Below are 144,179 nucleotides of genomic sequence, written 5' to 3' on the forward strand. Positions count from 1 at the left end.
ACAATTGGCAGATTGAAATTGGTCATGGTGGGCGTATTTACACCTTTGAAATAGCAAACATTACAAATCAGGACTTTTCCCTCTCCCCCAAAGTTGGTTTACCAGTACTCCATGAGCATGTCTCAAAAAGTTAATCTTTAGCCTGGATCCTGGAAAAAAGAAAGTTGGTAGAGTAGAGCCAAACCTTTGCATGTGGCTGATATAATTTTCTTAAGAAATGGACATTTATTATTATAAATCACTGATTTGTAGGGGCTGTTTGTACCAAAGCATAAACGAGGCAAAGCTGCTACACCATACTGGTCGTGGACGCCAACGAGCTCTGCCTTTATCTGTCCAGACCTTGCTTGGGGGGATTTCTTCCAACAACTTATGGCTTCAAGTGGCCAAAACCTGAAAGGATGAGAACTGCATGCAGAGCTCAGGACCGGGAATCCAGGTCTTGGAAGGTTAACGCAAAGATATAAAACAGTAGTCACATTTTAAACATCTCTAAGCTATTGCATCACTTAAAAACCCTGGCAAACGTGTGTCTATCCCTCGTGGGCCTGGATGATTTAAGAGTAACGGCCCCACCGCTTTCTCTTAAAGGCCACCACTAGTCTCCGTCCTCCTTCTCACTCGCAGACACTTGAATTGCGCACTGTGTCTTTAAGGGAGAAGCGGAGGTTTCCGTTCGGGACAAAATGTCTGCGAGAAGCCTGGAGGGGATGGGCGATCTTGGACTCGCGGCCCGCAGGGGACTCCCGCCGGTGTCGCGGGCTACGCGGTGAGTATGGGCCCGGCATCTCGCGGCGCCGCGCCTGGGCCAGCGGCCGGGGCGTGGCAGGCCGCCGCGGGAAGGACGCGGGCCGCGCGGGGCTGCGGCGACGTGAGCCGAACCCCAGCTCGCGTCGCGGCCCCGCGCCAGGGACCTTGGGGACCGCGGGTACGCTAGTCGGCCCGGACGCCCAGCCCGCGCACGAACAGGCTGCACCGTGCAGGGCGCTGAGCGTGCCCTTCGCTGTCGCCGTTATTGCAGAAGATGCATTGGATGCGGGCTTCCACCTAAGGCCCTGCTCGCCCTCTTGCAGCACGTCCTTTTCCACCTTCCTTACAGACTCCCTTCAACGAAGTTTTTCTGAATAGCGAAAACCATCGCCACTTTCCTGCTCTCTGTAAAGTTTTCCTTTATTGCAGTGAGACTTTTAACCGCGCCAAGGGCTGGGCGCGCTGCCGTGAACTCTCTTTAGTTGGGACTTTTGTTCCTGCATCCCACCTGTGGAGAGGGAAGCCCAAGGCAAGCCAGAAGCGCACACCCGAGTCCCCACCCCCATCCCTTCTGCTGTGGCCTTCAAACAAAAGGATTTCCTGATCTTTTTGGAGTATACCGGAGCAGTTAGCCATAAACACTTCGCTGTAAATACAGTAGCCAAAAGTGCAAAGCTTTACCAACCAGTGTTTTTTCCCCTTCTAGAGACAAAATAAATAAATAAATAAATAAAAGTATTCGCGACCAGTTGAACTTCCAAATAGCCAAAACTACAAAGATGAGGTGTTCAAGAGCAGCTGTTGCAGAATAGCTTAATAAATAGACATAATTAGAACCATTCTTTGCTATACCTTTTATTCATATTAGAAGTTTTTCTGGCCAAAAAATAGTTTAAGGCAACTGACTACAGAAAGCATGTAATATGTAAAAATGCCAAGAGCCCAAACTGGTTAATTCTCAATTTAAAATTCTTTTGAGTTACAAAGGCCTTCGAAGCAGGGCACCTTTAAATCCCTCTAATTCATATTAAATCATGCTTTTCTACAAGATATAACGAATGGCCACCTTTCCTTTTAGAACCCTATGTATGAATAAAGTAATGCAGATCTGAAATAAAGGTCCACTTTAGAGCTGAATGTTTTACAATTTTCATTTTTTAAAATGCATTAATAGAGTGAGTGAGAGTGCTCCACTGCCTTTTAGCTAACGGTGGAAATATCTAAGAATTTGGCTTATGACATTTAGGGCACATCTCTGATTCATCAGATAATTAACTAATTTACTGGGTCCAGTAAATTTTTTACAATCCATAAATAACTTTTTTCCTAAATGTTTTCACTCTTAACCCTTTATTCCCCACCTAGGTATCCACATTTTACAGTTTGGAGTCCTTTTTACTTGCTTTTCAAAGCCATAAAGCTCATAATTGCATACTAATTTTTTTAATTGTCTGGATTTGTTTATAAATAGATGAATACATGGCAGTGAACTAATAGGTCAACAGAGATGGACAGATAACAGGTGAATGAACTGTGATTTCCTGACATTTCAGTTGTCAAAGCTAATTATCTCTTTTATTATGTTCTGCTCTGATTTGTCACTGGAGGATGGAATTAATGAAAATCTTTCTTAGTGTTTCCACACAATCTGTATGAATTTCACATTCATGTGGATTTCTCACCTAATCCAGGGCTCAGCTAATACATATTTGTTTTTCTCCCTAATTCAACTAAAGTGATTAGCCATCACTGCAGGAGGACACATAGAACTGTAATTCAGTTCTTTTGAGAACATTACTTGTTTCTTTGGTCTTTAGCCTACTTAATATTTTTCATGGGATGGGTATAAGCATAAATATAAAATAAAATTAACTTTCATAGGTAGTTCATAGGATGACATGTATTAAAGTAATGTGGGTCTGAAATAAATGTGTACTTAAGAAGGCTTTAAAATATTTACATTTTAAAAAAATGCGTTAATAAGGGGCAATGGTGTAGCTCAGTGGTAGAAGACCCTGGGTTCAATCCCCAGAACTAAAAAACAAACAAAAATTTTGAGAGTCTCTGCCTTTTAGCTATGGCAGAAATATCTAAGTTTGACTTATAATAAATAATATTCACAAAATTTGAGCTCTTCTTTCACTCTCTATACTGGTATTCAGGGAGATCTGAATTCAAGGCTGTCGGTTTTAACCTGATTATTAGAATAGAAATGCTTCAGGATTAGACTCAAGTGCAGAGATATTAGTGTGAACTTTTTTTCCCCCACGGGCTTAGATATCTTGTCATGTCTTGGATAATGGATACTCAAATGAAATTCAGCCATAGGACTTGTTTAGAGGCATGGTACCAATAATAATGCCCTCTCCCTTTCCAGAAAATATATAAAATCTACATTTGTTTCGTCAGGTTTTCTTTTCCCCCCTGAAATTGGACACAAAAATTTTCATTGTTCAATCAATTTTGGTGGCAGTACTTTTGTGTAGCTTCAAGATATTTTATTCTTTAGTTATACACTAAAGAATTGGAATTTCGTTGACATCAAGCACTAATGGTAATAATGGTAATGGGTTTTGGTGGTGGATAACCCTGTGTATTTTATCCAGTTGGGGAGGGCAGAGAAGAGATGCTGAGCATTATCAAGGTTAGTGTAGGAACAATAAGGCCTCCGTGGCACGGAGTGGCCCCTGGCCTTTCCCTTCTGCTTTGTGAACATGGTATGATGGAATTCACCCTAATGAGTGAATATTGATCTGATCTTTACCAGGGATATCAAAGTTATTGTTGGAAACATTTCTTTCCCCCCAGGTGGTGAGCTTCCTGAGGGCAGAGAATATGTGGTGCTCTTGAAATGCTCAGCAGCAGGCATGCGCGTGACCCTGAGCAGGTGCACAGTGACCATTTGAACAGAGTTGGGTGGAATGAATGAATGTAAGCAAAGTAATAACATCTGTTGGCACCTTCATAGTTTAAAAAATGTTTAAGAAAATATTAAGGGAGCTCTTATTTTCCATTTTCTTGTTAGCTAATCATAGAATAACTGCCCACGTTTTGTTATTGAGTACTTGGAAAGGGTCAAGTGCATATCACAGGCTCCAGTTAATCAAACCCTTCCCATTATCTCCTGTGGCCTGAGTGATGGGCAGCTTATTTTACATAAGGGTCAGTTTAGAAGTAAAAATAAATTTGGAGAATGAGGGTCATGGATTTTTCTTTTTTATTTGCTTTTTGTATTAAGAAAGTCCTTTTCCAATTAAACTTTTCCAATTTAGACTATTACTGTATTGAATAATAAAATGTCCAACAAAAAAACAGATTTTAGCCACTAAAATCTCAATGTGGGCATATCTAAACAGTAAATACTGGTAGCTTCTTTACTGTTCATGCCTTAAATTTATATAACTCTGGGGAGTCCAGCCATGAGATCATTTGCATTATCTGATTTTAGCCACTTATTAAGTGGCAGATAATCTTCCATTTCCCTTGACACGAGATTGAGACTCATTTAGTGGCAGCTACAAAACATGGGACCGGTTAATTTCATTGAAAACAGCAACTCAGAGTGTCCACCCTGTGCCAGGACAATGAACAAAGCGAGCCCCTCTGCGCTCGTGTCCTATGCCCCCTGTGGGTACAGAATCTCCTTCTGAGGCAGGGCACCAGGAACCACTGACATTAAGCCGCCCCATACACTGGGTTTCCCCTGGGCTAGATGACAGCATTCTATGTATGCAGATCTCCCAAGAGGCCCAGCAATGGGCTTCACAAGGAGACTGTCCCCTCCAGCTTCCATATAAGGGTGGCACAGCCGTGTGTTATGGTTTAGATATGAGGTATTCCCCCCACCCCACCCCCGCAAAGCTCATGTGTGACAATACTAGAACATTCAGAATTGAAATGATTATGTTATGAGAGTCTTAATCAGTACATTAATCTACTGATAGGGATTAACTGGGTGGTAACTCTAGGCTGGTAGTATGTGGCTGGAGGAGGTGGGTCATTGGGCTGTGCCTTTGGGATATATAGTTTGTACCTGGTGAGTAGAGTCTCTGTCTGCTTCCTGGTAGCTATGTCCTGAGCCACTTTCCTCCACCAGACTCTTCCACCATAATTTTATGCCACATTTTGGGCCCAGAGCAATGGAGACAGCCGTCTGTGGACTGAGATCTCTGAAGCCATGAGACCTAAGTAAACCTTCCTTCTCAAAAATTGTTATTGTCAGATCTTTATGGAAACAGTGGTGAAACAGCTAACTAAAACACCCTGCCTGAGCTCACATGCCTGAGGAGCCAAGCATTGTTGTTGTTGTTTAAATATTATTTTAGTTGTAGATGGACACAATATCTTTATTTTTTTATGTGGTACTGAGGATCAAACATAGTGCCTCACACGTACAAGGCAAGTACTCTACCATTGAGCCACAGCCTCAGCCCCCAAGTATTGTTTTATAGTTACTTTTTATTTATATATAGATCCTGCCACATATACACATATTCTACCTAAAAGTCTATATATGATCATACACATCAGTACCTTTTTTTTGGCTTTTGTGTTTCTCTCTTCCTCTTTTCCCTCCTTTCATATCAGCTACCACCATATCAAACCAAACCAGGGTCTCCTTCCTTATTTTTCTTCATGTATATATACAGATGGTCCCCAACTTGCAATGATTCAACTTAGGATTTTTTTTTACTTTATAATGGTGTGAAAGTGATATGCATTCTGTAGAAACCACTCTTTGAACTCTTTCGGTAGAACTCTTTCTGTAGAACCATTCTTTTTCTGGGATAGTGATGTGCAGTGCAATATGCATGTGATGCTGGGCAGCAGCAGGGAGCGGCAGCTCCTAATCAGCCATGTGATCACAAAGGGTAACAACTGATGCTCTACAGTGTACTGCATTGCTAAACTAGGATGTTCAGTAGGCTAGGTGTATTAGATGCTGCTTATAATATTTTCAGCTTACATTTATTGGGATGTAACCCCATTGCAAGTTGAAGAGCATCTGTATGTTTATAATTTCTGCATAGATCTGTGTATGATTCAATAATGAAATCATTTTATAAACACTTTTCTACATCTTGCTTTTCTCTCTGAACAGTTCCTCCAGAAATTCCTCTAGGACATTTAGCAGAGCTTCTGCCCTTTTAAATGGATGCATAATATTCCCTGGCATGACCAGATATTATGTGCTCAGCTATTGTGTTGTTAGGCATTCCCACGTTTCCAGTTTTTTGCCATTCTAAATAATGTTTCAATAAACATCCTAACACATGACTTTGTATATTGATGCTTTTAATTTTACAGAATAGATATTATCTCTATTTTTAATTAATATGGAAATTATCAGGTTGCATTCCCAAAAGCTATCACATCTTCACTAATAATGTGTGAGAGTGCCCTTTTCTCAGCTTCTCTTATAGCTTTGGCTATTAGACCATTTCAGTTTTGTTAGAATGATGGATGTAAAATGACACCTTACTGTTACTCTGTCATCTCCCTGAATATGAGATGTGTGCTTTTACAAGTTTCCCAGCCATTTGAGTTCATTCTTTGGTCATTTGCCTACTCATATTTCTTACCTGTTTTTCTATTGTGTGGCATGCTTTGTTCATGTCAGTAAGAGCTCTTTGCATGTTCTGTTGTGACTCAGGAGTTCCCAGACACTCTCTTCCAAGTTAGATGGCTAAAAGTGAGGCTTCTACTCTGCACCATGTGAGCAGTTGAAATGACCTCAGGGATATCTTCCAGAGCTGGGCAGGCTGTTACAACTGTGTTTATCAACTGTGGGTCACTCTGTGGATACTGAGTCTGAACAGAACATATTGAGCCAGAAGCAGCCTAGAGTGGAGGACTGAGAAGGTGAGGCAGTCCTGTACCATACTGCTTTCTACCGGTTAAGACCTCCAACAGCGAAGGGTTGCCCAGGCAGAGGATGTCCCTCTGCCAACCTCGGAGGGGCAGCACTGTGCTGGCCGACATTTGTGGTACTGCTTGTTCCTGGCTCAGATGAGGCTTTCCACTAAGTCCAAAGGGCACGACAGTAAAATCAGTGTTCCTCATCTTCTGCTCATATTAACTCTTAAAACAAGGGCATTCACACAGGTGACACTCCTTTGAGTATCCCAGAATTTTTAAGAGACATCTTACACATAGGTAAAAAGCATGATAGAAATGGGTCACCTTTGGCACTGTTAGGGGAAATATGAGCAAAGATGACTCTTAGACTTAGGCACAGATAAAAAAAAGAATATGCAGGTTGTGTTCAGCTTTAAGCCTCTAGCTCAAGAAAGCATATCAAAATGCAAAACGGTAGTCTTGATGTTACTTGAAAAGATTCTTTTTTTTTTTTTTTTTTTTTTGCAGTACTGGGGATCAAACTCAGGGCCTTGTGCTTGCAAGGCAAGCACTCTACCAGCTGAGCTATCTCCTCAGCCCAAGATTCATTTTTTAACTTATGAAATAAATCATAGAAATTCATTGCAACACTACCTCTACTTTTGTGTATGTTCATTAATTTAAAAAAATAAAGCACTGTGGAACGATCATACACAATTTACAAGGAAATGAAATTCTAAAAAGAAAAAAAGAATAGAAAAGTTGAGGATTAAGAAAAATGTTTCTAATACTAAAATTTTGTTCTGTTTACTAACCATAATGTTTCAGACCCATAATATTTACTAACATAAAAATATCTTCCTTGGGGCTGGGGCTGTGGCTCAGTGGTAGAGTGTTTGCCTAAGGCACTAGGTTCGATCCTCAGAACCACATAAAATGAATAAATAAAGGTATTGTGTACATCTACAACTAAAAATACATATTTAACAACAACAAAAAATCTTCCTTGAAGGCATGTATACTCTCTCTTCCCACCTACTCCTACTTTTGGGACTTTAGCAATTTAATAACTCTCTTGAGGGAAAAGTAGGATTTCATTTGTAAAAACTTTTACTTATCATGAATAACCACATTTAAACTAATGCCTGTATCAGAAGATGCATAGCCATTTTTTATGCTAGAAGAGGTCCAATAGTTCTTTTATGATGATTCTGATAGATTCATTATCTTATTTTTTTTTTAATGTGAGAGATCTGCTACTTGGCATGAGTGGACTTGCTTGAGAAAAAGAATAAATTAGGTTTAAAAAATTATAATGCATCTCTAACAAGACTATTAGCAATTGAATTAAGAGCTTACACTAACTGCTATAATTATAGGAGCTTATCTTTCTGTTCTCATCTTTGTCTTCAGTCATTCCCAGTTGTGTTTAACTGGAGAGATTCTGGAACTTTATCATCTCCACTGCTGCTGATTCAGAACTGGACAGTGTACACGGGCACTGGACAGTTCACTGATCAGTTTCTCCCCCTTCACCTTGACCCTAAGATAAGTTGTCAGGAGAGCTTAAAGGATCTGTCAAATGTTCTCTTATTGTTTTTAAATTTTCAAAGAAAGACTGTCCAGAATCAGACATTTGGGTCTTCATGAACTTATTCTAAAAAACAAACTTACCTTTCCTCTACTTTTTTTAGGGTATGTTGTTGTAACAGAGAGTTGCTTTCCTAATATAAAAGACTGCAGTGATAGTTATCACCTTACATTTGAATCCCTTTAACACAGATAATTTGCTAGACAAAAAAAAAAAACACTTATTTTTCTTCCTTAGGTACAAGTACTGAGCAAGCTTCTGATCTTGCAAATATACAGAGGGGCCAATTAATTAGGATGAGAAATGAATATAACTAATTTTAGCTGGGCATGCCTGTAATCCCAGCAACTCCAGATTGCAAGTTCAAGGCCAGCCTGAACAATTCAGTGAGACCTTGTCTCAAAATAATAAGGGCTGAGGATGTAGCTCAGGGATAGAGCACCACTTTCAACCCTACACCACTGAGAAGGAAAAAGAAAGGCTGTTCACCACTGGTATTTCTACTGCTTAAGTTTAGAAGCAAAATTTTCATTCCCCAAATTTATTTTCTGCTTGTTTCTAAAATTTACTCTGCAACACTCTGAGAATACATAAGAGAACCTCACCCTTTTTCTGAAAAGGAAAAATGTATGCTAGTTTTAACTAGGCTTAAAACTACAACACTTATTTAAGCTGTTTTTTCTATAGAAGAAGCTTAGCTTCCCACAATTAGTATAAATACATGGGACATGGGGACCCATTGAATTTCAAAGAGAATTCCTAAGTTAGTATAATTTTAACATGTTTTTGTGATGCATCAGCACTTAATACTATTAAGAAGAAACCCAGACAACTATTGCATTTGCATGTGTAATGAAAGGGAGGCAACTTCATTGGCCAACTACAATCATAGTTTTGTGTGAAGATGATAATGATTCCTTTTTTTTCCCCTTCTGGTTGCAGACACTACAGAAGGAATGAGGAGGGAGGAGCTGGCCGTGACCATGGGAGAAAGCAGTAGGCGGGAGGATGCGGAAGCACCCGGCGTCCCGTGTCCGGGACTGCTGGGGGCGCCATACTCCGAGGCCTGGGGGTACTTCCATCTGGCCCCGGCACGCGTAGGGCACCCGTCAGGCCACTGGGCCACCTGCCGGCTCTGCGGAGAACAGGTGGGACGTGGCCCTGGATTCCAGGCCGGAACCTCTGCGCTGTGGAGGCACCTGAAGAATGCGCACCAGTGGGAACTGGAGAAAAGTGGCGCCCGGCGCTCGTCGCCTGCTCCGTCCTGCCCGCTGTCCAACCCCGCCGCGGCCGCAGAGGGCGACTGGGCACACCTGTTGGAGCAGATGCGTGCCCTGGCAGTGCGCTGCAGCAGGCGTGAGCGGGAACTAGAGCGGCGCGAGGCCGCGGTGGAGCTGGGCGAGCGCGCCCTGGAGCGCAGGCGCAGAGAGCTGCAAGAGAGGAGCGCGCCGCGGTTCGAGCGCGCCGCGAGCTCCAGGCTGAGAGAGAAGCTCTGCAGGCGCGGCTGCGGGAGCTGCCGGAGCTGCGGGAAGCGAGGCATCGCGAGGGCTCCCTGCACTGGGCCGCCGCGTCGCCCCCCTTTCAAAGAGGAAGCCGAGGAGGGAAGGGATGGCTGTGTCGTCACGAAGGTCCTGCTGTAGAGAACCTTGGTCACTACCACCAGCGCGTGGCGGCGCTCCTACAAGTGGGCTGCGGACCAGTGCCCTCACCATGCCCTGGGCACAGAATAAAGTGTCGCTGCCACCAAATGTGGGACCTTCCACGCGCTTCTGATGCCAGAGTAGAACCAAAATCAGTTCTCCGGCTGCCTGGGAAAGAGCCCCTTTGTTTTCCTGAGCCGTCAGCCTTTGATGGGCACAGGAATGGAGCTGCATAGCAGAGGAAAACGGCCCTAGTAACTCCAATGCCACGCCACTTAGGACTGGTGACTAAAAGGACAGAAGCTTCTTTACACACTAAGGACTTATCATACTATGCGTCTATCTACCATGCTAGCCAGGAGGAGGCCCGGGAATGATAAAGGTTTTTACCCACAAAAGAGTTTTACTCATCTAATGAATAATGTTTGCCCAAGTTCTGAGAGAGAAAAAAGAGAGACCTTTAGATTCCATGAATACTCTATACACATTTGTCGTCTCTCAAACTTCTCATCAGGGCAGTCTGGAGAGCCCAGTTTTTTCCCCCATCTCCACTTAATCAACGAGTGTCAGGTGCACCCTGTTTCACCTAGCCATATTCAAACCAATGGTAGGTGCAGTACTTTACCCCCTTTTCTGTACTAGAAATACATATTGTCACTGGGAAGAGCATTCCTTCCCCACATCTTCATGGTCCTTACTTTTGGACCCAAACAGAAAGCACCCTTCCACCCAAGGCTACTTCTCCCTGCCATGTTTTCATACCATTCCTTTTCTGCAGGTGTTTGCTCCCTTAGTGTTCCTCCTCATGATTCTTCCTTCCCTTTCCTATCTGCCCCAGGTATGTTCAGTTTTTCTGTACTAAAAAGACTAAGCCCAGAAGGGTCAAGTAGTCCTTGCCACCTATACTTTCTCCCCATTTATTATTTCTCCACTGCAGGTCAGCTTTCCATGCAACATTCCCTCTTTCCAAGTCACTACAATCTTCCAAAGACCAAGTATCATTTTCAGCCTTATTGTGATTAATCTCTCCCTTTTTGAAATCCCCCTTTGATAGGTGGAACCTGCTTTTCCTCCAAAGAATTACTTTTCTTGGTGTGAGCTGGTTCTAAAATAGTTTTTCTTCAGGCCTCCTTTGTACTCATTTTTATATTAAAAAGCTCCATCAGGGCAAGATTAGTAAAATGAATACCCCAAATACATACCACCCTCTACCTACATTGAACAATTGTTAATATTTTGCCTTATTGACATTTTATTCTCTCCTCCCTATGCATATGTAATGATGTTCCATCCAAAAGGATTTCAGTATGTGTCTCCCAAGAACAAAACCATGATTACAGTAACTTTCGTACAGGCTCTACAAGTCCTGTATCAAGATGCCCCAATTATACAAAGTATGACTTTTTGTCTTCTCTTTAAAAACAAGTCCATGTATTCCTACTGGTTATAACTCCTATATCTCACAGCTTAGAACAGCCCCCTGATGATTTTTTTTTCCCCCATGACAGACTTTTTGAAGCTTCCACCTATATTCTGGATTTGTCTGATTATTTTCCAGGACAATTTCTATACACCTAGTTCATCTCATAGAGGTACAATGAACTGTGCCAACTCCTATCTCCAAGCTCAAATGTTCTCTCTGGGTCAACCCTTCATGCTCAGTCCCATTATTGTCCCTTGCCCCTATTTGCTTAATCTTGCCATCACAAATGTAAGAAGGAACCTATTCAACTGCATCCTGTCTTTCACCAGATAATGAATATTTTATAGGCACTTAAAGTATATCAGGCAAATAATACACGTTCTACATGTATTATCTCACTTTATTCTTACAGCAGCTCCATGCGGGAGATACTGACACTATGTTTTACAAATAAGGAAAGGGAGGTAAAGGGGTTCAGTAGATAGCACGTGTAAGATCACAGCTGGTAAGTAGGGCCACAGTAACCAGTTTCCTATAGGCATTGGCCAGCTTCACATATGTGTAACCTGATAGTGTCCAGTCCAGACAATGGACCTCAGGTTTCGCTCCAGGCTTTCTCTGACACCAATATCTGTGATGCTGTGGAAAGCTGATTGGCAGTCACACATGGATAATCCACCAGTACTGGGCAATTACCACTTCTGAGCTTCCTTTGCCTGGGATGTTGCAGGGGGACAGAAATAATGACCCCATTTGTGTGTGTGTGTGTGTGTTTGTGTGTGTGTGTGGTGCTAGGATTGAACCCAGGGTCTTGAGCATTCTAGGCAAGCACTCTACCAACTGAGCTATATCCCCAGCTTCTAAGGACCCCACTTTTGGTAGTAAGTGCAGATGCAGTAGCAACACAATTAAAGCTCTTACCTGTGGAGAATTGGGATGAGCTACAGGCAGAAGAAGCAACTCTGGGTCATATGGTGGCTGTGGTACTTGAACAATATGAAAGCAGTGAGAATCACAGTGTAAGAAATGGGGGGTTCAATGACTTTTGTTAACTACTTTGGAAGTCTTGAGAAAAGAAAATGAGAATCAGGTTAGCCAACTTCAACTCAAGAATAGTATGATCCTTAGAAGGATTCCAGGGCAATGTTGAAAGAAACTTCATCATATGCAGGTGCAAGGAATACTTTCTTGAATGTTAAACCAAAGATTTAGTTATCAGGTGACAGTCATAAAAGACAATGCAAATCCCCAACGGATCTCCTATTCCAAACGTAGGGACCTGGTAGGAAAAGTTTAAGATCTGGCATAGGATAGAAAAGTCTGAGAATATTGAGTCACTAGATTTATTTTAATCATCTATGAGAACAGAATTGTACCTCTGCCCCTTGCTAGACCTCATCCTACCAAGACACCCTGGCAATGCCTCACCTGAATCTTGCCCTCCAAAGTGATGCTTGTCTTTCTCAAGGTCCTCTCCCATCTCTACTCACTGACTCCAGAATGAAAATTAGAGTTGGGTTTTGGCTCAAGTAGGTGGGGGAAATGCACCCCTGCTCCATTAGGAAATAGTTTATTGAAGAAACTGAAGATCTTGGCTAATGCATACAGGGAGGAATCTGTATAGACTTGTAGGAGTGGATCTTGAGGATGTTGGACCAGAATAGAAATAGAAAAACTGGTTTTCGTATCAAAGTGATACTAGCTTTATAGAATGAGTTTGGAAGGGTTCCCTCCTTTTCTATTTCATGGAATACTTTGAGGAGAATTGGTATTCGTTCTTCTTTAAAGGTCTTGTAGAACTCAGCTAAGAATCCATCTGGTCTTGGACTTTTCTTGGTTGGTAGGCTTTTGATGGCTTCTTCTATTTCAGTGCTTGAAATTCATCTGTTTAAATTGTGTATGTACTCCTGATTCAGTTTGGGAGGATTGTATGTCTCTAAAAATTTGTCAATGTCTTCGATATTTTCTGATTTGTTGAAGTATAGATTTTCAAAGTAGCTTCTAATTATGTGATATATTTCAATGGCATCTGTTGTGATCTTTCCTTTTTCATCACAAATTCTAATAATTTGAGTTTTCTCTCTCCTTCTCTTCGTTAGTGTGGCTAAGGGTTTATCAATTTTGTTTACTTTTTCAAAGAACCAACTTTTTGTTTTATCAATTTTTTGAGTTGTTTCTTTTGTTTCAATTTCATTGATTTTCAGCTCTGATTTTAATTCCTGTCTTCTACTACTTTTGGTGTTGATCTGTTATTCTTTTCCTAGGACTTTGAGATGTAATGTTAGGTCATTTAATTGTTGACTTTTTATTCTTTTAATGAATGAGCTCAATGCAATGAACTTTCTTCTTAGTACTGCTTTCAGAGTACTGCTTCCAGAGATTTTGATATGTTGTATTGTTGTTCTTGTTTACCTCTAAGAATTTTTTTATTTCCTCCCTGATGTCTTCTGTCATCATTGCATCATTCAATAGCATATTATTTAGTCTCCAGGTATTGGAGTAGTTTGTTTTTTATTTTATCTTTGATTTCTAATTATATTCCATTATGATCTGATAGAATACAAGGTAGTATATCTATTTTTTGGTATTTACTAATGACTGCTTTATGGCATAGCATATGGTCTATTTTAGAGAAGGATCCAAGAGCTGCTGAGAAGAAAGCGTATTCACTCAATGATGGATGAAATACTCTACATATGTCTGTTAAATCTAAATCATTGATTGTATCATTTAATTCTATAGTTTCTTTGTTCAGTTTTTGTTTGGAGAATCTATCCAGTGGTGAGAATGGTGTGTTAAAGTCACCCAGTATTATTGTGTTGTGGCCTATTTTTTCACTAGAATTGAGAATGATTTGTTTGATGTACATGGATGCACCATTGTTTAGGGCATAAATATTTACAATCATTATGTCTTGCTGGTTATGGTTCCCTTCAGCAGTATGAAATGTCCTTCTTTATCCCTTCTGACTAACTTAGGCTTGAAGTCTACTTTATCTGATATGAGGATGGAGACCCATGCTTTTTTACTGAGTCCGTGTGTGTGGTGTGCTTTTCCCCATCCTTTCACCTTTAGTCTTTCTGTGACATGAGTCTCTTGAAGACAGCATATTGTTGGGAATTTCTTTTTTAATCCAATCTGCCAGTCTGTGTCTTTTGATTAATGAGTTTAGGCCATTAACCTTCAGAGTTATTATTGAATTTACTGGCATGGGGCACTTTTCCTTGCTTTAAACTCAAGGTCATGGAAAGAGTACCTGGAGAAATCTACTGCCAAGGACAGTTTCTTAAGGGTTCAACAAATCAATGGCCAGAAATAAATGAAATCCAGATGCTGGAGCCTGGCAAAGCACTGAGGGAGGAGCCAGAAACTCAAGGACATGGAAATATCAGAGTCGATTTTATTTTTTCTTCTTTTGATTATTCATTTATGACAGATCTCAGAAAGTATTCATCAGGAATTCATAGGGGCAATTGTAATTTAAATTTCTATAAGCATTTATGTTTTTAAAAGATTATAGGAGGGCTGGGATTGTAGCTCAGTGGTAGAGAACTTGCCTAGCACATGTGAGGCACTGGGTTCAACCCTTAGCACTACATAAAAAAATAAATAAATAAAACAAAGGTTTTGTGTCCATCTACAACTAAATTTATTTTTTAAAAATTATAGGAGTCCCATAGATGCCATTTTACAGAACTGAACTCCATCAAGGACTTTGATTTTTAACATCATCACCAAATAACCTATACTTGCAAATAATCACAATTTATTCTTGAACAACAGTGACTAACTTTTAAGGACTTTATTGTAGCAAAGAGCATAAAATTTTATCCATTTTAAGCTTACAATTCAACGTCATTAAGTATGATCAAACTGTCATTCAGCCATCAGCACCCTCCACCTCCAGAGATTTTTCATCATCCCAAATTAAAACTCTGTGCCCATTAAGCAGTAACTCCCCACTCTCCTCTTCCTCCAGTTCCTCACAACCTTTATTTTACTTTGTCTTTATGAAATTCACATTAGTGAAATCATACAATATCTTTCCTTAGACAATATTGTTCCTTTAGTGTTTGGTTTATTTCACTTGGCATGTTTTCAGGGTTCATCCATGCTATAGCATGTATTGGAATTTCATTTTTAAAAAAAATGAATAAGTCTCTTGCACATGTATACCGTATTTTGTTCATCCATTTATCTGTTTTGACAATTGGGTTGTTTCTGCATTGTTGCTTTTGCAAATAAATGCTTCTATGGGCATAGATGTACAAACACCATTTTGGGTCCCTACTTTAATTCTTTAGGTTGTATACTTAGAGGTGAAATTTCTGGATCATACGGTAATTCTATGTCTAACTTTTTGAGAAACATCAAATTGTTTACCATAAGTTGCACAAATTTACATTCCCATCGGCAATGTACATTTCCAACTTATCTACATCCTTGCCAAAACTAGTTATTTCTCTTTTTTAGGAAACGATAGCATCCTAACAGATATGAAGAATTTAGAAAATTTCTATCACTCTTTAAAACATTTTTCTTCTCTTTTCTTCTGATAGATCAAATGCACAGATGATTCAATACTATTCTACACTCATTGATGCTGTTTTCTCAGTCTTTCTGTATTTCGATTCAGAAAGTTCTAATTTCTTTTTTTCTTTTTTTCCTTTATCTTATTTTCTTTTACTTTTGTCTGTTTATTTATTTAGAGAATACTGTGGATTGAGCCCAGAACACTCTACTACTGAGCCACATCCTCAGCCCTTTTTATTTTTTTTATTTAGAGACAGGGTCTCACTAAATTGTCCAGGCTGGTCTTGAACTTGCAATCCTCCTGCCTCTATCTTGCGTGTTTCTGGGGTTACAGGCATGCACCTAATTCCTGAGTAGTTTGGTGTTCAGACAAGACTCAAGGGAATTGCTATAAAAGTGCCTCCTGCTCTGTTTTTGTTAATTCTCCTTCTCAAATACACTGCCTTATACATCATAGGTACCTTGGTTTTCTCAAACAATGACCTTTGTCCATTTAACTTGGTGAGAACTGCTACACTTTATATGATTTGCTCTCCCTGAATCACTGCCTTGGAGCCCCCCACAGGCAGAAAGACAGTGCCATGGTATGTTTGCGCCTTTCATTTTCCTCATCACAGGGTTACCATCTTGTTTGCTTCTTGTCTAATGTCTGAAAATAATTATTTCCTACATTTCATTAAGTTTTCTACTTGTTTACATTTAAAATATAATTCAAGACTGGCTTACTCTCTCATGACTGAAAGCAGACATTCTTGAAAAGACCTTTTCTTGTCATCTCAGAAACAGCGTCCTGTTGGTTTTGACACTGTCCTGCAGAATATTGTATATATGCTAAACTACAGCTGATATATGGTGCTATGACCCCAATGTCTAGAATATTAGTCCAGGAAACATGAGGTAGAAACAGAATTGACCTCTCTCACCATTACTTCTCATGATCCACTTAACAATTTGTTTCCCATTCCCACAAGCTTAGATTCTGCTGAATTAATTGCCCCACTTTGAGGTAGCAACATGTTCACTAGAGGAAATGTCAGAGCTTCCACACAAATTAAGGCTCTGGTTACCATCTGTAAACATTGAGCAGCTCATGGTCTCAGACTGGCAAGTAAAGAAAGATGTTACCAGACTGAAAAGAGTAACTGACTCTGATTATCATAAACAGCTGAGGCTACTGTATGTAATGTGTGCAGGGATGACTATGTCTGGAACACAGGAGATTCCCTGGGGCATCTATTGATAGTCCTACAACCAGTGGTGGAGCATGAGCAACTGCAGCAATCACAGCACTCAGTCTTGCACCATTAAGTATGATGCCACTTGCAGAATTTTCAGATGCCCCTTATTAGGTTAAGAGAGTTCCTCCTAATCCAAGATTGCTAAGAACTTTTGTTTTGAATGGGTGTTGAATCTTGTCAAATGTTTTTGACATAGGGAATTACAGAAACTCTGTGTGATACCTAACTACCGAAGGAAATCAGCTAAATGGGAGATAGGGTCAGAGAAGGTGATGGCTGTCTGAAATAATTGAGTGCATTATGGCCCAGTAAAAGGGATCAGCTAGAGGCCATTCCTGCTATCTCCATGATTCAAAGGCAACACTGTGCAGCCCTTGAAACTACTGAGTCAATCTCCATCCATGGTTGACACTGGCACCCATTCTCCCATGTGCAGAGCAGCATTTTGGAATTTCTCTAGAAGGCCACAACTTGCATCCATTTCTGATGCCTTGCTGTCCTGTGACAAGTAGCAATTATGACATAACCAATATGAAACTGGGATGCAGATTACCCACTGTTCCCTGGCAGTCCATGTAATTAGCTATTAAGCTTCGGTTGCCAAGCCCCCAATGTAAATCTGCTCAGACAACAACCCACAGTTTCCCTAAGTTTTCATTCAGGCCATGGAGTCCATGCAATGAATATCACCTTACAATTTGTCATATCAGTTATATATCTTTTGTCTTATAGCTTACTTAAAATAGCCTCTGATTTTGTAGAAGGATGTTTAGAGGACAAAGCATCAGTCATCTAATAATTAAAGATATTGTGATAACAAAGGCACTAAAATATGTCTTAGTAATTCATTTCTATTTTCAGCATTTTCAAATCCTCACTGCCTTGGCCATCCTTCTATGTGCATGGTGCTCAAACTTCAGGATGCGTTATATCAACTGGCAAACTTGACTGAGGGCAGATTCCTGAGTTCTTAGATTTGTTTCGGTAGTTCTGAAAGTCCTCCAAGTGATTCTGAAGTAGGTGATCCATGAACACCTTTGGCAAGCTCTGATCTCTGATAACGAACATGCCTCTGCCAGTAACAGGACAGCATCAGGCATGAATCTCTGTCTCTGCCACCTCAGCTCACACAGAGGTAGGTTTGAGTTGAGCATCCAGGAGAAGTCTCCAGGCCCAACATATCATTGGTTAACCAACAGTAGAGTCTACGCTCTACCTGAAAAAAAGATCACAGTCTGTGATGGGGCTGAGCACAAGTAAAATAGCTGAAGACAAGACTCGTTAGTTTGCCATTTAACAATGTTTAAATATTTAACTGCCTTACTGTCCTTCCTGCTCCATTGATCAAAGTCTCCAGCGCCTTTCCTTGGTTCATTAATACAAACGACAAGAACAGTAATACTAACCTTTTATATCTCTTGCAGTAAGAGACTCACTGAATCTCAGAACCAGAGCCTCAAATCACTGAGGTTGCTTCACTCACCCCTAAGAAGTGAAAAGTAGAAGATATGGTGACAGGGAAGTCTTGATCTCAGTTCAGGGTCTTCAGTCTAGAAGTTTACAAAACTGTTCATCATTAATACATCTGTCTTACTTGTGTCCCTGCCTAAGAAAAAACACCAAAATGTTTCATCACAAGCAAGCACACTCTTAGACTCATAGGCAGATAACTACCAGAGGCTGGTCTTGCATAGGCTCCACCCCCTGACCCAGAAGCTGACCCATGAAGCACCTCCCCCTTCTCTATACTAAAATTATCCTTGCAATGGAACCTAAGATGAATAACAATGACCAGGAAAGAAATAGTGAACCTGGGAGTGACACATATCTCTGATACCAGCTACTCTGGAGGCTGAGGCAGGAGGATTCCAAGTTCAAGGCCAGCCTCTGCAACCCAGTAAGACCCTGTTTGAAAAGAAAAATAAAAGGAGGACTGGGGGCAAAGCTCCATGGTAGAGTACCTCTGGGTTAAATCCCCAGCACACACACATACAAATGCTGAAAATAAAAGCTTTCTTTTATTGAATGTTGTGCATATATGTATGCTAACAAAACAAAAAGTTTAAAAAATGAAGATACTATAGTATGAACATGTAAAAGTAATGAGTGATCATTTTCAGTCCATTAATTTTAAACACCCTGGATCTACATATTTGTCTGCTGTAGAAATGAATAATATTACAATTAAATAACAACAAGGATAGCAATTAAAGTGAGTAAACGTTTAAGGATATGACTCCGATCAGTAAAATATTTCATGTAAGAATGAAAATTTGCACTTACCAAACAAAAATATTGAAACTAACAGTTTTACTCTTTTAATTATAAACACAAAACCCCCTGGTCATGTAGTGATGAATTGAAGCTCTGTTCCCTCATCTTTGGAATCATTGTGCTGTAATTGTTTATTTGGACTCCACAGTATAAACGCAGGAACATAGGTACTTCAGGGGAGGGAGTCACAAACTGCACCCAAAGCAAGCTGGAGTGATTTCAATCTCTTACAAATTTCTTCTCCAAAGAAAGAATGCAGCTGGGTTAGTTTGGGAAGTACCAAGGAGGGGGAGAAACAGGACAACTATATAACTGGGAATTCTCTTAATTAACTTCCACATATAATACAATTACTAAAGAGTAATCGATAGACGGGTATACATTTGAAGTTTACATATATAAACTAATTAAACTCCATAGTAACTTTAGCAATTGTTTGGAACTTAGACCAACCAAAGATATTTTATCATTGACTTTGTTTAAAATCGGCAGAGCACTGTAATATTTAAAAGCAAACTTTATTTTATGACATCTGTGAAGAGGCTACAGGTAATTATCACATTTAATGGTGAAAGACGGAATATTTCTCCTTCAGGTGGTGAACAGGCATGGATACCAACTCTCGTCAATTCTACTCAGTATTTCACTGGAAGTCCTAACCATTGCAAAGATGGTATGAAAAGGAAAGAAAAGGCATAGATATTGGACAGGAAAATAATAAAACAATCTTTTTCACAGATAACACTATTGTGTTAGAAAATCCAAAGGAATCTACAAAAAGAAAAAAAAAAAAAACTACCAGAACAAATAAGTGAATTTAGAAAGGTCATAAGAACAAGGTCAATATATAAACTCAATTGTATTACTATATATCAGTAATGAACACTTATTAAATAAAATTCAAAGCACAATTCCGTTTAAAATGCCATAAAAAACATGACATATTTTGGGGTAAATTTAACACATTTTTGTAAGACCTATACACTGAAAACTATAAAACATTGCTAAAAAATTAAATAAGACCTAAATAGAGACATATATCATGTTCATGAATCTGAAGATTCAATATTGTTAAGCTGGCAATTCTCCCTAAATTGATTCAAAGATTGAACACAATCCCAATCAAAATTCCAGCAGATTTTTTTAGAACTTGACAAGCTGATTCTAAACTTTATTAGAAAATGAAAAAACCTAATATAACCATAACAATTTTAAGACTTTATATAAAACTACAGTTTTATATAAACAGTGTGAGTTTGAGACTAGCCTGGGTAAGATGATGAGATCCCAAGTCAAAAGAGAGAGAGAGAGAAAGAGAGATAGAGAGATAATGTGAGATAACTTCAAAGTTATAGTCAAGAGGATTAATAAAATAGAGACTGTCCAGAAATGTGTGTGTGTGTGTGTGTGTGTGTGAATGTGTGTGTATATATATATATATATGTATGTATATGTGTGTGTATATACATTTTGGCTTACATATATGTGTGGGGGGGTATGTATATATGGTAATTATCAAAGAAGGTGTCAAATGGGCTGGGGTGTGGTTCAGTGGTAGAGTGCTTGCTCAGCATGTGTGAGGCACTGGGTTCAATTCTCAGCACCGCATATAAATAAATAAAATAAAGGTCCATTGACAACTGAAAAAAATAAAAGAAAAAGGTGTCAAGACATGTCAATGGGGAGAAGTGATACTTCAGTAAATGGTCCTGGTACAATTGGTTATCTATGTAAAAAATGTAAGTATGACCCTTATCTCATAGCATATTCAATAATTAATTAAAAATGATAACAGACAACATGTAAAAGTGAAACTATTAAAGTCCTAGGAGAAAGTATTTGCAACTTTGATATAGACAAATATTTTATACATAGGACATAAAACTCACACTCTTTTTTTCTGTATTGGGCATTGAACCCCAGGGTACTCTACCACTGAGCTACATCCACAGCTCTTTTCACTTTTATTTTGAGACAGGGTCTCACTAATTTGCCCAGGCGGGTCTCAAACTTGCAATCCTTCTGCTTCAGCCTCCCAAGTCCCCAGAATTATAGGCAGATGCCTGGTAAAACCCACAAACTAGTAAAGACATAATTTATAAATTTGTCTCTTACAAAATTAACCTTTTGCTCACCCAAAAACACTATTAGGAAAATTAAAAGAAAGTCACAGAAAAATATTTGCAATGTATATATCTGACAAATAACTTATATGTAGAATATGTAAAGTACTAACATAATTCAACCATGAAGAGAGAAATCAATTAAACAGAGCCAAAATATTTGAAGACACTCCACAAAGGATGATGATGAATATGAATGATTAATAAGCACTTGTTATGACCTTAGAACATCAGTAAGGAAAATGCGAGTTAAACACTATTTCACACCTACTGTAGTTTGGACAAGAGGTGTCTCCTAAAAGTTCCTGTGTCAATGCAGGAATATTCAGAGATTAAATGATTAGATTATGAATGAGGACTATAACCTAATTGGTGCATACTAGTTTGAAGGGACTAATTGGGTAGTAACTGCAGGCAGGTGGGGCCTGGTCAAAGGCGGTGGGTCACTGGAGGGTACCCTGGAAGGGTTTATCTTCCCTGCAGCCCCTTCCCCACCTGCTGTTTTTCAGTTGCTATGAAGGAGTTGTTTTCCTCTGCCACACCCTCCTGCCACGATGCTCCCCCTCACCAACGGCCCAGAGCAATGAAATAGGCCAACCATGGACTGAACCTCTGAAACCATGAGTCAAAATAAACTTTTCCTCCTCTTAAGTTGTTCTTCTTAGGTATCTTATTTTATTTTATTTTTATTTTGGTATCGGGGATTGAACTCAGGGACACTAGGCCACTGAGCCACATCCTTAGCCCTATTTTGTATTTTATTTAGAGACAGGGTCTCACTGAGTTGCTTAGCACCTCCCTTTTCCTGAGGCTGGCTTTGAACTCATGATCCTCCTGCCTCAGCTGCCTGAGCCGCTGGAATTATAGGCATGCACCACCACGCCCGGCTTGTCAGCTGTTTTACAGGAATAAAACATTACTGCTATTTTGGAAAACACTCCGGCAGCTTCTCTTAAATTTAAACTTGTTCTTACCATATGATCCATCAATCCCACTTCAGGTATTTATCAAAAAGAAATGTAAAATTGTACCCACACAAAGATTTTTACATAAATGTTCACAGTAGTTCTTTAATGTATACATAATATACCCCAACCAGAAACCACTCAAATGTTTGTCAAGGGAATGGACAAATTGTGGCACATTCACAGAATGGAATACAACTCAGGGATAAAAAGGAAAACTCCCCTGATAACGTGCAACAACCTGCACGTACGGTAAATGAAAGAAGCCTGACACATCCATTGGTAAAAAAATTCCAGTAAATGCGAACTTTTCTATAATGATAGAAAGCAGATCAGGGTTTGCTAAGGGATGGGAAGAAGAGGAAATTAATTGAACAGAATATAAGGGAATTCAAGGTTACAGAAATGTTTTGTATCTCAATTGTGTTTTCACCTGCTACATACAGTTTTCAAAACACATCAAACTATACATTTAAAACGGAAGCATATATATATATATATATATATATATATATATATATAAAATGTACCACAAAAAGTGGTACATTCTAGTACTCACTAAAAACCAAAACATGGACTGGGGATATAGCTCAGTTGGTAGAGTGCTCGCCTGGCAAGCACAAGGCCCTGGGTTCAATTCCCAGCACTGCAAAAAAACATATAACCAGGTTCTTGAATTCTCAACTAGCTGCCTGTCTTCCTTAGTCCTTTCCTGTTGCTACAGGAATACCATGGCTGTGGTTTGCGTTTGGTTTGCTTGTTTAATTATGTTCTCTAAGGGTTCATCTTGATTGGTTCACGAGGCGATGCTGGCGGAGCCTTTGGGGCATGGGGCCTAGCGGAAGGTCCTTAGGTCGCTGGGGGCATACCCTAGAAGGCAGTTCTCCCGGACTCCTTGGTAACCCTCTCCAGACGGTTGCTGTGGAACCCGGGGTTCAGCCCCACCCTCCCTCTGCTCCTCGATGGACAGGTGATTATTTGCTCCCACCACTGCCATGCGGCGATGCAGTCCAGGGACAGCCTTCCCCAAGCCCTTGCTAACATGAGACACTTGGACTCGGAACCGTCAAAACTGTGAGCTAAATAAATCTCCTTTTCTCCAAAGTAGCCTCTGGTATTTCATTATAATGGTGGAAGCTGTCTAACATGGCTACGAACCGAGTAATCTGCGAAGAATAGAAATGTATTTCTCACAGGTCTGGAGGCTGAAACGCCCAAGAACAAGGCCCACCCAGCACACTCACCACCCGGCGGCGGCGGGGCTCTGCTGTAAGACGGTCCTTGTTGCCACGTGCTCCAGAAGGGATGGCAGCCGCGTCCTTCCGCGTGGAGGGCAGAAAGGCAAAAAGGGCCCAAGGCCATGTGAGGCCTCTTTTATAAAGGTCTTAATCTCATTCACCAGGGGGACGCCTCATGATCTGATCACCGTTAAAGACCCCCCTCGTAATACTACTGCTTGAGGATTAAGTTTCAACATGAATTCTGGAGGGTACTGCTCATTGCCCTCCGCCTGTAAAGGGCGCATCCATTAGGCTGAGGATGTTCCTTCGTCTCCCAAGCAGTCGGTGGTTTCTTATCAAGGTGAAGAGGGCCAGGCCCACAAGAACCTCTCACATGAGGCAGGCTTACGGGACTCCCTCAACCCTTGGATTCCTCTTAGCTTTTTGGGGAGAATGAAGGGCGATTTCTTCCAACTGGAGATCTGTCCTCAGCTACCAGGGTTCCCAGGGATAAACCAGAGAAGAAAAGTAAGGGAATAGAACACACCCTTGCCCCTCTTTATAACTCAGGAACCTCAGGCATTGTTTGTTGATGACTCTCTCCCATGCAAAACACTGTGGTGGGAGTTTCCGTATGTTATCTTATTTAATTTTTGTAATGACCCTAAGTACAACTCCTGTTATTCAGTTTTACAGAGAAAAAAGCAAAAGGAACAGAGCAGCCAAGAGGCTGTCCAAACGTTTCAAAGCCAGTGCATAGCAAGAAGGGACCCCCCAAAACTTGGTGTCAAAGCCTGTGTTCTCAATTGTCCTTCTCTGCCTTTGCTCCTGATTGCTTGTACCCATCTGTCCCCTCAGCCCCCTCCCCAGGTACATACCGTCAGCAGTGGGATTCTGCTTAGAACAGACTGGATCAAATTCAGAGTTCTGGTCTCCGCTCTGCTCCAGTTACATAAACAGGTCCCAAGTTTATCATCCTATTAAGTAATTTTCTCTATGATTTAAATACAGAAGTAACTTCAGGAGATATACAGCATTTCTGCTTTTCCCATGTACTATAAATATGTAACTTATGGGAAAAACAAGAACTTTGTGTCATATTCAAGTGGAGAACTATTTGAAGAAAAGGGGAAAATATCCCATTATAATGAGTCATGGAGAAAAATAACTATAGTATATCATAGTAAATAGGATTATAAAAATAGCTTCTGTTTGGAAGTATAAATTAAATGTTCATGCAGCCTTATATCTCAAGTATTTTTCATTAAGCATTTTCATTTTCACAACTGGATAAATTTCCCTGTATATGACCAAGGTCAAGTAATTTTAGATGTAAATTTGAAAGCTTTTAAGATGAACACACTTAACGCTCTTTGAAGTGTTTTCTGAAAACAGATATCATGGCATACAGGTCACTGTCAATAGAGAACAAGGTCACTGAGGTGGGCCAGTGATTGCTTTTTCTTGGGCTTGCCCAGAGCACATCTCAGAGCAGGTGGGCACTCATTTTTCCTTACCTACCATTCCTGTTTTCCAGCATCCTTTTTGCTGGCATCTTGACTACCAGAAGAGAAAAACAGCCAAGTTGGTGCTTTTTCAAGTCCTTACTAAAATTTTTCAAACTTGAACTAAAGAAAGAAGCACAGCTGGGGACCTGTGAGGCCAGGAGCCACTGGCAGCTTGTCTCTGCCTGGTGGGGAAAGTCAGTCCGAGAGAAAGCTCTGCCACTCTGGGTGGGGCTGTTCCCCTACCAACACGCAGGTGGCTTCCAGGGCTTTGGTTGTATGTGGGAGCACACATCATAGACAAGGCACCTTTTCAAGGGACCTGGGGTCTGTATCCATTCTCAACCCACACTTAAGTCACAGAATGGAAGAATTCTCAGCAGCCATTCCTAAACAATTCACCAATTACCATGCCTTCCAGCTCCTCCACCTCAGGTCCTCTGCAGGCAGGCATCTTAGGCAATTCATTTCATTTAATCCTCACCACCCTATGGAGGTAGGTACTATTATTATCTCCATTTTACACATAAAAAACAAAACCAAACAAAATTTGAGAATCTGAGATGTTAAATAACTTGCTCACTCTCACTTTATGACTAAGCTTTTTACCATCACTCTGAGGGAAACGAGAACTTTCTTTGAAGTAGATTTGGACTGTTCTTTTGTAGACACAAACTATAAAAACAAATCTAAACAAAAAGCCTGATACAACTAGAATTTTAGAAAGCATACATGTTGGTGGCATTAGGTTCATCCACATTGTTGTACAACCGTTACCACCTCCAGAATTCTTTCATCTTCCCAAACTGCAATTCTGTACACTTTAAAACTGTCCCCCACTCCTTGTCCAGCCTCTGGCAACCACCGTTCTGCTTCCTGTTTCTATAAATTCGACTTCTCCTGGCACCTCACATAAGTGATATAGCACATGATTTGTTGTTGTTATTATTCTAGGAATCAAACTCAGGGACTAGTGCATCCTAACACACACTTTACCACTGGGCTGCATCCCCAGCCTTGCTTCTACTGTTGAATTTTCAATCCTCCCAAGTATACTGAGACCTTCTAATTGCCCAGCATTATATAAGGCTTTAGGGTGTTGGGGGAGATATGTAAAATATGAGATCTGATTGCTACCTGTTATGGTTTAGATATTAGGTGTCCCCCAAAAGCTCACGTGTGAAACAATGCAAGGTTTAGAGATGAAATGATTGGTTTATGAAAGCCTTAACCTAATCAGCTCATTAATTCCTAGTAGGGATTAACTGGGTAGTAACTGTAGGCAGGTAGTGTGGGCTGGAGGAGATGGGTCCCTGGGGATGTGCCTTTGGGGTATGTATTGTGTCCTGGTTGAGAGGAGCTCTCTCTCTGCTTCCTGGTGCCGTGTTCCCAGCTGCTTTCCTCCACCACACACTTCTACCATGATCTTCTGCCTCCCCTGGAGCCCCAAGGAATGGAGTGCGCCATGTATGGATTAAGACCTCTGAAACCATGAGCCTCAAAATGAACTTTCCCTCCTCTTAATTGTTCTTGTCAGGTCTTTTGGTCACAGCACTGAAACAGCTGACTAAAACACTGCTACTGAAATCATTACAGTGGAGCTATGAAGGCAGGGCTAGCTTCTAGGGGACAATGTGCTAAGAGTGGATAGTAACTGAGAGGACAAGAGAAATTTACACAGAGGAGAGACCCTTATAAGATGACGAAGCCTAAGAAGTCTTCAGGGACTCAAGGAGCTAGTAGGATGTCTGGTTGGTTAGAAAGAAAGATTTTGAATTGATTAAATCACAAATCCAGGCAGGCAGGCTGGGTCATTCCAAAGAGACCCAACCCAAACCACAATTCAAAAGAGCATTCTGATAGTTTCTCAGAGAACACAGTGATAAACCCTGTATCTATAAATCAGACTTCTGCTTGTCCCAAAAGCCACACATACACAGGCAATAATTTACTCTACTTCTGTTGCAAATATACACAAAATAAAATAATTTAATGCTGGGGGAGGTTGTTGTTCTTTATAAATATCTCAGAAAATAGATACAGCCACTCTTTTGTGAAAGTTAATCTTTTTCCATCAGCAAAAGGAGTTCCTAAAAACTTCTGAAACTTGTGTGAAATGTCTGATCACTAGTGTCAGGTCACATCCACCAGACTGTGGTCCAGACCACAGTTGGAAAGATGAACTCCTGGAATTACAGCGACATAAGCCTGCAGGTCCACTCCGGCCAGCCACACCAGTCCTTCAAACAAAAAACTAGGGACCCCTAATCCCACCCTGTCAGCTCTTTGAACAAATGAGCTAATGTAGAAAAGTTCTCTGGGGCCAGGCTGTTTATGGAGGGTCACCTCCCTGTGTCCTTCTGTCTGCTCTGCTCTCTTCTGCTCATCCAAACATAAGCTTCACCTAGGGACCAGTAAGTGGGTGAGTAAGAACAGTAATCCTACCACTGTCACTTGTATTGCTTTGCTTTTTCTTTTCTCTCTTTCTCTTCTTACCTTACTCTGGTTTGGATTTTTGTGTTCCCCAAAATTTCCCTAGATGCCTCATATTTCTTCTGGAAGCTTGGTCTCCAGTACAGTTGAGAGGTGGGGCCTGGTAAAAGGTGAAGCCTGGTAAAAGGTAGTTAGGTCATGGGCTGCCACCCATGGAAGGAATTAATGCAAGTCCCGTGACTGGATTAGTTCTCGAGGGAATGGGTGGTTATAAGGGAGTCTGGCACCTCCTCTGACTCTCTCTTCCATGTGCCACTCACCACCATCACAGGTGCTCCCATGATTGTGACGCCATCTATTAGAACTGAGCAGGTTGAAGGTACCATGCTCCTGAACCTCCAGAACTGTGAGCTAAAATAAACCTACTTCTTTATAATATTAGCCTTGGGTGTTTTGTTACAGCAATGAAAAATAGTCTAAAGCACCCATCCCTTCTCATTGAGACGTAGCAAGTTAAAAAAAAAAAAAAGTTGTACCTGACTTTTAGGGGGAAAAATATTTCTTTTTTTTTTTTTTTCCTGTTAACATTATTTTTTCAAGGTAACAGGAATTGTATACAAATGACAGTAGACCCTTGCCTCTTTATTTTTATCTAAATAAAAGATAACTCAAGATGAATTCTCAAGAAAAAAAAAAAAAAGCTATGTACATAAGGGACTATATCTTCCTTCATCGTCTACTTGGAACCAGTAGTTGTGTTGCTGTCATAGAATCAGGGAAGAGGTTGTGGTAAGTTGGAAGAGGTACATAGGCTGCTGTTATCATTTTACCAGCAAACCACCTGCCATGCAATGCATTGACGGCAGCAATAGCTGCAGCAATTGACGGGCACTTCACATACACATTGCCCTGAGCAGAATTCTTGTCAACATAAATATGGATGACTCCACCATGTTTATTACATTCTTCAATCACATCATCCTTAATCTCTGTATCCCATCCAACTTCTTCTTCTGTTTGAGGGTTAAACATGTTAGAAAGTTGGAAACACTGTGTTGCAAGTGGTTGAACAGAGGCAGCTGCAGCTAAAGCTGAAGCTTCAGTCTGTTGGGAAAGTCGTGTTTGCAAATCTATAACAAAAGAGAATTCTGCCACAGCACCAAATGCCAAAGAGCCACTCATTTGTAAAGCCTGCTGGGCTGCTGGTGGAATCTGCAAACCTGTACCCTCAGCAAGTCTTGCCATTAATTGGAGACGACCAGTAGTTCCCAGGTCAATTCCAGTCCTTTCCAGTTCGTCACTGTCCAAAAATGAACTAGCACTGGACGCATCAGTACGTTCAGTAACATGACCAACTTTCATTGGCCTTCCTGCTAGTTCAAATCCATTAAGTTGTTCCAAAGCCTTTTTGGCACATTCTGAGTCAGAAAATGTAATAAATCCATAACCCTTAGAACGACCTGTTTCACTATCCATCATAAGCTGGATACTTTCAATTCTTCCAAAAGGCTCAAAAATCCCCCGTAGCATATCTTCAGTTATGTTAAAGTGTAATGAGCCCACATAAAGTCTCATAGGTCCTGCACTTCCCTTTTGTAAATTGTTTGCCTTGCTGCAGCTCTATTTTTTTCTGCCTGTGATGCCTGTACTATGATCGGCACTCCTAAAACTCGCTGGCCAGTTAATCCTATTGCTAGAGGCACTGAGCTAACGTCAACAAACTCCACATAAGCATTCCTTTGGAACGTCTTGAATTTCTATCAGAGATCATCCTCACATCTCGAACCTTTCCTACTGTGGAGAAAAACTCTTCCAAATCTCTTGGTCAATTCTTGCTGCCAACTGCATGCAGAAAACTGTTCTGCATCTCTTTCTTCAGGAGTTAGATTATCAATAGGTTCCCTCACAGGGCTCTTGTCTTTTCTGAATGGATTTTGCTTCGGGAAACCGTCGTCTGCTTATTTGATGCTATGAGCAACCCAATCTTTCCTCGGATGGCACTGTTAAATTTTGGTCCGGAGTAGGGACTTCTGTAGCGTCCTCGGATCTTCGATCTCGACTTCTTGACGGCTTCGTCTCCTTTCTTTGCTTCTACTTCGCTTCCGTTCCCGACTTTTGCTCTTTTTTCCTTTCTCTATCTCTACTTCGCTTTCGTTCCTTACTTTTGCTTTCGTTTCGTTCATGACTGCGACTTCTGCTCTTGCTTTTTTCCTCCTTCTGGAATCTTGAACCCACACTCCAATCACAGGAGATGTAGAGCTTTCCAAGGAGGCAGAAACTTTGTCTAAATTTCAAGATAATCAACCTGACTGGTCAGAAATGTATATGCTAGGCAGCACATGACAGAAAATTAGGCTACACTTATTATTTATATAGAAGTCAAAGCAATGCCCAGAAGGGCAACAGATAACATTCCATTTTGCCTCAAAAACCTGACACGATCTCTCACAAAATTCTGTGAGATAGTTAAAAACCAAAAGTAAAAGTGTGTGGTGTGTGTGTTGGTGTGTGTGTGTGTGTATACACACAAAATTCAAATTAGGGGACAAGGTAAAAGCCATTTATCCCCCACAAAGAAAAGAACATTAATAAAGTTTTGCTCTCCTCACAGACGGCCTGTAGCCGAGAGGTAAGTCAACCTCCGTAGTTACCTCTCACAGACCCCAAACATTTTGCCAAAAGAAAAGACTTAAAAATCAGAGGCTAATTTTAATTAACTTAAGGCCTTCCTAGGACTTTTGTAAATGAGTTCCCGCCCACATCTGAAGGCAACCCCAGACAGGTAAAAGACAACAATGTACTAAGACATTCACAAAAGAACAATCTTCTACATACAAGCCCAGACAAAAACTTAAGGTTATAAGAAACCAGTATACTTTCTCTGTAACAAATTCCAGCTTCAAAGAACATGTATTAAGTTAACTAAATAACTTATCAAAATCCATTCTAATAGTCAAATCCTGTTACAACTTAAAATGGGACTTTCCAAAGTCTTTAGTGGCAGTGGATTTTGTACTGAACATCATTGCAAGTAAATGGTCCACTGGTCTGGGCCTTTGGAACTTTTTGGTTATATGGCTCTGCTGTAAAGGTGTTTTGCTATAACTGGATTTGACCTCTTCCATGTAAGAAGATCTAATTTTAAATGCAAAGTATTCTAACAAAGCTGTTGTGAGGATGCTGAGGTAGTTATGAAGCACTTTGAGCTTTTTTGCTACGTTCTTCATGGCCGTTAGCACTGCTCAACTTGTTCTCATCCATGGCTCTATTTCTGCCTAAGCCCAAGTGGCCATGCTAGCAGCCAGCCACTATCGATTTCCTGTGACCGATGCCATTCCTGAGATCTCGCCCATTTCCGTTGGAGGTTGGGACTGTAAGAGCTTGATGCCACCTCTGTCACACATCTCGCCCTTATGATTGACAGTTCACACTGGAATCAAAGGTGAATTCATGGGAGTAGAGGTGAGATATCGTTAGGCAAGTCTTCTTGTAAGGAGCCTCAAGCATTGCTTCAATATCAATATCGTTCTGCCATTTTCTCTAAACGCCTACGGCGGGCTTTGGGGCGCCTGTGTAGTCTTGTCCCGAGTCCGCTGCGCTGCTACTGCTGCCCGCATGCCGCCGCCGCCGCTGCGCGCTGTTGCTACTGTTAAGCCACCTAGGCCCAGGCCGCGGTACCCAGCCCAGCCCGTATATCGGGCTCCGAGGGCGACTAGGCCCGAGCGAATATTCACTAACACACATCGAAAAATATTTCTTAGTGTTGTTCCACAGCAGGCAGGTTTGGATTGTCACTGTCCAGTCATCTGCACAACTGTGTTTGGAGAAAATGCAAATGTGGAACTAAGTGAAGAAGCTAGAAAGAGCACCATGGGCCTTTCTGAGGTATCTTAGAATCACAGGAGAGAGTAGAGGGTGAGTTTGCCTGACTGCCTCCTAGCTTCCCCCAGTCTTAGGGATGTAGTGGTTTATGGTGACTAGATGCATAAATCACAATATGGAAGGGTGGACTAATGGACTCGGAAAAGGAGTTAAAATTCTGGGACAAATATCTAAGCCATGTCTTCCTAAGAGCTCTGATAATTATAAAATAATTTCTAACACCTTTTGATGACTCCCAGAGGAATACAACCATTTCTTTCTGCTACCAAAAGAATGGGGTCCAGGTACACAGCTCAGTATTTCCTGCCTTTGAGGCAATCTCCATAAACATTTTTCTCAAACTGAGAAGCATGATCCCACTGACCTGGATTTTGACTTCTAACCTCTACACCTATGGAAGAATAAATATCTGGTGTTTCAAGTCACTCAGTTTGTGTACTTTGGCAGCCCTAAGAAGCTAACAGAGTAGATATTCTGTATTTGACTCTTAGCCTGCCTGGCAGCTAAAGCAAGAAAACAAGTCTGTTACATAATCCTCAGTGGGATTAAAAGGTTCCATTTATTCAAGGGATGCAGAGCTTTCCTTGACACTGAGATACCAGAGAAAGGTCTTTTCTGGATCCTACAGAGAAAATGCTACAGGATGCAGAAGAAAACTGTAGGAAGTGCCATCGTGACACTACATCTGATAATTAAATTTAGCAACTATTTCCTACAAGGTGCCTCACTGAAGCAGATGGCATGACACCATGGAGGGCTTAGTAAAAGCACAACTGGGAAACAGATGAAAGAGGGGACATTTCTATCATCTTACAGAATTAAAAGGATTTGAAGGAATACCATGGACAACTATATACCAACTATATACCACTAAATAATGTAAGGGGAAATGTTGTTTATTTATTGTTAATTAATGATGAAAGTTAGGAGAATTGTCACTACCAAGAGAAGAAAAAGTGTTTTCCCTGCTGAAACTTCAACAAGGAATGTGAGATGAAGAACAGTGATTAGATATTTGACACACATTTTATAATTTAAATTTAAATTTGCAACTACGAGGAGAGATTTCTCATAGAAAGTTTAAACTGAATAAAACACAGGAAAAACAAGTTCCTTTTTCTCTGGACTTTAAAAATAAATGAAAACACATCTGGTTAGGATAATGAATGTGTAATGCCAGGAGTTCAAATTCTACCATTTCCTGATCTTGTTAAATGCTGCCACCCTGAAAAATATGTGGCTGCTCTCAATTTAGTGTGGCACTTGAACACTTCCTCTTAACATTGTCATTTTTCTTCCTAGAGTTGCATTTGTCCTACACTTTTACTGGAGTGTTTCTTCTTGAGGGCATGGATGTCTTTTGAAATTTCAAAACTACTACACAGGCTTAAATACTGCTTGTAATCCCAGCTTCTTGGGAGGCTGAGGCAGGAGGCTTGCAAGTTCAAGCTGGTCTCATCAACTTAGTGAGACCCTTTCTCAAAATAAAAACAAGAATGGCTGGAAAAGGGATAAAGCTCAGTGTTACCGCAACCGTGTGTTCAAGCTCTGCATTGAAAAAAAAAAAAAAAAAAAGGCACTTCCTGAAAACTCTTCTGTAAACTAATGGGGAAAAAAATCTTGTAACTCATTACATGGTCAGTTTAAAGACAAAATGGATATTAGGGCACTGCAAACATTAAAACCTTGGCTGGGGACATAGCTCACTTACCTAACATGTAAAAAGGCCCTGGGTTTAACCCCCAGCACTGAAATTAAAATAATAAAGCTTCTTGTTAAAAGGATTGGCAGAGATCACAAACTTTAAGTTATTCATATAGTAAACGAATAAAGATGGTTTTCATCTGATTCATTTATTCTAGTTATTTTTCTTTTAATCAGATGTCCATGGTCATAAGTATCCTTTCTGTCAGATGAAAATTTTTAACCTAATAGTTAACATTTACATTGCAAAATTCTCTCTTTAAAGACACCAACCAGTTCTTTCTTCTTAAGTCATTCTTGGAATGTAAGGAGAAATTCTATTAAATAGATTTTGCAAATCTAGTTTCTAGAAAGAACTCAGTTTTAAAAAATTAATTGAAGGTCTGGGGATGCAGCTCAGTGGTAGAGCACTCCCTTAGCACCTGTTAGATCCATAGCACCAAAACGACAAAACAAACACAAAACAACAAAAACTTGAACCAAAGCAAGTAGGGGGGAATTGTATTATTGCACTCAGTAATTTCTTGTTCTGAATTAAGAGAATTATTTATCTCTCTGCTCATTGTCAAATCTCCCTTAGAGGGGTATGGAAGTATGCTTTCTTGTTCTTTAGCAGCAAGCTTGGGGTCACGTGACTTGCTTTGGTCAATAAAACGCAAGCAGAATTCAGGCCCCCCACAATGTTTTATGTGCAGTATGTGTACAAGAGCTGATAGTTATATCCAGGAACTTGGCAAGGCTTTTGTTAAACAATTGGCAGATTGAAATTGGTCATGGTGGGCGTATTTACACCTTTGAAATAGCAAACATTACAAATCAGGACTTTTCCCTCTCCCCCAAAGTTGGTTTACCAGTACTCCATGAGCATGTCTCAAAAAGTTAATCTTTAGCCTGGATCCTGGAAAAAAGAAAGTTGGTAGAGTAGAGCCAAACCTTTGCATGTGGCTGATATAATTTTCTTAAGAAATGGACATTTATTATTATAAATCACTGATTTGTAGGGGCTGTTTGTACCAAAGCATAAACGAGGCAAAGCTGCTACACCATACTGGTCGTGGACGCCAACGAGCTCTGCCTTTATCTGTCCAGACCTTGCTTGGGGGGATTTCTTCCAACAACTTATGGCTTCAAGTGGCCAAAACCTGAAAGGATGAGAACTGCATGCAGAGCTCAGGACCGGGAATCCAGGTCTTGGAAGGTTAACGCAAAGATATAAAACAGTAGTCACATTTTAAACATCTCTAAGCTATTGCATCACTTAAAAACCCTGGCAAACGTGTGTCTATCCCTCGTGGGCCTGGATGATTTAAGAGTAACGGCCCCACCGCTTTCTCTTAAAGGCCACCACTAGTCTCCGTCCTCCTTCTCACTCGCAGACACTTGAATTGCGCACTGTGTCTTTAAGGGAGAAGCGGAGGTTTCCGTTCGGGACAAAATGTCTGCGAGAAGCCTGGAGGGGATGGGCGATCTTGGACTCGCGGCCCGCAGGGGACTCCCGCCGGTGTCGCGGGCTACGCGGTGAGTATGGGCCCGGCATCTCGCGGCGCCGCGCCTGGGCCAGCGGCCGGGGCGTGGCAGGCCGCCGCGGGAAGGACGCGGGCCGCGCGGGGCTGCGGCGACGTGAGCCGAACCCCAGCTCGCGTCGCGGCCCCGCGCCAGGACCTTGGGGACCGCGGGTACGCTAGTCGGCCCGGACGCCCAGCCCGCGCACGAACAGGCTGCACCGTGCAGGGCGCTGAGCGTGCCCTTCGCTGTCGCCGTTATTGCAGAAGATGCATTGGATGCGGGCTTCCACCTAAGGCCCTGCTCGCCCTCTTGCAGCACGTCCTTTTCCACCTTCCTTACAGACTCCCTTCAACGAAGTTTTTCTGAATAGCGAAAACCATCGCCACTTTCCTGCTCTCTGTAAAGTTTTCCTTTATTGCAGTGAGACTTTAACCGCGCCAAGGGCTGGGCGCGCTGCCGTGAACTCTCTTTAGTTGGGACTTTTGTTCCTGCATCCCACCTGTGGAGAGGGAAGCCCAAGGCAAGCCAGAAGCGCACACCCGAGTCCCCACCCCCATCCCTTCTGCTGTGGCCTTCAAACAAAAGGATTTCCTGATCTTTTTGGAGTATACCGGAGCAGTTAGCCATAAACACTTCGCTGTAAATACAGTAGCCAAAAGTGCAAAGCTTTACCAACCAGTGTTTTTTCCCCTTCTAGAGACAGAAAATAAATAAATAAATAAATAAAAGTATTCGCGACCAGTTGAACTTCCAAATAGCCAAAACTACAAAGATGAGGTGTTCAAGAGCAGCTGTTGCAGAATAGCTTAATAAATAGACATAATTAGAACCATTCTTTGCTATACCTTTTATTCATATTAGAAGTTTTTCTGGCCAAAAAATAGTTTAAGGCAACTGACTACAGAAAGCATGTAATATGTAAAAATGCCAAGAGCCCAAACTGGTTAATTCTCAATTTAAAATTCTTTTGAGTTACAAAGGCCTTCGAAGCAGGGCACCTTTAAATCCCTCTAATTCATATTAAATCATGCTTTTCTACAAGATATAACGAATGGCCACCTTTCCTTTTAGAACCCTATGTATGAATAAAGTAATGCAGATCTGAAATAAAGGTCCACTTTAGAGCTGAATGTTTTACAATTTTCATTTTTTAAAATGCATTAATAGAGTGAGTGAGAGTGCTCCACTGCCTTTTAGCTAACGGTGGAAATATCTAAGAATTTGGCTTATGACATTTAGGGCACATCTCTGATTCATCAGATAATTAACTAATTTACTGGGTCCAGTAAATTTTTTACAATCCATAAATAACTTTTTTCCTAAATGTTTTCACTCTTAACCCTTTATTCCCCACCTAGGTATCCACATTTTACAGTTTGGAGTCCTTTTTACTTGCTTTTCAAAGCCATAAAGCTCATAATTGCATACTAATTTTTTTAATTGTCTGGATTTGTTTATAAATAGATGAATACATGGCAGTGAACTAATAGGTCAACAGAGATGGACAGATAACAGGTGAATGAACTGTGATTTCCTGACATTTCAGTTGTCAAAGCTAATTATCTCTTTTATTATGTTCTGCTCTGATTTGTCACTGGAGGATGGAATTAATGAAAATCTTTCTTAGTGTTTCCACACAATCTGTATGAATTTCACATTCATGTGGATTTCTCACCTAATCCAGGGCTCAGCTAATACATATTTGTTTTTCTCCCTAATTCAACTAAAGTGATTAGCCATCACTGCAGGAGGACACATAGAACTGTAATTCAGTTCTTTTGAGAACATTACTTGTTTCTTTGGTCCTTTAGCCTACTTAATATTTTCATGGGATGGGTATAAGCATAAATATATAAAATAAAATTAACTTTCATAGGTAGTTCATAGGATGACTACATGTATTAAAGTAATGTGGGTCTGAAATAAATGTGTACTTAAGAAGGCTTTAAAATATTTACATTTTAAAAAAATGCGTTAATAAGGGGCAATGGTGTAGCTCAGTGGTAGAAGACCCTGGGTTCAATCCCCAGAACTAAAAAACAAACAAAAATTTTGAGAGTCTCTGCCTTTTAGCTATGGCAGAAATATCTAAGTTTGACTTATAATAAAATAATATTCACAAAATTTGAGCTCTTCTTTCACTCTCTATACTGGTATTCAGGGAGATCTGAATTCAAGGCTGTCGGTTTTAACCTGATTATTAGAATAGAAATGCTTCAGGATTAGACTCAAGTGCAGAGATATTAGTGTGAACTTTTTTTCCCCCACGGGCTTAGATATCTTGTCATGTCTTGGATAATGGATACTCAAATGAAATTCAGCCATAGGACTTGTTTAGAGGCATGATACCAATAATAATGCCCTCTCCCTTTCCAGAAAATATATAAAATCTACATTTGTTTCGTCAGGTTTTCTTTTCCCCCCTGAAATTGGACACAAAAATTTTCATTGTTCAATCAATTTTATGGTGGCAGTACTTTTGTGTAGCTTCAAGATATTTTATTCTTTAGTTATACACTAAAGAATTGGAATTTCGTTGACATCAAGCACTAATGGTAATAATGGTAATGGGTTTTGGTGGTGGATAACCCTGTGTATTTTATCCAGTTGGGGAGGGCAGAGAAGAGATGCTGAGCATTATCAAGGTTAGTGTAGGAACAATAAGGCCTCCGTGGCACGGAGTGGCCCCTGGCCTTTCCCTTCTGCTTTGTGAACACGGTATGATGGAATTCACCCTAATGAGTGAATATTGATCTGATCTTTACCAGGGATATCAAAGTTATTGTTGGAAACATTTCTTTCCCCACCAGGTGGTGAGCTTCCTGAGGGCAGAGAATATGTGGTGCTCTTGAAATGCTCAGCAGCAGGCATGCGCGTGACCCTGAGCAGGTGCACAGTGACCATTTGAACAGAGTTGGGTGGAATGAATGAATGTAAGCAAAGTAATAACATCTGTTGGCACCTTCATAGTTTAAAAAATGTTTAAGAAAATATTAAGGGAGCTCTTATTTTCCATTTTCTTGTTAGCTAATCATAGAATAACTGCCCACGTTTTGTTATTGAGTACTTGGAAAGGGTCAAGTGCATATCACAGGCTCCAGTTAATCAAACCCTTCCCATTATCTCCTGTGGCCTGAGTGATGGGCAGCTTATTTACATAAGGGTCAGTTTAGAAGTAAAATAAATTTGGAGAATGAGGGTCATGGATTTTTCTTTTTTATTTGCTTTTTGTATTAAGAAAGTCCTTTTCCAATTAAACTTTTCCAATTTAGACTATTACTGTATTGAATAATAAAATGTCCAACAAAAAAAACAGATTTTAGCCACTAAAATCTCAATGTGGGCATATCTAAACAGTAAATACTGGTAGCTTCTTTACTGTTCATGCCTTAAATTTATATAACTCTGGGGAGTCCAGCCATGAGATCATTTGCATTATCTGATTTTAGCCACTTATTAAGTGGCAGATAATCTTCCATTTCCCTTGACACATGAGATTGAGACTCATTTAGTGGCAGCTACAAAACATGGGACCAGGTTAATTTCATTGAAAACAGCAACTCAGAGTGTCCACCCTGTGCCAGGACAATGAACAAAGCGAGCCCCTCTGCGCTCGTGTCCTATGCCCCCTGTGGGTACAGAATCTCCTTCTGAGGCAGGGCACCAGGAACCACTGACATTAAGCCGCCCCATACACTGGGTTTCCCCTGGGCTAGATGACAGCATTCTATGTATGCAGATCTCCCAAGAGGCCCAGCAATGGGCTTCACAAGGAGACTGTCCCCTCCAGCTTCCATAAGTAAGGGTGGCACAGCCGTGTGTTATGGTTTAGATATGAGGTATTCCCCCCACCCCACCCCCGCAAAGCTCATGTGTGACAATACTAGAACATTCAGAATTGAAATGATTATGTTATGAGAGTCTTAATCAGTACATTAATCTACTGATAGGGATTAACTGGGTGGTAACTCTAGGCTGGTAGTATGTGGCTGGAGGAGGTGGGTCATTGGGCTGTGCCTTTGGGATATATAGTTTGTACCTGGTGAGTAGAGTCTCTGTCTGCTTCCTGGTAGCTATGTCCTGAGCCACTTTCCTCCACCAGACTCTTCCACCATAATTTTATGCCACATTTTGGGCCCAGAGCAATGGAGACAGCCGTCTGTGGACTGAGATCTCTGAAGCCATGAGACCTAAGTAAACCTTCCTTCTCAAAAATTGTTATTGTCAGATCTTTATGGAAACAGTGGTGAAACAGCTAACTAAAACACCCTGCCTGAGCTCACATGCCTGAGGAGCCAAGCATTGTTGTTGTTGTTTAAATATTATTTTAGTTGTAGATGGACACAATATCTTTATTTTTTTATGTGGTACTGAGGATCAAACATAGTGCCTCACACGTACAAGGCAAGTACTCTACCATTGAGCCACAGCCTCAGCCCCCAAGTATTGTTTTATAGTTACTTTTTATTTATATATAGATCCTGCCACATATACACATATTCTACCTAAAAGTCTATATATGATCATACACATCAGTACCTTTTTTCTTTGGCTTTTGTGTTTCTCTCTTCCTCTTTTCCCTCCTTTCATATCAGCTACCACCATATCAAACCAAACCAGGGTCTCCTTCCTTATTTTTCTTCATGTATATATACAGATGGTCCCCAACTTGCAATGATTCAACTTAGGATTTTTTTTTTACTTTATAATGGTGTGAAAGTGATATGCATTCTGTAGAAACCACTCTTTGAACTCTTTCGGTAGAACTCTTTCTGTAGAACCATTCTTTTTCTGGGATAGTGATGTGCAGTGCAATATGCATGTGATGCTGGGCAGCAGCAGGGAGCGGCAGCTCCTAATCAGCCATGTGATCACAAAGGGTAACAACTGATGCTCTACAGTGTACTGCATTGCTAAACTAGGCTGTTCAGTAGGCTAGGTGTATTAGATGCTGCTTATAATATTTTCAGCTTACATTTATTGGGATGTAACCCCATTGCAAGTTGAAGAGCATCTGTATGTTTATAATTTCTGCATAGATCTGTGTATGATTCAATAATGAAATCATTTTATAAACACTTTTCTACATCTTGCTTTTCTCTCTGAACAGTTCCTCCAGAAATTCCTCTAGGACATTTAGCAGAGCTTCTGCCCTTTTAAATGGATGCATAATATTCCCTGGCATGACCAGATATTATGTGCTCAGCTATTGTGTTGTTAGGCATTCCCACGTTTCCAGTTTTTTGCCATTCTAAATAATGTTTCAATAAACATCCTAACACATGACTTTGTATATTGATGCTTTTAATTTTACAGAATAGATATTATCTCTATTTTTAATTAATATGGAAATTATCAGGTTGCATTCCCAAAAGCTATCACATCTTCACTAATAATGTGTGAGAGTGCCCTTTTCTCAGCTTCTCTTATAGCTTTGGCTATTAGACCATTTCAGTTTTGTTAGAATGATGGATGTAAAGTGACACCTTACTGTTACTCTGTCATCTCCCTGAATATGAGATGTGTGCTTTTACAAGTTTCCCAGCCATTTGAGTTCATTCTTTGGTCATTTGCCTACTCATATTTCTTACCTGTTTTTCTATTGTGTGGCATGCTTTGTTCATGTCAGTAAGAGCTCTTTGCATGTTCTGTTGTGACTCAGGAGTTCCCAGACACTCTCTTCCAAGTTAGATGGCTAAAAGTGAGGCTTCTACTCTGCACCATGTGAGCAGTTGAAATGACCTCAGGGATATCTTCCAGAGCTGGGCAGGCTGTTACAACTGTGTTTATCAACTGTGGGTCACTCTGTGGATACTGAGTCTGAACAGAACATATTGAGCCAGAAGCAGCCTAGAGTGGAGGACTGAGAAGGTGAGGCAGTCCTGTACCATACTGCTTTCTACCGGTTAAGACCTCCAACAGCGAAGGGTTGCCCAGGCAGAGGATGTCCCTCTGCCAACCTCGGAGGGGCAGCACTGTGCTGGCCGACATTTGTGGTACTGCTTGTTCCTGGCTCAGATGAGGCTTTCCACTAAGTCCAAAGGGCACGACAGTAAAATCAGTGTTCCTCATCTTCTGCTCATATTAACTCTTAAAACAGAGGGCATTCACACAGGTGACACTCCTTTGAGTATCCCAGAATTTTTAAGAGACATCTTACACATAGGTAAAAAGCATGATAGAAATGGGTCACCTTTGGCACTGTTAGGGGAAATATGAGCAAAGATGACTCTTAGACTTAGGCACAGATAAAAAAAAGAATATGCAGGTTGTGTTCAGCTTTAAGCCTCTAGCTCAAGAAAGCATATCAAAATGCAAAACGGTAGTCTTGATGTTACTTGAAAAGATTCTTTTTTTTTTTTTTTTTTTTGCAGTACTGGGGATCAAACTCAGGGCCTTGTGCTTGCAAGGCAAGCACTCTACCAGCTGAGCTATCTCCTCAGCCCAAGATTCATTTTTTTAACTTATGAAATAAATCATAGAAATTCATTGCAACACTACCTCTACTTTTGTGTATGTTCATTAATTTAAAAAAATAAAGCACTGTGGAACGATCATACACAATTTACAAGGAAATGAAATTCTAAAAGAAAAAAAGAATAGAAAAGTTGAGGATTAAGAAAAATGTTTCTAATACTAAAATTTTGTTCTGTTTACTAACCATAATGTTTCAGACCCATAATATTTACTAACATAAAAATATCTTCCTTGGGGCTGGGGCTGTGGCTCAGTGGTAGAGTGTTTGCCTAAGGCACTAGGTTCGATCCTCAGAACCACATAAAATGAATAAATAAAGGTATTGTGTACATCTACAACTAAAAATACATATTTAACAACAACAAAAAATCTTCCTTGAAGGCATCTATACTCTCTCTTCCCACCTACTCCTACTTTTGGGACTTTAGCAATTTAATAACTCTCTTGAGGGAAATGTAGGATTTCATTTGTAAAAAACTTTTACTTATCATGAATAACCACATTTAAACTAATGCCTGTATCAGAAGATGCATAGCCATTTTTTATGCTAGAAGAGGTCCAATAGTTCTTTTATGATGATTCTGATAGATTCATTATCTTATTTTTTTTTTAATGTGAGAGATCTGCTACTTGGCATGAGTGGACTTGCTTGAGAAAAAGAATAAATTAGGTTTAAAAAATTATAATGCATCTCTAACAAGACTATTAGCAATTGAATTAAGAGCTTACACTAACTGCTATAATTATAGGAGCTTATCTTTCTGTTCTCATCTTTGTCTTCAGTCATTCCCAGTTGTGTTTAACTGGAGAGATTCTGGAACTTTATCATCTCCACTGCTGCTGATTCAGAACTGGACAGTGTACACGGGCACTGGACAGTTCACTGATCAGTTTCTCCCACCTTCACCTTGACCCTAAGATAAGTTGTCAGGAGAGCTTAAAGGATCTGTCAAATGTTCTCTTATTGTTTTTAAATTTTCAAAGAAAGACTGTCCAGAATCAGACATTTGGGTCTTCATGAACTTATTCCTAAAAAACAAACTTACCTTTCCTCTACTTTTTTTAGGGTATGTTGTTGTAACAGAGAGTTGCTTTCCTAATATAAAAGACTGCAGTGATAGTTATCACCTTACATTTGAATCCCTTTAACACAGATAATTTGCTAGACAAAAAAAAAAAAACACTTATTTTTCTTCCTTAGGTACAAGTACTGAGCAAGCTTCTGATCTTGCAAATATACAGAGGGGCCAATTAATTAGGATGAGAAATGAATATAACTAATTTTAGCTGGGCATGCCTGTAATCCCAGCAACTCCAGATTGCAAGTTCAAGGCCAGCCTGAACAATTCAGTGAGACCTTGTCTCAAAATAATAAGGGCTGAGGATGTAGCTCAGGGATAGAGCACCACTTTCAACCCTAACACCACACTGAGAAGGAAAAAGAAAGGCTGTTCACCACTGATATTTCTACTGCTTAAGTTTAGAAGCAAAATTTTCATTCCCCAAATTTATTTTCTGCTTGTTTCTAAAATTTACTCTGCAACACTCTGAGAATACATAAGAGAACCTCACCCTTTTTCTGAAAAGGAAAAATGTATGCTAGTTTTAACTAGGCTTAAAACTACAACACTTATTTAAGCTGTTTTTTCTATAGAAGAAGCTTAGCTTCCCACAATTAGTATAAATACATGGGACATGGGGACCCATTGAATTTCAAAGAGAATTCCTAAGTTAGTATAATTTTAACATGTTTTTGTGATGCATCAGCACTTAATACTATTAAGAAGAAACCCAGACAACTATTGCATTTGCATGTGTAATGAAAGGGAGGCAACTTCATTGGCCAACTACAATCATAGTTTTGTGTGAAGATGATAATGATTCCTTTTTTTTCCCCTTCTGGTTGCAGACACTACAGAAGGAATGAGGAGGGAGGAGCTGGCCGTGACCATGGGAGAAAGCAGTAGGCGGGAGGATGCGGAAGCACCCGGCGTCCCGTGTCCGGGACTGCTGGGGGCGCCATACTCCGAGGCCTGGGGGTACTTCCATCTGGCCCCGGCACGCGCAGGGCACCCGTCAGGCCACTGGGCCACCTGCCGGCTCTGCGGAGAACAGGTGGGACGTGGCCCTGGATTCCAGGCCGGAACCTCTGCGCTGTGGAGGCACCTGAAGAATGCGCACCAGTGGGAACTGGAGAAACGTGGCGCCCGGCGCTCGTCGCCTGCTCCGTCCTGCCCGCTGTCCAACCCCGCCGCGGCCGCAGAGGGCGACTGGGCACACCTGTTGGAGCAGATGCGTGCCCTGGCAGTGCGCTGCAGCAGGCGTGAGCGGGAACTAGAGCGGCGCGAGGCCGCGGTGGAGCTGGGCGAGCGCGCCCTGGAGCGCAGGCGCAGAGAGCTGCAAGAGGAGGAGCGCGCCGCGGTTCGAGCGCGCCGCGAGCTCCAGGCTGAGAGAGAAGCTCTGCAGGCGCGGCTGCGGGAGCTGCCGGAGCTGCGGGAAGCGAGGCATCGCGAGGGCTCCCTGCACTGGGCCGCCGCGTCGCCCCCGCCTTTCAAAGAGGAAGCCGAGGAGGGAAGGGATGGCTGTGTCGTCACGAAGGTCCTGCTGTAGAGAACCTTGGTCACTACCACCAGCGCGTGGCGGCGCTCCTACAAGTGGGCTGCGGACCAGTGCCCTCACCATGCCCTGGGCACAGAATAAAGTGTCGCTGCCACCAAATGTGGGACCTTCCACGCGCTTCTGATGCCAGAGTAGAACCAAAATCAGTTCTCCGGCTGCCTGGGAAAGAGCCCCTTTGTTTTCCTGAGCCGTCAGCCTTTGATGGGCACAGGAATGGAGCTGCATAGCAGAGGAAAACGGCCCTAGTAACTCCAATGCCACGCCACTTAGGACTGGTGACTAAAAGGACAGAAGCTTCTTTACACACTAAGGACTTATCATACTATGCGTCTATCTACCATGCTAGCCAGGAGGAGGCCCGGGAATGATAAAGGTTTTTACCCACAAAAGAGTTTTACTCATCTAATGAATAATGTTTGCCCAAGTTCTGAGAGAGAAAAAAGAGAGAGAGAGACCTTTAGATTCCATGAATACTCTATACACATTTGTCGTCTCTCAAACTTCTCATCAGGGCAGTCTGGAGAGCCCAGTTTTTTCCCCCATCTCCACTTAATCAACGAGTGTCAGGTGCACCCTGTTTCACCTAGCCATATTCAAACCCAATGGTAGGTGCAGTACTTTACCCCCTTTTCTGTACTAGAAATACATATTGTCACTGGGAAGAGCATTCCTTCCCCACATCTTCATGGTCCTTACTTTTGGACCCAAACAGAAAGCACCCTTCCACCCAAGGCTACTTCTCCCTGCCATGTTTTCATACCATTCCTTTTCTGCAGGTGTTTGCTCCCTTAGTGTTCCTCCTCATGATTCTTCCTTCCCTTTCCTATCTGCCCCAGGTATGTTCAGTTTTTCTGTACTAAAAAGACTAAGCCCAGAAGGGTCAAGTAGTCCTTGCCACCTATACTTTCTCCCCATTTATTATTTCTCCACTGCAGGTCAGCTTTCCATGCAACATTCCACTCTTTCCAAGTCACTACAATCTTCCAAAGACCAAGTATCATTTTCAGCCTTATTGTGATTAATCTCTCCCTTTTTGAAATCCCTCCTTTGATAGGTGGAACCTGCTTTTCCTCCAAAGAATTACTTTTCTTGGTGTGAGCTGGTTCTAAAATAGTTTTTCTTCAGGCCTCCTTTGTACTCATTTTTTATATTAAAAAGCTCCATCAGGGCAAGATTAGTAAAATGAATACCCCAAATACATACCACCCTCTACCTACATTGAACAATTGTTAATATTTTGCCTTATTGACATTTTATTCTCTCCTCCCTATGCATATGTAATGATGTTCCATCCAAAAGGATTTCAGTATGTGTCTCCCAAGAACAAAACCATGATTACAGTAACTTTCGTAGAGGCTCTAATACAAGTCCTGTATCAAGATGCCCCAATTATACAAAGTATGACTTTTTGTCTTCTCTTTAAAAACAAGTCCATGTATTCCTACTGGTTATAACTCCTATATCTCACAGCTTAGAACAGCCCCCTGATGATTTTTTTTTTCCCCCATGACAGACTTTTTGAAGCTTCCACCTATATTCTGGATTTGTCTGATTATTTTCCAGGACAATTTCTATACACCTAGTTCATCTCATAGAGGTACAATGAACTGTGCCAACTCCTATCTCCAAGCTCAAATGTTCTCTCTGGGTCAAACCCTTCATGCTCAGTCCCATTATATGTCCCTTGCCCCTATTTGCTTAATCTTGCCATCACAAATGTAAGAAGGAAACCTATTCAACTGCATCCTGTCTTTCACCAGATAATGAATATTTTATAGGCACTTAAAGTATATCAGGCAAATAATACACGTTCTACATGTATTATCTCACTTTATTCTTACAGCAGCTCCATGCGGGAGATACTGACACTATGTTTTACAAATAAGGAAAGGGAGGTAAAGGGGTTCAGTAGATAGCACGTGTAAGATCACAGCTGGTAAGTAGGGATGGTATCTCAATGCAATAAGTCTCTTTCAAGATGCAGTGCTCCTAGCTACTGTACTGCTTCTAGAGAGCTCCACGTCCCTCTTAGTCACCCAAATGGACACCTATTTCCTTCCTAACTCCATTTTTAGTTACTGAAATTAACTGGAATTAGTGACATTAACATTTACTGAGCATTCACAGCTGGGCTAAGTGCCTTACAACCATTAAAATAAAGCACAGATTCACTTTTAGAATCCTACACATTCCCTCAAGAAAATGCGGATGGGAGGCTGAATGGCATGTTCAGGGGACAGGAGAGAACAAGCAGCCTGAACACTGCCTGGTGCTGGCTGTGGGAAGTAGGGTCTGATTTTACTCTGCCCTACATACTTCTGCACTGCTGTAACTTCTTATATCAAGCATAAATTACTTTTATAATAAATTACTTACATTTTACAAATAACAAATCCTTTCCCTCAGCATTCAGCTTCTGTAGTTAAACAACAGTATTGGATATAATCCCCCGTTTTCTAGAAAAGCCTAGAGAAAAATGTGGTCCTTACACGCCATCATTTGACAGACCAGGATCCCACAGAGTAATCTGTTCACTCTTAGAATATAGTAGTGGTGGCAGATCACCTGACTTTAGTTTCCTTAATAGATATTGTGCCTTTAGCCTTGAGGACTCCTTCTTGTTCATCCGGCAAAGCATGAACTCCAGAACCAAGCAGCTGAGCTGGCACCCTGCTAGCACCTAAGAAATGGGATTTGAGAATGCAGAGATAGGTTCTAGGGATTGGATCAACCTCTCCAGTTGTGGCAGGCTGCTCACAAAGAGCTGTCACCGATAAATGGTGATGGTGATACCCCTCGTGTATATCAACAGGATTTCCCTGGTTTACACGACTGGGCTTGCTGATAGCACTATCCTGTACTTTTTGGTACTGGGAATGGAAGCCAAGGGTGCTTAACCAATGAGCCACATCCCCAGTCTCTCTCGCTCTCTCTCTCTCTCTCTCTCTCTCTCTCTCTCTCTCTCTGTCTATATATATGTATATATATATGTTTATTTTGAGACAGGGTCTTCTTGCTAAGCTTAGGGACTTGCTAGGTTGCTGAGACTGGCTTTGAATTCATGATCCTCCTGCCTCTCAGCCTCTGGGATCACAGGTGTGTGCCATCATGCCTGGCTCACCTTACATTTTTGAGGGGTACATGCTGTGGCAAGGTGGGTGGCTGGAACTGGCATACAGACTGTGCCCTGAGACTCAATTTCTAATGTTGTAAAGTGTCTGTTGATTCTTCAGATTTAACTCCAGCAGGGAGGAGGGGGTGAGGAAAAGTAGAATAATGACAATTAAGCTTGAAATGAAACTAAGTTGTTGTCCATGGAGGCTAGAGAAGAGTTTGATTTGGGTTAGACTGAGTTTCTGTTTCAAATAACTGTCTGTATCCTTAAAATCTCACACAAGATTCATAAAAAATTCTGTATTAAAAAATTCTGTATTATTGGACTCATTAAAGAGGTCTGGCTTTCCCCCCCTTGTTTGTTACAGTACAGGGAATTAAACCCAGGAGAGTCCTACCACTGAGCTACACCCCCAGCCCTTTTTATTTTGAGACAGAGTCCTTACTAAGTTGTTCAGGCTGGCTTTGAATTTGTGATCCTCCTGTCTCAGCCTCCAGAGTTGCTGGTATTACAGATTAAGACACTGTGTCTAGCCAAGGAATTCTATTTCAAAAGGTCTAACCTTCTTACCTTTCAACATCTTGAATGTACTTCTTTGCTTGGAAAATGGATGAGGTGATCATTAAGGTCCTCTTTGGCTCTAATGTGCTATGATTATAGGAAATACATTAAAACATTAATGGACATTTTAGTGAATCAGTTGATTGGTTTAAATGGATTTTCTTGTTAACTGCAGATTTAGTGGAAAACACTGAAAGTCACACACATATTCTTTTGCTAAAAATTATTATTAAAAGTAATAACAGTATTAAGGTACTAATTCCATCAGATTCACTACCAAGAACTGAACCTGTGTGTAGCAATCATCAGCCCCCTCTCTATAATCCACTCCTTTTGCCCTCACAACACCCTGCAGGCAGAGCAGAAAGAATTGTTCATGGTTTACAAATGATACCCCAAACTTCCAAAAGATTAAGTGGCTTCCAGAAGACAACACAGATAGTAACAGATTAGGGTCTGAAGCCCAGTCCATGGGTCCATTCACATCCGTGGCTAAACAGCTGCACTTCCTTTTAAGGCCTCTTTTAATCTAGCCCATCTCTGGCAGTACTGGGAGCTCTGGATCTTGGTCTATGTGTTTTGTTAACACTTGGGTTTACATTGGCTATTGCCTCCCACAAACTCTGCTATCCGGGGTAGGCCAACAGCTTTCCCAGAAGTGAGGCTGGCCTTTATATTAGTTTCCTATTGATGCTGTAATAGATTACACACCTTAGTGACTTTTTTCCCGCTGAATTAGAGATTTATGAAACTCAACATTCTTTAAGTTGCATATACAAATCAAAGCCCGACAGTTAATTTACATAAATAAAGCATGTTTGGGGAAGAGAATATAAATTTTTCACCATTAAGGCAAAGAAAAATATGAATTACAGTGGTATCTTAGTATCTATAGGGGATTAGTTCCCAGACTCCCCACCCACAATATAAAATTTGAGGATTCTCAATTCTCTTATATAAAATGGCATTAGTATTTGCATATAACCTGTGTATATCTTCCCATATTCTTAGAGACTTTTAAAACACCACAAATCAGTTTTATAGTTCTGTAGGTTAGAAGTCCCAAATAGATCCCAAAGTCTTGGCAAGCCTGTGTTCTTTCCTGGAGGCTCTAGGAGAGAATCTGGTTTTTGCCTTTTACAGTTAAAGACTGTCCATATTCTCTGGCTTGTGGCCCCCTTCCATCTCCAAGGGTAGCATGGGCCAGTCAAGTCTCTTACCATACATTAATCACTTACAGGACCCTCATTATGTTAAGCTAAGCTGGTTAGCAACCTTAACCCCTATCCCCAATGTTAACATATTGATAGGTTCCAAGGATTGAGATACAGACATGCGGGGCTGGGGAGATAGCTCAGTCGGTAGAATGCTCGCCCTGCAAGCACAAAGCCCTGGGGTCGATCCCCAGCACCCAAAAAAAAAAAAAAAAAGAAAAAGAAAAAGAAAAAAAGAGATACAGACATGCTTGCAGGGAGTGCATTATTCTGCCTACTATAGCACTGTATGGTGGACTAAGGCAGATGTGAGGAAGGAATGTGCCTAATGGGTGAGCCCCTCTTTCACAAAAATTAATACTACACTGGGGGGTGGGGGGGTCCTAATTTATACCTACTTGTATTAGTCTCTCTGGACTTTCCTGGGACAGATACCTGGAAGGTGGCTATCCAGAACACCTCCAGGGGAATTAACTGATCTCTACAGTTCTGAATGCATCTGTGAATTTGTGCACTGATTATGGTCTAGTTGACTAGGTAGGCTGGTTAGTGTGAGGAGTTAGTGTGACTCTCTGGAGTCAGTTGTGATTTAAAATCTAAGCTTCTGGCCTGGGGCTATAGCTCAGCAGAAGAATGCTTGTGTAGCATGCTTGAGGCCTTGGGTTTAATCCCCAGCACCACAAAAAAATGTTAATTTTTAAAAAAATCTAACCTTCCTACCACAGAGGTTAGGTGTATTGACAATCACCCTAACCCTCTGAAACTCAGTTTCCTCATTTATAAAATGAGGATAATACATCCCTTCCAGGGTTGGTGTAAGCAGAAAGATATTCTTCAGGAAAATTCTGATGCACAGTGTGAACTCAATGACTACAATGTCTATTTCTTTTGCCAAACAGAATCTTAAAACCAATTCTAAGGACCAAGGGCAGGTTCCTTGGGAGGGTCCCTGAGAGCAGTTGTATGAAAACCACAAAGGCTTGCCAAGTTATTCTCCTTCCCGCCAGAATTATTTTTCTATCAAAACAAAATTTTCATTTTTTTTAAAATTTTTTTTAGTTGTGGATGGACAAATGTCTTTATTCTATTTGCTTATGTGGTGCTGAGGATCGAACCCAGTGCCCCACGCATGCAAGGGCAAACGCTCTACCACTGAGCCACAACCCCAGCCCCAAATTTTCATTCTTGATTTGCTAATGAGCTGCTCCAATCAACACTCAATACACTCGTAATTACTAAGTAATCTGACATGCAACAATGTATCTGAGAGAGTTTTTCCTTCAAAGTAATCACAAGAAGACTATATAATTATTCAAAAAGTGCCTCCATGCTTAAAATTTTTCTGGAACTCATCTTTTTTTTACAGTGGACACTGGAGTCTCTAGCACATTCTTTTTTCCGTTCTTAAATTAGCAAATACTCATATTTCCAGGATAAATTTTAAAAAATAGTTGCCAATTATTCAGAGTCCAGATTAACATTTCTGGTTAATAAGGTAAGGTTATAAAAAGCAATGATAATTATTTTTGTGTGGCTAATAAATTGGTCTTGATAGCATTGTATATTAAGGTTAAGTAAAGGTAGCATGGTCATGGTAAAGATTAAAGCCAATTTTAGCTGGTTTATGATGTGAATGAATTTAGGTAGCATGGGGAGTCATTATATATTTAAATGGTATTAAATGGTTTTTTAAATGAAAATCTTAATTATGACATTCTCTGAAATCGGATTTCATAGAATTAAAATGAGGTTTTAAAGGAAAACATTAAATGATAATGAGAGCTTTATTCTTTCAGTATATATTCTCATGGGCTTTTGGTCAAGATAAGTAATGATCAGATGAATGAGCTGGCAACCTTCCTGCCCTCTCAAGTCTGCGAGTAATTGGAAGCTAAGTAATATGTTGTCACATGTTTAAATACATTTAATAATATTCTACCAACTTCTCCCAGTCTTCTGCTTGCTAAGAAATGAAATACCATAGCACTTTTAAACAGATGAAGACAGCTAAGCTTTTTTGGGACCGGAGGGGGCAGAGGTAAGTACCAGGGATTGAACTCAGGGACACTGGACCACTGAAACACATCCCCAGCCCTGTTTTGTATTTTATTTAGAGACAGGGTCTCACTGAGCTGCTTAGTGTCTCGCCATTGCTGAAGCTGGCTTTGAACTTGCAATCCTCCTGCCTCAGCCTCCAGAGCCACTGGGATTACAGGAGTCCACCATAGCTCCCAGTGACAGGTAGCTTTTTGATAGAAGAATTTCTGACAAGACATTCCTCAGCAGGCAGAGACATTATTTGCCTCCATTAATACAAGCTTGTTTGCTCTTCAACCTCCAGGGATTTTCTTTTGATTTACATGCTTTTCACTAACACCAACTTCCAGTGACTTGATTAATGGTTTTTCTTTTGTTTTGCTGTTGTTGTTTTTTTTTTTTTTTTTTTTTTTTTTTGATACTTCAATAATATACTGCTCAGATTTAGAGCTGTAAACCCAAATGTCTGTGCAGGCAATTATTATTACTCTCAAGCAACTATGGAGAGGCTAGAGACTCAGTAAGGTTTTACCACTGACTACAGGTCCCAAACTCTCAAAAACATAACTAAAATCCCCACCAAAATACCAATGGCATTCTTCAGAGAACCAGAAAAGGCAATCCTAAAATTCACATGGAAGCACAAAAGACCCCAAAGAACCAAGGCAATCCTCAGCAAAATGAGTAATACTGGAAGCATCACAAAAATACTACAGAGACATAATTACAAAAACGGCCGGATATTGGTATAAAAACAGACATGAAGAGCAATGGAAAAGTAGAGAGGACCTAGAAATAAACCCATGCACCTAAAGTCATCTGATTCTTGATAAAGATACCAAAAGCACATATTGGAGACAAGACACCCTCTTCAAAAAATGAGATACGATCCAGTTTACCACTTCTCAGTATTTACCCGGAAGACTTAAAGGCATCTTACTACAGTGATATATGCATACCCATGTTGATAACAGCACAATTCACAATAGCCCACGGAACCACCCTCGGTGTCTATCAACAGAAGAATAAAGAACAGTTAGTACATATACACAATGGAGTTTTATTTGGTCATAAAGAAAAATGAAATTATGACATCTGCAGGAAAATGGATGAACTAGAGACCACCACGTTAAGCAAAATAAGTCAAAATCAGAAAGTTAAGGGTCTTAGGGTTTCTCTCATATGCAGAAACTAGAGAGGAAAAATGAAAACAAAGATAGAGATGGAACTCCTAAAAATCAAAGGAGATCAGTAGAGGAAAGGGACCAAGGGGTGGGAGGCATGGAGGGAGTGGGGAAATGCTGGGGAGTGATATTGGCCAAATTACATTGTGTACATGTATGAATATGTAACTAAAATTCCATCAATATGTACAACTATACTGCACCAATAAAAATAAGAGAAAAATTGGTGCTGGGAAAACTAGATTACTACATGTAGAAGACTGACTAGATTGCTATCTGTTGAGAGAAAAACACAGGGGAGACACTCCAAGATATTGGCACAGGCAAGAATTTCCTGAGTAAGACTCTAATACCTCAGGAAATAAAAGTAAAAGTTAAATATGAAAATATATCACATTAAAAAGCTTCTGCATGATGAAGGAAATAATCAATAAAAAGACGATCTACAGAAAGAAAATCTTTGCCAACTATTCATCCAGAATATATAAAGAACTCAAAAAAGTTAACAAAAAAAGTAATCCAATTGATAAATGGGCAAATGACCTGAACAGACATTTCTCCAAAAAAGAAAAGAAACGTTCAATAAAAATATGCTCATCAACATCTTTAGCCATGGAAATCAAAATTTTACTGAGATTCCAACTTACCCAAATCAGAATGCCTATTATCTAAACCCCCCCCCCCCAAAAAAAAAAAACATGCTGGCAAGGATATGGAGAAAAAGGAAGGATTAGCTACCACTGGAAGGAATGTGAAATCAGTATGGAGATTCCTCAAAACTGAAAATGGGGAGACATGTGATGGCACACACCTAACTAATCCCAGCAACTCAGGAGGCTGAGGCAGGAGAACTGCACATTTGAGGCCAGTCTCACAAACTTAGTGAGACCTTGTCTCAAAGTAAAAATTTTAGTATGAATATGTAACAACAAATCCCACTATTATTTAGAATTATAATGAACCAATAAAAATGAGGAAAAAATGTGAAGATATGAGGACGTAGTGAAGTAGGGAAACACCTTAGGTTCAATCCCTAGTACCCCTATCCCAAAAAACCTAAAAATAGAACTACCATAGTACTACTGGCTATATACCTGAAATAAATGTATGTATGGAAATGTCATATTGAAACCCATTAACTTGTTTGTTTTTTCAGTGCTGAGCCTGAATGCAGGAGCACTCTATCACTGAGCTACATTCCCAGACTTTTATCCCCACGCCCCAGTATAAGAGTACGATGTATTCAAGTGAGAAGAGACAGAACTCCTGCAGAGCAAGAGGGGACCTGATAGGGGTTTCTCTAAACTCATTAATTTGTATAATTAATAATGTTCAAGTAATTTTATCTAAAGTTCAAGGCCAGCCTTGGCAACTTAAAGAAACTTTGTCTCAAAATAAAAATATTAAAAATGGCTTAGATGTAGCTCAGTGGTAGAGTGCCACTGGATTCAACCCCTAGAACCATAATGAAACAAACCAACCAATACACAAAACTCCAGCACGTTCCTCTTCCTTTCCCCCAACCCCCAAACTCTGGAATGAAAACAAACAATTTGGGAATTAATTCTGTATGGAATTATCAGGGTCTTAGTGTATTACTTGGCCTTTACATTCTGCCAAACACAATCTAAAAGTAAACGTATGTTCCATGAAGGCAGGCAGTCTTGTCTTTGTCCATTACTTATCCCTAGTGACTAGAACAGTACCTGGCCTATGTTAAGCATTTCATGGCTACTTGCTGAATTAACCTATGCTGCTGAAAGATTCTGAGAAATATCTGAAATCTAGTTCTTCTTGGAGTTCATCTAGTAGTTTCTATGTTCCCATGAGATACTGAGAGCGAGGGTTGGCCTGCTAAATCTCATCATCATTTCTCCATATGGCTCCTTTCCTAATATAGAAGCCAAGCATGGTGGTATTTGCCTATAGTCCCAGCTACTTGGGAGGCTGAGGTGGGAGGATCACTTGAGCCCAGGAGTTTAAGACCAACCTAGACAATTAGGTAAATTCTTACCTACTAAAAATGTATGTGTGTAGACACAGTGAACCACAAAATTACCCTGGCTTATTTTTTTTTTTTTTAACTGAGGATTGCACCCAGGACCCAGGGATTCTTAATCACTGAGCTATATCCCCAGTTTTTTTTTTTTTTTTAATTGTAGACAGACAGCATGCCTTTATTTTATTTGCTTATTTTTGTATGCGGTGCTATGGATCTAACCCAATGCCTCACACATGCTAGGCAAGTACTCTGCTATTGAGCCACAGCCCTGATCCCCCCACAGTTCTTTTTGAGACAGGGTCTCACTAAGTTACTAAAGCTGACCTGTATTTGCAATCCTCCTGCCTCAGCTTCCTGAGTCACTGGAATTACAGGAATCTGCCTCTATGCCCAACTGGCTTACCTTTCAAAGTTCAAATTTAGCTGGGCATGCGGTACATACCTGTAATCCCATTAATTTGGGAGGCTGAGACAGGAGGATGGCAAGTTCAAGGCCAGCCTAAGGAATTTAGTGAGACCCTGTCTCAAACTAAAAAAATTAAAAACTGGGGATATAGACCAGTGGTAAAACATTTTGGGTTCAACCCCCACTACTGAAAAAACATATATATTTTTAAAGTTCAAATTTAGAGTTGGGTGCAGTGGCATGCACCTGTAGTCTCAGTTACTTGGGAGACTGAAGCAGGATGATTACTTGAGCCCAGAGTTCAAGAATGCCAGCCTGAGTGACACAGCAAGACCCTGTCTTGAAACGAACCAACCAACCAACCAACCAACCACAAAAAGTAAAATTCGAATGCAGAAATAATAAGTAACAGTCTATTCACTTACTGGGCCATTAATATTAAAAATTCAATATGTATCCCTATGTTTTAAAAATAAAAAAATGACACCATGCTACAAAAAAAATTCAGAAAATAGTGACAGAATATTATTCTTCATCAAGGTATATATTGTTCTATCTTATTCACTTAAATGGCTACAAAATAATACATACTAAGGATGCATCACAATTTAACCAACCCTTTGGTCTCTACTAATGGATACTTGGGATATCTGGTAGAAATTTACCTGCTCATTCAATATCTACTTGTTCCCCTTCAGCTTTGTTCATTGAGTCCCAACTTCTTCTAACATCAACATTCTCAGTCCAAAGTGATGGTTCATGATTGGCTTAAGCCAACTATGACCATCCTGTTGTCTGTTTTTAGAGTATCCCTTCTATGGGTAGTCATGCTTTGTGGTTCTGTGTGGAAGGCTAAGGACCCTAAGAAGTCAATGGTGATATTTTCTAAGTATAATTTTGCTTTCCTGATAAAGAACTAGAACTAACACTGAACATTGATCTTTCCCCATTCTTCCTGTTTAAGACATGACTACAATGGTACAGTCCCCAAAATCACTTTGCAACTGTAAAACCAAAAGTCAACACTGAAACAAATAAAGCAGGAGACATAAACACTGCCTTACAGAATCCAAATATATTTCTACTTTCAATTCTAAAAACCAGAATGTTTTAAGTCAAAGAATCAGAGCAGAGATATCAGTGATGCCCTACATTTGTACATACTTAAAACATAACTTTAGGGAAAATAATTTCAACTGTTCCTGAGAGCATCTTCAGGGACTGTGCCCCGATGTGTTTCAACTGTCTTGCAACTTTGTACAATGACCTTGGTATACAAGCTCTGAAACCTTTTTCCCTTGTTTGAGATTTTTATTTTCCTGTGCCTGCTCTTTGAAAATATCCCAAATTAATAAATACATGAGCTGGAAGGCTTCTGATTTGAATGAATAAACTGCTTTTCATAAATTCACACCTAGAATAAAAATGAAACATTGAAAGTAAAAACCATTTCAAAAGCAGAAAAATGTTCCTCTTTTTTAGGATAAAAGTGCTTCTTCTACAATTTAATATCAGAAAACAGTTTCTGTTAATTTAATATGAATGGTTTCTTCAGTTCTCATGTTCTGGCAAAAATATGATAATTTCTTAAAATTCAGCAACCTGTAGCTATATTTAAAATTAATACTTAAAAGCTATTATAAATGAAGCAAATTTATACCATATAACTAATATTTAAAATTTTACACATAAAACAATTTTATGTACTATCCACATTGTATATAACTCACATTTATGTTCCTAACCAACTAGAAGCTCATGTTTGTATGACTTTTACAGTTTACAAAGTTTTTATATATATACTTTCTCTTTTGCTATTCAACACAGACATGTCAGATAAATATCATTCTTATAGATGGAAAGACACCCAGACATTATTCAGTATATTAATCACTATGCAGTGTAGCCCTCAGATTTTGAATCTTCAAAGGGGTTTAATAATGCAAATACTACATACATATATTTCAATTTTTACCACCATTTTCAAGAAAGTTTTCCATTCTCTTAGCAAAGGGGAAAAAAAACCCAAAAACCAAAACCAAAAGCAATTTATCCCACACACAATTATGAAAAATGTTTTTCCAAATGTGAAAAAAGGGAAACATTATACACAGTTGTACTCTAATGAAATCTACCAGAAGCACAATCTATTTTGAGGGTCCTATATTGTTACCTGTTCAGGATACCATTAGCAGAACCAAACTTACATCAATAGGTATTATCTTGTTTTAGAAAAAATAATGCAGGGCACTCTTGCTGCCTTCAAGTCTAATGTGCATATATGTTGAACTGTGTAGGTGACCAGGAAGGATATGGAATACTTTATCCAAAATCAAGAATTATAGCCTAAGCCTCTAGGGACTTGACTGTTTGGTCATGTCTCTTACCTTTAGTCATAATTTATTTTTCTCTCCCCACACCCTTTCTCCCTAACTACCCTGTGTACCATGCAAACTGGAAATGCTAAAAGGCTGCCTTCTGTCTGAATTATCTTCTGTAGTATATAGCTTTTATTTTCAGAGTTTTCTTGTCCTTATTTCTAAATCTTGAAGATATGTATTCATGGTAGGTGACAGAGCTAGTTTATATTCACTCCTCTAAAACGGTAAATTTCACAGTTAAAGGATGGTGATAACTGGTAGAGCAGTGACATCTGTACTCCGATAGCTGCACTGCAGTTCTCCAACATTGGAGGCTATCCTTTTGTTATTTTGCTATCAATTTAAAGAGGAAAATTCTGGTTGGTTGCAAATTCAAAGTAGATCAACTTGTTTAAATCACTGTCTAAATAAACTGGTCTTTTAAATGTTAAAATGATTTTTTATTGCATTCAAGGACATTTTCAATAAATATCTTGAGTTTGAGGCTGTGGCTAGGTAATCCATTTGCACTAGAAATCAGATTTCTCTGACACAACTCCATTGCCCGCAATGGTATTTATCAAAACTACAAATGCTAGCACACTGAATCATGTCAATACTGTACTCATATCTAAATATTTCATCAGCTAAGAAACAAACCAAATGTAAATGCTGAATATATAGTACAAATCAATGGATTCTTCACAGAAGAAAATAAAGGACTAATTTTCTACAACATGACACCTGTTCATTAGTTCTTCAATAATGTTACCTTAGCTTTTTCAAGGATATTACCATGTTTTCTGGTCATATTTTATCTAAGTTCTAAAGGGCATAAACAAGGATGCACATAATCAGAATAGTTTCATAAACTTTTGATGTTTCCTTCCTTTGCTGGATATCTTGTAATGATGAACGTATGGAGACAAGGACAAATGTACATCTAAGATATTAGAGGTTACATGTATTTTGCTTACATGACTAGTTGCTTATATGGATGTAGTAAATTAGAAGATAAAATAAAGTTTGATAAGCTTATCCATTCCCTGTGAACTTTAGTCCACTCACTGCATAACTTGATTCAGTCACTATTTATTGGTTTAAAAAATGGTTTTTAAAAATTGCAAACCACACTTTATTACACATTTCTGAATCAGAAGAGGGTAATTTGTGATACAGTTTCTTTGTGTCACTGACTCTTTTGGGGAGAAAGTTTTTGCAATAAAATAAGAGTTTCCAAACTCTTAGAAAAAAAAAAAAAAAAAAGCAAACAAAAAAAAACCTTCAATTTTGTTCTATGACTGACCTTCACTCTACAGTCCCTTTTACCCAAGGCAAGGTCCCTGGTACATCTTTCGGAGGTTTAGTTTCTGGGAAGTTTTCAGCAAACCTCTCTCGCGCTTTATCCCAGTTTTTTTTACTCTTGTTTTGGAGAAGATGAACCTCTTCAATTGAGGATGGTTTGCCTGTCCCCAAGCCTGCATGTGTTCGCCGAAGCTGAAGCTGAATCTGTTATCAAAAATTGAGCAGAGGACTTATTTGAGCATCTAAACATTAAAATCTGCAGTGTCTAACTTGTTATTCTAACTATAATTCCTTAATTTATTAAAGACTAATATAAAAAATTCTTTAAAATCTGTCAGCTGCATCAAGTACACGCAGGAGTCAAGTATACCATTATCCATGGAACATTTTCTACATTTTCTTGCTTGTCACTAAGTACAGCCAACTTTTGAGAAAATGGAATGTTCCTTAAAAAGCAGCTGCCACACTTCTTCTTGATGTTACAAAATACATCATTCTCTCATAACCAGAAGTAAAAGCCATGGACGTATTTGAACCTCCTGTCCCTATCCTAACCTAAATAAGTGAAAAAGAAGGTTAAACAAAGAATAATAAAGATGGGCTGGGGATATAATAATTCAGCAGCAGAATGCCTGTCGAGCATTCTGGAAGACCTGGGGGTTTGATCCCCAGCACTGAGTGTCTGATAAAATGTACCATGTTTATAGGCTTTATTTTCAGACATCCTAGGAAAACAGTTAACACATCATTTTCCATAAGAAAATTGAAGTTCATTGCCCAAAGCTATAGAGCTCATTAATGACAGAGCTCATACATATTCTAACCTAGGTTTGACTACCAAACTGTATTCTACCCTGCCTACAGAAATTTTGGTTTTACATTAACAGTGGTCCATCTATTCCTTTAGGTATCAGTTAATTATCATGAACGTTTTACAGTCAGGTTACTTTATAAGGTTTTTTGTGAAAGTAAGCTAGAACCTCCCATCATTCCAAATATGCAGAATTAAACTACTGCATATTTTACAAAAAGTATTCTCTATATTGCAGGTTACATGCTCTAATTCTTGAACCTAACAGATTTCCCAGTTAATACAGAATCTGCTTATTGCTAAACTAACACCAATTGTTTTTGCAATGTTTAATACCAGGCATGATAAGGATACCATTAAATAGAAGTGAACGAGTTGAATGTACAGTTCAATGGCAGAGTATTTGCATACCATGTGTGAAGTCCTGCGTTCAATCCCTAACATTGCAAAACAAAGAAAGAACTATACAATAAAAGGATACAGAAGAACCCTTGTCTCAGGAAATAACACTTACAGTCTAGTCTAGATATAGGAGAAAAATTCAAAATGAGACTTTCCTAAAACATAAAATGCCAAACAAAAAAAAAAAAACTCATGTTCAGTAATTTGAATGCCACAAAGGCAGCAATCTGTTTTGGCTTGCTACTATATTCTAGTACTTAAGGCAATGTCTGTCACATTAATTGTGCACACTAAATGTCTCCTATAAGAATAAATGAATCAAAGAAAACGCAAGTCTTACCGGAGTTTTCATTCCTCCACCATCCTTTCCCAGGCCCTCTCCTTTTTTCCAACCCATCTTCTCCAACATCTTCCGACCTTTATTGCTATCAGTAATTTCACTTTAAGGAAAATTAAGAGGACAACTGATTTATAAAAGACTTTTAAGCCACTTAGAATAAATTCATTAATTAAAAATGTAGTACAGCAACTTTAGAAAACTGCTAGACAATACCTAATAAAATTAAATACACAAACTCTAGTCCTACATGAACTACATCACAGAAAAGCAAGTACGTGTGCACCGAATGAAATGTACGAGAACTGTTCTTCCAGCAAATTTAATAGCAACAAACGGGAAACAATTCATGTCCTTTAATGATAAAATGGACAAATAAACTGAGGTTAATAAAATAAAATCTTATACAACAATGAAAACAAACTATATCTAACAAAATCATGTGGAACAATGAGAATACAGACACGAAATAAATGCTAAATTGTTCATTTAAAACTTTAAAATAGGTAGTTAATCTATTGGGAGGATGGTGGTTATCTGTAGGGATGAAAACAGGATAGTAATTACCAGGAACAAGGAGTAAAAGGAATGTAGGCTTCTGGGGTTACTGATAAACTTCTTTTTGTTGTCCAGGAAATGTGTATTCTGTAATGTGTTAATCTTACGATATACCATTGAGTTGGATAGTTATCATTTGTATAATTCTCTGTGCATATGCTATACATTAATAAAAACGATAAATTCAGGTGAAATAAAACCTCTCATTCACTATCGGTATTCTGTGCTGCAATTTTATATTCTGCTAAATTAAGGTGCTTTAATTTCACGTTCTCCAATATCTTATTAGTTCTACAAAATATCCTTCTAATTTAATTCTAATGTAATCTTAAGATTCTCCAGCAATTATTTTAAAAATACTAATCTTAAAAAATGCTTAGTGTATCTAACACTATGTTCCATCAAATCTGATTCAGAGTTGTAAGATGCACCACTGTTTTATGGACCATTAAGAAAAAACTTGCTATTTGTAGCAGCACAATTCATAATAGCCAAACTATGGAACCGGCCTAGGGATCCATCAACGGATGAAGATAAAGAAAACCTCACCTGCCCCTGCCTCGCAAAAAGAAAAAACAATAACCAGAAAATGTAGTATATATACACAATTTTATTCAGCCATAAACGAAAATTAAATCATGCCATGTGCAGGAAAATGGATGGAACTTGTTAACATTATGTTAAGTGAAATAAGCCAAACTCAGGAGGTTAAGGGTCATGTTTTCTCTCATATGTGGAAGCTAGAGAGAATAAAGGAAAGAAAGGTAGGGGAATCTCATAAAATCGAAGTGAGATCTGTAGACTAGAGGAAAGGGACCAGGGGAAGGAATGAGGGAGGGGAAAAAAGGAAATACTGGGGAATAATACTGGATGAATTACATTGTTGTACTGTACACATGTATGAATATGTAACAACAAATTCCACCACCATGCACAACTATAATACATTAATAAAGGAAATATGGAAAACCCCCCTGCTATTTGTTAATTGTAAAATTAACACAAATAGTATATCTTGGTACTGATAAAATATTTAGTCAAAATTTTTAATTACCACTTCTACATGAAAGATTTAAAATTTGACTCAATTGAGAATGGAAAAATGTACCTAACATGATTAAATGCAGAAATAGAGTTATAATATAGACCTAAAAATCACATTTTTCACATTTACCAAAGCTATCTTACCAAGAGAAAAGAACTGAATCAAAGAAAAATAAGCAAAATATTATCTCAGTACCAACAACAACAAAAAAAGAATTTGAGTGCTAAAATAATTATTAAATGCCAGGCATGGTGGTGCATGCCTATAGTCCCAGCTACTTGAGATGGGAAGATGGCAAGTTTGAGGCTAGCTTGAGCAACTCAGGAGACCTGTCTCAAAAATTTTGTAAAAAGTGCTGGAAATGTTGTTCAGCACTAGAGCAACTGTTTAGTACGTGTGAGGCCCTGAGTTAAATCTCCAGTTCCATAAGATAATTAAAATAATAAAGAAAATACTAGCTCACCACAATCTCTTTCTAGCCTAGGCTTCTAGATGTCTGGTACATAAAAGTATACTCACACAACTGGGTGTCTAGAATGTCTGCAATGTATACGTATGGAAGTACAAAAGTATGCTGTGGGAAGCCACCATGGCCTGTATGAGAACCAAGCGTAGCTGGACCATTAATCAGGAAAATCTCATCTTAGGAACTCTCAGTTATCATAACCAATCAAGACTGCCTGAGTCAAGTGGTTAGCCTGTGTTAGTTCACCACAGAAATTCAAATACAGGCCCTGGACGTAGGAATGACCCACAAGAGCCAAATGGTTTGCTTAACTCTACCCCATCCTGTTTATCACAAGAAGCTCCTACTGGTCCCCTTTTGATCTGTACCACTGTAAATAAACCAAGCACAGGCTCCTTCTTTTGTTAGAGCCAGACCCTTATGAACGGCTTAATCGGTCATGCCCCTGCTTCAAAGATACTTTTGCCTTCTGTTATTACTTCTGATAAATAAATAAATTTCTTTAGCTTTTTATTTTACAGCCAGCCCATTCCTTCTACAGGAATCCCTTCCCTTGCCCACATGGGATGTGTGGCAATAATATGCATGTGCACATACAAATTTCTGGCAAATAATGAAATGCTAGTATTAGAACACAGGAAAAATAGACTTATTTCCATCATGTTCTGACCATTGCTTTAGAAGTTACTTATCGGAATATATTGCCCTGTCAGACTAACCTATGAATGTAATTATGAAACAAAGAATGTCCCAAGCAATATCATTCAATACTCACGAGTGAACAGATGCAGGAGCATCATCTCTTTGGAAAGTTCCTTCACTTCCAACCTTCTCCCTGCGTTTCCCAGCTCTATCTTTATATTTTGGATTCTTCAATGTCTTTTCATCTTCATAGTCTGTATTCTTAAAACACAAAATATTCATTGAGAAAAAAATAGCTAATAAATATATAATTTCTATCCATTTGCCTTACTTTGAAAGGCTGGTTCAACACAGCCTCTACGATGACATGAAACAAGCTATGATAAAGACAACTGTGCTATTAGATATGGTATTTTTATTACATACTCTTTAAATTTATTATTTCAAGTTGAGTCACATGTAAGTATAAAGAGTAAGCAGATAACATGGCAAAAAATGTACATTTTGCCTTAATGATGTGCTCCTATATTGTCAAATAAATTTTCAGCAAAGAAAAATATAGATACCCCTGGGGTTCATGAAAGAAATCTATTTTTGCTTTTTTCAATGGAATTGAAAGTTCCAAAGGACCTAAAACAGTTTGATACCATTTCCTGGAAAGGAAAATATAGATAAAAAGGGAAATATCTAATCCTAGTGATAAAAATAGCTTTTTGCTTCAATGCAACTTCTTTTATATGACTAATTCACTACCTCAAAACTGAGTAAACAGTGTGTTCATTTTAGCTGATGGAACATAATATAATTAATAATCCCTAAGAGAAGACACACAAAATGTTTAGCCTGCTATAGTATAATTGGTTCAAGAATAAAGGTACACCATGGTTTGGTGGCACAAAGAGGTAGTCAATTCACCTGAAGGCTCTGGAGAAGATTTCCCTTTCCTGCTATTACTTGATTTTTTTTTTTTTTTTTTTTTTTCTTTTTGTACCAAGATTGACCCCTGGGGTGTTTAACCACTGAGCTACTTTTTATTTTTAATTTTAAGGGTCTTGCTCAGTTGCTGAGGCTGGCTTTGAACTTGCGATCCTCCTGCCTCAGGCTCCCAAGCTGCTGGGATTCCCTGCCAAGTGCCAACACGTCCTGCACTTGTTGTGCCAACATATCCTACACTTGTTGATCTTTACATAAAAACTATGACATTCATCCAGAGATGCTATGAACTGGAGAGTAACTCAAGGGAAGTACTGCAGAAGTTTTAACTTAATTTCATTTTTAAACAAAGAAGGAAATTATGGAACCAACTACCTAAGTGAGATTTTCCCCCAAAAGACAATATAAAAATTGAGTCAAAATTTTCCAGAGCCAGGCACAGTGGCACATGCCTGTAATCCCAGCAGCTGGGGAGGCTGAGGCAGGAGGATTACAAGTTCAAAGCCACCCTTAGCAAATTAGCGAGGCCCTAAGCAACTTAGTGAGATCCTGTCTCAAAATAAAATATAAAAAGGACTGAGAATATGGCTCAGTGGTTGAGAGTTCCTATACCAAAAAAATAAACAAATAAAACCGAAAATTTTCAGAGAACATTTTATTCGCATATATATAATTTCCTTCTAAACTGGAGTTAGATGGAATCTCAGTGTAGTTTTAATTTACATTTAATTGCTAGAAATGTTGAACATATTTTCATACATTTTTGACCACTCATATTTCTCCTGTGAAGTGCCTGTTCAGATCCTTTTTCCATTTATTGATTGGGTTATTTTTGTGTTAGGTTTTCTGAGTTCTTTATATATCCTGGAGATTAATGCTGTATCTGAGGTGCAGGTGGCAAAGGTTTTCTCCCATTCTGCAGGCTCTCTCTTCATGATTGTTTCCTCTGCTGTGAAGAAACTTTTAATATAATCCCATTTATTCTTTTTTTTTTAATCCTTTTTTGTAGTTGTAGATGGACAGCATGCCTTTCCTTTATTTTATTTGTTTATTTTTATGTGCTGCTAAGGATCGAACCCAGTGCCTCACACATGCCAAACAAACACTCTAAAACTGGGCTATAGCCCCAGCCCCCATTTATTGATTCTTGATTTTACTTCTTGCACTTTAGGAGTCTTGCTGAGGAAGTTGGTTCCTAAGCCAACATGATGGCAAGTTGGGTGGTAGCAACTTCTTATTCCATATCATCACAAAGAGTAAAAAGCACCGGACAAACAAGTTCAATACCTAAATGATGTCTAGCTCTGCCATTTAGTAGTTGCAGGCAATGAGCTTCAGTTTCTCAAAAGTAAAGTGGAAATACTAATTTCCTTCCTGCTCTACTTAAAGGACTTAAATGATAACTGTTCAAAAAGTAATGATACTGAGGTATCATTAACAACAATAAATTACACATTCAATGTACAATGAGATACTTTGGAGATGGACCTATGAAATAATCACCACCTGCAAAAAAATAAACATATCCATCTTCTCCAAAAGCATCCCTTTCCATCCTTGGTTGTTTTTTTTGTTTGATGGTGGGCTTTTTTTTTTTTTTTTTTTAACACTAAGGACAGAACCCAGGGCCTCGCAGATCAAGGCGAGTACCCGATCACTGAGCTACATTTCCATCCCTCCCTATCCCTTTTTGCACCCAACCCTTCAGACCTTCCCTGTGTGTCCATCTTCCTTTGTGTTCAGAAAACAAAATCTTGTTGTCACAATATTTCAGTTTGCTCATCTAGGTGTATATAAATGGTGCAGGACAGTTCTCTAGGTAGCCTTGGACCAACCAAAATCTCACCCTTTCTCACTTGTAGTTCTTAAAACTAACTGTGGAATGTGTTAGGAATATAAAACCCTGAGATATGGAAGGACTGACTGCCACAGTCCAGGCTCTGTTCCAGTCCCCACTTAGAAACAGGATGTTCTTCAACACTTCAGCTCAGTGAGTCACATACTTCATGGATGAGCAGGTTGCTTTCTGGGGTCCCTCATCTGCAGTACAAGTGTGACAGAAATGGTTGAGACTCCATCCATCCAAAATGCAGCTTTCTGAGCCCAGGGGACTAGTTCATATGAATCCTAGGCTTCTGTTGTCCCTTGCTGCTTATCTATAAGTCATAAATCTATTTCACATAACTTGTTGTATATGAGTGTGGTCTTTTTCACTAGACTCAAACTAGCTGGAAACAAGTACACAGTGAACCTGCTTCACAAGTGAAAGCACACTATATGTAGTCATTTGACTATCTTCTTTCATCTAACATAATTACTTTGAGATTCACTAAGGTGGTAGCCTATATCAACAGTTCTTCCTTTTTTATCAATAACTAGTTTTCCACTATAAAACTATACTGTAGTTTGTTTATCCATGTATGAGGGACATTTAAGATTCTCAGTTTTGCTTTGCCTGTTAGTGTTATGCAGAAATGCTACTTCTCACAGAACAACCTGAATTAATTTGAGACAATAAGACATTACCTACAGAACAGTTAGTATATAAGGCTGACTTGCAGTATTAATACTGACTCCAATTAAAAGGAAGGGGTAATAATAAAATTATAGTTATAATCCATAACTCCCACTTTAAGACTGGCCTGCTGGATGTTTAAAACCAAAAACTTGGAGACAAAAGACAAAGAAATAAAAGGGCCAAGGAAAAAGTGGCCAACATTTTGACCCTTGCCCTCTAAAGTCATCCAGGATGCAGAAAATGACGGGACCCCTTTCTGGGCCCTGCAACTCTGGTGAGTCACCTGATCGGCTGATCAGGGAGATCAAGAGGACATAGAGGACAGGAAGCCAACCAGTACATATTCTGTAAAAAGGAGGATCACTGGAGAGGGGGATGTCCCTATAATGCTTCCAAGGGAAGCCATGTAAGGTCAGCAAGACCCTGACCCATCCTGGAAGATGGCACAACTTTTAGAGGAAAGCTAAAGGTGCCAAGAAGCTTTGCACATATTCCCAAGAGTGATCTCTGAGGAACCTCAGCTGACTTTTTTTTTTTTTTTTTGATACCAGGGTTGAACCCAGCAGTGCTTAACCACTGAGCCACATTCTCAGCCCTTTTTTTGCATTTTATTTAGAGACAGGGTCTTGCTGAGTTGCTGAGGCTGGCTTTGAACTTGTGATCCCCCTGCCTCAGCCTCCCAAGCCACTGGGATTACAGGCATGCATCACCATGCCTGGTTTACCTGACTCTTAACAGTAGATAGGAACAAGGTCAATTTTGACCGATTTGATCTTAAACACCTGGAAGAAGAGTATAACCAAAGTATAGTACTACATGGACATTTGAAAGAAAAGACAATGATTTTTTTAAAATATAACTTTAAGATGTGTGTCGGCCCTACCAAAAATAAGTAAAGTTGGAAACTAGAAAATAAAGATTCCTCTGTGGGAATGCCTAATTATGATCACAAAGGATTCTAGAGTCACAGGTTTGTCCTGAGTTAATTTGAGCCTGAACTCATAGACCTACAAATCTTCCTAACCTCTTGTTTTTCACTGATATGATTATAAATTACTATTTTCACAGTTTTCAGAGACTGGCTGAAGTACTAATTTCTCTTGTGCTAATTGTTTACAAAAAAGTAATGCTATGCTATCTTGTTTATTGTTGTCTTAGCATGATCCCTGCCCTATGTATGTCTTGTCCAGTCACCTGACATCTGCCACTGTGGACCTCTGGACTACCCTGTTGCTGAACACCCTGTCTGTACCCCACCTGATATAGAAGAACGAATTTGGGTTACTTCCCCCAACTTCACCCTCTCTCAGCAGGAAGCAGCTTCGAGACGTCCTTGCCCATTTTTCCACAGAAATGGAATGTAGTTTTTTTTTTTTTTTTTTGGTACCAGGGATTGAACCCAGGGGTGCTTAACCACTGAGCTACATCTCCCACACTTTTTAAAAATACTTTATTTAGAGACAGGGTCTCAGTGAGTTGCTTAGGGCCTTGCTAAGTTGCTGAGGTTGGCTTTGAACTTGAGATTCTCCTATTTTAGCCTCCTGAGTTGCTAGGATTACAGCCATGCGCCACCGTGCCCAGCAGAATATAGAAATTGATAGTGGGACATGTAGTGGTCTACTTTATGCTTTAAATATAGCCCTTGCTGCTCTGCCACTGCAACTTACTTTTAAAACAGACATGTTTCTTTCTCTTCCTCTCCCTGCTCCTCCCTAAGCTCTCCCCCTCCCTAATCTTAGGGGAAACAATATTACCTTTCTTCCCCTTCCTAGGCAGAGTTAACTGTCCTTGAGCACACACCCAGAATAGGAACAAAGTAATTCAGACTTTGGGGATGGCACCAGAAGATCTCAAAAAAAGACTAACTCCCAAATTAACAAGTGAATTACAACTCCAACAGAGAATACGTGGAATATTGCTTTGAATCACCTCTTTAAAAGCCCCCTATCCCCCTTGATAGGCAAAAGCACAGCTTCTGGGGCAGGAGTCCCCTGTGCTTCTCTTTCTGCTAGCAAAGCAATAAAACTTATCTTTTTCTCAAAAAAAAAAAAAAAGATTCTCAGTTTTGGGTTATTAAAAAAATGCAGCTATGTTCCCTTCTCATTCTTCCACAGCTAAATGTTACCTTTAAAGGCTGAAAGTAGGAATTTTTTTAAAAATGCAGCTAAGAACATTTCTTTATTAGTCTTTGAATCAAAATATGCATGTACAATATGTCAAAATACACTCTACTGTCATGTACATCTAAAAAGAACAAACAAACAAAAAATAAAGCCAGAAAAAAAAAAAAAATGCTTGCTTTTCTCTTTGGTAAATACCTTGAAGTGGAATGGCTGAATCACATAGTAGGTGTATTTTTAACTTCTGTTTTAGTTTTGTAGGGTTAGGTATCTAACTTAGGGCCTCACACAGGTTGAGCAAGTGCTCTACCCAAGACAGCCCAAACCCCTTTAACTTTTTAAAAAACAATCAAACTGTTTTCCAAAGCAACTATAACATTTTACATTTCTATCAGCAGTATGTGAGTTTCAATTTCTCACCTTCTACAACTTAATAAAATTTAAAAATGTTTAGCCATTCTAATAGATGTTTAAGTGATATCTCACTGTGGTTTTAACTCACATTTTCTTAAGGACTAAAATACTGAAAGTATTCTCATATTTAATTGCCATCCACATTTCTTCTTTGGTAAATTGTCTATTCAAATGTTTTGTCCAGTAATCCCCAAGACTTGAGACTCAGGAGGCTGAGGTAGGACGATTTGCAAGTTCGTGCAAGCCTCAGCAACTTAGCAAGGCCTTTAGCAACTTAGTAAGACCCTGTCTCAATATATAAAATAAAAAAGGGTTAGAGATGTGACTCAGTGGTTAAGCACCCTGGTTCAATCCTTGGTGCAAAAAAGCAAGCTACCCAGACTGGGCCTTTTGCTCTGGGGCTAAAGTGATCCTCCTACAGTAGCCTCCCAAGTAGCTGGAACTACATGTGTGCACCAGTGTGCAAGATGATCCAATTTTTAACTGTTCTCTCATTACCAAGTTTTTTGTCTATATATTCTAGATATGTCTTTAATCAGATACATGATTTGCACAGTCTATGGCTTGTCTTTTCATTCTCTTAAATGAAGTTTTAAATTTTAGGATGTGTAGATTATCAATTTGTTCTTATGGATTGTAGTTTTGGTGTTAGACAAACCTCGATTTTTTATTTGAAGATTTCTAATTTTAAGGTTTTAGGTTTTACATTTCTATCTGTGATATATTTTGTTTATTTATTTATTCTTTTGGGTGCTGAGGATCAAACCCAGGACCTTGTGCTTACAAGGCAAGCACTCTGCCGACTGAGCTATCTCCCCAGCCCCTGTGATATATTTTAAAGTAATTTTTCTATAAAGTATAAAGCATGCATTAACATTCTTTGTTGCTGTTGTTCATTCTTTCAGTTACTTTCATTTACATATAGCCATTCAATTATTCTAGCAATATTTATTGGAAGAAAAACAACCTTTCACATCCTTGTTTAAAATCGGTTGTCTATATAAATGCATGTATATATTATGTATATGCATGTATGTGTTTGTGTGCACATATATCTATTTACATTTTCTGGACTTGTGTTCCATGAACTATTAGCTTTATCTTTCTGCCAATATGATAGTGTCTTAATTGCTAGAGTTTATAATAAGTCTTGTAATCAGATAAAATTAGTTTTCTATGTTTTTCTATGGCATCTTAATGGAAGTTTTTTGAAAACCAGAAAGGTCTACTCAAATGTTGATTATGATTATCATTCTCTTACTCCAACCTCAGCAGTTGTAGGATTATGAATACCAAAACTAATAGAAATTATAAAAACCTCAAAATCACACTAAGTAGCTCTTCTTTTATTATACATAATGTACTAAGCATTCTGAAGGCATTTTTATTCAAAACCAGATGTACAGTTCATAATGAGATATTTAACATCCTTACCTGCAAACCATATTTTACCCTTATTTTCTTTAATTCTTTTCTTCTTTCCAACTCTTTTTCTTCCTTACTTAATGCTGGGCCAACTAAAAAGAAAAAATTGTCTCTGGTTTTAAAAAAATCCAATAAATCTAATAGACTTTTAGATACTAATGTTATTTAGTTAAAAAAGAAACTCTGATCAGGTACAGGTACAGTGTGCAGTGGTACCCACCTGTCATCTTAGCTACTCTAGAGGCTGAAGAAGGAGGATTCAAAGGTCAAGGCCAGTCTCAGCAACTGAGACATACTCTCAAAGTAAAAAACTAGTATAGGCTGGCATAGACTTAACTCAGCAATAGAGCATCCCTGGGTTCACCCCCAGTACCACAGGAAAAAAAAAAAAAAGAAACATTAATAGTATTAGTAACCCATTTGGAAACTTAACCTATTTAGAAAGTAAACCCAAGATTCATGCTGTTATATAATGTGCCACACTCACTAGCAAATTAATTAGAAAAAATAACTAACAAACATGCATACTTTGTATTTACAAGAAAAACTGATGTCTAAAAAGATGACCTCTCACTTATTCAAAGTCTCTACTTAAACTTCAGGGGCTTTAGATAGGTGAGTTTAAAGCACTATGGCAGGGGCTGGGGATATATCTCAGTTGGTAGAGTGCCTGCCTCGAAAGCACAAGGCCCTGAGTTCAATCCCCAGCACCCAAAAAAAAAAAGCACTGTGGCAATACCCTATACAGATTGCTATTTATTATTTTTCAAATTGATATATACTGACAATATACCAATATCAACTATCAACAGAACAGAAAACATATCAACAAATAACCCTTAACACTTTTGGCCCATTTTCTATGTTAATATTATAAGCAGGCCAGGGAGATGGCTCATTGGTACAGCACTTGCCTTAGCGCAAGTAAGGCCCTAGGTTCGATCCCCAGCACCAGAAAACAAAAAAAACAAAAAAAGAGAGAGAGAGAGAGAGACAAGATCTAACTATGGATACCTTTTTTATATCAGTAAATACATATTAAATATATATAAATATAGATATATAGGTATATAGATATATATATATATAGCTCTGGTTTCCTCAAGGCTGTGGATATAGCTCAATGACAGAGCATGTGCTTAGCATGAGTGAGGCTCCAGTTTCAAACTCTAGCACCATAAAATGAAAAAAAAAAAAGGAAATGATTTATTATGTCACTTTTTAAAATCATTCGTTTACTTGAATTGACAAAACTTGTATATATGCTGTACCCATGACATTTTGATATCTTGGTATATATATACATTGCGGACTGGCTGAATCAAACTAATTAACACATATTTTACCTCACATACTTTTTTTTGTTTTATTTTTTATTTTTGTGGTGAGCACACTTTAAATCTACTCCCTTAAAATAGGAGGTGTAACTCGGTGGTAGGGAGCTTGCCTAGCCCTGGTATGTATTCCCACAACAAAAACAAATGAACAATAATTAGGAGGAAAAAGAAAAAGAAACCTATTCTTACCAATTTTTAAGCACAATTACTCTTGAAGGACCTTTAGCTACCACTGCAGTCTACTTCAAAAGCCTACTAAACGAGATTAGCAAAAAGTTTAGTATCTTTCTTCTGTTTTTAAAGTAGTCTAATGATTAAACAGAAAAGTCAAATACAATCATAAGCCATTAGCCTAGGTCCTAAATTCCAAATATATGTCTTTTCTTAGTTTTATGATAATATTCACTGAAATATAAATGTATGTCAACCCATTATTACATTAAGTAAACATAAGGCTGATAGCTTCATATACCTCAATACACACATCAGTTAGATATGAAGACAGTAGCTGACTGATACCTTTAAAAAACATTTTAAGTCACTAACTTTTTTTGCAGGGGGGGGCAGTACTGGGAATTAAACCCAGGGGTGCTTAACTACTGAGCCATATTCCCAATCCTTTTTATGTATTTTATTTTGAGACAGGGTATCATGAAGTTGCTTAGGGCCTTACTAAGTTTCTGAGGATGGCTTTGAACTTGTGATCCTCCTTTCTCAGCCTCACAAGCTGCTGGGTCAACAGGAGTGTGCCACCACACCCAGCTTAAGCCACTAAATATTAAATAAGTGTTAGAACTAAATATTCTAAAGAAGCATCAGTCATAGCCACGTTTAACAATATGTTTCACATACCAAAAGATTCATCTTTCTTATCAAGGCGAAGGTGAGCTCTAACCTGCCCTGGTTCACAGCCGTCACAGGTATCACTGCCAGGGTGAATGTGAAAGGACAACACAGTCTCTCCAATTTTCACTTCATCTCCATGCGCAAGTATATAAGGATCACATTTAGTTTTTGGCTAGAGGGGGAAAATTGAATAAAACAAATCCAAAACAGTCACATATGGTATTTTATGTCTGCTATAAGTAATGTCAGATTAAAATAAATATTTAAAATGGTTCTCGATGAGATAAGCACACATGTACACACTTCTATAACTTGATGAATGCTATATTTTATAAATAGGCTAGGAATATAGCTCAGTAGTAGACGGCAAGCTTAATAGGCCCTGGATTCAATCCTCAGCACCAAGAAAAGTAAAGTTTTCTACCAGTGAAGAAGAAACCTGAATTGAGCAATTTATAATTTCTATCTTATCAAAACACAAAAATCTTCCTAACTTCATGCCCAAGCCAAATAGAAATGCTCAACTCTGGACTTCAAACAACTTGTTACCAAAACACATAATCATTATGGTCAAAAAGACGAAGCATTGGGACAAGGAATAAGAAGCCACATCTTCTTTTTTTTCCTCCTCCTTCTTTTCTCTTGATCATTTTTTTCATTTGTTATTCTTAATAAAAATAAGGCCTCTCTCTACTTCTCTCTTCTCATTCTGTATATTTTCTTATATGACAAGGACTTTGCTACATACGGAAGATATACGCATTAACTGGATACACATAACCCCTGCTTTCAAGGAGTTTCCAGTTTAGCAACATATCCATTAAGACAATTAAAAAGAAAAAGGGGGGTGGGGCTGGGAGTGTAGCTCATTGGTAAAGCATCTGCTTAGCACACACAAAGCCCAACAAGTTTCAATCCCCAAAACTGCAAAAAAGAAAAGAGGGCCGAAAGCTACTGTAAGAATACTTAGTTTTATAGTACATACAAATCTAAGAATAAGTCACAGATACATCATTAGAAGTCAAAATTCAACAGCTAAGAATCTACTGATTATGTACTTTTTTTAGTCCTTCCTGAAAATTTCTTTCCAAGTAACACATTTAACACTGATCTGACCCTAATGATATTTATAATGACTATGATCTAAAGGAATAAAAATTTTCAGTTTTTTAAATAATGTCAGTTAGTTTTAATAATGAAGTACAGGTAAATAATACACATTACTCACCTGAAGAATCTGTTTTCCATTAACAATTGTGCCATTCTGACTGCCTTGATCCACAAGAACATAGCTTTGTAAGTCATGATCAAAATAAATTTCTGCATGAAACTTAAGAGAAAAGAAACCAAACAATTAAAAAGTACTATGAAAAAAAATGTACTATGGTTTTCTCGTGTGTGCATGGTTTTGTGTGTGCGTGTGTGTTTCAAAGCATGGATAACAATGTAGAAGAATGAGACTAGATTCTTATATCACACCCTGCACAAAGCTCAACTCCAAATGGATGAAGACCTAGGGTTTAGACCAGAAACCGTGCAATTCTTAAAAGAATACATAGGGTAACACTCTGACATACAGACATAGGCGACGACTTCCTCAACGAACTGCTAAAGCTCAGGAAATAATACCAAGAATTAATAAATGTGATGGCATCAAATCAAAAAGCTCTGCACAGCAAAGAAAACAAGAATGTGAAGAAAGAATGGGAGAAAATCATTGCTAGTTACTCTTCAGACAGAGGATTAATATTCAGAATATATAAAGAACTCAAAAAACACCAAAAGACAAATAACCCAATTAATAAATGGGCAAATAAACTAAACAGACATTTCTCAAGAGAAGAAATATAAATGGCCAACAAATAGATGAAAAAAATATTCAACATCTTTAGCAATTAGGGAAATGTAAAGCAAAACTACAATGAAATTTCATCTCATTTCAGTTAAAATGGCAGCCACCAAGAATACAATAATAAATGCTGAAGAAAACGTGGAAAAGGAACACTTTTACTCTGTTGGTGGGACTATAAATTAGTACAACCATTATGTAAAGCAGTATGGAGAGTCTTCAAAAGATAAACAATGGAACCACCATATGACCCAGCTCTACCACTCCTTGGCATTTGCCCTAAAATACTCAAATCAGTATAATATAGTGATAAATGCATACCCATGTTTATAACTACACAATTCACAACAGTTCAAATGATGGAACCAGTCTAAAAGTCTGTCAAAAGATGAATAGATTAAAAAAAATTGTCATCTATATACACAGTGGAGTTTTACACACTTATAAAGAAGAATGAAATTACATCATCTGCAGGAAAAATGGATGGAAATTGAAAACATTATGTTAAGCAAAATAAGCCCAACTCAGAAAGTCAAGGGTTTTCTCTCAGATGTAGAAACTAGTGAAGAAAAAGAATAAGAAAGTTTGCCAGGGGATCTCATGAAAATCAAAAAGGGTATCAGCAGACTACAGGAAAGGACATGGGGGTGGGGGCAGGAGAGAAGAGGAGAGGGGAAGGGGAAATAGTGGTGAATATATATTGATCAAATTACATTATTATACTGTGTGCACGTATGAATGTATAACAAATCCCAGTATTATGTGTAGTTATAATACATTAAAAAAATATGAGGAAAAAACCCCCAAACCAAAAACAATTGATAACAATTCCTCTATACTATACTTAAGTGGACTTTAGTCTCTGATTATTTATTTATTCATTTTTGGATTGAACCCAGGTGCTCTTAACCACTGAGTCACATCGCCAGCCCTTTTTATGTTTTATTTTGAGACAGGTTCTCAACTGAGTTGCTTAGGGTCTCACAAAGTTGCCGAGGCTGGCTTTGAACCTCCAGTCCTCCTGTCTCCGCTTCCAGAGTCTCTGGGATTACAGGTGTGTGCCACCAGACCCAGCTAGTCTCTAACAAGTTAACTTTCATCACTTTTTCTTTTTGGTACCAAGGATTGAACCCAGGGACACTCAACCACCAAGCCATATTCCTAGCCCTTTTTTATTTAAGACAGGGCCTCACTCAGTTGCTGAGACTAGCTCTGAACTCATGATTCTCCTGTCTCAATCTCTTCAGCTCCTGGGATTACAGCTGTATGCCACCACACTTGGCTAACTTTCATCTTTTTTAATACATTTTTCTGAATACACATTACACATGATTCTGGTAACAGAAATAATAGAGGCTACAGAAAGAAAAGTCATCCATTTTTAACTACTATTCCATTTTTAACTACTATTATTTAGTATATATCCTGACCTTTTTAAATATACTTGAGATTATTAACACTTTGAATTTTTTCACCTAATTGTCCATATTATTAAAAATTCTTAATACAAAAAGTAATTTGAAACACTCAGGGCCAACTACTCAGCATTTTCCCTTCAGATTATCAATACTCAAGACTGATCACTCCTTATTTGTTCCATAGCATTTTGTTTTATATTCCTCCTTGCTTCTTAGGCTTACCATTATATCATGAGGTTCATCCAGTTTTGGGGCAGAGCTGCACTATATTCACTTTGCTGAGTCTGTTGTATGGCTATATAACCAACCGACAATATAGTCTTCTAAAAATGGATATCTAGTTTTTTTAGTTTTTTTTTTTTTTTTTTTTTTTAATTGCTGAGGCTTCTTGTACATTTAATCTCTTTGTGTGTATCACTCAAGTGTTTTTCTAGGGTATAAATCTAGGAATAGAATTACTAAATCATAATATATGCATGTCTTAATCTAGATATTGCCACATTGCTTTCCAAAGTGCTGATTATATTCCTACCAGTACTCAGAATTCTTATCACTCTAGCATCCTTAACCAAAACTTGGTATTGTCAGAATTTAATTTTTGTTAGCTTAGCAGGTGTGAAATGAAATCCTATCACCGATTTTAATTTGCATTTCTTTGATTAATTTTAAAAACCTTATATGTTATTGACCATTTGGGTTTCTTTTTCTATGACTTTTCTCTTTATGTCCTTTATATATGTTTTAAAAATTGGATTGTTTAGAATAACAATATCAAAGGGTTTAAAGAGTTTCAATTCTTTTGACAGTGTTAAATCCTATTCCAAATAACTCTTCTAAATTATGCTCCCAATAGCAGTAAATATTTAATAAATAAGATGAATAAAAACTGACAAATTGGTTTCATCTGTACTTCTTAGAATACTAAAAGGACTAAATGGTTCTCATTTATTAATCACCATATTTCCTCTATTATGAATTGCCTATTTAAATCCTTTGCTCACTTACCTAACAGTGTCACAATGTGGTTTGAGAACATAAATTTGTGCAATTTTAAAATACAAAGAAAATATATTTTGTCACATTTGTTTTGGCTGTCTCAGTAAGGCTTTTAAACTTGTTTCTTAACATATAAATAGTTTCATACTTAGTCATAACTATTGTGTGGCTTTAGCCCTATTTTTAACTCAGGAAATCTGTCCTATGGTTAAATATCTGAATATTTGTTTACTCCCACGACATTAGTATGAGGGGTTTTTTTCAGTATGTATTTTTCATCCACATAGATATGTAATATGTTGGCAAATTTTGCCAACAAATTTTGCCAACAAATTAGCTATTCTACCAATGGATATTAGTTTAACAGAAAGAAAGAAAAAAACCTATATCTCTCCTATATTTTAGAATGGAGATAGAGAAGATCTTCACTACTTAAGTTACAGATTAAGTTTTCTTTGCAGACAAGAAAGGGGTCATAGAAAAAGTTTTAAATGGAAGATAATTTTATTAAGATTATGAGAATATTCCTTCCTCTAAACAAATCCCAAAAAAGTAAAAGGAATTAGACTTTCAAACTAATCATGGGAATCAAATTTCATTCCCCCAAACCAAAAATCACACAAATCTATTTTAGATTGATATCATACTCTGTTAAATAAAAACAAAATGGGAGGCTGGGATTGTGGCTCAGAGGAAGAGCACTCGCCTAGCATGTGTGAGGCACTGGGTTAGATCCCCAGCACCACATATAAATAAATAAAGGTTCACCGACAACTTAAAAAAAAATAAAGGGAGGAGGGAAAATAGAGGTATAGTCAGTGACAGAGTGTTTGCCTATCATGTGCAAGGCCCTGGCAATGCATAAATATATAAACTAAACAAATTAGCAAAAATTAAAAAGGTTAACAACCAACCATGAGAAGGGAGAAGGAAAAAAACAGGAAAACGTTAAAATAAAAAAAGAAAAGAAAAGAAACATATCTTTTGGGTTTTGTTTTGTTCTGTTTTGTTTGAGATGGGGTTTTGCTGTACTTGCTCAGTCTGGTTCTGAATGTCTGTGTTCAAATGATCCTCTGGCCTCAGCCTCCCAAGACTACAAGTACAGGATGCTGAACCTGGCTTGTGTTTTTCTATTTTTACCTTAAATTACAATTCTATTTTTACTGTTTGTTTTTAAAACTCAACTGTTTGTTTCCTGAAGCCAATGGAGGCTCAACTGGAAAAAACGGGAAACAAGAGCCACAGGTGGTAAATGACAAAATTATTCATTAATTATAAAATATTTTGGACTCTGGGTTGGAGATGTAGCTCAAGGATAGTGTGCTTGCTGAGCTCGCTAGAGGTCCTAAGTTCAATTCACAGCCCAAGAGCTTGGGGAGGGGGGCAGGAGGCAGAATGGGCAAAACACTTTGAGCTCAAAGTCATCACCTACTACAGTAGCCTGAATCCAGGTCTGATTTATTTTATTTTTAAATTTTTTTTAAAATACTTTTTTAGTTGTCAATGAATCTCTTATTTTTATTTATTTATATGTAGTGCTGAGTACTGAACCCAGGTCCTCACACATGCCAGGCAAGCGTTCTACCACTGAGACATAACTTCAGCTCCCTAATTTATTTTTGAAGTGCCAAATTATGTAACATATTTGTTCAATAAACATGTGTTAAACAGTTACCATTTTAATACTTAGATTAAATAAAGTCACATTTTCTACTCCTGATTCAGACTATTATAATATGAACACAATTAGCAAGATGCAGTGGCATGCCTATAGTTCCAGCTACTTGAGAGGATGGGTCATTTGAACCCACAAGTGCAAGATCAGCCTGGCAACATAGAGAGATCCTATTTGTCTTCTTTCTCTCTTTCTCTCTCCCCCCACCTTCCCATTCTTGTGTGTGTGTGCAAATTTAGTTTATTTAAACTGTGATAAAGAATATTTATTTATTCAAACACTGGAATAAATAAATTTGCACTGCCTTCATTACCATTACTATACTGAACATTAACCTTTTCACTTAATGAGAAAAACTTTAAGCTTTCTACTATATATTTTTAAATTTTTATGTAATGATCATTTTTAAAATTATATCTAGGAGGTTATACTTGAGAAATCAAAGATCTTACCTTACTGACACCAACTTCAGGGATTCGGAGAGTATGTTCCATATCTTTTTCTCTGCAGAATTAAGTTAAGTGTCATTAACAATTTTTGAAACAGATATAAATAAAATACTTAAAGATTGACATGGTAAGAATTTTTTTAAGTGGATGTTAAAAAGCAAGTCTTCACATTAAATCTCTTGATTATAGATTATCCTTGCTGCTACTTTAGATATGCTATGCTTTCACACAGTAAATATTTGTTTACATGTCCTTTTTTTCCTTCAAATTTGCTTTCTCTGGGTAGAAACCCTACCTTAGTCCTCTTTGTATCCACAGCACATAAAACAATGCTTGATATACAATACTAGCATGATAAAGCCTCTGAAATAAATGAAAGAATGATATAGTAATATTAACCATTTTTACCTTCCAATTGTAGCAGGGTTTACAGCTGTAATGATAAAAAGTGATCCTGTCTGCAATACTGGAGATCTAATAACAATTACTCTAATACATGGGGGCCAAATTTTTTCTTCATCTGCCAAGGAAAGAAGTAGGCAAACATTAATTCAAATGCTATGCAAATAAAACAAAATTCACCTGAATAAGAAGGATACATCCATAAAATAAAAATGTTTTCATCAGGTCCAGGAGTGTTGCTCAGTGATAGAGCATGGCCTTAGTATGCACAAGGCATGAATTCAATCCCCAGTACCACACATGCACAAATAAAAAATGTACTTGTTGCTGGGCATAGTGGTGCACACCTGTAATCCCAGCAGCTCAGGGGGCTGAGGAAGGAGGATCACAAGTTCAAAGTCAGTCTCAGCAACTTAGCAAAGTCTTCAGCAACATAGCGAGATGCTACCTCAAGGCGGGGAAAAATTGAAAATGGCAGGGAGACTGCTCAGTGGTTAAGTGCCCCTGGGTTCAATCCCATGTATAAAAAAAAAAAAAACTACCAGTCAAAATCTTAATTCTGGAGTTGGAGGTGGACCTCAGTGGTAGAGTGCTTGCTTATCATGCAAAGGTGACTGGATTTAATCCCTACTAGGGCAAAAAAAAAAAAAAAAAACAAAATCAAAACACAAAAAAATTCATTCTGACTAAAACTTCTTTAATTCTGTGATATCATTTATATGCAATGAATAAGGTTAATGCTACTGTGATAGTGATCAGCGTAAGGTGTGTAGCATACTAAGCATCTACCATAGTAATTTTTTTAAAAAATTAACTCTCTTAAGGTCTTGGAATTTGAAAATATCTCAAACAGATATTTTTGTATTATTTTAAGTTAGAAAAACTGAGTTCACTTATTAAAACTAAGAGAAATCCCACTAAAAACAAAAGAACAAAATTAAGTCATATACTATAATATGAAATCCTATGTTTTAAAAGTATGCCTTCATATCTTTGGGTAAAAAATAGATTTACCACAATACTTATGTAACTGAATTCATGAGCTATACTTTTTAAACACAATTTACTTTTTCTTCCTCAATTTTAGAAGTAGGCTACTTATATTTAATCCACTAAATAGCTTTAACATATACTGTGGGGCTAGAGTATAGGAAGCTTGGTTTTGTGTTCTATTGATTAGGCCTATTCAATACAATGAAACTTTCTTAAAGTTCAAGGTATTAGTCATTTATTCACATTCTTCTTTCTAAAAATTACCAAGTAAGTTCACATAATTTTCAATAATATCAAAAAAAAATCACTTTATTTTGGGTAGATAGTCTGAATCACTAACATTTTTAACTGTTTAGCTCTTTTAAAATTACCAGACTGAATTGTATTTATTTTTTAAATATTTTTAGTTGTAGATGGACATAATATCTTTATTTTATTTATTTATTTTTATGTGATGCTGAGGATCAAACCCAGTGTCTCACACAGGCTAGGCAAGTGCTCTATCACTGAGCCACAACCCCAGCCCTCTGAGTTGTATTTATTTAAAATTCAATAATGGTTACTTACTTACCTTCCTCCTCTGTTTCTTCTGCAGTTACACTGTCTTCACTGGTATTATCCTCATCATAACTGTCCTCCGTCTGAGAGTCTGTAATTTCACCTTCCTCTGGCTCGCTATCACTCCCTGTGATTTTCTCATCTTTAAGTGAAGCTGAATTACAGATGTTCTCATTATTAGGAGATGCTACAGTGTTTCCACTAACTGGAACAGTGAGTTTAGGGAAACTACTTTTATGATGAATGTCTATTTTGGCCTTCTTTTTCACATTTGCAAAAATTTCTCCTTCACTGCAGTTTATATATTCAACACTGGAGGCTTTCTGATCTTCTGAATTCAAATCCTGGAAAGGGATTGATAATGTGGGAGCAGGGGAGAACAACTTTAAACATCACTCTCCTACATTATTATATAAAGTTTCAATAAATTTATAGATACAATATATAGAGAAAAAACAACAGTTGTAAACTGTGCTCACTCTTTCTCTCATATTCCTCTTCTCAGTTAATGAATGACATGATCATCCTCTTATTGTTCAGATTAAAAATCTTATGTCTATCACTGATACCCCTTAACCACTATATGGAGTCCATTACCAAGTGCTACAGACTCCATCTACAACTGATTCTAAATCTGTCTTCCTATTTATTCTCAATGTCCTAATATTACCCAGTCCAGGCTCTCAATGTGTATTGACTGCTTGGACCACATGATAACCTATACCAATGCTGTCCAATAAAAATATAATATAAGCCACATTTGTAGTTTTAAATTTTCTCATGGCCATATTTAAAATGAAAAATTATTGAGAAAGTTTCCATTTTTTCTAAGACTTAAAAGTCCAGACATATTTTATTACACATACAACACATCAAATTTAGTCTAGCTTCATTTCAGAAGGTCAACAGCCACATGAAGCTAAAAACCACCTTACTGGACAGTGTAGGGCTAGGGAATGCACCTATCTATTTTTTTCTTTCAAACTCTTACCAAATAGCAGTCAATGCACATAAAATACAGAACTGATTTTACATAAAACATGAATTTAAAGATTCAAATGTACCTGAAGTAGCAAATCTGTAGTTTTGCTAAAATTTAGTATTTTTAAAGTTGGTTTCCTAATACCCCAAATTTTAAAATATTCACAAATTTATATCTTTTATTCCAAAATTTATGCCTCCTTTATTCCAAAATTTTAACTTACCTGGTATAAGCATTGTATTATTAACTTGTACAGGTATAGTTGGCATGCTTTATGGCAAAAGAACAAATCTATTATATTTAATAGATTTTTACACGAAAACATTTTTATCATGTACAACATGATGTTTCACAATATATATACATGAAATATATATACATTGACTGGCTATATCAAGCTATTTAACATATGCATTACATATTTTTTGTGGTGAGAAAACTTAAAATTAACTCTTATACTGACTTTTAAAAATACAATACATGGAGAATAAGCTCGGCCTAGCATGTATGAGGCTCTGAGTTCAAGCCCAGTACTGAAAAAAAAAAGGATGACTAGCTCACACTATCACAGAATGCTTTTCACCTCCATGCTCTGGTTTGTCAAGAAAGGCCATTTGACGGATCCTATAAACTATCTTCTCACTGCAATGGAGAGGTACTTTCACATCCTAATCTTTCAAATAGTTCAGCCTCTACTAATAAACACAAATCATTAAAACAGAGATCCTGAAAGTAAACAAAAATTATTTTTAGTAGTTTAGTCACATACTCTTCTGTTCATATGAAATGCCAGTGAAAAATATAAATAAAAACAAAACAAATCATATGAAGAATAGAAAATAAATCCAACAGAATCCTAATTCCATGTGTGCATTTTAGAATTTTATTAAGCAAATCTTTTTTGGCTAAGAAGACAAAAACACAAGATAAAATTTCCAGGCTAAAGAATCAAAGAGCTGCCAGGTACAATGGCACATGTCTATAATCCCAGTAGCTCAGGAGGCTGAGACAGGAGGATTGCAAGTTCCAGGCCAGCCTCAAAAATATAGTGAGACCCTGTCTCAAAATAAAAAGTAAAAAGGACTGGGGATATTGCTTAGTGGTAAAGTGCCCCTGGATTCAATCCTCTGTAGCCCCCACATTCCCCAAAAATCAAATAGTTACCACAATTCACAAAATGCCAATACAACTAAGCCTCCTATTCCGCCTATAAACCAGCAGCCTATTCTGTTTAGGGAACAGAAATAAGAACACTGATAACATTACAATTAACATTGTGCCATAAGCATGTTTTAAATTCCCTTCAGTCTTTTAATCTACCACTTAAAGGTCTACTTAACAATTTTTTTTTTTCAATTAAATGTATATTCTTTTCTTTAACCAATGTCCTGCAGGTCATTTAGACTCTATTTTTTCTGTTCTTATAAATATTGCTATGTAACTATGCAAAAGAATCTTTCACTTTGATTTTTTAAAAAATAAATTACTGAGTCAGGCATGGTGATACACACCTATAATCCCAGCAACTGAGAAGGATGAGGCAGGATGATTGCCTATTTGAGGTCACTTAGTGAGACCATCCCTCAAAATTAAATTTATAAAGGGGCTGGTGATGTATTTCAGTGGTAGAGTGTTTGCCTAGTATTGCAAGGCTCTAGGATCAATCCTCGGTACTACCAAAAAAATTTACTTATTGGAAAAGAGATTTTCCAATTAAAGTATGCATTTTTAAGATTACTGATAAAATTAATCAGTCTCTTTCCCAAAACAAGTACCAATTTATACTCCTAATAAATATCTACCTCATTCCACAGTTGCCAGATATAGATTTTTAAAAAATGTTTGCTAGTTTAACAGGAAAGAAATGACTCAACATGACTAAGATAGTTGAATGTATATCTATGTCTACCAACAAACTGTTTTTCTTTTATTGTGAATTGTGCAATGTCAATTTAGGGTCTGAATGCGTTCCTTCAACCTATACAACACAAGATAACTTATCAGCCCTAAATTTACCTTCTTCAAATTTTGAGAAATACATTCTTTATCTAATGATTGAGAATTGGTGGAAAGACCATGTTTGCTCCATCTTAACTCTCCTTGGTTGGTGCATTCTAATATTTTTTAATAAATGTTATTGAAATACAGTTACAGAACAATTTTCAGTTTCATAAGAAAATGCTGCCTTAATTATATCATCAAAATTATGTAAAATTTTAAAAATTAAAAAAAATTACTGGGCTGGGGAGATAGCTCAGTCAGTAGAGTGCTTGCCTTGCAAGCACAAGGCCCTGGGTTCAATCCCCAGCACCGCAAAAAAAAAAAAAGAAAGAAAAAAACAAACAAAAAAAACATTACCTTTTCCTCATTTGTTACAGAACAATCTGGATCCCTTCTTTTCTTCTTTAACTTTTTATCTTTACTTTGTTTTGTGCTCAAAGTCTGATAAGGTTGCAAATCTACTCGAGAATGAAATTGATATCGACCACTTTCCACATCACAGTAGTAATAAATCCCAGTGGTGGGATCATAATATAGTTGATTTTCCTTTCAAAGTCAAGAAAACAATAAGTACTATTTATATATGATGAAATACAGTAGACAAACAACAAAAATGCCAAATCCATTCAAATACAGTAAATATATATCTTTTAACAACAGTAGTATTTTTAGTAAATACTGAATTAGAAGAAAATGAAAATTTTTTTCAAAATACTTTACCAATATCTGCTTTAGCTTTCCTAATATGAAAACCAAATCTAACCATTAAATTAAATCATATGAAATGGGCAGTATTTGATGATTTTCCACTTCAAAAGAAACTGCACTTCCTTATGGTTCAACTTGATGCATTAACAAAAAATAATAAGAAAACTTTTAGAAAACATGAAAACCAAAGCATTAAAAAAACTGCATATGCAAGCAACTTCAGACTCATCATTCTTAATGACCACACAAAAAAGGTCTGATAGTATCAACTCCCAAACCTTCCCCTCAGTATCAATAACATAAAGATTTACCTTTAATGTTCATTACAAAAAGTCACTGAAGAAAATATGAAGGAAAAAAAAAAAAAAACAAACATAAAAACCAAAGCACATACCACTCTATAGAAAGAACCTGGGAAACAACTGCCTTCACTAGTTAGTTCTACATTAAGTAAATAAGACTTGAGTAGGACAGCCATGTACAAATGAATTTTAGCAAATTATGAATTAAAAAACATAAAGATAAAATTACACAATCACCTACATTTATGAGACACGGGTCAGGACTCCATAATCAAGATTTAATTGAATAAGTTATATTTAATTACTTCATAAATCCATACAGAACAGACCTGGAAACATGATATATTGAGATAGAGCAACTAAAACTTTCTGAATAAGGTAGTTTTATTTTATTTATTTTATTTACTTATAAATTTATTTTCCAATTATTGCCAATTTATTTATTTTATTTTTTGGTACCAGGGATTTAATCCAGAGGCACTTAACCAATGAGCCACATTCCAAACCTTTTTTACATTTTATTTATAGACAGGGTCTCACTGAATTGCTCAGGCTGAGTTTTGATCTCATGATCCTCCTGCCTCAGCCTCCCCAGTTGCTGGGATTATAGGCATGAGTCACCATGTCCAGCAATTTATCATCTTTAATCCATGCATTTTGCAGATTTCTTTTAAAAATATTTAGAACTCTCGTCATCTTTCCTTTAAGAAAGTTAATGACACTATCTAATTTTTTCTAGTGATAATGGAACTTTTATAACTTAGACTTTTAAAATCTGCTAAATTCAATCCAATATGTAGGCATTTACAAAATACAAGAAAAAAGTTATTTAATTAAAATTAAATGAAAACTAGCACCACAGTGGCAAAACAATAATGTCTCTAATCTACTTAGAAATATAACATGCAGAATGTAACTACTTATAGAATAGATGTCAAGAGGAAAGATACAAGAAGGAAGGTAGAAAAATGACAAAGCCTAATTTCTACTTGGAAACTGTGTTTTCCTTAAAACCAAAAGAGTAATGAACTCTGATGAGAGTTTAACTTTCTGGCTATTAACAGCAATGTCAATTAGCACACTCCCATGGGAAAAAAAAAAATCTGTTCATGAAAGACTTTTTAAAAGTCTACCATGGGCAGATAAACTATTGGAATCTCTAATCTCAATTAGAGATGTAGCTCAGGGTAAAAGCACCCCTCGATTCAATCCCCAGTACTACAAAATGTAAATAAATAAAAATTTTAAAATCTCACCCCTAATCTATAATTAACAATTTTACTTCCTTACATGTTCTAAATAAAATATATATACTGTGGTTCTTAAACATTTTACGATAGTTAATGATCTAATAAAAGATCTTTGTAATACATTATTTTACATATAAGAAGACATTAGGTGCTAGCTACAACAGTGCATGACTATAATCCTAGACAGGAGGCTGAGAAGGAGTATCACAAGTTCAAGGTCAGTTTAAACCTGAGACCTTGTCTTAAAATGAAATAAAAAAAAAGAGTTCAGGAGGTAGCTCAATGGTAGAGCACTTGCTGAGCAAGCATAAGGTCATGGATTCAATTACCAAAATCACACATACAAAGAAAGTTGGTAGATTGCTCTAAAATATTTATCTATATTTACCACAATTAGCAATTTATTTTACTCAAATAAAAATCTAGAAGTATAGCTCATGAGCTATTTTAAAATCCTTTTGTCAAAGAGCTTTGAATAAAACATGATTTTTAAATGCCACATCTTGCTTTTACTCCAGCTTGGGGTTTGATATTTGCTATCGGGCAGCTAAATATATAATCATTCAGTATTATTAAAAAAAAAAAAAAAAAAAAAAAAAAACTCAAGACACTTACAGAATCATAATAGAAACCAGTGCTGTGATCGAAATACAGTCCAGTACTTTCATCATAACTAAATCCAGTCTGTGATACAGCAGCTTCTGCTGCAGCTCTCAAACTTTCAGCTAATGATGAACCTTCTAAGGATGTACCTTCTGTTGCTAATGCAGATGGTAGCTCCTATGGAAGACACAGTCACATCAAATAAAACAAAACTGCATATCAATCCAAAAGTTAGCAGAATTCACAAAATAAGTAGACAGCTTCATTTAAACAATGACTTCCATTTCTACAATTGAAATATGTGGCTACAAATTACAAATGGAACTGTTTTAACAAATGTTTTAACAAATATTTACTATTATGTCACTTAACTCAAGTTTGACTCAGTTTTTTGTTTGTTACAATGGTAGAGATGTAATAAAGGAACTTGTGCATACTAGGAGAGTACTCTACCAGTAACTATACCTCCAGCCCCTTGACCCAATTTTAAAGACACTAAAACTAAGAGAGTTAACAATTATTCAAAAATAAATGTATGGGCTGAGGAGGTAGTTCAGCTGGTAAAGTGTTTGCCTCACAAGCACAAGGCCCTGATTTTGATCCCCAGTACCGCAAAAAAATAAATAAGTAAATGTATGATACCATAGGGAAACAATCTACAAAAACAGACCATGAAATATTCTTTAAGACAAAAGATCTAGATTCTTCAATAATTATATGTTCAATGAGGAAAACACTTTCAAAAGATAGAGAAGAAAGTTACAGATTAAATATAGTATATCATAAATCTGATTCAAACAAATTATAAAAATCAAATGTGCGACCAGGTGCGGTGGCACACACCTGTAATCCCAGTGGCTGAGGAGGCTGAGGCACGAGGATCTCGAGTTCAAATCCAGCCTCACAACTCCGTAACTTAGTGAGACCCTGATTCTAGACAAAATACACAATAGGGCTGGGGATGTGGTTCAGTGGTCCAATGCCCCTGAGTTCAATCCTCAGTACCCTCCCCCCCCCAAAAAAAAATAAAATGTATAAAACATTTAGGGAAATTTGAACAAGGAGAAATTATTTAACATAAAAGCATTAGTTTTTTTTGTTTTTTTTTTTTACAGATAGGGACATAGCTCAATGACAGAGCACTTGCCTAGCATGCACAAGGTCCTGGGCTCAATCTCCGGCACTAGGGGGAAAAAATGTCTTTCTAGATGTAGTTGAACACACAAGGCTGAGGCAGGAGGATCACTTAAGCCCAGAAGTCTGAGGTTAGCCCAGAAGCCATACCCAAGACCCTAAACTCCCCCCAAAAATGTTTTTACATGTAAACATGACATTGTGCATTCTGTCCAAAGCTCTTTAACTGAATCAAAGTATAGTGACAAATTTTCTTTGTATACATCACAAAATTTGAGAACACAATGTAGCAGGAAAACCATTACACATATAAATAAGTTCTGATGCGGGGAGTTACTGGGGATCAAACTCAGTTGTGGTCTACCACTGAGCTATATACCCAGTCCTTTTTATTTTTTTTATTTTGAGACAGGGTCTTGCAAAGTTGCTATGGCTGTCCTGGAACTTGCAAACCAGCTGCCTCGGCTTCCTGAGTCACTGAGATTACAGGTATAAGCCACCACATACAGCCTAAATTTTGCTTTTAAAAACTGTTGCCAGGCCATGGGGAGTCCCATGGGGAGCAACTCCCGTGCTTTCAGGGGAGAGGCCAGCGCAGAGACTGAGAAGTGAAAAGTTACAGATGAGGGAAGGGCAGCAGGCCCGTGGATTTACTAACCAGCTCTTTGGGTTAGGTCCCTACCCTCCTGCAAAAAGACAGGGCCCTATCTCCAGGAGCTGCTGGAGCAAGCCCTGTACTCTCTCAAGGCCCCTGAGGATCACCCCCACCTCCCAGACAAGGGTGCATACTCTGGCACTCAGAACGAGGGAACTGAGAGAGCCCAACTTCCCTGGCCCACTGTTCAGTCTTAGGGCGCCTGTGGTGATTAGTGATCAACCTGCGTTCACTTCCTGGCAGGCCCACTATTGTCCAGGCACCGACTCCTTGTGCTGCTATGAGTAGCAGAAGGGTCTGAGAAAGGACACATAGGCTTTTTGGTCTGCCATTTCCAGGGCCTCTGGACAAGACTGTGCAGCCCCACTCCCCAACCCCCACTACACACACCCCGTGTAGGAGGCAGCACTCAACCCCTATGCATCCTTAGACAAGAGCCACCACATCACACACAGATACAACTGGGCACTCAGCGGTGCCCTGGTGTTGAGATCGGGTGCTGTGGCACAGGACTCACCCACGCCCCTTGCTTCAGCTCTCGCCCTGTCTGTTTCTACAGCTCCAGATCTCCATAGAACCTCAGGGGTGCTTATAATCAAGTGCACCTGTCTGAAAAGGGGTGAGAAAAAGGCTCCCAAGTTCAGGCAGCATCCATGAAAAGCATGAAGGATGGGTGAGGGGACAGAGCTCTAGGTCCGGGAAGGACATCCAAGGCAGGAGGACAGCAAGGCCTGCTGGTACAGACTCCCCCTGTGATCAACCTCAAGCTTCATGCTTCCCACAGAAGCAGGACTGCTGTCCAGGGCTTCCAAATGGATTACCTTTCATCCAAACACCACATGACGAGGCCTGCTGGGTTCTGTGCAAGGTGTGGAGTCCAGCAGGGGCCAGAAGAGATGCGCTGCCCCATGATGTTCACTGTCAGAACACCAGGAGCCCTTGGAAGGCATCCAGTTAGGCAGTGGCCAAACCCCTCTGGCTGTGGGGAGGAGAATGGTGCCTTCTGTAGTCCTGGCTCCACCTGTCTCACTGGGGCACAAGCCCCAAAACTGCCTACCTCTCCAGCATCTCTTACATTCCTGCAGCACATTTCAAATGCCACCAGAGCTATTTGGATTCCACAGATTTGGAATGCAGAACCCTTTTTTCAAAAAAAAAAAAAAAAAAAAAAAAAAAAAAAAAGAAAGAAAAGAAAAAAAGTCTGCATTTACTATACTGCAATCAACATGCAAATTTATTAAAAAAAAACAACAACTGTTGCCAGGAATGCCTGAAATCCCAGCAGCTTGGGAAGCTAAGGCAAGAGGACCACAAGTACAAAGTCAGCCTCAACAACTTATCGTGACCCTAAGGAACTTAGACCCTGTCTCAAAAGGAAAAATAAAAAACGGCTGGGGATGTGGCTCAGTGGTTAAGCGCCCCTGGGTTCAATCTCTGGTTAAAAAAAAAAAAAAAAAAACCTGTTGCCAGGTGGAACATGATGGCACACACACCTGCAATCCCAGTTACTCAGGAGACTGAGGCAGGAGGACTGCAAATTTGAGGCCAGCCTCTGCCACCTGCCAAAACGCTGTCTCAAAATAAAAAGGACTAGGGATATAGTTCAGTAGTATAGTGCCCCTGGGTTCAAGTTCAGGAATTGCTGAGATGGATCTTGAGAAATGAAGAGACTGCAAATTCAAGATCCATCTCAGCAATTTAGCAAAACCCTGTCCAAAACAGAATAAAAAGTGCTGGGGATTTAGCTCAGTGGTAAACCACTCCTTGGTTCAATTCCCAGCACCAAGAAGAAGGAAAAAAAAAGCTTCAATTTAGCATTTTATTACCTGTGAATTTGAGGTGAAATGATCTCCATGTTCACATTTAACAGTTTCTGTTACAACAGTACCAGTGAAAATATCACTTTCTATTTGTGACTGGTCTTCAGAACTAGAAGTAGGAGCTTCAGTATTCTGACAATGCTGAATTGAGTGTTCACTCACTTTATTTGTAAGACCATCATCATTATAGTATGCCTGATAATAACCTGGAGCAAAAGCAAATTAAATGACATATTAGAATAGTGTATGTAAAACAGGCTTAATTCTAAAACATTGGCTCTGAGCACAAAGCAGCACACATTGCAAATAAATTGTGACCTTTATAATTGTACATATATATTTTAAAAGATTAAAACTGATGATGCATATAAACCTACAAAATTGTGTATCTTTAATTCTACTGTCTCCATCAGTACTCCACTTATCAAGCTAAAAAGAAAAGCCAGGTGAACAGACTTGGAATTTTCACATCAAGAGTAAAGAAGAGCTGAGCACAGTGGTGCTCACCTGTAATCCCAGTGGCTCAGGAGGATTGCAAATTCAAAGCCAGCCTCAACAATTTAGTAAGACCCTGTCTCAAACTAAAATGTAAAAATGGGCTAAGGATGTGGCTCAGTGGTTAAGCACACCTGGATTCAATCCTGAATACCCCACCACCACCACCAAAAAAAAAGATAAAAGGCTGAGGCAGGAGGACTGCAAATTCAAAGCCAGCCTCAGCAATTTACCAAGGCCTTAAGCAACTTAGTCACATCCTGTACCAAAATAAAAAATTAAAAAGGGCTAGGGATGTGGCTCAGTGGTTAAGCACCTCTGAGCTCAATCCCTAGTACCAAAAATAAATAAATAAATAAATAAGGTTAGGGAATATAGCTCTGATATAGCAACACTAGGTTCAATCCTCAGTATTGAAAAAAAAAAGTAAAATAGAAATACATAGATGGCTTATATTCTGTCAAAAAAAACTTAGCAACTCTTAACAACTTCTTACCACATATCTTAATATTGTTGCTTATCAACTGACAACAAAATAAATTCAAGGTATCAGGTTTTGATTTTGCTGTCCAATTTCTCTCATGCTGAGAAAAATTTAATATCATACATATACAAGATTAATGTCATTGTTATGTTTAGCAATTTACCTATAGGTAGTGAATGAAACAATGCAAAACATAATGGACAAGATTACTTCTTTTATGATTCATACTAATTAAAACTCAGTAGCTCAATTATTTTGTTATAATATAATGCAACTGATGAGGCTATGATGGTAGGTCTGCTATTCCCCCAAGGGCCTAAGAGACTAGCACTATATATAATGCGAAGTGTAACACATTAACAAGAAAACCTGAGCCCATGTTCACAAAAAAGCCCAAATATGAAAGTATGTGGCTTACTACATGGCAAAAATTACTCAGTAAGCTGGGCATGGTGAAGAGTTCCTGTAGTCCCAGAGCTCAGGAGTCTGAAATGGGCGAATCACTTGAACCCTGGAGAACACAGTGAGACCCCCGTGTCAAAAACAAAAACGAAAATTATTCAGTGAATAATGCTTTCAGTTCACTGAAAATACATGAGCAACATTATAGAAAGTAAAGGAATGGGGCCGGGCACCGTAGCACATGCCTATAATCCCAGCAACTCAGGAGGCTGAGGCAGGGGGATTGAGAGTTCAGAGTCAGCCTCAGCAAAAGGAGGTGCTTAAACCCTGTCTCTAAATAAAATACAAAACAGAACCGGGAATGTGGTTCGGTGGTCAAGTGCCCTTGAATTACATCCCTAGCACCCCCACACACCCCCCAAAAATTAAAGGAATGACAGTGCATTTCTATATTTTCCACCCAAACAGCAAATTATCTGAAAATACCAAATTATGTGGAAAGAAGTCAATAGTATGATGGTTCTCATATTTATGTATACCTTTGTCTACTTTATTTATTTATTTATTTATTTTGCTTTGTTCTTTTTATTTCCTTGAGGGGTGGGAAGGAGGTTAAAAAGTTTGTTACTTGCTTCAAAGAGCATTCCCAAAGGAGGGGGGGATTCATTTTCAATATACATCAACATGGATGAACACTGTTCTCATAGGTTTCATGACAATTTGAATTCAAGGCAATCAATATGTGTAATATGTTTTTCTGAAATCCAGTGAATTCATTTGGACACATGCATACTCCTTGTATTCTTATTCACATATGAAAGGAACTGAAAATCACAAATCCAACTTGTTTTGATTTGGGTCTAGACTAATTACTAAGGAACCATTCAGCAATAATGGCCTCAAACATTTAAATATCCTCTGAAACTGCAATTCATTAAGGGACTGCTGACTCCAAGAACTATGCCACCAGTAAGGGAATGAGGTAAGAATTCTCAATCTGGATGCCAAGTTCAAAGCAAAATATCAATAATCTCACTTTTGCGATATCTATAAATAAAAGTAGATGGAGAGGATAAGTAAAATAATGTTAAGTAAAAAGTGCATACAGAACTCAGAAATACTTTTTCATTAAATTTGCTACTTTAGTTCAAAAAAATGCTTATAAGAAAAATAACCACTTAAAGCAAATACTAGTTACATTGTTGCATTGAGAACTTGTTGAGAGCAAAAGATTAAGTACTGATCAACTTTCCTCACTAAAACTTAATCCTTTGTTCTGAAATTGGTTATTTTTAAGTTGAACATCTATGTTAAGCCTTGAAAATTCAAAGCAGAAAGGAAAATCACAGAAAGCCAGTAACTTCATCAATATATCTACACAGATGTTTGCTTGTAGTTTTTGGTATCCAAAACCTTTTTTCCACACATTGCACAGATGCCCTTTTTGTAGGCACAGCCCTGGCAGTAATGAGAACCTGGGTTGGTGCACAGAACTTTTACAAATTCTGCAAGTGGAGAACTTATTCTTTCCATATCGATCAAATTGTGCTTTTTTTGAAGTCAAAGCTTTATTTTCATTCAGCTTTCTTCCACCACTTTCTGTGGTATTCCTTGCACCATCTTTCCATGTATCTGGAGTGATAACAGTACCAAGTTTCTTTTCACATTTTTCGCATACCATCCTTCTCTCTACGGGTCCCTCAAACGCAGAAGCAGTAGCAATCCAAAAACAACACTACTCTTGTCTACTTTAAATTTAACAAAAACACTATGTTAGCATGAGCTGAATGTTATAGTATTAGGATATCCTCACTAGATGAATACCTGAAATTGACCAAGGAGTGTGGTTCTCTGTTTGTACTTCTACATCAAACTTTTTGTTATCTTCATTTCTCCCACAATGAAGTATTTTACTGAGTTCTTCCACCTGGAAGGAAACAAAAGCTTTAAGAAAAAAAAAAAATCATAAAGCAATCTAATACATACACCATTCTCCTATACTAAAACAAGACATAATTTTTCTTGGTATAAGTTTTAGACAAGGGACAACTCCTATCAGGTCTCCTCTCACCTTGCAAGAGTTCTTTTTTTCTTACTTGAATAAATCCTACTCTTTTATGTTTAAAAGTTTTAAAGAAGTGCCAAAGGTAAGTTTGTTTCTTTTTCAGAACACTAATATACTCATAACTCATACTGTTAATTTTCAGATTTTTTTTCTTTTGGAGACAGGAATCTCACTATATTTAGGCTGGTATGGAACTCCTGGGTTGAAAGGATCCTCCCATCTTAGCCTCCCAAGTGCTGGCAATATAAGCACATAACACCATGCTTGGCTCAGAGATGTTTTTATTCTTAAATCTGCTTGCCAAATATACAGATACCATCCCCACTCCCCAACTTAAACTGACCAATCTAAGTAATGGGACTTCATGAACAGGATCCTTCATTTCTTTCTTTCTTTTTTTTTTTTTTTTTTTTTTTTTGAGGTACTGGGGATTGAACCAAGGGCCATGTGCTTGCAAGGCAAACACTCTACCAACTGAGCTATATCCCCAGTCCCAGGATCCTTCATTTCTAACCAATAGGACCATTTGGGGCTGAGTAGTTGAGTGCTTGCCTAACATGCACCAGGCCCCAGGTTAAATGCCTAGCACTGCCAAAAAAAAATAAATAAATAAATAAAAAAATAAAAAAAATAAAAACAACAAAAGAAAAACAATAAAAACCACACACACACAGAGAATGATTTTATGCTGCTATTAAAAAGGTCAGCAGTTTTAAAGAAATAGAAAATCTAGCCAGGCACAGTGGCACTGGCCTGTAATTCCACCTAGTCATGAGGCTGAGGTAGGAGGATCCCAAGTTCAAGGACACAATGGACAAAGTAAGGATACCCTGTCTCAAAAAATAAAAAAGGCTGGGGATGTAACTCAGTGGAAGAGGGCTTGCCCTGTATTTAATCCCCAATAACACAAATGCAGAATTAGGAAATCTAAAAACCACAAATTTCCATCCATACTGGATTACCTAGTATCATGTCCTTCACCAGGAATTAGCTATTCACTTAAACACATAATGACATTTGTATACCACAATGCACATTTGTTTTCTTTAAATAGTAGTCTTATGACTAAATAACTTCAGTAGAAGTGAACAGAGAACAAGACCATCTGAGAGGGGTGTCTGTCTTCCTCATGCCTCATACATTAAAATGCCCTTGAAAGGATACTGCACTGACCAGAGCAACAGAGTGTGGACATGCCCATAAGCAAATGAGTAGCTGCTTTAGTTAATTCATCTCAGTGTGACATGTTCGTAGTATGAGACAATATCTATGACACGCATGAAACCAACTCAAAAAAAGGCTTCAAAATACTTAAGCTACATTAGCTTAAATGGAGGAAGGTGGTAAGACTGAATATGTACAGATTATCTTAGCACTTCAAGTTAGCAGATCTGCTCTTGTTACCAGGACTTGAACTAGGGTCAAGCAAGCAAGATACCTTAGGGTGACAAATCTGAGACACTCATTTGCAGATCCATAAAAGTATAGGGTCCATATCTGAAAATAAGTGCCCCCTTAGCTTTCTCACTGTAGGTGCCTGACTGCTTTGCCCTAGTTCTGCCTCTGGCTGCTACCACTATTACATGCAATAGATTATTTGGTATTTACTAAACACTAAGCACTATACTGCTACTTTGGATAACATCTCCTTAATTCACACCACTGCCTTACAAATTAGTTGTCCAAATGCCAATTTTACATGTAAAATATTTGAAGAGACAAGTAATTTATACAAGGTCTTTTGACCCCAAAGCCAGGACCTGCACATATTATGGTTTTCTATTAGTTCATCCTCAATTCTCAAGTCAACCTTTTACTGCTCCAAATGAAACACATGAATAATTTGAAATGACAGTTAACCAAACTTCTGACTCCCAGGGAAGGTTGATTAGGAAAGTAGAGGTACTACTAGAAGTAGTAGAATCAAGAATTTCTAAGTTGGTTTGATGTTTTTGTGGTGCTGGGGATCCAACTCAGGACCCTACAAATGCTAGGCAAGAGCTCTACCACTGAGCTATGTTCCTGGCATTTTTTTTTTTTTTTAAAAGATGGGGTCTCCCTATGTTGCCCAGGCAAGTCTTGAACTCCTAGGCTCAGCCTCCCAAATAATGGAAACTATGGGCGCACAAGCCACCTCCCCACCTTATATTTCAATTTTTTCCCCCACCAGGAGAAAATCACTTTATTTTAATTAACTCACAAAGAATATCAGAACAGCTGATTTAAGGAGGCTTCATAAACATTTTCCCAGCCCCAAATTCTGTACCAACTCAGTGAACTTCCATATAATTAGAATACTCTCTTCCATTGTCATTCAGAAACAACAAAGCTATTAAGAGGCTTTACATTGTGGTTTCATATTTCATACTTTCACTATTAATTACAATTTTATGCTAAAGTAACGTGGTCATCAGAGCTTATTTTTCACTTCTTCAATTTGAACTTCTTGATTAGACTACTCCACTTGCAACTCTGCACTATTTTAGCACCTCACTGAAATCTTCACAGAGCTTACCAGCACCCTGATTCTGTGCACATTTCAAAAATTATTTTATGACATAAAGGCAAGGGCCACCAAGCTGCTTCTGCCATGCTGGCTGGGTTTCCTGAGGCTCCCAGTAAGTGATGCCAGGCTCTTAGGGCTCAGTATTACTTCCCCCACTGAAACCCAGGTGATGGCATGACTCAGTGTGTGCCTAACAGCAAAGCCCACAGCCACACCAGCTGCAGTGGTTCCTAAGTGGGCCATCAGACCTGACTGCCCTTGTGCAGCAGCAGGTGAGCCAACTACAGATGGTAGGGCTGCTTCTGGTGGCTGAGCTGCTGGTGCTGGCCTGGGTGCAGCTCTCATCTGAGGGGCCTGGCTGGCTATGTTGAGTAGTGGGGGGGACCAGCAAGGTGCAGCTCCAGCTTCCACGTGGCATGCTATGCACAAGGCTCTCAGAGTCCAGAATGCTAAAGGGCAAAACTTGGGGTGACCCTACCAGAAGGTGAGCAGAAGGCAGGGGGCATATTTCTATTTTTTATGATGGATCACTATCCAATTAACATTAATAAGAAAATGCTGGCTCTATGAAGATTAGTAAAACGTTTCCTTTGAGGATCTTTAAGGCAAGCAGTATTTTAACAATTTGCAAGCATAAAAGAGTTTTAATTAAGGCTATCACATTTTGGTCTTTTTCTTCCATGTTTACCATATTTCTATTCTCCTAGTACGATTCCTATACATAAAAGGAATTAAAAAACTAGCGCTGAGTAGAAAGTTAAAAAAAAAAAAAAAAAAAAACTTTGTCATAAGGTCAACAACTGTAACCAATGGGCATAGAAGTCATTGCAACTCGGCAGTTAATTTTCAGAGCTCATATTTTCTTGGCAGTATTGGGGACTGAACCCAAGGACACTACCACTGAGCTACACTCCCAGTCTTTTTTCTTTGAACACAGGGTTTTGATAAGTTGCTGAGGTTGGCCTTGAACTTGCGATCCTCCTGCCTCAGCCTCCTGAAGGTTCCTGGGATTACAAGCTGCATCACCACGCCAGTCTAGAAAAAATTATTACAGGGCTGGGGACATAGCTCAGTGGTAGAGCGCCTAGCATGGGTGAGGCCCTGGGTTCGATTCCTCATTACAACATATACACCACAACTGCCAATGGGACACTGGGACAAATGAAAATGAAGACCATTTTGCCAAAGTCACAAGAGACTCTTAAACCAAGTACACTTAACTCTTAGACTTGCTCCAGTTGTACTTGTAATTACAACTCTGGACTTTCATTTACTCCAGTTACTGTACAATGTATTTTGGGGCTTCAGCTAGGGAGCCCTTCCGAGGCCATCAAAGGCTTCAAAGACTTTACTTGGCTGGAAGGGGCCCAGAGCTGGAAGTGGGCAGCGCACCTGCGTGCGGAGCTCCTGGTTGTTGCTCTCTGCGCTCTGGTAAAGCCGTTCCGTGTGATGCAGCAGCTTCTCGATCTCCCGCACCTGACGCTTGCAGCTTCGCAGCTCTCGTTCCAACTTCTCCACCTTCCGCCTCAGCTGGGCCAGTTCAGGCTCAGGGGAGGTGGGCGGCGACAGTGACAACGAAGGCGAGGGCGGCGGGGACTGCGCCTCGCAAGCCATGAGGTCCGGTGTGAGGTGGTCTGCGTGTGTGGAGGGACTACGCTCAGACCAAGACTGATGCCGGCGGCCCCAGAGGCCACGGGAGAGCGCGGGCTGCGAAAGGCGGCCTCACACCCTGCCGGCCGCGGTGGCCCCTGGCCATGACGCCCTGAAACTTGTCACCTGTGGTCGAACGAGTTGGCGAACCAATGTGCAAGGGGACGAAAGACGGCCCCTGCCCGATCTGCGCTGACTTGAAATCGGAACACTTTGTTAACAACAACCTTTCACAGCGACCAAAATGCCAAGAGGCGAGTTGGAGAAGTAGTCCGGTTACAGAACCAGGAGGCAGAAGCGCTCGGCAGTTCCCGGGCAGAACCGGAAACGATGTACCGGAAGTGGGCGGGGCCAAGGCGAAAAAGGAAGCGACGGGAAGCAGGAAGGGCTTATTAGCGCTCTGGCGCAACTCGCGCCTGCGTGCCGGAGTGGTATAGAGCTGTTGGGAAAGTGGTTGTAGAAAGTCTGACGGGTTAGAAATTTCTGTACATGCCTACCTTCTTTGAGAAGACCTTTTATATGCAGTTCGCATCCCAGCTCTGTATTTTCCAGATGTGAACAATGAGTCACAGCTAGAAATGATTTGCAGGGGATTATAGAGATTATGATAAATCAGGACTAGACCATAGTATTCTGATACCCGGCTTGCTTAGTCTGCTGATTCCACGAGTTTAGACTCCCTGGAAAAGAAGACAAATTCATTAGGTCTGACTTGCAGACTAGAGAATCCCTGGAGGAAAAGTAAGAGAAAATATTCTGTAGAACAGGAGAGGAAAACGCTCTCGTAGGTTTATTTGATTTACCCCGTATGGACCCTAGCTTTGCTTCACCAGTCTTTGAATCCAAGGGCTTCTTCAAACACACGTCCTCCCTTTCTCAAGGTCTCTTAAATTAAATCCTGAGTTCAGAAAGCTGGCCTGAGATTTTCCAGAGGTCAACCATTTCATAACGGATTTGCCTCTCTCAGACTCCAGCACAGTGTGTTAGGCAGGTGTCCATAAAAGGTTGCTAAACACAGGTAAATACAAGAATTCTGTTGCTCTTCTAGTTCACCGGCTACTTAAAAAAAAAAAAAAAAAAAAAAAAAAAAAGTATAAAGAATAAAGGACGACTTTTTTGCTTATTTCTGAGTTCTTTATATGAACATAGCATTTGTCTCTTAACCAGTTTTAGATTTCGCTGTTATCTTCTCCCAATCATTTATCAGTCAACTTTATCTATGGTGTTCTCTATTTATCAGAAATCCTTAATTTTTATGTAGCCATATCAGTCTTTATCTTATTTTACTTCATTTTTTTTTTAGTTTAGACTTGTGAATTTTACTCATGAAGTCTTTCCTCATCCAGAGTCATATTTTTCTATTTACCTTATATAATTTGAATTTTTGCATTTTATTCTATACTGCAACTGGGAATTCACACATGACTTAGTTTCTTTTAAACCATGTCTGTTACATTGCTTTACATTACCATTATCATTTGTCAAGTTCCATCTCTATTCTGAGCTAAATGTTCTTTTCCATTTGTATATTAGTCTTCCTATACCAGAAGCATTCTATTCATTACTTTGGTTCTGTAGAATGTCTTTTTATTAATCTGAATAAAATATCTATTTTAATTTCAAGTAAGTTCTTCAAATTTGGGGGTGTATTGTTTGAAATTTGACTCAAAAATACAAAGAGTTGGACTTGAGGTGTAGCTCATTGGTGGAGCATTTGTTAGCATGCACAAAGGTCTGGATTCAGTTGCTAGCACCTCCCCTCTCAAAAAAAAAAGATACAAAGGATTAATGAATGGTTCATTAAGTCACAAAAAACACTTTTGATGAAAGCTATCTGCAAGACCAATCTTCAAGGAACCCATACTTGCATCTCCCATTCACACTGGAAAGAAATCAAAAGTCATTGTTCATCTCATTGGGTATTTCACAATTACAGCATTCGATGTATTCATGCTTGTTGTTTTATACATTAGAACAGGAAAACAAAGATTATACATTATAAACTTTGAGGTCAGTTTACAAAATGTTACCTTGATTAAATGGACTATACTTGAATTTATTTTATGGATTAAATTCTTAAAAGCGTAACAAAAAAGCAAGACCCAAAATAACACTTTTAAATAGTACTGACTGGTCAGAACTTGCAACTGCCCCCACTGCCATCTTGGTTGGCAGGAGCTAGGCCACTGATGGGCTCTTCTCAGGCTGGAGCTCGGGTGGCAGCATCTCCTTGGGTCAGGCCCAGCACCCAGGTGCTCTGAGAACATTTCCACTGCTGGTCCAAGGACACAGGGTTTGGAATTCCTGGAGAATTACCTCTGTGAGAAGCTGGAAATAATTTCTTTAAATTTCGTCTCTTAGTTTTCCATCTTGTTGCATTTCTGAGGCACATCCAGAAACCATGAGCAACTTCGGTAATGAAGAGTTCGACTGGCACTTCCCTGATGAAGGATTTACTGCCAAGGACATTCTGTACCAAAAAATTAATGAAGTGTCTTGTTCTGGCGTTAAGGAAAGGGCATCCATGTAAGATGGTTAAAAGCTCTTCCTCCTGTCAAATGCAATGATAGCAGAGCCATAGTGAAGACCATAGCTGCCATTGGGACAGGATTTGTGCTAGCAAGACTGAAATACAGTTGATGCAGAGTCTCAGAGTGCCTCTAGAGTGGATTATCTATGCAAATCCTTGCAAACAAGTGTCCCAAATTAAATATGTTGACAGTATTGGAGTCCAAATGATGACTTTTGACAGTGAAGTCCAGTTGATGAAAGTTGCCAGAGGGCATCCAAAAGCAAAGTTGGTTTTGCAGATTGCCACTGATGATTCCAAAGCAGTCTGTTGCCTCAGTGTTAAGTTGGTGCCACATTCAAAACCAGCAGACTTCTTTCGGAATGAGCTAAATAATTAAATATTGATGACATTAGTGTCATCTGAATATAGATGTCCTTAGCAGTAAAGCCTTCATCAGGGAAGTAGCAGTCGAACTCTTCATGGCTGCACTGATCCTGAGACCTTCAAGCAGGACATCTCTGATGCCCACTGTGCCTTTGACATGGAAGCTGAGGTTGGGTTCAGCATGTATCTACTTGGTGTTTGTGGTGGCTTTCCTGAATCTGAAACTTAAATTTGAAGAGATCACCAGTGTGATCAATCCAGCACTGGAAAAATACTTTCCATCAGACTCTGGAGTAAGGATCACAGCTCAGCCAGGCAGGTATTATGTTTCTTCAGCTTTAACACTTGCAGTTAATATTATTGCCTCCCCCCCAAAAAAAATCATATTAAAGGAACAGACAGACTCTGATGATGAAGATGAGTGTAGAGGTTCAGGTCATGTAAAAGTACAGAGTTGCAGAAGTCCTTTGAGCACACTCCTCGGGAGGATAAAGGCCCTCTGTTTCTCTGGCTTAGGAACATTCTGCAACTCCTCCCTCCTTGAGCCATGGAGATGTTATCTTCTTATAAAAACATTTGGTACTAGTGGACTCTGAGAAGCAAGCACGTTATACGATCTGCACATGGACAAAGCTAACTGCCCTGATGTAACCTGATATAGCCCTAGAGTAGGTAATAAACAAAACTGGCTTTGCCATGTGGGAGCCACTTCTTGCTGTATGCCATCCTGTGGGCTTGCCTCTTAATTTTCTCACATTTATCCTTACAGTTGGCTCCCTGAGCAGGGACCCTTCTGGATGTGTTGACAGGAGAAGGGATAGCTTACTTCCTAGAATAGGCTTTGACAAATTGCTCATCGGCTGGTACCGATCTCACTGGTAAACTATGGGAAATTTCTTGTTTGATGCTCAATGTCATCCTCAGGCTGAACTTTCTTATTTGCTTCGTAAGGCTGGACATACTATAAGCAATCCTGATCTTGCTGCTTTGCTGTGTGAAATAGATTCTTGCCATCCATGGTATATGGAAAGTGGATCCTTAAGACCCAAAGATTGGGAAGATATAGGTAAAAAATTACATGAGGAACCACGGGTTCCTATGCCTGTGTTACATGCTTTTTATTTGTGTCATGATGCTATCTCAAAAATAACCTTGATGGTGCCACCAACTTCTCTGGTAGTCTCTACCACTGAAGTTTTTCCTCCTCCTCCTCCTTCTCCCCCAGTCCAGTCTCATTTATCTGAATGTCTCAGGCAGTCAGCTGCTGAGGGAGAAACTCATACATTGGCTGTCCGTCCCAGTAGATTAAATAATGTTAATCAGCCAGAATATGAACAATGTGTTTAAAGAATTAAGAAGTACAGTGTTGGAGGGCAGAATTAATAGTAATTTCACACTCAGTATGATAGAGAGGTTAGGAATAAGTTATGCCTTTGTTCCCAGTGATTGGAAAGCATTGGTGAAGATGGTTACTTCAGCCCACAATACAGTGTATTTACAAGAATACTCTGGTTTAGCCTGTATTCAGGCCCAGGACAATGCTCAGGAAAATGTTAATATTGATTATGATGACTTTTTTGGTGTGGGTCAAAGAGGGACATTACAACAACAAACTCCGTTGCCTGCAGTCGCCATTGCCCAGATTAGAACCTTAGTTTGTAAAGCATGGAGAAGGATCCCAGACACTCGGGATCCTTCCAAGTCCTTTAATGCAATTCGACAAGCTTCGGTAGAGCCTTTCATTAATTTTGTTAACCAGTTGACTAAAGCTATTGAAAGTCAAGTAGACAGTTTGGAGGCCACCAATATTCTGACCAAACAATTGACTTTTGAAAATGCCAATCAAGATTGTAAGGAAGTGATGAGCTCTGTTTACCATAATGTGGATACTATGCTATATGATTTAATAAAGGCATGTCAGAATGTTGGAACTGAAACTCATAAAGCAGCTTTACTGGTTGCTGCTTTAAAGTCCCCCACCTGGCCATCTTCAAAAGGATTGTAAGATTTAAAAAAGGGCCACAAAAATGGCCCAATCAAAAATGTCCAGTCTGTCATATAGGATTTCATTGGGCTAATCAATGCAGATCTAAAACAGACATCAGAAACCCAATTACAGGGGCTGGGGAGATAGCTCAGTCGGTAGCGTGCTTCGCCTTGCAAGCACAAGGGCTTGAGTTTGATCCCCGCACCACCACCCCCGCCAAAAAAGGAAGAAACACAATTATAGGTCGCCAAAGGAGGGGGAAGGCAGATGCAGAGGTCTCCTTCACAAATGTTTCCAATTCACAGAAGCTCCTTCCACAAATACTTTGCTGCCACTAGAGGGAGCGCTGAGATAGATTTGATTACTACTGAGGCTGCCCAAATACATCTCCCTGGGGAAGTTTATAAACTCGCAACCCAAATTCAAGAATCTCTACCCAAAGATACCTTTGGTTTAATTTTGCCCTGCTCTCACAGTGCTAAAGAAGGAAAACTTATAATTCCTGGAGTAATTGATTCTGATTATACTGGTGTGATATACATTCAAGTTTGGTCTCCTATGCCCTTAAATCTTCCCATAGGATCTGCCATTGCTCAATTAATTGTGATTCCTTATATTACTGCCCAACAACCCTTAAATGAACAAGAAAATGCAGGATTTGGTTCCACTATCATTGGAGCATGTTTACCTATTACTGAAAAAAGACCAAAGTTTACCTTTTGTTTAAATGAGCAATCATTCATAGGGTTGGACACCAGTGCTGATGTTATAGTTATACCCCTCTCAATATGGCCTCATGCATGGCCCCTACAAAGGTTCCCCCATTTTGGGTCATAGGAGGCAATAATGAACAGGTGTCTAAAAGCTCTCTATGGTTGTGATGCTCTGCCCCTTCCAACCCACAGCAAGTTATTACTCATATCCAACTGTACATTATGGCAGTTCCCTTTCCTATATGGGGCAGAAACGTCTTACACGAGTTACGAATGTCTGTTAAATTGCCTTTTTTGTAGGGACCTCTGCATTTCTGACAACGTTTCCATTAAAATGGAAGGTCACCACTCCTGTCTGGGTAGAACAATGGCCATTGTCCAAGGAAAAGGTAGCAACTATAAAGGCCCTCATTCAAGAACACTTACAGTTGGGACATATTGAACCTTCTACCAGTCCTTGGAATACGCCTATTTTTATCATAAAGAAGGAATCAGGGAAATGGAGATTATTTCAAGATTTGAGAGAAATCAATAAATGTGTACAACCTATGGGTCTGCTTCAATGTGGATCGCCTAACCCTAATCTAATCCCTCAGGATTTTTCCTTATATGTAATAGACCTAGGAGACTGTTTTTTTACTATTCCTCTTTCCTGATGATGGAGAAAAATTTGCCTTCACAGTTCCTGTCTTCAATCATCATAAGCCTGCTGATTGATATCAATGGAAAGTTGTTTTTCAAGGTATGTTAAATAGCCCCACATTATGTTAATATTTTGTGAATAATGCTCTTCTGCCTTTCAGACATTTATTCCCACATGTTCTTGTTTATCATCATATGGATGATATTTTGATTGCTGGGTCAATACTTACAGAAGATACTTTAACTAAATTGTAACACATTCTATTACAATCTGGTCTTCATGTGGTCACAGAAAAAATTCAACAACAACTCTCTATAAACTATTTAGGACATAAAACACTCCAGTGTTATTCCATTCCTGGTATTCTAAAATTGACTCTTCCTTCCAAATTTTCCTTAGTTTATTTGCAACAATTTTTAGAACATTTAAATTGGACTCAACCATATATTTTTTTAACAACTGATATGCTGTTGCCTTTTTTTTCAGCTATTAAAAAAGCAACAGGGCTGGGGTTGTGGCTCAGTGGTAGAGCGCTTGCCTAGCATGTGTGAGGTACTGGGTTCGATTCTCTGCACCACATATAAATAAGTGAATAAAATAAAGGTCTATGAACATCTAAAAAAATTAAAAAAAAAAAAAAAGCAACATAATTCCACCAGTTTTTTCCAGTTAACTCCTATACTGACTATAACTCTTCAGCATGTTAATGAGAAATTATCTACAGTTTTTACAGATAGAATCCCAACACTCAATATTCCTTTACCTCTAATAATCTTTACAGGAAAGCCTTATGCCTTTGCTGCAGTTGTTGCCATTTGTAATCAAGGTTCGTATATAATAGAGTGGTTATATTCTCCTCACTTTTCAGGAAGAAATGTTCTCCCTTATGCTGATATGTATGCTCAGTTAATCTCAGTCACAATCATATTTTATCTCTTATAGGAAGATGTTCATGTACTTTATCTTACTTATGGAAAGACTTTACAGTTACAATATCTACAATTTTCTTCTATTATCAAGCTGTCTTAACTGATTTTTTAGCTCCTATTGCTTTCCATGCACCTCTGGATGAACACCTTTCCTTATTGTGTCAAGTCTCTCTTGCTCCTTCTTCTGGAATTTCCTCCATTCCCCTTTCAAACAGGATTACTGTCTATACTGATGGAGGAAAATACCAGGGTGTGGTATCTATATTCACTGATAAAAAATGGACTGATTATTACACATTACCTCAAGCTTCTCCCCAATGAACAGAATTAGCTGCAATTATTTTGGCTCTTCGTATGTTTCCCACCACCTTAAACATCATTACAAATTCTCAGTATATAAGCCAAACTGATACCTCATATTTCCTCTGCATTTTTGTCACCTCATTTGGACTGTAATTTAGTATCCCTGTTTATCACTCTTCAATCTCTTTTGCAAGATAGTATGGTTCCCATATTTCTTGCTCACATACGCAGCCACACTAAAATTCCCGGACCACTCACTGAAGGAAATGCTCATGCTGATGCTGCTATAAAGTCACTTTATCCTCTCTTTTCAGATGCCCTGGAATCACACAATTCTTTCATCAAAATGTTCGCTCTTTAATGAAAACCGTTTCTATTTCCTCTCAACAGGTCTGTTTCTTTGTTAATTGCTCTCATTGCACACCTTTTTGTTCCCTACTTGAGAAACTATGAACCCTCAAGGTTTACATTCTAATGCCCTTTAGCAAATGGATATTGTAAGGCCCCCAAAAAGGAAACCCCAACTCTGTCCCATGGATTGACAGCAACCCCAATCAACCACAGGAGGCGTCACTTGATGCAAACCGCAAGAGGTGTTTATTCCAGCGCGCTGGGACCCAACTCAAGGAGTCAAGTCCCTAGCAGAAAATCTTGTAGGTTTATAAAGGCAGAAACCACACATCGGGAGGGGTCACACATGAAAGGGAAAAGGGGAACAAAGCTGCCAGGAAATTTCAAAGGGGGTCTGGGTTTGCTGATAACATACAACATGTTTTACAATGTTTTACAACAGGGCGTAGATTCTGGTCAATAGTTTCTGGTAATCCTACTGTTTGAGCACTATCTAGCTATCTGGCTCAATTTACCCTTTTACTCCCTGTTTGGGGCTGATTCCTGGAACAGCTTTAAGGGCTTTGTTCCCGTCACTGGGAGGGAGACCTTAGGGAGTTGAGATAAAACAGACAGCTTAAAAAAATGTCCATTCTTTCAGATGTAACTCATTTTCCTCCCTTTGACCCCTATTCTTTCTTACATGTCACCATAGATACATCCTCAGGCCTTATATGAGCCAGCGCACATTGTTCAGAGAAGGTCTCAACCTGTATCTCTCATTTGCTCCTCTGCATTGCCACCATGGGTAAACCTTATCGTTTAAAAACTAACAATGCCCCTGCATTTACTTCTAGCACCTTTGCTCAATTTTGTAATCAATGAATATAATTCTAACCCATAGAATTCTCCACAATCCTATCAGAAAGGCCTTAGTTGAACGTGCACACCACATGCTTAAAACATGCCTTTTAAAACAAAAACAAAAAGGGGACCTAGACTTGCTTATGTTAATAATACTCTCAATATTCCCTTGTTCACAATGAATGCTCTTAATATATAATATGAAGATAATACACATCGCTGGTCCTCTGCCTTGGACAGGCACTTTACCCCTAAGGAACCACTATCAAGATATATGTAAATTACCGAGTTCCACCAGATCCAATATGTCAGGAGTTATAATTTTGATTACATGGGGGAAGGGATATGCTGCAGTTCTTACTCCTACAGGTTCTGTCTGGATTCCTGCCAGGTGTATGAGACCCATCAATCATCATCAGTTGGCATTGAGGACTTCACAATCTGATTCTCAAATTTCATTTGATCCGGGATAAAGAGGACCCTAATTCAAAGAAGGAACCTCTGACAAGAACATGAGGCCAAGGGGCCCCTAGTATTCTAATCATCTAGTGACTTGGGGGGGATATAAGAATTTAACAACAGCTGCCCAACAATTGCTAGCCCAGATGGGTTTAGACTGTACCCTGGAAATTTTAGTACAGCTGTTTGCAAAACTTACCCCAAATTTCACAACTATTTTGGCTATTATTGTGTTATTTCTCTATTGTTGTATTCCTGTTGGTGGTGCCCCCATACACAAAACTTTAGCATCTTTGACTTCCCACACTCATAATAATATTTGGGTCCACTTAGCAGAAATTGTAACACTTCTGAAATTTGTATACATCAAGATATTTTTTTTGGAGTTATTTATTTATTTATTATTAAAATATCTTTTTATTTTTACAGACACATTTTGATTCATTGTATGCAAATGGGGTACGACTTTTCCTTTCTGTGGTTGTACACAATGTAGACTCACACCATTCATGTACTCATACATAAATATAGGGTAATACTGCCTGTTTCATTCTGTTTTTCCATCCCCACCCCCTCCCACCCTTTTTTCCTCTACACCATCCAAAGTTCTTCATTCTTCCCTTCCCCCCATCACCCCCCATCGTTATAAATTGTCATGCACTTATCACAGAAAACATTCTGCCTTTGGTTTTTTGGGCTTGGCCTATTTCACTTAGCATGATATTTTCCAGCTTCATTCATTTACCAGCAAATGCCATAATTATATTCTTCTTTATAGCTGAGTAATATTCCATTGTATATATATGCCACAGTTTCTTTATCCATTCATCAACTGAAGGGCATCTAGGTTGGTTCCACAATCTAGCTATTGTGAATTGAGCTGCTATGAACATAGATGTAGCTGTATCTCTGTAGTATGCTGATTTTAAGTCCTTTGGGTATAGGCCTAGGAGTGGGATAGCTGGGTCAAATGGTAGGTCCATTCCAAGCTTTCTGAGGAATCTCCATACTGCTTTCCAGAGTGGCTGCACCAATTTGCAACTCCACCAATGTAAAAGTGTGCCTCTTTTATAGGCTGGGGATATAGCTCAGTTGGTAGAGTGCTTGCCTTGTATGCACAAGGCCCTAGGTTCAAACCCTGGCACAAAAAAAAAAAAAAAAAAAAAGTGTGCCTTTTCCCCCACATCCACGCCAACACTTATTATTGCTTGTGTTCTTGATAATACCCATTCTAATTGGAGTTAGATGAAATCTTAGGGTGGTTTTAATTTGCATTTCTCTAATTATTAGGGATGATGAGCACTTTTTCATATATTTGTTGATCACCTGTATATCTTCTTCTGTGAAGTGCCTGCCCATTTCTTTAGCCCATTTATTGATTGGATTCTTTACATTTTGTGTGTAAAGTTTTTTAAGTTCTTTATAAACTTTGGAGATGAGTGCTCTGTCTGAAGTGTGTGTGGAAAAGATTTTCTCCCACTCTGTAGGCTCTCTTTTCACATTATTAATTGTTTCTTGTGCTGAGGAAAAACTTTTTAGTTTGAATCTATTCCATTTATTGATTCTTGCTTTTATTTCTTGTGCTGGGGGGTCTTGTTAAGGAAGTCTGGTCCTAAGCCAACATGATAGAGAATTGGGCCTACTTTTTCTTCTATTTGGTGAAAGGTCTCAGGTCTAATTCCTAGATCCTTGATCCATTTTAGGTTGAGTTTTGCACAGGGTGAGAGATAGCATCAAGGTATTCTTTTTTTTTTTTTGCGGTGCTGTGGATTTAACCCAGAGCCTTGTGCTTGGGAGGCAAGCACTCTACCAACTGAACTATCTCCCCCGCCCTGAGCTATCTCCCCAGCCCAAGGTATTCTTGATAATAGGGCTGCTATTGATTATTTGCTGCTGTTACATCATAAGGCATGCTATGAATTTAATAATATGTGTTGTTTCAATGTAACTGATAACAGTAACCCCATTCAGAAGGAACTGGATCATCTTAAAGACATTGTAAAGAAGGTGCAACAAGATCATGGAGGTTGGGATTTATTAGATTGGTTAACCTCATGGCCACCAAGTTTTACATGGATCAAACAGCTTTTCATTGGAGGATGTTTATTGATACTCGCCTTATTATGTTGTGCCTGTTTTTGTCCATGTCTGCCTTATTTGTTCCCTCCACCTTCCTTAAACAAAATACAAGTCATGTCTATTCAAAGCCCATTCAAAACCAAAAAGGGGAGCTGCAGAAGTTCAGGCTGTGGGAAATACAGAGGAGCAGAAGTCCTATGAGTGAGCACACTCCTCAGGATGATAAAGGTTTCTCTGACTTAGGAACATTCTGCAACTCCTCCCCCCTTGAGCTATGGAGGCATTATCTTCTTATAAAAAACATTTGGTACTCTGAGAAGCAAGCAAGTTATATGATCTGCACATGTGCAAAACTAACTGCCCTAATGTAACCTGATATAGCCCTGGAGTAGGTAATAAACAAAACTGGCTTTCCCACGTGGGACCCACTTCTTGCTGTATGCCATGCTGTGGGCTTGCCTCTTTATTTACTCACATTTATCCTTACAGATGAGTCAAGTGAGCAGACATTTATGTTTTGTGTGTATCATGGAGTATACAGATCATTTAATTGCATCCTTTATGATCATGCACATGGAAAGCCCCTGCTGCAGAAGAGACCTAAACCAGATGAGAAGTATTATTCATGCACCATATGGGGACAGATATGTGATGGCTTTGAATGGATTGTCAAGCACTAAGACCTGCCCGAAATGCATGTGGGTGACCGGATGCTTTTTGAAAACATGGGCGCATACACTGTTCTTGCAACTTTACTTTCAATGGGTTTCAGAGAACAGCTATCTATTATGTGATGTCAGGAAAAACACGGCAATGCATGCAGCAAATCCAGGACCATGGCTTCCCACCTGAAATGGAGGAGCAGGACACTGGCACTGGGCCTGTGTCTTATGCTCAGGAAAGAGCATGAAATGTCACTTGGCAGTGTGTACCTCCACTTGTCAATATGTAGATGCAAGTTTAGCTTAAGTTAAGGGATCTGGGAGATCATTTAACTTAATTGTTGCTAGTTTTGAAATGTTTTTGTAAGAGTAGGATTGGCACAGATGCAGCAACATGGAAGACTAGAAGATGGGGGTCACACTAATCTGTGTTCCCATGGAAACATTTGACTACTTGTTTTATAGGTTTTTTTTTTTTTTTCACTTTTCAAACAAGCTATTAAAGAGTGAGAATATCATACTAAGTGAAATAAGCCAACCCAGAAAACCAAAGGCCAATGTTTTCTCTGATATGTGGATGCTAATTCACAATGGGGGGAGGGGATAGGGAAGAATAGAGTTACTTTAGATTAGGTAGAGGTGAGTGAAGGGAGGGGAAGGGTATGGGGTAGAAATGAAAGTAGAGTGAAACAGACATTATTAACTCATGTGCATATATGACTGCATGACCAATGGAATCCTACATTTTATATAATCAGAAATTTAGAGATTATATTTTCATTTATGTATGATCTATCAAAATGTGTAAGTGCATTTTACTGTTATGTACAACTAATTAGAACAAAAAATATTTTAAAAAATTTTAAAGAGTGCCCCCTCAGCTACTCAAGCAAGCATTTTGTAGCTTGTATAATGGCACAATAGGTCAAAAGCTTAATGTTGTGATCTGCTTTGAAACTAAAGTATCTTCAAATAAATAGTATGACTACAGCTAAACCTGATAGGAATTACTACAATGAGTTGCCAAACATTCCATTTATTCTCCAGCTCCAGAAAAAGTATCCAAACTTCTAACAATCACACACAAAAAAAAGTGACTATGAATATACCCATAATTCTAGTCTCAAACTGAATCCTTTTAAAGCTTATACTTTGCAATCTAGAAACTTTTTTTTATTGTAAACATATGGGATACATGTTGTTTCTCTATTTGTACATGGAGTCAAGGCATACCATTTGTGTAATCATAAATTTACATAGGGTAATGTTGTTTCATTCATTCTGTTATTTTCCCCTTCCCCCCCACCCCTCCCACCCTTCTTTTCCCTCTATACAGTCCTTCCTTCCTCCATTCTTACCACCCTCCTTAACCCTAACCCTAAACCTAACCCTAACCCTAACGCTAACCCCTCCCACCCCCCATTATATGTCCTCATCCGCTTATCAACGCAATCATTCATCATTTAGTTTTTTGAGATTGGCTTATCTCACTTAGCATGATATTCTCCAATTTCATCCATTTGCCTGCAAATACCATAATTTTATCATTCTTCATGGCAGAGTAATATTCCATTGTATATATATGCCACAGTTTCTTTATCCATTCATCAGTTGAAGGACATCTAGGTTTGTTCCACAATCTGGCTATGGTGAATTGAGCAGCAATGAACATTGATGTGTCTGTATCTCTGTAGTAATCTGCTTTTAAGTCCTTTGGGTATAGTCCAAGGAGTGGGATAGCTGGGTCAAATGGTGGTTCGATTCCAAGCTTTCTGAGGAATCTCCACACTTCTTTCCAGAGTGGCTGCACTAATTTGCAACCCCACCAGCAATGTATGAGTGTACCTTTTTCCCCACATCGTTGCCAACACCTATTGTTGCTTGTGTTCTTGATAATTGGCATTCTAATTGGGATCAGATAGAATCTTAGGGTAGTTTGGATTTGCATTTCTCTTATTACTAAAGATGTTGAACATTTTTCATATATCTGTTGATTGCTTGTACATCTTCTTCTGTGATGTGTCTGTTCATTTCCTTAGCCCATTTGTGAATTGGATTATTTGTACTCTTGGTGTAGAGTTTTTTGAGTTCTTTATAGATTCTGGAAATTAGCACTCTATCTGAAGTATGAGAGGCAAAGATATTCTCCCACTGTGTAGGCTCTCTCTTCACATTACTGATAGTTTCCTTTGCTGAGAGAAAGCTTTTTAGTTTGAATCTATCCCAGTTGTTGATTCTTGCTTTTATTTCTTGTGCTATGGGAGTCCTGTTAAGGAAGTCTGATCCTAAGCCAACAAGTTGAGATTTGGACCTACTTTTTCTTCTATAAGATGCAGGGTCTCTGGTCTGATTCCGAGGTCCTTGATCCATTTTGAGTTGAGTTTTGTGCAGGGTGAGAGACAGGGGTTTAATTTCATTCTGTTGCATATGGTTTTCCAGTTTTCCCAGCACCATTTGTTGAAGAGGCTATCTTTTCTCCATTGCCTATTTTTGGCCCCTTTGTCTAGTATGAGAAAATTGAATTTATTTGGGTTTGTGTCTATGTCCTCTATTCTGTACCATCGATCTACCTGTCTATTTTGGTACCAATACCATGCCGTTTTTGTTACTATTGCTTTGTAATAGAGTTGAAGATCTGGTATTGCGATACCCCCTGCTTCGCTCTTTCTACTGAGGATTGCTATAGCTATTCTGGGTTTTTTATTCTTCCAGATGAATTTCATAATTGCTTGCTCTATTTCTGTAAGGTACATCATTGGGATTTTAATTGGAATTGCATTGAATCTGTATAGCACTTTTGATAGTATGGCCATTTTGACAATATTAATTCGGCCTATCCAAGAACATGGGAGATCTTTCCATCTTCTAAGGTTTTCTTTAATTTCTTTCTTTAGTGTTCTGTAATTCTCATTGTAGAGGTCTTCCACCTCTTTTGTGAGATTGATTCCCAAGTATTTTATTTTTTTCGATGCTATTGTGAATGGGGTGGTTTTCCTAATTTCTCTTTCTGAAGATTCATCACTTATGTATAAAAATGCATTGGATTTATGAGCATTGATCTTGTAACCTACTACTTTACTGAATTCACTTATGAGTTCTAAGAGTTTTCTGGTGGAATTTCCTGGTTCCTCTAAATATATAATCATGTCATCAGCAAACAGGGATAGTATAAGTTCTTTTTTCCATTTCATATCCCTTTAATTTCTTTGGTTTGTTTAATTGCTCTGGCTAGAGTCTCAAGAACGATGTTGAATAGAAATGGTGAAAGAGGGCATCCCTGCCTTGTTCCAGTTTTTAGGGGGAATGCTTTCAGTTTTTCACCATTTAGAATGATATTGGCCATGGGCTTAGCGTAGATGGCCTTCACAATGTTAAGGAATGTTCCCACTACCCCCAATTTTTTCTAGTGTTTTGAGCATGAAGGGATGCTGTATTTTATTGAATGCTTTTTCTGCATCCATGAAATAATCATGTGATTCTTCACTTTAAGTCTGTTGATATGGTGAATGACATTTATTGATGTCTGGATGTTTAACCAAACTTGCATCCGTGGGATAAAATCCACTTGATCGTGGTAACTATCTTTTTAATATATTTTTGTATGTGATTTGCTAAAATTTTGTTGAGAATTTTTGCGTCGATGTTCATTAAGGATATTGGTCTGAAATTTTCTTTTCTCGATGTGTCTCTGTCTGGTTTAGGTATCAAGGTGATATTGGCTTCATAGAATGAGTTTGGGAGGGTTCCCTCCTCTTCTATTTCATGGAATACTTTGGGGAGTATTGGAATGAGCTCTTCTTTAAAGGTTTTGTAGAACTCGGCTGAGAACCCATCTGGTCCTGGACTTTTCATTGTTGGTAGGCTTTTGATGACCTCTTCCATTTCATTGCTTGAAATTGATTTATTTAAGTTGTGAGGGGCTGGCTATATAGACCTTCTCCTAGAGTGCCTGACTCTCATGCTGGAGGCCGGGTTCGAGTCCCCAGCCCTCTGGAATTCTGGAAATAAGTTGTGTATGTCCTCCTCGTTCAGTTTAGGTAATTCATATGTCTCTAGAAACTTGTTGATGTCTTCGAGGTTTTCTGTTTTTTTGGAGTATAGATTTTCAAAATAGCTTCTAATTATGTTTTGCATTTCACTCGTGTCTGTTGTGATATTTCCTTGTTCATTCCGAATTTTAGTAATTTGAGTTTTCTCCCTCTTTCTCTTTGTTAGTGTGGCTAAGGGTTTATCAATTTTGTTTATTTTTTCAAAGAACCAACTATTTATTTTGTTAATGTTTCCGATTTTTTTTGTTGTTGTTTCAATTTCGTTGATTTCAGCTCTGATTTTAACTATTTCCTGTCTTCTACTACTTTTGGTGTTGGTCTGCTCTTCTTTTTCTAGGGCTTTGAGCTGTAGTGTTATGTCATTTATTTGTTGATTTCTACTTCTTTTGTTGAATGCGCCCCATGAAATAAATCTTCCTCTCAGTACTGCTTTCATAGTGTCCCAGAGATTTTGATATGATGTGTCTTTGTTCTCGTTTACTTCTAAGAATTTTTTAATTTCCCTCCTGATGTGTTCTGTTATCCATTCATCATATAATAGTGTATTATTTAATCTCCAGGTATTGGAGAAGTTTCTGTTTTTTATTCTGTCATTTATTTCTAATTTCAATCCATTATGATCTGATAGAGTACAAGGTAGTATCTCTATCTTCTTGTATTTGCTAACAGTAGCTTTGTGGCATAAAATATGGTCTATTTTAGAGAAGAATCCATGTGCTGCTGAGAAGAAAGTGTATTCGTTCTTTGTTGGATGGTATATTCCATATATGTCCGTTAAGTCTAAATTGTTGATTGTGTTATTGAGATCTATGGTTTCTTTATTCAATTTTTGTTTGGATGATCTATCCAGTGGTGAGAGAGGTGTGTTAAAATCGCCTAGTATTATTGTGTTGTGGTCTATTTGATTTCTGGAATTGAGAAGGATTTGTTTGACGTTCATGGATGAGCCAATATTCGGGGCATAGATATTTATGATTGTTATGTCTTGCTGATTTATGCTTCCCTTGAGCAGTATGTAATGTCCTTCTTTATCCCTTCTGACTAGTTTTGGCTTGAAGTCCACATTATCTGAAATGAGGACGGATACTCCAGCTTTTTTGCTGTGTCCATGTGCATGGTATGTTTTTTCCCATCCTTTCACCTTTAGTCTATTGGTATCTCTTTCTATGAGATGAGTCTCTTGCAGGCAGCATATTGTTGGATTTTTCTTTTTAATCCATTCTGCCAGTTTATGTCTTTTGATTGATGAGTTCAGGTCATTAATATTCAGGGTTATTATTGTGATATGATTTGTATTCCCAGTCATTTGACTCATTTGTGTTTTTTGACATGATTTGGTTTCTCCTTTATTTGGCTATTCCTTTAGACTAGTTCCTCCAGTTGCTGATTTGCATCATTGTTTTTCATCTCTTCCTCATGGAATATTTTGCTGAGAATGTTCTGTAATGCCAGCTTTCTTTTTGTAAATTTCTTTAGCTTTTGTTTATCATGGAAGGATCTTATCTCATTGTCAAATCTGAAAGTAAGTTTTGCTGGGTATAAGATTCTTGGTTGGCGTCCGTTTTCTTTCAGGGCTTGGTAAATGTTGTTTCAGGCCCTTCTAGCTTTTAGGGTCTGGATTGAAAAATCTGCTGATATTCTTATTGGTTTCCCCCTGAATGTAATTTGATTCTTTTCTCTCACGGCCTTTAAAATTCTGTCTTTATTTTGTATGTTAGGTATTTTCATAATAATATGCCTTGGTGTGGGTGTGTTGTAATTTTGTATATTTGGAGTCCCATAAACCTCTTGTACTTGGTTTTCCATTTCATTCTTGAGATTTGGGAAATTTTCTGATATTATTTCATTGAATAGATTGTTCATTCCTTTGGTTTGTTTCTCTAAGCCTTCCTCAATCCCAATAATTCTTCAATTTGGCCTTTTCATGATATCCCATAATTCTTGTAGATTCTGTTCATGATTTCTTACCATCTTCTCTGTTTGGTCAACTTTGTTTTCAAGATTAAATATTTTGTCTTCAATATCTGAGGTTCTGTCTTCCAGGTGTTCTATCCTATTGGTTATGCTTTCTATGGAGTTTTTAACTTGGTTTATTGTTTCCTTCATTTCAAAGATTTCTGTTTGGTTTTTTTTTTTTTTTTTTTTTTTCAATATCTCTAACTCTTTATTGAAATGATATCTTGCTTCCCATATTTGGTCTTTTAACTGATTGGTGCGATCATTTAATGCCTGCATTTGCTCTTTCATCTCCTCCTTCAATGCCTGCATTTGCTCTTTCATCTCCTCGTTTACTTCCCTGATTGTTTTAATTATGTACATTCTGAACTCCCTTTCTGACATTTCTTCTGCTGTGCTGTCATTGGGTTTTATTGATATAGTATCTAGGTTTGTTTGGGACATTTTCTTCCCTTGTTTTCTCATATTGGTCAGATGTCAGTGGGACTCTGAGATATTGCAGATTTCCTCTATTGGCTTATAGTGTCCCTGTAGATTTCCAGTGTATCACCTTCCTGCCTTCAGTACCCTGAAGTCTTGGAGTAACTTGATAATGCAGTGCTTCCAAAGAAAGCTGCCCCTAGCCCACTACTGGTTCCAGGGCTTGGAGTTGGCTCTGTGCAGAAAGGCTCTCACTGGGGGGCCTGCTCCAAGAATCTGGCCATGTGGGAGGAGCCCACCGCCGGAGGGAGCAGGGCTACCTTGGGAAGACTCTAGCTGCCCTGCCCTGCTCTGATAAGCTGCCCCTATCCGGGCCTGCCACCCAGGCCGAACTTCACCGGGTGGGGGAGACTCACCCTGTGGCTCTATTTCAGTCCAAGTCTCTCAATGCCTTCCCTTCTTGAATCCTGGGTTCTGGAGCAACAGGAGATGCAGTCACCCTCTAGTCCACCATCTTGGATCACCCCGTGGAAAGAGCCTGCAGCCAGAGGGGGCAGGGCCAACTGGAGAGGTCTCTGGCTGCCCTGCCCTGTCCCAGAGGCTGCCTGTGGGTCAGAGCTCTCTGCTGGCTCTGGCATTTGTGGCTAGCTCTGTGTAGAAAGGCTTTCACTGGGCGATCTGCTCCAAGAAGCTAGCCTCAAAAGGTGCCTCCGGCCGGAGGGAGCAGGGCTGCTTGGGGAAGTCCCTGGCTGCCCTGTCCTGGTCCCTGAAGCTGCCTGTGGGCCGGAGCTCACCACTGGCTCCGGGACTTGGAGCTGGTTCTGTGCAGAAAGGCTCTCAATAGGGGGCCTGCTCTGAGAAGCTGGCCGTGTGGGCTAGAAACTCTTGAACAAGACAAAATTGTTCATTGAATATTGGGGTTTTCTTTGCATTTTTTCCATGTAACTGCCTGTACCTGTGACAAAATCCTATCCTTGCTTTCCTAAACTTGGTTCCTAGGACAGGTTGGCCTCCACATGCCTGGTCTCTGTCAGTCACTGAGGTTAGGGCAAGTGGGACTGCCAAAGGGCAGCTTGTTGTCATCACCATCAGCATCTCTGGAAACCCTGAGCTATCGTGACCTGAGCCTTCAAAATTCCTGTTAGGAAGGTGACTAAATGAGATAGGCTTCTGCTATGTAGACAAGCCTCTGTGCACTGTGATGACATTCTCTGCTGTCACAGTGCTACAGGCAGACACTGGTTAAAGGCTTATTTTACTAGAGGCAGAAAATAGGAAACATACTCCCTCACCCTCCTTACACATCAGAGCTTACATGTCAGGGGAGACCCAAAGAGTCTCTCAGACCCCGGGCAGCCCCAGTTACAACACTTGGGTTTTAAACCCTCAGACTTTCAGGATATTCATTAATAACTGGATTAGAATAAAAGGCCCAGTAAAGAAATGAATTTAACAGAATTGTGCTATGTGTATATATAAATACACCACAGGAATCCCACCTTTATGAATAAGTAGAAACACCAATCAAAATAAGCAGGGAAAAGATCAGTAGAGTGGAGAAGAGAATAGGGGAGGGAAAATGGGGAGAAACAGGCCTGAAATGAAAGTAAATCAAGTTCTATGCAAAATTAACACAACTACTATATATAACTATAATGATCTAAATTTTTTTAAAGGTTCAGTAAGATAAACAATTTCAAGGCAACTCAGGAATAGGGACCAGACACACACACACACATACACACACACACACACCACACAAAAAAAAAAAAAAAAAAAAACCTGCATCAACACTTTGCAACAATGACCCACATCCTCTTAGCACAGTCTTCAATTAAATTCTTGACCAAATTTTCCAAACAGAGAATAATTCAAGAACAAAAGACACAACTACAGTGACGCAGCCACATCAATGTTTATAGCAGCTCAACTCCCAATAGCTAAACTATGGAACCAACTGAGGTGTCCTTCAATAGAATGAATAAAGAAAATGTGATATATATAATATTACTCAGCTTTAAAGAAGAACAGAAGGGCTAATGCCTGAAAAGTCTCTGGAACCCAGGTCTGAAAATTCTTTTAGATTTATACTCAGTGGGGGTCTACATCCAGTGAGTGGTTACATAGCAGTTACTCTTTATCTCAATTTTTTTAGGTTAGACAGAAGTTTCATAAATTTTTACCAAGGAAAAACAGAAATAGTAACTTTTTCACAGCAAGCACTTTTGAGGCAGAATCCATTACATTTGTCTGCAAACTTGGCATTTAGAACAAAAAGGAAGCTTCAAACCACAATAAGCTCTCTACAAAAATCCTGCTGACAGTCTTTGTAAAAATCTTGTCGACTACAAAACTACAATATATGGTACATTTGTAGTGGGGGTCTTTGGAAAAGCTTAATCATGGTGAAGTTCTTTTTGGGGGGCTACATCATTCCCCCATTTGATGCTCATTATTTAATCCTTTAAATCAAAGAGTATCATCATCTTTTTGTCTTTCTTTCAACAACTGCTTCTATAGTAGACCTAATAGTTCTAATGCAAGGGATCCAAACATGGAAGCAATAAATAAGTTAACTGTATAATACCTGCTATGCTAATTAAACTTTGAATCCACCAAGAGTAGAAAACCATCCTCCAAAGTATGAGCTTAGATCCTAAGCCTTAATACCCTTCCAGGTTTTAACTGGTTACGTTGTGCTGGTTTTCTGATATTGCTAGCTATGTCTTTGACTGTCCATTATCATCTATTTGGAGACAACAATCTGAACTGTTGAACTTTACACATACTCTTCCCTCTTCAGCCAGCAGATAATCTGATGCCAATCAGTTTTGATAGCTGACTGCATCTGGGTTTGTTGTGTGGCTAGGAGGTCAAAAGCTGTAGCAGTTTAATTAATTATAATTTCCAGTACAACTTGTAAGGGAATAATCTGGTTTAGCATACAGGCAGGAGTTCTATAGCCCCAACTGCTGTCCTCTGCCCAGGCAGCAGGACCATAAGTGGCAATTATCCTCTGGGGTGACCAGCTGTTTTCACCCCAAGTTTGTTGATCTTCAAGGTCAAGTTCATCACCAATGGACCTCCTTTTATTTTTGGCCCTAAGCCTTCATACAAGGAGATTCCTAAGTCTTTTCCAGTTCTATTTGTCAGTAGAAAAACTTCTGGTCTAATAATACTACAGGCCCCCTTCCAATTTTTGGGAGTGTGTATGTGTCTTTTCCCCACAGATCCAAAACAACCTATCTGGTGCTTTCCATTCAGAACAGGCTGGATTATACCATAATTTATGGATCTCAGAGATGCCCCCAAAAGAACTGACCCAGTGAGTGTCTGAACTGGTGCAGTTAAAAGAGCTTGTTTCTTTCAGGAATTTTTACATTTGAGACTGCTTGGTTAATTCTAAGCAAGTAGTTTTCTTGGCCATCAGGTGACATTCCAGAACAATATTCTGTTACATGGGGTTTCAAGGACACAATGGGTGTGGTGGTGTCCAAATCTGCCAATACATTCCTTTCCAGGTACTTTTTTTTGGGGGGGGGGTGCTGAGGATTGAACCCAGGGCCTTGTGCTTGCAAGACAAGCACTCTACCAACTGAGCTATTTCCCCAGCTCCTTTCCAGGTACTTCTGAGTGAGAATCCAGCCTTGGGGTCTTTCACCCTCTTGTTTAGTGCAGATCTTATTCCACACTAATAGGGAATAAGCATCTAAACTTATTCCTGTCTGAGGACATTCTTCACTCATGAAAGGTCCTCAACAGACCCACAATTTTAACCCCAAGACTTTTGACTATTCTTTCTGCTAGGTCCAGAAAGGAATTCTTTCCCAAAAAAGGAAGGTTAACATTGGGCTTAAGGGGTTGGGGAGATACCTCAGTTGGCAGAGGGCTTACCTTGTAAGCACAAGGCCCTGGGTTCAATCCCCAGCACCTCCCCCCCAAAAAAAATTGGCCTTAAACCCTCATATAGTTTAGCAGCTAGACCAGGGCTTGTGGTAGAGCTCAGGGTGATTGATTTTTGAATCAGAGTTCTTATTCCATGTTAGAAGCTAAGGATCCAGTGGCCCAGCATACCAAGTTCCCTTATGGGAGGGAAAATTCCTGGGTAAGTTATGTCTCCTGCAATACTGGGATTTGATCCTAGCTATATGGACACTTTTTCCTTCCCAGAGACAAGTGGCCACTGAACCAAAACATCTCTCTGGTGGGGCAGGTCCTAAATATATATTTTGGTTATAATAAATTAGTTGAACACATGGATCATGATGGTAAAAAGATGTGGCCGTAGTGGGGAAGAGCTCTCTAAGATTATCAAAGGAAACAATACTAAACGATAGATTAACATTTTTGCTAGCATAGGTTAAACTGTGTAAGTCAATAAAGTCAAATTAATATTGTAAGACCCCCCAAAAAAGGAGACCCTAACTCTGTCCCACGGATCGATGGCAACCCACAATCAACCGCAGGAGGCATCACTTGATGCAAACCGCAAGAGGCTTTTATTCCAGCGTGCTGGGACCCAACTCATGACTCACACAGGAGTCCAGGAGTCGAGTCCCTAGCAGATAATCTTATAGGTTTATAAAGGCAGAAACCACACATCGGGAGGGGTCGCACATGGAAGGGGAAAAAGGGGAACAAAGCCGCCGGGAAATTCCAAAGGGGGTCTGGGTTTGCTGATAACATACAACATGTTTCACAATGTTTACAACAGGGCGTAGATTCTGGTCAATAGTTCTGGTAATCTTATTGTCCTATGTATCTTAACTATCTAAGCACTGTCTTGCTCAATTTACTCTTTATTTGGGGCTGTTTCTGGAACAGCTTACGGGCTTTGGTTCCCATCACTGGGAGAAAGACCTTAGGGAGTTGAGAATAAAACAGACAGCTTAAAAAATGTCCATTCTTTCATTCCCCCATTTGCTTTTTGGGAAGTTCTAATCATGGAACTTCTGTCTTTATATACTCTTCTCCAAAGCTATTTCCTTGGCGGAGGGACTGGTATTGTTGGCCTGAGAATTAGTACCTGTACAGCACTTATTCTCTCCCTGATGAAGGTGACTAGGCGATTTAGGATGCAGGGCCCAAAAGTGAGGAGTAAAAGCAGTATACAAGGGGACCCATCAGGGTGGACATGAGGGTGGTGAACCAGGGGGACTGGCTGTACCAACTCTCAAACCATCCTTGATGTGCTTCTTGATCTTGTTGTCTTGTTTCTAATCTTTCTCTAAGTTTGGACATGGAATCTTTTATTAACACCAGAGTGATCTATGTAAAAACAACATTCTTCTTTTAATGAAGCACATAATCCACCATCCCTAAGGAATAGGAGATCTAAGCCTCGCTTATTCTGTAGTACCACCTCAGATAGAGAGGTCAGTGACTCCTCTAATTTTGTGATTGATTGCTCTATAGCCTTCAGATCCTCATCTACAGCTGCCCCGTAACCCTTCGATGTACTGGGGAGTCTGAACAAGTGCAGCGGTCCTGTCCCTACTCCGGCCACTACTCCTAGGCCCAGCAGGACAGCCAAGTGAGTGAGATCGGTTCCCTCTTCTGTCTACGGGGCTGTAGGTCAAACTCAGCCTCAAAAGAACCTGCCTCGTAGTAGATAACTCTAGGTACCAGTTGTATGAGGACACAGTAGTCTTTGGTGGTGTTGAACACTGATGAGGATACACATGGGGTCAGTCCTGTACTGCAGGCCCACCATCCGCCTATGGGGGGAACCAGATAGTAGTTGGTAGTTGTTTGAGGGCTTTCTATTGTCTGGTTGCACAGATGTCTACGGTTTGCAGGAACTGTAGCTAAGCAAGTGCCTTGCCCAGAGACTTCTGTAAGGGTGAGTTTTCTGTTCGACCCCCAGCTACAGGAGTTATGGGAGGTGGTGTTATTAAAGGTCCCCGAGAAAGCAATGCCTTCATATACGGAGGACTTGACACCAAACATAGCCAGCAAGACTCACTCAGATTAGGGTTGGAAGCGTTGAGGACGCTGAAAGCTCCCTGTATCAAATTAAGGAGTCTCTGCCCTGTGTTCAGTATCTCGGGTGTATTTGCTAGGTTGGGGGCTAAGGGGGTTGTAACTGGCTTATTTATTGGGGCTCGGGAAACAGGCGGCCTGATGTGGGTGGGTGATGACCGCTGTTCAGATAGTACTAGGTTAGGTCCTACCTGGACGGTGGTTGGGGTTTCAATCTTAAGCTTGATAGAGAAAGTAAATCCATTGTCCCATCCTGACATATAGAAACGGAATCCCCATGTTCTCCCTTTATCCATTCACGCGATAGCCTTCCTTTTTCCGTGAAGGAGATGTTCAGAGGGTTACACCACCCTTGGTTGTTACAGTTGGCTGCTGTAAGATTTTGCTGTATGGTTATTAAATCCCAGGAGGAGGTGAAGGGCGCCAATAAGTGTTGGACCAGAAGTCTCACACCCCCATGCGGAGCAATAATAATGGTCTATACCTCCGCACGTTCCTTGCCATATTTTGTGACCTCCCATCCCGGGGCAGACATAGAAAGGGGTCTGTTTTAGATTGTCACGGGAGCGTGGGTAGTTACAGCCTGGGTCGTACCCTTCAACTAGGCGGTATTCTGCTCCCCCAAAAGGCCTGGGTGATGTTGGCCAATGTCTATGGGCCTCCTCAGAAGTCAGGGTAGGGATGTCCCAATTATCTAACCCAGCTACTAAGGCGCAGATGTCTGGGGTTAGGGACGGCCATCAAGTCCAAAGGGGTTTCTCCTGGTGGTGCTCCATATTATATCTCCAGTCTGGGAGAGGACCTGCCATGTTAGTCGTTGGGGGGCATGAGGGTTAGAACTACTTATTGGCAGGAGGTGCATCAACAGGAGCAGGAACACGATGGATGCGGAGCTTGAGAGGGTTGTCCAATTTTTCCACTTTCCACGTTGGGTCTGGTGGTGGTGCAGGCTTGACATGCGAAGCGTGAATCCAGGCGGCGATGCCATCGACTTTACTGCAGTTGGAGTTGTGAGCAGCATTATGTATGGTCCTTTCCACCTTGGTTCCAGACTGGCCACACGGTGGTGCCAGATGTACACTGAGTCTCCAACCTGGAACTGATGAAGTACTTGCAGGTCTCCTGGCTTGTAGGCCTCAGCCAACTGATTCCACACCTCCCTCTGCACAGTCTCAAGGGTTTAATCTGGTGTACAGAGATTGAGAGGGGTAAGATTCTGGGGAAGGAAGGTGTTGTATGGTAATGAGTGGGGGGTGAGTCCCATAAAGGATTTCAAAGGAGTTAGCTTGAGGGAGCCAGGGGTATTGCGCACCCAAAACAAAGCAAAGGGAAGGAGGACTGTTCAGTCTGTTATGCAGTTCTAAGGATAATTTAGTCATTACCTCTTTTAAAGTTCTATTCATTCTTTCTACCTGCCCTGAGCTTTGGGGCTTATAAGCACAATGTAATTTCCAATTAAGCCCCAGGATTTTGGCCAGTCCCTGACTTACCTGGGCAACAAACCAGGGCTGTTGTCTGACCCAATTACCTTGGGCACCCCACACCTCGGGAAGATGTCTTCTAGTATTGTTTTGGCCACCACCTGAGCAGTCTCCTTCTTGGTAGGAAAGGCTTCACCCTATCCTGAAAATGTATCTATGAATACTAATAAGTCTCTTTATCCATACCTGGCTGGTTTTACCTCAGTAAAGTCCACTTCCCAGTAACTCCCAGGACGGTCCCCTCAGAGCCGTTTGCTGTGAGGTAGCTTGCGGGTCGGGCATTCACCATCTGGCAAGACTTGCATTCTTTTACAGTTTTTTCTGCAAGCTCCCCGAGCTTCATGATGTAACACGGTGAAGACTGGACAAGAGTTTTTAAATGTTTTGGGCCCAGATGAGTTAACTTGTGAAGGTCTGAGAAAAATGATCACCTGTTTTTCAGGGAGAATTCTTTTCCTTCTGAGGTTTCCGGATCCCCTCTGGAGTCTCCAGGTGAAATCCTAATCTGTCCATTTCCTCAAGGTCTAGTTCTGAATATTCAAAGTTCCTAATAGAGGGGTATACCGCATCCTTAGGATGAGACTCGGTTTTTTCCCCCACAAGGATAGGACGTTAAGTCCTTGAGCCACCTGCTTGGCTTCCCTGTCAGCCCTTTGGTTCCCTCCGGCAACTTTCGACCCCCTTTTTGGTGTCCGGGGCAGTGAATAATTGCTACTTTCTTAGGAAGGTGAACGGCCTCTAACAGGCTTAGAATTTCTTCTTTATTTTGATTTCCTTCCCTGCCGAGGTCTGCAGCCCCCTGCCAGTAAATGGCCCCGTGGACATGGACAGTAGCGAAGGCGTACCTGCTGTCAGTGTAGATGTTAAATTTTTTTTTTTTCCTTCTGCCAACCGCAGAGCCTGAGTCAGAGCTAGTAACTCAGCCTTCTGAGCCGACATCCCTTGGGTAGGCTGCTTGCCCAGATAGTTTGTTCATCATCCACTACTGCCGCCCCGGCTACCCTTTTACCTTCTATTATGTAGCTGCTTCCATCAGTGAACCAGGTCAGCTGAGCATCTGGTAAGGGCTGGTCTTGGAGGTCCCTTTGGGTCCCCATTTCTTCTGCTAGTATCTCTTGACAGGTATGCAGCACACTCTCCTGGGTGGACATGTCAGGTAGTAGGGTAGCTGGGTTGAGGATGGCAGGCGGCCTGAACTGGATCCTGTCTCCATTCAGTAGGAGACGCTGGTAATACGTCATGTGGGTGTTGGACAGCCACTGGTCAGGGGGCTGTCTGATGATGCTCTCCAAGGAGTGAGGGGCAATGACCGTTAGCTTTTGTCCCATAGTTAATTTGTCAGCATCTTTCACCAATACTGGCACTGCTGCCATGGACCTCAGACAGGCAGGCCAGCCACTAGCAACAGGGTCTAGCTTCTTGGAGAGGTAGGCTACCGGCCTCTTCCATGGCCCTAGAGGCTGGGTCATCACCCCTCGGGCTACTCCCTTCCTCTCATCCACAAATAGGACAAAGGGCTTTGCTACGTCCAGCAATGCCAGGGCTGGGGCAGACAGTAATGCCTTCATGATGTCATCAAAGGCCTGCTGCTGGTCGTTACCCCACTCAAATGAGGCACCCTCTCTAGTCAGAGGATAGAGGGGAGCTGCCAGGGTAGCAAACCCCGGGGATCCACAGGTGGCAAAACCCCGCAGTCCCTAAAAAATCTCGCACCTGGCGGGGGTGAGCGAGGAATGGGTATCTGAGTCACAGTTTGTTTTCCTGGCCTCCATTAGCCATCTCTGCCCCGCTTTGAGGGCGTACCCCAGGTACGTTACCTCCTTTTGGCAGATCTGGGCCTTCTTGGCGGAGGCCCGATATCCTAAGCGCGCAAGCTCTTCTAGCAGTAGTCCCATGCCCCGTTGGCATTCCTCCTCTGTGGCCCTGGCCAGTAGTAAGTCCTACATACTGCAGAAGTGTTACCTGGGGATGGCTGGCATGGAAGTGGGCTAAATCTTGGTGGAGAGCTTCATCGAAGAGGGTCAGGGAATTCTTGAACCCCTGGGGTAATCGGGTCCAAGTCAATTGTCCTGTTGTCCCAGAGTCAGGGTCCCTCCAGTTGAATGCAAAGATGTTTTGGCTGGAAGGGTGTAGTCGCAGGCAGAAGAAAGCGTCCTTTACAGTATACCAAATATGATCCGGGGGAAGAGAGCTCAGCAAGCTGTAAGGGTTAGGTACAGTGGGGTGGATGTCCTGTACTCGCTTGTTTACTTCTCTTAAGTCCTGTACCAGGCGATAGTCTCCTGTGCCAGGCCTTTTTTTTTTTTTTTTTTTTTTTTGCGGTACTGGGGCAGGCTTTTTAACAGGTAACAGGGGAGTGTTCCATGGTGACTGACACTTCGCTAGGATACCTTGCTGAAGGAGGCACTGGATGGGGCCTAATTCCTTCCCGGGCCTCTTTAGTCATAGGGTATTGACGTACAGCCACAGGAGTAGATGTGGCCTTAAGCTCTATAACTATGGGTGGTCTTTCTGCAGCTAGTCCTGTTCCAGCCATTTTGGCCCACGCCACTGGATACCTGTTCAACCAGTTATTTTGTGACATATTTTTGCTCCCTGTCTCTCAAAAAGTCTATGTTCATCATCCAGGCGCCTAGTCAGGCAGAAGTTATTCTCTTGCTTCGGGTCACCTCTGGGCCATCAGGGGTGAAGGTAATCTGCGCCCCATTTTGGTTAGGAGATCTCTCCCAAGTAGAGGTGCAGGGCACTGAGGGATGACTAGAAACGAGTGGGTTACCCGTCCCGTTCCTAAGTCTACCATTCTTCGGGTAGTCCTTGAGTACTGCTGGTGCCCTGTAGCTCCTATGACCCACGATTTCTTGTAGGAGATGGGCCCAGACGGTTCGAGTAGGACCAGTATCCACTAAGAACTCAACTGGCTTCCCCTCCACCTCTAGTGTTACCCTAGGCTTGGGGAGGGGTTCCGAGCCCCGTCCCCGCTAATCTTCTTCTTCTTCTAGGGCTAATACTTTCTTGGAGGGCCCGGTCTTCTTCTTAGGACACTCTCTAGCCCAGTGACCTCTCTCCTTGCAGTAGGCTCACTGATCCTTGTCTAATGGAGTGCGGTTGCCCAGGTTACCTGACCCTTTTTTTGCCCTGCCTTGTGTTTGTTCCTGGCCTTTCTCACCTACTACTGCGGCCAAAATCCATGTTAGGTTCTTCTCCTGCTTACAATCCTTTTTGTTTTCTCTTTCCTCTCTCTCCTTCTCTTTCCTTTGCTCCTTCTCTTCCTCAGTTTCCCTCTTATGATACACTTTCTCTGCCTCCTTAACTAAATCCGGTAGGGTATAATCTTGTAACCCTTCTATTCTCTGCAACTTTCTCTTAATATCTATTGCTGACTGCCCTATAAAAGCCATGGCCACAGAAGCCCTTTGCCCCTCAGAGGTAGGGTCAAACGGGGTGTAGTGCCTGAAAGCTTCCATTAAGCACTCGAGAAATACTGACGGGGGTTCCGTGGCCCCCTGGATAACCTCTCTTACCTTATCCGAATTAGTGGGGCGTCTCGCTGCCCCTCGGAGGCTGGCCACTAGAGTCTGGCGATAGACTGTCAGTCGCTCCCTACCTTCTGCCGTGTTGAAATCCCAGTCAGGCCTGGAGAGGGGGAAGGCAGTCTCTATGATGTTGGGGAGCTGGGTGGGTCATCCATCTGCTCCTGGTACATTCTTCCTTGCCTCCAATAAAATCCTCTCCCTCTCCTCAGTAGTGAAAAGGGTCTGCAGTAGCTGCTGGCAATCATCCCATGTGGGCTGATGAGAGAACATTAAAGACTCCACCAGCCCGGTTAAGCGCTGGGGGTCCTCTGAAAAGGGAGGATGATTAGTTTTCCAGTTATACAAGTCTGCGGAGGAAAAAGGCCAGTACTGGAGGGGCTGAAGAGGAGCCGGTCCACCATCTGTTGCCACTGGCAGGGGCCCATAAGCCCTTAGGGGAAGGGCAACGGTGGTGTCGGGAGTTATTCCGCGGCGGTTCCTGGTACCCCATGCAGGGCCCATGGTGCCCTGCATGGACCCCAGCAGAGACTCCTTAGGGGGAGCAGAAGGGGTGACTGCAGGGGCCTGCAGTTCTTCTGGCTCTTCCTGACCCCCTACGGGGTCTGGGGCGGGAGGGTATGGGGGAGGTGAGTCAAGGAGAAGGTGGTCAGCCTGGGTTTCGGGATAAATCATCTTGGGGGGGTCTGAGTGACTAGATTTCCCCCCAGAACTGGGAGATTGGGTGGCTAGGATTTGTGCGGTGGCCGGGGCTTGGGTTTTGCAACCCAAGGTCGAATCCAGGGGGGTGGATTTTGCACCAGATCCTGCCAGACCACGATGTAGGGCTGCTGATTCGGATGGGCTCCAGGTTCCTTCTGAAAAACAATCCCTTTAACAGCAAGAATGATGGGTAGATTAAAGGTCCCTTCTGCTGGCCATCCTACATTAAAAGCAGGCCATTCTGAGGAGCAGAAGGTCCGCCATGGGCCTTTCTTGATCTCAACTGATAGGTCGCAACCTCTTCCCTTAACTTCAGCCCAACGGTCTAATGTCAGACTAAGAGGGGTTGTCACAGTCTATCCCATCGTCAGTTCGTCCGTTGTTAGAAACACAAACAACAAAAAATGCTACAGACACAGACACAAGGACCCACTTACCCCACCTTGTCCGCCACAAACACGCAACAGAATCAGACGGGCGCGATCTTGACAATCTCTGATCCAACAATTGAACCCGATCAGCACCCTTACCATAGAAGACTACCAGGCGTCCCTGGCTCTCCTCCACCCTTGGGGTGCAACCTGTGGCCCTCCAGGCAGGTCTACCGACCACTGTTCGGCCACTCTCTCGAGTCGCTGAAGGGCTGCGAAACCGAAACCCAAAGTGCGCTCACAGGACCAGACCAACTAACAAAACACAAGACAAGGACAGACAACTTCGGGGTACCCCTTCTTACCTCCAAGGTCGACTCCGCGGATGAGGGTGGGCCGTCAGATCCCGGAGGAGCCCCCAAATGTAAGACCCCAAAAAGGAGACCCTAACTGTCCCACGGATCGACAGCAACCCCAATCAACTGCAGGAGGTGTCACTTGATGCAAACCGCAAGAGGCTTTTATTCCAGCGCGCTGGGACCTGACTTGTGACTCACGCAGGAGTCCAGGAGTCGAGTCCCTAGCAGAAAAATCTTATAGGTTTATAAAGGCAGAAACCACACATCGGGAGGGGTCGCACATGGAAGGGAAAAGGGGAACAAAGCCGCCGGGAAATCCCAAAGGGGGTCTGAGTTTGCTGATAACATACAACATGTTTCACAATGTTTTACAACAGGGCGTAGATTCTGGTCAACAGTTTCTGGTAATCTTATGTCCTATGTATCTTAACTATCTAAGCACTGTCTTGCTCAATTTACTCTTTGTTTGGGACTGTTTCCTGGGACAGCTTTAAGGGCTTTGTTCCCATCACTGGGAGGGAGACCTTAGGGAGTTGAGATAAAACAGACAGCTTAAAAAAATGTCCATTCTTTCAATATCACCAACCAAATTCTAGAAAACCTACATAAGCAAAGTAAAAAAGTACAAATAAAATTTTGTTATCAAGAGTGCAGTCAGCAAGAATTACCTCCATCAGTCTTGTAGCAAAGACCAAGGAAAGGACTACGTATATGTCCAGAAGTAAGAGGTGGCAATGCATTAGAGTATAAGAACTGTCTTAGAGGATGAAACAGTTAATTTGTCCTGTTAGTTTATCTTCCACCATGCAATGATCAGCTAGCCCCTGAGTGGCTGAAGCAGGACTGTTGTTTCCCCACGCTTTGGCTGTGCACAGACTAGTCAGCTTCTAGAGTGACTAGAGCAGGCTGATGTCCTTCTGATCCTCAAGCTTATCCTGTGTGTCCTTCCTCCAGATAGTCAGCTTAAGGGGTACAGTGGGGTCTGGAGTGTACTTTCAGTGCATAGCTGAAGACTTGAGCCTGGTGTAATGAGTCCCGGGGTCTATTTGCAACTTTTACTGCAGTTGGGGTGAAAGGATACTTCCAAAAAGGTTTTCAGGGTTGAATATTCCATTCTTTGACCGAGACTGAATCTCCAGGCCTTAAGGAGTGTGCATCTGTGGTCAAAATTACCGGCAGCCTTCCCTGACCCGTTGGTTGAGAGTCTGTAAGGTTTTTGCTAAAGCTTGAAGCTGTCATCTTAATGTTAATTCTCCTATTTCCTGCAATCACCTGATAAGTGGAGAAGGTCCTCCATACATTATCTCATAGTGCTCTCCCATCTGTAAGAGGACCCTATCCAGTTCTCTAAATGGGAAAGGATCTAATTCTCAACAGTGCAACAGGGAGGATTTCATCCCAATGCAGGTGAGTTTACTGACACAGTTTACCCAATTGAGCCTTTAAAGTTCTTTTCGTTCTTTCTACTTTGCCAGAACTTTGTGGCTTATAGGAAGTATGTAATTTCCATCTAATATTTAAACTTTGGCCAATAATTGTATCACCTCTGCCACAAAATCTGGCCTGTCGTCTGAGCCAATGGTTAATGGAATGCCAAATCTGGGAACAATTACCTGGAGGAGCATCCTGGCTACCTCTTGAGCCTTTTCATTGTGGGTTGGACCGGCTTCCACCCAGCCAGGATAAGAGCACACAAAAACCAAAAGCTATTTATAGCCTTGCGAACATGGTAGTTCAGTCAAGTCTACTTCTAGGTTCTCAAAAGATGCTCCTTCTATAGCTTGGATTCCTGGTGGTCCCTTGGCCCCTAGTTGTTGTAGACACAAGTGAACACCTTTCCTTATTGTGTCAAGTCTCTCTTGCTCCTTCTTCTGGAATTTCCTCCATTCCCCTTCAAACAGGATTACTGTCTATACTGATGGAGGAAAATACCAGGGTGTGGTATCTATATTCACTGATAAAAAATGGACTGATTATTACACATTACCTCAAGCTTCTCCCCAATGAACAGAATTAGCTGCAATTATTTTGGCTCTTCGTATGTTTCCCACCACCTTAAACATCATTACAAATTCTCAGTATATAAGCCAAACTGATACCTCATATTTCCTCTGCATTTTTGTCACCTCATTTGGACTGTAATTTAGTATCCCTGTTTATCACTCTTCAATCTCTTTTGCAAGATAGTATGGTTCCCATATTTCTTGCTCACATACGCAGCCACACTAAAATTCCCGGACCACTCACTGAAGGAAATGCTCATGCTGATGCTGCTATAAAGTCACTTTATCCTCTCTTTTCAGATGCCCTGGAATCACACAATTCTTTCATCAAAATGTTCGCTCTTTAATGAAAACCGTTTCTATTTCCTCTCAACAGGTCTGTTTCTTTGTTAATTGCTCTCATTGCACACCTTTTTGTTCCCTACTTGAGAAACTATGAACCCTCAAGGTTTACATTCTAATGCCCTTTAGCAAATGGATATTGTAAGGCCCCCAAAAAGGAAACCCCAACTCTGTCCCATGGATTGACAGCAACCCCAATCAACCACAGGAGGCGTCACTTGATGCAAACCGCAAGAGGTGTTTATTCCAGCGCGCTGGGACCCAACTCAAGGAGTCAAGTCCCTAGCAGAAAATCTTGTAGGTTTATAAAGGCAGAAACCACACATCGGGAGGGGTCACACATGAAAGGGAAAAGGGGAACAAAGCTGCCAGGAAATTTCAAAGGGGGTCTGGGTTTGCTGATAACATACAACATGTTTTACAATGTTTTACAACAGGGCGTAGATTCTGGTCAATAGTTTCTGGTAATCCTACTGTTTGAGCACTATCTAGCTATCTGGCTCAATTTACCCTTTTACTCCCTGTTTGGGGCTGATTCCTGGAACAGCTTTAAGGGCTTTGTTCCCGTCACTGGGAGGGAGACCTTAGGGAGTTGAGATAAAACAGACAGCTTAAAAAAAGTCCATTCTTTCAGATGTAACTCATTTTCCTCCCTTTGACCCCTATTCTTTCTTACATGTCACCATAGATACATCCTCAGGCCTTATATGAGCCAGCGCACATTGTTCAGAGAAGGTCTCAACCTGTATCTCTCATTTGCTCCTCTGCATTGCCACCATGGGTAAACCTTATCGTTTAAAAACTAACAATGCCCCTGCATTTACTTCTAGCACCTTTGCTCAATTTTGTAATCAATGGAATATAATTCTAACCCATAGAATTCTCCACAATCCTATCAGAAAGGCCTTAGTTGAACGTGCACACCACATGCTTAAAACATGCCTTTTAAAACAAAAACAAAAAGGGGACCTAGACTTGCTTATGTTAATAATACTCTCAATATTCCCTTGTTCACAATGAATGCTCTTAATATATAATATGAAGATAATACACATCGCTGGTCCTCTGCCTTGGACAGGCACTTTACCCCTAAGGAACCACTATCAAAGATATATGTAAATTACCGAGTTCCACCAGATCCAATATGTCAGGAGTTATAATTTTGATTACATGGGGGAAGGGATATGCTGCAGTTCTTACTCCTACAGGTTCTGTCTGGATTCCTGCCAGGTGTATGAGACCCATCAATCATCATCAGTTGGCATTGAGGACTTCACAATCTGATTCTCAAATTTCATTTGATCCGGGATAAAGAGGACCCTAATTCAAAGAAGGAACCTCTGACAAGAACATGAGGCCAAGGGGCCCCTAGTATTCTAATCATCTAGTGACTTGGGGGGATATAAGAATTTAACAACAGCTGCCCAACAATTGCTAGCCCAGATGGGTTTAGACTGTACCCTGGAAATTTTAGTTACAGCTGTTTGCAAAACTTACCCCAAATTTCACAACTATTTTGGCTATTATTGTGTTATTTCTCTATTGTTGTATTCCTGTTGGTGGTGCCCCCATACACAAAACTTTAGCATCTTTGACTTCCCACACTCATAATAATATTTGGGTCCACTTAGCAGAAATTGTAACACTTCTGAAATTTGTATACATCAAGATATTTTTTTTGGAGTTATTTATTTATTTATTATTAAAATATCTTTTTATTTTTACAGACACATTTTGATTCATTGTATGCAAATGGGGTACGACTTTTCCTTTCTGTGGTGTACACAATGTAGACTCACACCATTCATGTACTCATACATAATATAGGGTAATACTGCCTGTTTCATTCTGTTTTTTCCATCCCCACCCCCTCCCACCCTTTTTTCCTCTACACCATCCAAAGTTCTTCATTCTTCCCTTCCCCCCATCACCCCCCATCGTTATAAATTGTCATGCACTTATCACAGAAAACATTCTGCCTTTGGTTTTTTGGGCTTGGCCTATTTCACTTAGCATGATATTTTCCAGCTTCATTCATTTACCAGCAAATGCCATAATTATATTCTTCTTTATAGCTGAGTAATATTCCATTGTATATATATGCCACAGTTTCTTTATCCATTCATCAACTGAAGGGCATCTAGGTTGGTTCCACAATCTAGCTATTGTGAATTGAGCTGCTATGAACATAGATGTAGCTGTATCTCTGTAGTATGCTGATTTTAAGTCCTTTGGGTATAGGCCTAGGAGTGGGATAGCTGGGTCAAATGGTAGGTCCATTCCAAGCTTTCTGAGGAATCTCCATACTGCTTTCCAGAGTGGCTGCACCAATTTTGCAACTCCACCAATGTAAAAGTGTGCCTCTTTTATAGGCTGGGGATATAGCTCAGTTGGTAGAGTGCTTGCCTTGTATGCACAAGGCCCTAGGTTCAAACCCTGGCACAAAAAAAAAAAAAAAAAAAAGTGTGCCTTTTCCCCCACATCCACGCCAACACTTATTATTGCTTGTGTTCTTGATAATACCCATTCTAATTGGAGTTAGATGAAATCTTAGGGTGGTTTTAATTTGCATTTCTCTAATTATTAGGGATGATGAGCACTTTTCATATATTTGTTGATCACCTGTATATCTTCTTCTGTGAAGTGCCTGCCCATTTCTTTAGCCCATTTATTGATTGGATTCTTTACATTTTGTGTGTAAAGTTTTTTAAGTTCTTTATAAACTTTGGAGATGAGTGCTCTGTCTGAAGTGTGTGTGGAAAAGATTTTCTCCCACTCTGTAGGCTCTCTTTTCACATTATTAATTGTTTCTTGTGCTGAGGAAAAACTTTTTAGTTTGAATCTATTCCATTTATTGATTCTTGCTTTTATTTCTTGTGCTGGGGGGTCTTGTTAAGGAAGTCTGGTCCTAAGCCAACATGATAGAGAATTGGGCCTACTTTTTCTTCTATTTGGTGAAAGGTCTCAGGTCTAATTCCTAGATCCTTGATCCATTTTAGGTTGAGTTTTGCACAGGGTGAGAGATAGCATCAAGGTATTCTTTTTTTTTTTTGCGGTGCTGTGGATTTAACCCAGAGCCTTGTGCTTGGGAGGCAAGCACTCTACCAACTGAACTATCTCCCCCGCCCTGAGCTATCTCCCCAGCCCAAGGTATTCTTGATAATAGGGCTGCTATTGATTATTTGCTGCTGTTACATCATAAGGCATGCTATGAATTTAATAATATGTGTTGTTTCAATGTAACTGATAACAGTAACCCCATTCAGAAGGAACTGGATCATCTTAAGACATGTAAAGAAGGTGCAACAAGATCATGGAGGTTGGGATTTATTAGATTGGTTAACCTCATGGCCACCAAGTTTTACATGGATCAAACAGCTTTTCATTGGAGGATGTTTATTGATACTCGCCTTATTATGTTGTGCCTGTTTTTGTCCATGTCTGCCTTATTTGTTCCCTCCACCTTCCTTAAACAAAATACAAGTCATGTCTATTCAAAAGCCCATTCAAAACCAAAAAGGGGAGCTGCAGAAGTTCAGGCTGTGGGAAACTACAGAGGAGCAGAAGTCCTATGAGTGAGCACACTCCTCAGGATGATAAAGGTTTCTCTGACTTAGGAACATTCTGCAACTCCTCCCCCCTTGAGCTATGGAGGCATTATCTTCTTATAAAAAACATTTGGTACTCTGAGAAGCAAGCAAGTTATATGATCTGCACATGTGCAAAACTAACTGCCCTAATGTAACCTGATATAGCCCTGGAGTAGGTAATAAACAAAACTGGCTTTCCCACGTGGGACCCACTTCTTGCTGTATGCCATGCTGTGGGCTTGCCTCTTTATTTACTCACATTTATCCTTACAGATGAGTCAAGTGAGCAGACATTTATGTTTTGTGTGTATCATGGAGTATACAGATCATTTAATTGCATCCTTTATGATCATGCACATGGAAAGCCCCTGCTGCAGAAGAGACCTAAACCAGATGAGAAGTATTATTCATGCACCATATGGGGACAGATATGTGATGGCTTTGAATGGATTGTCAAGCACTAAGACCTGCCCGAAATGCATGTGGGTGACCGGATGCTTTTTGAAAACATGGGCGCATACACTGTTCTTGCAACTTCTACTTTCAATGGGTTTCAGAGAACAGCTATCTATTATGTGATGTCAGGAAAAACACGGCAATGCATGCAGCAAATCCAGGACCATGGCTTCCCACCTGAAATGGAGGAGCAGGACACTGGCACTGGGCCTGTGTCTTATGCTCAGGAAAGAGCATGAATGTCACTTGGCAGTGTGTACCTCCACTTGTCATATGTAGATGCAAGTTTAGCTTAAGTTAAGGGATCTGGGAGATCATTTAACTTAATTGTTGCTAGTTTTGAAATGTTTTTGTAAGAGTAGGATTGGCACAGATGCAGCAACATGGAAGACTAGAAGATGGGGGTCACACTAATCTGTGTTCCCATGGAAACATTTGACTACTTGTTTTATAGGTTTTTTTTTTTTTTCACTTTTCAAACAAGCTATTAAAGAGTGAGAATATCATACTAAGTGAAATAAGCCAAACCCAGAAAACCAAAGGCCCAATGTTTTCTCTGATATGTGGATGCTAATTCACAATGGGGGGAGGGGATAGGGAAGAATAGAGTTACTTTAGATTAGGTAGAGGTGAGTGAAGGGAGGGGAAGGGGTATGGGGTAGAAATGAAAGTAGAGTGAAACAGACATTATTAACTCATGTGCATATATGACTGCATGACCAATGGAATCCTACAATTTATATAATCAGAAAATTTAGAGATTATATTTCATTTATGTATGATCTATCAAAATGTGTAAGTGCATTTTACTGTTATGTACAACTAATTAGAACAAAAAATATTTTAAAAAATTTTAAAGAGTGCCCCCTCAGCTACTCAGCAAGCATTTGTAGCTTGTATAATGGCACAATAGGTCAAAAGCTTAATGTTGTGATCTGCTTTGAAAATAAGTATCTTCAAATAAATAGTACTGACTACAGCTAAACCTGATAGGAATTACCTACAATGAGTTGCCAAACATTCCATTTATTCTCCAGCTCCAGAAAAAGTATCCAAACTTCTAACAATCACACACAAAAAAAAGTGACTATGAATATACCCATAATTCTAGTCTCAAACTGAATCCTTTTAAAGCTTATACTTTGCAATCTAGAAACTTTTTTTATTGGTAAACATATGGGATACATGTTGTTTCTCTATTTTTACATAGAGTCAAGGCATACCATTTGTGTAATCATAAATTTACATAGGGTAATGTTGTTTCATTCATTCTGTTATTTTCCCCTTCCCCCCCACCCCTCCCACCCTTCTTTTCCCTCTATACAGTCCTTCCTTCCTCCATTCTTACCACCCTCCTTAACCCTAACCCTAAACCTAACCCTAACCCTAACGCTAACCCCTCCCACCCCCATTATATGTCCTCATCCGCTATCAACGCAATCATTCATCATTTAGTTTTTTGAGATTGGCTTATCTCACTTAGCATGATATTCTCCAATTTCATCCATTTGCCTGCAAATACCATAATTTTATCATTCTTCATGGCAGAGTAATATTCCATTGTATATATATGCCACAGTTTCTTTATCCATTCATCAGTTGAAGGACATCTAGGTTTGTTCCACAATCTGGCTATGGTGAATTGAGCAGCAATGAACATTGATGTGTCTGTATCTCTGTAGTAATCTGCTTTTAAGTCCTTTGGGTATAGTCCAAGGAGTGGGATAGCTGGGTCAAATGGTGGTTCGATTCCAAGCTTTCTGAGGAATCTCCACACTTCTTTCCAGAGTGGCTGCACTAATTTGCAACCCCACCAGCAATGTATGAGTGTACCTTTTTCCCCACATCGTTGCCAACACCTATTGTTGCTTGTGTTCTTGATAATTGGCATTCTAATTGGGATCAGATAGAATCTTAGGGTAGTTTGGATTTGCATTTCTCTTATTACTAAAGATGTTGAACATTTTTTCATATATCTGTTGATTGCTTGTACATCTTCTTCTGTGATGTGTCTGTTCATTTCCTTAGCCCATTTGTGAATTGGATTATTTGTACTCTTGGTGTAGAGTTTTTTGAGTTCTTTATAGATTCTGGAAATTAGCACTCTATCTGAAGTATGAGAGGCAAAAGATATTCTCCCACTGTGTAGGCTCTCTCTTCACATTACTGATAGTTTCCTTTGCTGAGAGAAAGCTTTTTAGTTTGAATCTATCCCAGTTGTTGATTCTTGCTTTTATTTCTTGTGCTATGGGAGTCCTGTTAAGGAAGTCTGATCCTAAGCCAACAAGTTGAGATTTGGACCTACTTTTTCTTCTATAAGATGCAGGGTCTCTGGTCTGATTCCGAGGTCCTTGATCCATTTTGAGTTGAGTTTTGTGCAGGGTGAGAGACAGGGGTTTAATTTCATTCTGTTGCATATGGTTTTCCAGTTTTCCCAGCACCATTTGTTGAAGAGGCTATCTTTTCTCCATTGCCTATTTTTGGCCCCTTTGTCTAGTATGAGAAAATTGAATTTATTTGGGTTTGTGTCTATGTCCTCTATTCTGTACCATCGATCTACCTGTCTATTTGGTACCAATACCATGCCGTTTTTGTTACTATTGCTTTGTAATAGAGTTGAAGATCTGGTATTGCGATACCCCCTGCTTCGCTCTTTCTACTGAGGATTGCTATAGCTATTCTGGGTTTTTTATTCTTCCAGATGAATTTCATAATTGCTTGCTCTATTTCTGTAAGGTACATCATTGGGATTTTAATTGGAATTGCATTGAATCTGTATAGCACTTTTGATAGTATGGCCATTTTGACAATATTAATTCGGCCTATCCAAGAACATGGGAGATCTTTCCATCTTCTAAGGTTTTCTTTAATTTCTTTCTTTAGTGTTCTGTAATTCTCATTGTAGAGGTCTTCCACCTCTTTTGTGAGATTGATTCCCAAGTATTTTATTTTTTTCGATGCTATTGTGAATGGGGTGGTTTTCCTAATTTCTCTTTCTGAAGATTCATCACTTATGTATAAAAATGCATTGGATTTATGAGCATTGATCTTGTAACCTACTACTTTACTGAATTCACTTATGAGTTCTAAGAGTTTTCTGGTGGAATTTCCTGGTTCCTCTAAATATATAATCATGTCATCAGCAAACAGGGATAGTATAAGTTCTTTTTTCCATTTCATATCCCTTTAATTTCTTTGGTTTGTTTAATTGCTCTGGCTAGAGTCTCAAGAACGATGTTGAATAGAAATGGTGAAAGAGGGCATCCCTGCCTTGTTCCAGTTTTTAGGGGGAATGCTTTCAGTTTTTCACCATTTAGAATGATATTGGCCATGGGCTTAGCGTAGATGGCCTTCACAATGTTAAGGAATGTTCCCACTACCCCAATTTTTTCTAGTGTTTTGAGCATGAAGGGATGCTGTATTTTATTGAATGCTTTTTCTGCATCCATGAAATAATCATGTGATTCTTCACTTTAAGTCTGTTGATATGGTGAATGACATTTATTGATGTCTGGATGTTTAACCAAACTTGCATCCGTGGGATAAAATCCACTTGATCGTGGTAACTATCTTTTTAATATATTTTTGTATGTGATTTGCTAAAATTTTGTTGAGAATTTTTGCGTCGATGTTCATTAAGGATATTGGTCTGAAATTTTCTTTTCTCGATGTGTCTCTGTCTGGTTTAGGTATCAAGGTGATATTGGCTTCATAGAATGAGTTTGGGAGGGTTCCCTCCTCTTCTATTTCATGGAATACTTTGGGGAGTATTGGAATGAGCTCTTCTTTAAAGGTTTTGTAGAACTCGGCTGAGAACCCATCTGGTCCTGGACTTTTCATTGTTGGTAGGCTTTTGATGACCTCTTCCATTTCATTGCTTGAAATTGATTATTTAAGTTGTGAGGGGCTGGCTATATAGACCTTCTCCTAGAGTGCCTGACTCTCATGCTGGAGGCCGGGTTCGAGTCCCCAGCCCTCTGGAATTCTGGAAATAAGTTGTGTATGTCCTCCTCGTTCAGTTTAGGTAATTCATATGTCTCTAGAAACTTGTTGATGTCTTCGAGGTTTTCTGTTTTTTTGGAGTATAGATTTTCAAAATAGCTTCTAATTATGTTTTGCATTTCACTCGTTGTCTGTTTGTGATATTTCCTTGTTCATTCCGAATTTTAGTAATTTGAGTTTTTCTCCTCTTTTCTCTTTGTTAGTGTGGCTAAGGGTTTATCAATTTTGTTTATTTTTTCAAAGAACCAACTATTTATTTTGTTAATGTTTCCGATTTTTTTTGTTGTTGTTTCAATTTCGTTGATTTCAGCTCTGATTTTAACTATTTCCTGTCTTCTACTACTTTTGGTGTTGGTCTGCTCTCTTTTTCTAGGGCTTTGAGCTGTAGTGTTATGTCATTTATTTGTTGATTTCTACTTCTTTTGTGAATGCGCCCCATGAAATAAATCTTCCTCTCAGTACTGCTTTCATAGTGTCCCAGAGATTTTGATATGATGTGTCTTTGTTCTCGTTACTTCTAAGAATTTTTAATTTCCCTCCTGATGTGTTCTGTTATCCATCATCATATAATAGTGTATTATTTAATCTCCAGGTATTGGAGAAGTTTCTGTTTTTTATTCTGTCATTTATTTCTAATTTCAATCCATTATGATCTGATAGAGTACAAGGTAGTATCTCTATCTTCTTGTATTTGCTAACAGTAGCTTTGTGGCATAAAATATGGTCTATTTTAGAGAAGATCCATGTGCTGCTGAGAAGAAGTGTATTCGTTCTTTGTTGGATGGTATATTCCATATATGTCCGTTTAAGTCTAAATTGTTGATTGTGTTATTGAGATCTATGGTTTCTTTATTCAATTTTTGTTTGGATGATCTATCCAGTGGTGAGAGAGGTGTGTTAAAATCGCCCTAGTATTATTGTGTTGTGGTCTATTTGATTTCTGGAATTGAGAAGGATTTGTTTGACGTTCATGGATGAGCCAATATTCGGGGCATAGATATTTATGATTGTTATGTCTTGCTGATTTATGCTTCCCTTGAGCAGTATGTAATGTCCTTCTTTATCCCTTCTGACTAGTTTTGGCTTGAAGTCCACATTATCTGAAATGAGGACGGATACTCCAGCTTTTTTGCTGTGTCCATGGTGCATGGTATGTTTTTTCCATCCTTTCACCTTTAGTCTATTGGTATCTCTTTCTATGAGATGAGTCTCTTGCAGGCAGCATATTGTTGGATTTTTCTTTTTAATCCATTCTGCCAGTTTATGTCTTTTGATTGATGAGTTCAGGTCATTAATATTCAGGGTTATTATTGTGATATGATTTGTATTCCCAGGTCATTTGACTCATTTGTTGTTTTTTGACATGATTTGGTTTCTCCTTTATTTGGCTATTCCTTAGACTAGTTCCTCCAGTTGCTGATTTGCATCATTGTTTTTCATCTCTTCCTCATGGAATATTTTGCTGAGAATGTTCTGTAATGCCAGCTTTCTTTTTGTAAATTTCTTTAGCTTTTGTTTATCATGGAAGGATCTTATCTCATTGTCAAATCTGAAAGTAAGTTTTGCTGGGTATAAGATTCTTGGTTGGCGTCCGTTTTCTTTCAGGGCTTGGTAAATGTTGTTTCAGGCCCTTCTAGCTTTTAGGGTCTGGATTGAAAAATCTGCTGATATTCTTATTGGTTTCCCCCTGAATGTAATTTGATTCTTTTCTCTCACGGCCTTTAAAATTCTGTCTTTATTTTGTATGTTAGGTATTTTCATAATAATATGCCTTGGTGTGGGTGTGTTGTAATTTTGTATATTTGGAGTCCCATAAACCTCTTGTACTTGGTTTTCCATTTCATTCTTGAGATTTGGGAAATTTTCTGATATTATTTCATTGAATAGATTGTTCATTCCTTTGGTTTGTTTCTCTAAGCCTTCCTCAATCCCAATATTCTTCAATTGGCCTTTTCATGATATCCCCATAATTCTTGTAGATTCTGTTCATGATTTCTTACCATCTTCTCTGTTTGGTCAACTTTGTTTTCAAGATTAAATATTTTGTCTTCAATATCTGATGTTCTGTCTTCCAGGTGATCTATCCTATTGGATATGCTTTCTATGGAGTATTTAACTTGGTTTATTGTTTCCTTCATTTCAAAGATCTCTGTTTGGTTTTTTTTTTTTTTTTTTTTCAATATCTCTAACTCTTTATTGAAATGATATCTTGCTTCCCATATTTGGTCTTTTAACTGATTGGTGCGATCATTTAATGCCTGCATTTGCTCTTTCATCTCCTCCTTCAATGCCTGCATTTGCCTCTTTCATCTCCTCGTTTACTTCCCTGATTGTTTTAATTATGTACATTCTGAACTCCCTTTCTGACATTTCTTCTGCTGTGCTGTCATTGGGTTTATTGATATAGTATCTAGGTTTGTTTGGGACATTTTCTTCCCTTGTTTCTCATATTGGTCAGATGTCAGTGGGACTCTGAGATATTGCAGATTTCCTCTATTGGCTTATAGTGTCCCTGTAGATTTCCAGTGTATCACCTTCCTGCCTTCAGTACCCTGAAGTCTTGGAGTAACTTGATAATGCAGTGCTTCCAAAGAAAGCTGCCCCTAGCCCACTACTGGTTCCAGGGCTTGGAGTTGGCCTCTGTGCAGAAAGGCTCTCACTGGGGGGCCTGCTCCAAGAATCTGGCCATGTGGGAGGAGCCCACCGCCGGAGGGAGCAGGGCTACCTTGGGAAGACTCTAGCTGCCCTGCCCTGCTCTGATAAGCTGCCCCTATCCGGGCCTGCCACCCAGGCCGAACTTCACCGGGTGGGGGAGACTCACCCTGTGGCTCTATTTCAGTCCAAGTCTCTCAATGCCTTCCCTTCTTGAATCCTGGGTTCTGGAGCAACAGGAGATGCAGTCACCCTCTAGTCCACCATCTTGGATCACCCCGTGGAAAGAGCCTGCAGCCAGAGGGGGCAGGGCCAACTGGAGAGGTCTCTGGCTGCCCTGCCCTGTCCCAGAGGCTGCCTGTGGGTCAGAGCTCTCTGCTGGCTCTGGCATTTGTGGCTAGCTCTGTGTAGAAAGGCTTTCACTGGGCGATCTGCTCCAAGAAGCTAGCCTCAAAAGGTGCCTCCGGCCGGAGGGAGCAGGGCTGCTTGGGGAAGTCCCTGGCTGCCCTGTCCTGGTCCCTGAAGCTGCCTGTGGGCCGGAGCTCACCACTGGCTCCGGGACTTGGAGCTGGTTCTGTGCAGAAAGGCTCTCAATAGGGGGCCTGCTCTGAGAAGCTGGCCGTGTGGGCCTAGAAACTCTTGAACAAGACAAATTGTTCATTGAATATTGGGGTTTTCTTTGCATTTTTTCCATGTAACTGCCTGTACCTGTGACAAAATCCTATCCTTGCTTTCCTAAACTTGGTTCCTAGGACAGGTTGGCCTCCACATGCCTGGTCTCTGTCAGTCACTGAGGTTAGGGCAAGTGGGACTGCCAAAGGGCAGCTTGTTGTCATCACCATCAGCATCTCTGGAAACCCTGAGCTATCGTGACCTGAGCCTTCAAAATTCCTGTTAGGAAGGTGACTAAATGAGATAGGCTTCTGCTATGTAAGACAAGCCTCTGTGCACTGTGATGACATTCTCTGCTGTCACAGTGCTACAGGCAGACACTGGTTAAAGGCTTATTTTACTAGAGGCAGAAAATAGGAAACATACTCCCTCACCCTCCTTACACATCAGAGCTTACATGTCAGGGAGACCCAAAGAGTCTCTCAGACCCCGGGCAGCCCCAGTTACAACACTTGGGTTTTAAACCCTCAGACTTTCAGGATATTCATTAATAACTGGATTAGAATAAAAGGCCCAGTAAAGAAATGAATTTAACAGAATTGTGCTATGTGTATATATAAATACACCACAGGAATCCCACCTTTATGAATAAGTAGAAAACACCAATCAAAAATAAGCAAGGGAAAAGATCAGTAGAGTGGAGAAGAGAATAGGGGAGGGAAAATGGGGAGAAACAGGCCTGAAATGAAAGTAAATCAAGTTCTATGCAAAATTAACACAACTACTATATATAACTATAATGATCTAAATTTTTTTAAAGGTTCAGTAAGATAAACAATTTCAAGGCAACTCAGGAATAGGGACCAGACACACACACACACATACACACACACACACACACACACAAAAAAAAAAAAAAAAAAAAAACCTGCATCAACACTTTGCAACAATGACCCCACATCCTCTTAGCACAGTCTTCAATTAAATTCTTGACCAAATTTTCCAAACAGAGAATAATTCAAGAACAAAAAGACACAACTACAGTGACGCAGCCACATCAATGTTTATAGCAGCTCAACTCCCAATAGCTAAACTATGGAACCAACTGAGGTGTCCTTCAATAGAATGAATAAAGAAAATGTGATATATATAATATTACTCAGCTTTAAAGAAGAACAGAAGGGCTAATGCCTGAAAAGTCTCTGGAACCCAGGTCTGAAAATTCTTTTAGATTTATACTCAGTGGGGGTCTACATCCAGTGAGTGGTTACATAGCAGTTACTCTTTATCTCAATTTTTTTAGGTTAGACAGAAGTTTCATAAATTTTTACCAAGGAAAACAGAAATAGTAACTTTTTCACAGCAAGCACTTTTGAGGCAGAATCCATTACATTTGTCTGCAAACTTGGCATTTAGAACAAAAAGGAAGCTTCAAACCACAATAAGCTCTCTACAAAAATCCTGCTGACAGTCTTTGTAAAATCTTGTCGACTACAAAACTACAATATATGGTACATTTGTAGTGGGGGTCTTTGGAAAAGCTTAATCATGGTGAAGTTCTTTTTGGGGGGCTACATCATTCCCCCATTTGATGCTCATTATTTAATCCTTTAAATCAAAGAGTATCATCATCTTTTTGTCTTTCTTTCAACAACTGCTTCTATAGTAGACCTAATAGTTCTAATGCAAAGGGATCCAAACATGGAAGCAATAAATAAGTTAACTGTATAATACCTGCTATGCTAATTAAACTTTTGAATCCACCAAGAGTAGAAAACCATCCTCCAAAGTATGAGCTTAGATCCTAAGCCTTAATACCCTTCCAGGTTTTAACTGGTTACGTGTGCTGGTTTTCTGATATTGCTAGCTATGTCTTTGACTGTCCATTATCATCTATTTGGAGACAACAATCTGAACTGTTGAACTTTACACATACTCTTCCCTCTTCAGCCAGCAGATAATCTGATGCCAATCAGTTTTGATAGCTGACTGCATCTGGGTTTGTTGTGTGGCTAGGAGGTCAAAGCTGTAGCAGTTTAATTAATTATAATTTCCAGTACAACTTGTAAGGGAATAATCTGGTTTAGCATACAGGCAGGAGTTCTATAGCCCCAACTGCTGTCCTCTGCCCAGGCAGCAGGACCATAAGTGGCAATTATCCTCTGGGGTGACCAGCTGTTTTCACCCCAAGTTTGTTGATCTTCAAGGTCAAGTTCATCACCAATGGACCTCCTTTTATTTTTGGCCCTAAGCCTTCATACAAGGAGATTCCTAAGTCTTTTCCAGTTCTATTTGTCAGTAGAAAAACTTCTGGTCTAATAATACTACAGGCCCCCTTCCAATTTTTTGGGAGTGTGTATGTGTCTTTTCCCCACAGATCCAAAACAACCTATCTGGTGCTTTCCATTCAGAACAGGCTGGATTATACCATAATTTATGGATCTCAGAGATGCCCCCAAAAGAACTGACCCAGTGAGTGTCTGAACTGGTGCAGTTAAAAAGAGCTTGTTTCTTTCAGGAATTTTTACATTTGAGACTGCTTGGTTAATTCTAAGCAAGTAGTTTTCTTTGGCCATCAGGTGACATTCCAGAACAATATTCTGTTACATGGGGTTTCAAGGACACAATGGGTGTGGTGGTGTCCAAATCTG

At 39.6% G+C, this 144,179-nt stretch overlaps 2 protein-coding genes and 4 pseudogenes across 8 annotated transcripts; 3 read left to right on the top strand and 3 right to left on the bottom strand.

Moving 5' to 3' along the window:
• The first annotated feature begins 238 nt into the window (after positions 1-238).
• Positions 239-9,963, top strand: LOC306664109 (zinc finger BED domain-containing protein 3-like; annotated as a pseudogene). The gene is made up of 3 exons (XR_013766686.1): positions 239-769; positions 3,559-3,681; positions 9,122-9,963. The product of XR_013766686.1 is annotated as a zinc finger BED domain-containing protein 3-like (transcript).
• An 18,162-nt stretch (positions 9,964-28,125) lies between these two features.
• Positions 28,126-29,396, bottom strand: LOC306664904 (RNA-binding protein 39-like; annotated as a pseudogene). The gene has a single exon. The product of its transcript is annotated as an RNA-binding protein 39-like (transcript).
• A 4,771-nt stretch (positions 29,397-34,167) lies between these two features.
• LOC306664799 (zinc finger BED domain-containing protein 3-like) lies at positions 34,168-45,881 on the top strand. 2 transcript variants are annotated; one of them, XM_079145895.1, is made up of 3 exons: positions 34,177-34,637; positions 37,436-37,558; positions 43,012-45,881. In XM_079145895.1, the coding sequence occupies exons 2-3, from the start codon at positions 37,549-37,551 to the stop codon at positions 43,710-43,712; spliced, it is 711 nt and encodes a 236-aa protein (XP_079002021.1). In that variant the 5' UTR covers positions 34,177-34,637; positions 37,436-37,548; the 3' UTR covers positions 43,713-45,881. The 2 variants fall into 2 exon arrangements, with proteins under 2 accessions (XP_079002022.1, XP_079002021.1); XM_079145896.1 differs by lacking the exon at positions 37,436-37,558 and having other exon boundaries at positions 34,168-34,637.
• Positions 45,882-51,015: 5,134 nt separating this feature from the next.
• Positions 51,016-97,479, bottom strand: AGGF1 (angiogenic factor with G-patch and FHA domains 1). Of its 2 annotated transcripts, none has more exons than XM_079144686.1 (15): positions 96,899-97,479; positions 92,760-92,862; positions 89,561-89,760; positions 85,958-86,122; positions 83,440-83,628; positions 80,113-80,443; positions 78,555-78,666; positions 78,150-78,201; positions 72,988-73,089; positions 71,766-71,931; positions 69,586-69,668; positions 62,300-62,427; positions 59,459-59,558; positions 57,907-58,109; positions 51,016-51,659 (listed from the first exon to the last, which is right to left on the bottom strand). In XM_079144686.1, the coding sequence occupies exons 1-14, from the start codon at positions 97,118-97,120 to the stop codon at positions 57,909-57,911; spliced, it is 2,154 nt and encodes a 717-aa protein (XP_079000812.1). In that variant the 5' UTR covers positions 97,121-97,479; the 3' UTR covers positions 51,016-51,659; positions 57,907-57,908. The 2 variants fall into 2 exon arrangements, with proteins under 2 accessions (XP_079000812.1, XP_079000811.1); XM_079144685.1 differs by lacking the exon at positions 51,016-51,659 and adding an exon at positions 55,294-55,654.
• Positions 91,546-92,669, bottom strand: LOC306663994 (cysteine-rich PDZ-binding protein-like; annotated as a pseudogene). The gene has a single exon. The product of its transcript is annotated as a cysteine-rich PDZ-binding protein-like (transcript).
• Positions 97,480-99,489: 2,010 nt separating the features above from the next.
• On the top strand, positions 99,490-109,269 carry LOC306664344 (ornithine decarboxylase-like; annotated as a pseudogene). The gene is made up of 3 exons: positions 99,490-100,082; positions 100,126-100,475; positions 108,849-109,269. The product of its transcript is annotated as an ornithine decarboxylase-like (transcript).
• The last annotated feature ends 34,910 nt before the right edge of the window (positions 109,270-144,179 follow it).

This window comes from Sciurus vulgaris, assembly GCF_902686455.1.
Source record: "Sciurus vulgaris genome assembly, chromosome: 6".
Lineage (NCBI taxonomy): Eukaryota > Metazoa > Chordata > Mammalia > Rodentia > Sciuridae > Sciurus > Sciurus vulgaris.

Coding starts and splice junctions, on each gene's coding strand:
- AGGF1 (XM_079144686.1), bottom strand. CDS start 97,120: ATGGCTTGCGAGGCGCAGTCCCCGCCGCCCTCGCCTTCGTTGTCACTG. Junction 92,863..96,898: donor ACCAGGAGCTCCGCACGCAG/GTGCGCTGCCCA, acceptor GTTTCCTTCCAG/GTGGAAGAACTCAGTAAAAT. Junction 73,090..78,149: donor CTGAAGTTGGTGTCAGTAAG/GTAAGATCTTTG, acceptor TTTTCTCTTAAG/TTTCATGCAGAAATTTATTT.